The 144179-nt window shown below is 37.6% G+C and overlaps 1 pseudogene; it reads left to right on the plus strand.

Moving 5' to 3' along the window:
* The first annotated feature begins 22316 nt into the window (after positions 1-22316).
* LOC101416606 (ER membrane protein complex subunit 4 pseudogene) lies at positions 22317-22838 on the plus strand (annotated as a pseudogene).
* Positions 22839-144179: the final 121341 nt, after the last annotated feature.

Genomic DNA, 144179 nt, shown 5'->3' on the forward strand with positions numbered 1-144179 from the left:
AACCTGACTTTTCCTTCAAAGCCAATCCAAAAATGTCACTTCTTCAGTGACATCTTCCCTGATTTCCACCAGGCAAATATCTTTTCTCCCTCTATTCTCTCTACTACCCCACCATACCTATAATTAATGCTTATTTTATCACATGAGTTTAATGAAATATTTGCTTACATTATATAATACTTATTAAATATAAAATTCTTATGAGCATATTCAGAAAAACTTCCTCAGCCTTTTTTTGGAATGGTTATAATAGCTGGACAATTGTAGGCACTCAGGAAATAACTATTGATTATTGGTATAATTTTCTTTGTTCTATATTACTTCATGGCTTATGGTAGGGAATATCAAGTGTTTTACTGATAAAATAAAATGCACAATTTTCATTCCTATTAACCTTACAGAGTTGTGCTACAAATGGGATGAACTGTCTATTTATGGTAGACATTGTTATAAAGTATTAATTGAAAAGTCACTTCTGCCCCTTAATCTACTAACTTGAGTTATGTTGCTAACCTGACTCTCATGAATGCCAAGTCTGTATTTCCTGTCCAGTTATCTCTTGAGCACTAATCCATATTCCTCAATTCCTATTTGGAATTCCATTTAGCTTCACCACAGACAGTGTGACCTCATCATATTCAAAACTAAACTTGCTCTTTTCCACTCCACAACTTCCTTATCTCAGTAAGCAGTAGCCATATTCACACCCACAAAACTTCAACCAGAATATGGGGAGGCACCCTGGCTTGTTCAGTTCTATAAACCATTGCCTGCATTGCTTCTATATTTAAAAATGGGTCTTTTCGCAAGTCTCTTAATATTATGTTATGCTGTATAATAATAATAGCAAATACTTATGTAGTACTTACCAGGTACCAGGCACTGTTCTGAACACTTGCATATTTTAACCCACCTAATCCTTACCTTGACTTTGAGACAGTTTGTATGTTATCATCATCTCTGTTTTTTACTTTAGGAAATTTCAACAGAGTACGATCAATCCAGGTATCCAGTATTAGATGTTTTACTGGGTTTAATAGTTTAACCTCTCAACTTCATGTCCTTCCTGGAACCTCAGCATGAGCACTTATTTGGAAATCAGGTCCTTGAGGACGTTATTAAGTTATGATACTGTCATAGGATTAGGGGGGTCTCTAAACCCAATCTGGTTGTGTCCTGTACAAGAGGAGAAGAAGAGACACAGAGAGGAGAGCATCATGTGGAGATGGAGGCAAAGAGAGGAGTGATGTATGTACAAGCTAAGGAATGTCAAGGACTGCTGGCAACACCAGAAGCAAGGAAAAAGGCAGGGCCTCCGTGAGGAGTTACCCTCATTGACACCTTGATTTTGGACTTCTGGCTTACTGAATTTTGAGAGAATCAACCTCTGTTGTTTTCAGCCACTGAGTTTTTGGTAATTTGGTAAAGCATGCACAGGAATTTAATGCAGATGCTAAGCTCTTAACCACTAGAGTATACCATCTCTTGATCAGTTTAGTAGGACGGAGGGAGGTGGCTCAGATTCAGAGCAATAACACTATCAAACTTGCTAGTCCTTCATCTTATAGACACTGAAGTAGTCTCCTGAGGCACCATCAAATTCTCTCCCCAAAATTCAGGAAGTGAAGAAATGAATCTACTTTTCTGTACCCAGATGAGCATGGGGAACATATTGAGATAAATGTTAGAAAAGCAGTACTTGAAAATCCATATTAGGTATGCCTGTTGAGCCCTGAATCTCAGCAGAGTTTCAGGTATCTCCATAAACATCAGACTCATCCGGGATAACTAACAGAAGTGTGATGATGGACAATGCCCATTCTGAAAAAACAAAGAGTATCTACAACTGCAAGTAAGTCTGTCCCATACATCTGCCCCATGGGATCTAAGCCTCCTTGCATTTAGAAGCAGTGTGGGCATAACCATTCCCAACTCCTCAAGACTGAAGAGTGAACAAACATAAGGGGGTAATGAGCTACTAAAGTAGGCTTATTATTCTAGTAATGGAAGAACGGGTAGCATTGACATAATGAAAGTGGTCACCAGAGGTTCTGAGGGAAGAGAGAGGGAAATATAGGTGTAACATAGGACATTTCCGGGACATATGATGGATATAGGTCATTATACATTTTCTCAAAACCTATAAAACTGTACAATGCAAAGTGTAAACCATAACGTGAACTATAGACCATGGTTGGTAGCAATGCTTCAATATGTGTTCATCAATTGCAACAAATGCACCACACTAATGAAAGCTGTTAATGGGGGAAAGTGTGGGAGGGAAAAGGGTTGGTGTATATGGGGATGACCTGTATTTTCGATGTAGCATTTATGTAATCTAAAGTTTCTTTAAAAATAAAGAAGAGGGAAACGGACTTTGGCCCAGTGGTTAGGGCGGCCATCTACCACATGGGAGGCCCGCGGTTCAAGCCCCGGGCCTCCTTGACCCGTGTGGAGCTGGCCCATGCACAGTGCTGATGCGCGCAAGGAGTGCTGCGCCACGCAGGGGTGTCCCCCGCGTAGGGGAGCCCCACGCGCAAGGAGTGCACCCCGTAAGGAGAGCCGCCCAGTGCGAAAGAAAGTGCAGCCTGCCCAGGAATGGCGCCGCCCACACTCCCCGTGCCGCTGACGACAACAGAAGCGGACAAAGAAACAAGACGCAGCAAAAAGACACAGAGAACAGACAACCGGGGGAGGGGAGGGGAATTAAATAAATAAAAAAATAAATCTTAAAAAAATAAATAAATAAATAAAGAAGAAAAGGTTTTTAAAAAATCGATATGAAGGAGAGTAAGACAGTCAAAACCTTCTGGGGTGGGTGTGGTCTTGTCTAAATGCTGAGCCAGTCCCAGGAGTAAGAGCCAGTGTCTCCTGGAAGACTCTGTTCATGAGATGATAAGTAGCACTAAGAAAGCCAGAGTCTTATTGGGTTTCCATAAAAGTTAAATAAATTTTTACATAGTTGTTGGTTTTCTGGGAAAGATGTATAACCATAGAGTGCTAATGCTGTAAGTGACCTTCATCACAAAGAATCCATGCCAGGGATGATGACATAATTTTTCATATCCATTTAGATTTTTATTTTTATAATAACAGCATCTGGCAGAAGTTTAGAGTATCTCTGGGTATCACTGTTTTGAAAACTTTGCAGCATGCAATTATTTGCAACAAAACTAAGATTTTTCAGAGTCATACTTTCCTTTTTCATGCTGTAGAAGTAGACATTCAAGACGAGTTTGGTGAATTTTACAATTGGTATTAAATCATTATAAATACTGGAAGCAGGTATGAGGAGAGTATATGGCAGTTCTCAGTGGAGTGAAGAGAGGTTGGGGTAGGGAGAGAAGCAAGGAAGATTTGGGTCTTAGAATGGCTGATTTTACCCCTAGAAATATTGCCAAGATTCTATCTTTATAATTTTTCTTCTGAGAGAATGTGAACTTGGGGATGAAAATATCCTATACCATATGGGAAAGATATTTTATATTTCTGAAATCTCAAATGATATAGGTTTGCCTGTAAAGTGAATGAGGTAAGGACTTCTAATTGGTGCCAAGAAAGCAGGCTTGCCTTTAAATTCCCTCCTCTGGCTCGAGCACATATGCTCAGAAGTAGTCACATGTGTCTTATGCCTTTCTCTGCCTTTTTGAGACTTTGAGTTTTCTGCTTGGATGGTGCAGGGCTCTCTATTCCTTATCCACTTGGCAGCTGAGCCCAGCTGCCTTCCCTTTAAGAGCTGCTCATGTCATCCTCATCCTCCTCTCAGGAACCAGCCAGCCAAACCTGATCAGGAGCCTCTTTTGATGACATTAAGGGCTTATAGTGTAATCACCAATAAAGCCAAGTAATGAGAAGGGAGATGATTTTCTGGAGAACTAACAAAAAGCGAAGGAATTTCTAAAGGAGACAGAAAGTCACCCCTATGCCAAAGCTCAATAAGCAGTGATCAGATGGGGATTTTAAAAGTCATTTTCTGCATGTCTAACATTCAGTACCTATAGACTGGCAAGTCTTTAGAATGGAAACCTAAAATATTTACTTGTTCTCAGTTAACAGACAATATTTCCCTAAGGGGGAATACCTCCAAGAAAAATACCGCCTTAATAATTCACAGGGAAGGTGATGAATGTAAAAAATTGGCGTTTAGATATGATGTTCTCAAACTCAGACCTAATTCCATCTCAGAATCATGTAAAGCAGGGGTTCTTAGCATTTTTTGTTCCATGGACTCCTTTGCCAGGCAAGTGAAATGAATACTACTCTAATTACTTACTGCATACATTCATAGGTGAAGGAAATGTTAGATTTCAGTTAGAGGAGAGAAAATAAAGATAATAAGTTGATTTTTTTTCAATTCAGGCTCATGGACCCCCTAAAATCTTTCCACAGACCACCAAGGGATCCATGGACCCCTGGTTAAGAACCCCTGATGTAAAGCTTCCTCACCAAAATCATGTCATTGATGATATGGTGGCCACTTCCTGGAGCTCAAAGAACAATGTGAACTTAAGAGATGATTTTTATCCAAATATTTTTTAGTTCACAGTGGTAAGGTGACTCGCCCAAGGTCATAAAAATAAATAATGGCAGAAATGAGAGGAGACTCTAAATTTCAACCCTCTGGGACCTAGGTCTTGGAATAAGACCTTTGTCTTTTGGAGAAATTGAGAAAAGTCAGTATAAAGTCAGGATATAATTGCTTCAAATAGAAATGATCATTTTCTTTGTGATATGTGTTTAAACTGTATTTTATACCACTTTAGAAGCAGAATGTGAGACACCCCTGGAAACATTGTCTACCATCCTCAAATCATTGAGACTTGCCTTTTAGGTTGTGTCTTTTCAGAAACAGCAGGAAATGTGCTGAATTCCCTAAAGCTAATGGTAAAAACCACAGTCATTGACATTTGTGACATTGCTCTGTGCAGGTCAAATGCACATACCTAGCGACATGCAGAGTTCATCATTTCAATGCAAAATTGCTATAAATAAATCTAGGCTGAAATCATGATTTACTAAGTAGGACCCCAAATCACACGAAATGCAGAGTTTGATTGGCCAGAAAGTGATGCCTGCAGGACAATCCACATGCACTGAGACTAAGACTTAGGACTGATGTGGTCTTTTGTATTTCCAAAGTCCTGCACAGTCATGCATTATTTAGATTGAGGCTGAGTTCTGCAGCTGACACCCCACACTGAGCACTCTGTTGGAAAGAATGCAAATGAACAATAATACACATTGGAGTTATGGGAGGTCTTGGCATCCAGCCCTGTCCAGCCTCTGATTTCCCCTGGGTCTCTTCCTCTACAGGCTAATACCAGATAGGGACCTTGATTCATTTATTACCCAAGTACAAATTGGAATTGAACTCTAATATGTGCCAGTCAGTATTCTCAATGAGGGGATTCAGTGGTGAAAGCAAAACAAATAAGGTGACAGGCAAGGTCTTTGACCTCAAGTAGGTTACATTCAAGATGAGAAGGGCATCTAGAATGATAAGATCATTCAGATACTAATATGATGCAAAGAAACAATCCAAGTCATGAGATAGAATATGATTGGTGGAGATGGGTGAGGAAGTGACTCTCCTTTAGACTGATTTTCTATGACTATACTAAAGGAGCTTTTCTATGACTGTGCTAAAAGAATTCCTCATTTCTTACATGGAGGCTGAGATATCTTATTTCTTGCAGCTCTAGAAATGCTCATCCAATAGGCTCCATGATTTTCCACAAGGACGTTCATGAATTTTACGATATTTACCATGAAAGTGTATAACCTTGAAAATTGGAATGCTTTTCTATAGTTTATGGTTCCCTGAACTATTCCTCATCCACTCTTTACAGCATTCATACAGTTATGTATCCTCCTTGCCATAAGAAGCAGCCTCTCCTCTCTTAGCTGAAGTAATTTACCTAGTAATGACCTCACCTGTCATTTCCTGCAATGTGAAGCTCATTTTCCTAGTGCCCTACCACACTTCATTGTTTCAAGACTTTTATTTCAAACCAGAGTCCAGCATACCCTATTAATGCAGGATTGTACAAAGGTAACCTTGGGAGGAGAATGGTGACAAATGCTCCCATACCATAATCTTTTTTTTTTTTTAATTTCAGCAAAAATCTAGGAAATATATGTCAAAATGGGTCAACCACGAAGGGTAAAGTGAAATTTTGGATTAAGCTAAATTTATCAAATATAAATGAATTGATTAGATTTTCTTGATTAAGTATGCCAATTGCCTCAGTTACAGCTACCTAAGTTTTTGCATGGTTAGTTGAGTGAAACTTGGACTTAATTGTGGTTGTTTGTCTTTCTGAAGAGTCCCAGAAAATAGCATTGGATTCTTTAGCCAGGTTAAGAATGACCATAGATGGAGGCAAATATATCACTTGCATAGACACGGGGCAACAGACAGAGGCCAGTAGGAGAATAGATTTAGGTCTTCTAGTCCAGTATGCTTGCTAATATTGAACCCTAGAGTTGGGAGACTTATTCATCTAATCATAGGAATGCTGCAACAAGGAAGACTTTCAAAAAGTACATCCTAGATGCAATACCTGCTCCTAGGTACTGTTGATTCCAAGAGTAATAAATGGCTGGATAAAAATAAGAATGACCCAGTTATCTTCTCAATATAACAGCCAGATAAGTCATCCTACCTGGGGGGTGGTCAGTAGACTGAGGACAAAAAATGGGGGCAATATATAAGGTATAAAAATGTGTTTAAATGTTTATGGGGCATTGTCACAGTGAGTGGAGAGTCACACAATAACTGAAAGAATATCGAATTCCCATCCTGGGGAGCTCTGCTACTTATCTAATGGAACAGCAACAATCCCCCAAAGTGCAGGACAATGACTAGTGAAGAAGGATGGTCCATTAATTGGCCCTTGATATTGACAATTATGCTTATGAGCCTTTGTTCTTGAAAGTGCAACTTAGTCTAGTGCTGCAGGATGCCCAAGAGTTACCTTCTGAGAGCCTCCATGTTGTTCAAATGTGGCCACTCTCTAAACCAAACTCAGCATATAAATGCATTACCTTCCCTCCAGCATGGGACATGACTCCCAGGGATGAGTCTCCTTGGCACCAGGGATTACTATCAAGCACCAACTAGTAATGCAACTGGAAAAAGACCTTGAATAAAAGGGGGGAAAGGTAAACACAATTGAGTTTATATGACTATGAGACTTCAAAGTGAGTCGGGAGGTCATCCCAGATGTAATGTTTATGCATGTCTCAGCAGAATTCATAGATTGCAAAAGTAGATATTACCCCAAATAGTGGGGCTCCTGAGGGATATGGAGAAACCCAGGTCCTATGGTCATGGAGATTGGTGCCTCGCCAGTAGGCCCTACTTTGGAGGTTGTCCTCCCAAGAGTGACAGAGTTGGTCTCAATTGTGACTTTTCTACACATTCCTCTTTTGTCCCTTCTATTTGAACCTATAGTTGGTGCTGGAGTTGGTAGGTGTATGTTCAGAGACTTGAATCTTTGGGCTGTCCATGTGCCATCTGGGCCCTAAGCCTCAGTGTATTTGCAACATCTACTTCCAGTTCATTGGACTCACCAGGACAACTAACAATGAGGTGAGGATAGACAACAATATACCAAGGAACCAAGAAAGTCTACAACTGCAAGCAAGAGAGTCCCATCCATCAGCCATATGGGATTGAGGCCCCCCTAAATTAGAGGTTCATTCTGGGATCACCATTCCAGAATCATTAGGATTGGGGAACAAAATATGGACTAGAGGGAGTTACTGATATTGTACTATAGACTTATTGTGATTCTAGCAATGAAAGAAATTATATCATTGATGTGGAGACAGTGACCATTGGAGGTCCTGAGGTCAGAGAGAGGGAAAAAGAGGTGTAATATGGGGCATTCCTGGGACTTGGAATTGTCCTGAATGACATGGCAATGACAGACATAGGCCACTATATATCCTACAGAATTGAGTGGGAGACAGTGTAAACTGCAAGGTAAACTCTAATCCATGCTTAGTGGCAATGCTCCAAAATGTGTTCATCAATTGCAATGAATGTACCTCACTAATGAAAGAAGTTGTTAATGTGGGTAAGGGTGGGACATGTGGAGGGTGGGTCATATGGGAGTTCTTTATATTTTGTGTGTAACACTTTTTGTAATCTAAGAATCTTTTTAAAAATTAAATAAATATATTTTTAAAAATGGGGATAATAAAGAGCCAGGACTTCACTCCAATGAAATTCCCTTCATCTGAATGGGAATTTCAGAAGTGAAGAGAAGGAAGTCTTTCTCTCTAAGAGTTCCTGGATTTTTAAAGTACTGGGTGTAACTGTGAAGATCTTATCAACCAGAAATATGACTTTCTCCTTTGAGAGAGAAGGCAGTCTTGTTGGTGAGTACATTTTCCTCCTTTACAAAGTTAACTGCTAATACCAACCATGGTTCCTTTTAGAGGGCAATTTAGATTTTACTCATAGGTTCTGAACTGCGTCCAACCAGTGCATTCATTAAATAAACCTCAAGGTCACTTTATACCAAAGTCAGAAGATCATTTTTTATGCACTTCTCACCTTAGATTAAGTTTCATTCTTTTGCCATAATAGTCTACCCATTGCTTTGCAATGATGTTAATTAAAACAGTAAGAAAAAACAGAGTTCCCACATATCTGAATACATACTACCTCCTTTTATGAAATTCCCAGGGAGAAATTAAAGTTCAATGTTAAAATCTCTATGTGAAAATTCAAAGACATTGAAGGTCAAAAGATACACTTTTAACACTTTTGCTCTGTAAGTTAATAGTTCAAAGTTCAAAGTGCTTTAGGATAAGAAAATACAAATATCACTCTTTAAAGTTTTTATTCTGTTCATTCTCAGCCAAAGGAGTTCTCGTGTGGAAGGCTTCAGGGCATCAGAATTAATATTTTTTCAACACCAACTCCCTCATTGGCAGTGGTGGATCAAGGAATGGGGAGCCTCCCAGAGAGCTTTATTCTGGTGTAGAATTTGACTTGTTAATATTGTGTTGAGCATATTTCCACATATTTTCATAAAAAAAAATTGGTCTGTGATTTTCTTTTTGATTTGGTATCGAGGTCATACTGGTCCCATAAAATGAATTGGGAATTGAATCCTCCTTTTCTATTCTCTGGGGAAAAATTAGTATTGGTGTTATTTGTTCCTAAAATATTTGGAGGAATTTGCTACTTTATCCATCTATGCCTGGAGAGATCGTTACGGAAAAATAAACTATACATTCAATTTCTTCGGTAGCTTCAGGGCTATCAATAGTTTTTATTTTATTTCTGTGTAAGGTTTGGTAAATTGTGCTTTCCTAATGGCCTATTCATTTTTTCAAAATTTTAAAATTTGGTATCATAAAGAACTTCGTTATATTTTCTTGTGTTCTTTTAAAAATCAATAAGATATATGGTAATGCATTTTTTATTCCTATTATTAGTAATTTGTGTCTTACGTTGTTTTTTTAGGGGGTGTTTGCTCAGGTATGAAAGAATTGCATTATAATATTATATTATTATATTATATTTATATTATTCCTTTCTAAAAACAAAAATTTCCTTTGCAGATTTATCTATTATGTTTGTTTTCTCTTTCATCAATATCTTCTTTATTTTTATTATATTCTACTTTTGGATTAAATGTATTCTTATTTTTATATTTTCCTGCAATGGATGTTTTCAGGAAATAACCATGATTTTTTCAGACCAAGTCATTTTAAATATATTCAAATATTCAATCCAATATTCAGTAGCATTTAGTTTAAGCCACTTTTTAAACTTAAATTGTGATTTCTTTACCTTCTTTACTTAAGAACATAATGCTTATATTTCCATGTAAGTGTAAAGTTCTTCATGATCTTTTGTTTATCACATATTTAATTCCAGTGATAGCAAAGAAAATACTCCATGATTTCAATTCTTTGTTTAATTGGTTGAGATTTGCTTTTATGACCTAGAATATGTTCAATCAGGGTATTTAGTCCATGTGCACTTAAAAAAAATGGTTTATTCCATCATCGTTCAACGCAAAATTATATAATTATCTTTTTATGCTTGCTACATCAGCTATTGTGAAAGGCGTTTACCTTTGTCTCTTCTGTCAATTTTTTAAAAATATTAGGTAACTATTGTGTTAATGACATACAGATTAAAAATTGTGACATTTTCCTTGTGAATTGACTAATTTGTCATTTTAACCTACTCATTTTATATCTAGCAATTTAGGATGGTTGCTTCTTGTTTTGGTCTATTACTTTAAGTTTTCTCTTTTCTTCTAATTAAGGAGTGTTTCATCTTGGCAGCATTTGTTGGTTCATTTACTTGTTTTTAAGAATCCAGATAAATATTCTTAATCTATTAATTGGAATGAGTCTATTATTTTTTATATAATTATTAATATATTTAGCTTAATATCTGCCATTTTGGTATTTGTTTATAATTTGAACCAATAGTTTTATATTCCTCTTATTTGTTTTCTTAAGTTCCTTGGGATCAAAGAAATATTTTATTGTACCATTCACCTGAATGCTGATGGTAGTAATACATCTTTGTATAAAGCTTTTATTGGTTATCCTAAACTTTACAATATGTATCCTCAACTTATTACACTGTGAGATAAATAATTACTCTTGCTCATTTGAAAATAATAGGCTATTAACATTCATGTATACCCATTATTACCCTTTCCAGTACTGTTCATTCCTTACAATATTTCTGTGTTGCATTATGTTCATGACAAATTCATAGTTTTTTTTTTGTTGTTGTGAAAATCTTTTATTTAACTTTCATTTTGTAAGGATAATTTCACTGAGTAAAGAATTTTAGATTAGCAATTATTTTTTTCTAAGCAAATTATGTAAATTACTTTATTGTGTTCTGGCTAACATTATTTCAATTGCAAAGTCAACTCATATCCAAATTATTTCACCTTTGAAAGAATATACCATTTTTTTTTCTTCTGGAGGTTTTCAAGAATTTTTATTTATCTTTGATTTACAGCAGTTTTCATAGTATGTGTCTGGGTGATATTTTTTTGTTGTTCTTTTATTTATTTTGCTTGGGATTTTTATAGTTTGGTATCTTTCCATTTTAAAATTTCCTATCATTTTTATATTCAAATTTTCTTGTGAAAATATGACTTTCCCCCCCTATTTTCTTAACCAGTCAATAGTAGTTATTTTTAAGTCCTTATGACACCTGAAACATTCATATCAACTAAGTGTCTCTTTTTATTGTCTGTATTTTCTCTTGGATTTCAATTATTTGGTCCTGTCTTTTGGTATTTCTGCTTTTTATTTTTTTATTTTTATTTTTTTCTTTTTAAAAATTTTTTTTATTTTTATTTTTATTTTAATATTACATTCAAAAAATATGAGGTCCCCATATACCTCCCACCCCCCTCACCCCACTCCTCCCCCCATAACAACAACCTCCTCCATCATCATGAGACATTCATTGCACTTGGTGAATACATCTCTGAGCACCACTGCACCTCATGGTCTATGGTCCACATCATAACCCACAATCTCCCACAGTCCACCCAGTGGGCCATGGGAGACCTAGAATACTCTCTCTCTCCCCCTCTCCCTCTCCTTCCCTCCCTCTCTCTCTCCGTCTCCCGCCCAATCTCCATGTTAGCATTGAGAGCTTATTTCTTATCAAAATCAGATTCATTTTGATGGGAGGAAATATTTGGGGTCAAGAAGGAGCACAAGCAGTGTGGGAGTTTTATACGGAGTTGGAGACATCCTATTTCTTATCTGTGTGGTGGTTACACAGTGGCACATTTATAATTATTCCTTAAAATAGAAACATGTTTTATCTGCCTTTGTGTATTTATATATCACATAAAAATTTAAGCGAGAGACAGAGAGAGAGAGAGAGAGAAAGAAAGAGAAAGAGACAGGGAGAGAGAGAGCACTCCAGGCCTTTTTATTCCCATGTAAATTTTAGAATTAGCTTGTCAATCTCTAGAAAAGCCTTGCTCTAGTTTTAATTTTTTTTTTTTATTGACTTTGTAATAATATTACATCAAAAATATATATGTGAGGTCCCATTCAACCCCACTCCCCCACCCCCCCCTCTCCCCCCCAAAACACTCGTTCCCATCATCATGACACATCCATTGGATTTGGTAAGTACATCTTTGGGCACCTCTGCACCTCATAGTCAATGGTCCACATCATGGCCCATACTCTCCTCCATTCCATCCAGTGGGCCCTGTGAGGATTTACAATGTCCGGTGATTGCCTCTGAAGCACCATCCAGGGCAGCTCCATGTCCCAAAGACACCTCCACCTCTCATCTCTTCCTGCCTTTCCCCATACCCATCGTCCACCATGTCCACTTTTCTCAATCCAATACCACCTCTTCTATGTGGACATTGGATTGGTTGTGTCCATTGCACCTCTATGTCAAGAGGAGGCTCAAATTCCACATGGATGCTGGATGCAATCCTCCCATTTTCAGTTGTAATCACTCTAGGCTCCATGGTGTGGTGATTGTCCTTCTTCAACTCCATCTTAGCTGAGTGTGGTATTTCTGCTTTTTAAAAAAATTTCATGATGGATATTTTGTTTGATAAATTTAAGAGGCTCCATATGATATCTTCCTCTCAGAGATGATTCCTTCTTACACTATACTCTTGACTGAGACCTGATCATGTTTATCCAAAGAGATATTGACCTGACTCAATAGTAGGTTGCATTTTTTTAATACCCTGTCCTTCTCTGAATAATATCCCACCATTAGTCTAATTGAAATTCTGGATTGTTCATCTGGGGAATCTCTTCCCTGGCAAGTCCTTCATTCTAAAATTATCTTCTCAGATTTTGAGAACCCTGGAATCTTTTCATTCCTTTTTGAAGTTTTCTTTTTCCCTTTTTTCCCTGTAGTCCACGGAACTTTGGAATTTGAAGGTTGCCTTGAGAGGAAAATCTACTGAGTCTTGGACTCTGTTCTCTGTCCCCTTTTTCTCACTAAAACACTGGTCCCTAAAATCTCTAATGCTTCTTTCTTAAGTCCTGGGAGACGAAAAAAAGTGCTTCAGCTTTACTCTCTTAGTATCAATCTTATTCAAGCAAGGAATATTATCAGCATCTCTTCCCACACACACAATAGAGCAATGTCCTGGCTATGGAATTTCATGTCACATCTCCACAGTTCCTGCTTCTGAGATTCTGGTCCTGAAATGCTGACTGTCTCAGCATTTCTCTGATATCGTTAAACAAATGTAGAATTTTTTCATATTTTTAAATCAATTTTTCTAGGTGGTCTTAATGCAATCATTGATCTGTCACGACCTAATACATATATATAAATATATATATATCATTTTGAATCATCTGCAGAATAATTTCCAAGAGGTTTAAAAGAGTGAATAGGACACAAATACTCTAACAGCAAATAAAGAACAAAAAGCCAACCTCTGAGCTCTGCAAAATGCTATCTTAAGCAAAATTATATTCCCAGACCCCAAAATTCCATACTCAGTCTCAATATTACCAAATAAAATAACAGAATCTCAGTGGTATCTGACTAAAGGGAAAAATTCTCTTAGTTTTATTCTCACTAGAATGCTGTCAGTCTAGCCCACAGTGAAGCATTCGTACTGTACTTACAACCTAGAAGCTTAAGTCATTACCAGAAATCTCCCAAAGGGCACTCAGTTTGTTCACCATAATTGTTTTAGGAGGGGGATCCACCCAAACATATCCTAAGGAATTATTCAATCGGAGCCAACTTGAGATCACATAATGTAGTGGAGGAAGTAGCACTTAAGGCTGCGTCCACACCACAAGAGTCCAGGTTAAGTAGCATGTCCATGCCCTTTCCTTAGCTTTGGATACTGAATGCAATTTTGGCCCCTTCTACTGCTCCCCATCCAGTCTGCCTACTTTAGCCTGTCATTAATCTTAAAACCAGAACTCTACTCATTTTTACTATGTTGCTTATTATCTAAATACATAAATTAACTCAAAAATACCAATTATTTTTTCTCATTCCTAATGCTGCAAAGTTTTGTAAAGGCTCCTTTTCTCCACAATGGATCTCTTGCCTTAACTGCTCACATAACAAGAGCAGCATGGTAGGAAGGGTCCAGGTGATTTGAAACAAGGAAATGCATTAAGAAAATTAAGAACATTAACAAAGATTACTAAAAGTTAGTCTGCTTATTGTCATCATTCATCTGTAAATCCAAGAAATGTCAGTGATAAAATATTCCTCATTGATAAAATCTTCTGTCAGTCTATATTTTAAACCATTGCTACTGTTAAGTTTAAATAATACATAAGCTTTAAATTAGCACATTTTAACTTATCCTTGAATAAAAGTTGTATTTTACCTGGAAATTAATTCTGAGCCCCACCCCTACCCCATGTATCTCCTTAACCCCTGACATTCGCCGATTCATCTACCTTCCTTTGTTTCACAGGTAAGTCTTGAAACGCTTGGAATTGTTCAAGATGGTTTCAGGTGTATTTTGTGTCCCCAAATCCCATGGATTAAATCTTCCTGCATTTAAACTGTAACTTCAAAATAAATAGTGACAGCATGGTGACTGAAAGACAAGAAACTAACATGAGTTATTTGATTCTATCTATGCAAACACTGAAGTAGTTGTTTGTGATTTCTTAAGGATGACATAACAAAATACCACAAACTATGTGGCTTAACAACAAAAATGTATTATTTTGCTTTTCTGGAGGCCAGAAGTTGAAATTAATGACAGTTGTAGCCCAGAATCCTTCCTTGCCTCTAAGTAGCTTCTGGTGGTTTGCCAACAATATGTGGTGTGCCTTGGCTTGCAGCTACAGCACTTCAGTCTACCTCTGTTTTCACATGACACTCTTCTCTCACTATGACCATCTCTTTCCTCTTCTAAGACCTTAGTCATAGTGGATTAAGGGCACAATCTACTCCAGAACGACCTCATTTTAACTTGCTTAATTCCATCTGCTGTGATCCTACTTCCAAATAAGTACACATTCACAGGTACTGGGGATTAAGATTTCAACAGATCTTTTGGGGGGACACAATTGAAGCTATAGCAATTTGCAGGACTGAAAGAGTGTGAAAACTGTGAGATATAAAATCTTTGTTTGGCAAGTTTAAATTTTAGTTCATACATGAAATATTTTACAAAGTTTAAATGATACCTTCAAAAGTGAAATTTATTCTTCCTTTTCATTTGTTGTTTGTTTTACCTATAGAAAAAAATCAAGAAAATTATTATTGTTACTCATTACATGGTTATTATAGAAAATAATTTTGTCTTATAGAAGAAGGGTTGTAAATAAAAATCTCTTCCATGTACCAAATACAAATGACTTCAACCAGGCCTCTTTGGTGAAAATGACATAGTAAACTGAGGCAGCCTTCCACTTGAGGCCTCAATAGGAAGAAAAGATACAGGCTACACTTTTGGGAACCAAGGCTGCAAGACCACCTGCTTCTGTAATCCTAATTTGACTTAGACCACCTGCATTTTGGCTCTGATCCATGGCCTGTGCTCTTCAGAGGCACTAGTGCATTTTCATAAGGAGTACAAAGTGCAAATGGCCCGTTAGATCAAAATACCTGTTTTAGTCTACTAGGCTGCCGAAAGCAATATCCTAGAAATGGGTTGGCTTTTACAGTGGGGACTTAGCTTACAGGCTTACAGTTCTCAAGCCATGAAAATGTCCAAATCAAGGCATCATCAAGAAGATACCTTCTTCCTTAAGATAGGCTGCCCAGTGATACTGGACTCCTCTGTCATAGTTCAAGGCACAGGGCAGCATCTGCTGGTCTCTTCTTTTCTGGGTTTAATTGCTTCCAGCTTCTTGCTTCTGTAGCTTTCTCCTCTCTCTCTCCCTATTTATCCCCTTTATAAGGACTCTGATAAGAGGATTAAGATGCACCCTAGGCCATGCTTTTATGGAAGTAACCTAATCAAAAGGCCCTACTTACAGTAGGTTCCACAGGAATGGATTAGCTTAAAGAACATACTTTTCTGGGGTCCATATAGCTTCAAACCATCACAACATCCACGGCTGATTCAAAACCTCTTACCCAAATTGCAACAATTTAAAGCAACTGCTCAACTTTAGAGAGCTGCCTGACAATGTAAGTCTGTACACATCCTGACTCTATACCTGCCCACAACCAAAGCACAGGGCTCAACATCACAGACCAACAAAAACACATCCCATCTGTATTTTGTGAATCTAAATCCCATTCTCTGAGAAATATCTCAATGAAGGTGATATGCCATGGGATATTATAGGTGAAAATATATAAACACTTACAGAGAAAGGAGTGCTAGAATGGATTTATCATATCATATTCTGCCATGCATCTGAGAAATATCTATGTCCCCTGATAAGGCCTGAAAGATGGAACCTTTACAAGGGCCTGAGAAACACCTTGGCGAAGCTGAGAGGAAGGAGCCAGTTCCTTGGTATGAACTCCATTGCTATATTTTGTAGTTTCATGACTTTTGTGTGGGAGACTCTGCTGTTGAAATGGACTTCCTGGATTTCAGAAAGGATAGTAAGATCCTGGAGTGGTGGCAGCACTGTTACATAGCTGGCACAGTCAAGGTGTGTTTGTGTGTGTGTGCACGTGTTGGCCCTGACAGGTAGCTATTCAGCATTTTCTGACCTGTGACGACATCGCCATGGAATCTATGTATCTATATGACCCTAAGGCAAATAGATGCATTACACTCCTATATTAGTCAGTGTTCTCCAGAGAAACAGAACCAGCAGTACATAGGTAGGTAGGTAGATAGATAGATGATAGATAGATGGATGATAGATAAATGATAGATAGATGATAGAGAGATGATAGAGAGATGATAGATGATAGAAAGATGATAGATGATAGAGAGATGATAGATGATAGATAGATAGATAGATAGATAGATAGATAGATAGATAGATAGATAGATAGATAGATAAAATCTACCTGTAAAACAGGCCCTGAGTTGGAAACTCCTGGACGCTAAAGTTAAGGTTGCCAAGAGAAGATGGCTGGCTAAGGTGAGACAGAAATTTTTCTTTATGATTGCTGAAATCCTCAGTTCTGCCTTTAAGGTCACCAACTGATTAGATGTAGAGACTTCTTTTGTTGCTGAAAGCAAACTTCTGTGTTGATTGTGGATACAATCAGCCATATTTGCGACCAACTGACTAATGATTTAAATCCATCTGTGACATCCTCTTAGAGTAATAATCAGGCCACTGATTGCTTGACCAAACAATTGGACATTATAACCTAGTCAAGTTGGCACATGAAATTAACCAGCACAACTCCTAAAGTTCTTCCGCAAGATTTATATAATGTATAAATTCCAGGTTGGCCAAAGAGCAACATAAGAGAACTCATTAAAGTCATGGCTGCTCACCAGTGCAGAATAAAAGAGGGTGGTGCCAGGTACCTTTAGAAAAGATTGCCAAACTTGTAACCAATACTTAGAGGAACTGTGGATCTGGATGAAAGAAATACTAAGCCAGATCTTTCATGTGTCTCTGAGCTAACATTCAGGTGGACCAGAATGCTGCTCTGCTGTACCTGCTGGGGTGGAAATATAAGAGTGCATTTGTCCCAAGTCCACCTCACACTATGCTCAGGGATGTTTCAACCCTATCCCATGCTTATTTTCAAGTAGATTTGGAAAGGCTGCCTTTAGCCATTGGCAGATTACTCACATTGATTTTTTTTACTTCTTGAGCATGGAGTTCTGATGGGAAAAGAAGGATAAATAGAATCAATACCTTTTGCTGAAGGAAATTCAGAGAATAGACAATGCACCTGCCTAGGTCTTAAAGCCATCTGTTTTGGCTTGGATTGTATCCCACAAAAAAGTGCATGCAAGTCCTAACCCCTGGTCCCGAGAATGTGACCTTATTTGAAAATAGGGTCTTTGAAGATGCAATTAATTAGTTAAGATGAGACCGACTGGGTTAGAGTGGGCCCTAAATATTTCAATATGACTAATGTTCTAGAAGAGGGAGATAAGAGACACAGGGAAGAAGGTTATGTGAAGATGGAGGCAGAAACTGGAATGATGCGGCCCAAAGGCAAGGAACACCTGGATCCAGCAGCCTATAAGAAACAAAGAAGGCTCTTCCCCTACAGCCCTCAGAAAGAGCATAACCCCGATGCCCCACTGAGTTTGGACTTCTAGCCTTCACACTGCGAGAGAATAAATTTCTGTTGTTTTAAGCCACCTGGTCTGTGGCACTTTGTTAACACAGCCTAGGAAGCTAGGCCATAATAAACCATCATAACCCCATTTAACTCAAGTTTGGCTAGTGAAGAAGATGAGCAGCCTTAGCCAAAGGACAAAGAATTATGGTTCATTTAATCAAGTTGTGACTCCAATTGTAGTTTCTCTTCCAGATAGGAGTCTTTATCAGAACAAGTCAAGGAATGCCCTAAGATTTACTGTGTTGTCTCTCATGTCAGCTTAGGTTGGGTTTTACTGCCAAATGAGTTACTAAAACTTTATTTATGGACTTTTAAAAAAATGTTATGACTGCACATAAAAGCTCCCTTCTAATTTACCAAATTATCTGTTTATTTCTTCTCATTCTTACTCAAAGATATCACTTCCTGCCTATGCTGAAAATGTTGTCATTTCCTAGCTTTAAATTTTAAGTCTCTTTCTCTGCTCATTCAATGTTCTGTACTTGAGTGCTTTCCTCCATTCCTCAGGGTTATGTTTCTACCCTAATTCTCATGAATGCCAAGTCTGTATCTCCTGTCCAGTATCTCCATGAACACTAGTCCATACCTCTCAATTTCACAGACAGTGTGACCTCATCATCTTCAAAACTAAGCTTGCTCTTTTCCATTCCACGGCTTCCTTATCTCAGTAAGTAGCAGCCATATTCACACCCACAAAACCTTCAAGCAGAATATAGAGAGGCATCCTGGTTTGTTCAGGATCTCTAAACCCATGATTCACTGTCTGCATTGCCTCTATATTTAAAAGTGGGTCCTTATTCTTGGACCTAAATTTTATCACCTATTAAATTGGATATTTTTAGTTGGAAGGCCTCATTTTAAGACCTGACTCTACCACTTCCCATGTGACTTTGACCATTCTTTCTTCTGTAAAATGATGATCATAAGGAGTCAAAACTCATGAAGTTTTTGGAACAAAAACACAGTAAAAAGTTAAGAATGCAGTCTATAAAATGTAAAAAATTGTTTAAAAATGGTTTCTTTTCTGGTTTTATTATCTCTAAGTAAATTTCAAGCTCCAAAACACTGGTTAAATATATGTGGAGAGCAGCAATCTGAGTTATCAATTGTACCAGAATATCCTCTCTGAGTACAAGAAACAACTGGGTATGTTATAAAATCAGGAAGTGGGGAGGCATCAAAACAGATTCTGTTCTCAATTAAAAATGCCACACAGAGATCATGAATCATGTTTTCAAACTAAGAGGCTATGACCATGGAGACTGGAAGGAATGAGTCCTTGGATCTCCATTTTCTTCAACTCCAGGAGGGAAAAGGCACATTCAGTTTGGACCCAGTTTAATACGGAATCAGCTCCTTGAGAAATGATCAGAGGCATTTTTGAAAGTCAAATGTGCCCAGAGAAACCTTTCTGAGCAGGGTAGCACCCTTTTTCTAACCTCCTTCCTTGGCTTTCAGGCTTTCAAGTGGCACAGCGAATCTTTTTTATTTCCTTAAAGTCTTTCTTTTCATCTCCTGCACGTCAAACTCTTGTCTCATTATGATTTCACTTATTTCTGTAAAGGCAACTTGACAGCTACAGAACATTTGAGGGAAAAGTGGAAGGTGGGTGGTCATGAGGGGGAGTGAAGAAGCCAGCAGAGAGAAATAAAAAAGGAATGAGCACATGACAGGGAGTCCTCAGAAAACCCCTTGGGTGACACTTTCAGAACTCAGCCATATGGCAGCACAGTGACTTGGTTTTTCTTTTGAGAAGGCTCTTAGAACATTAATAGAAAGTGGAATGAAGTGATTGCTGCTTAGATAGCAGAGAAGTAGCCCAAGTTTCCTAATTTCCCAAAACTCCACTAAACACTTAGTTCTTGCCCACGGAACCCTACCAGTGGGCTGAGCACCTTTCTCTCCATCGGTGTTCACTGAAGGCCATGGTGGACAGTCTCGTCAGAGGCAGCCATTTCTTACTAATTTATTCATTCATTTATTTCTTATCTCATTCCAAAAAATGAATTGAGATGATACAAATTCCTACTGCTTTTTATATGGCTCGTCTTCTCTAATGAATAATTTCTAGTAGAGCAGCTTCCTCATACCATATGCGAAAATCAATGGTCTTCCTGTGGAAATAAAGAAGAAAGGATAAGCGAAAAGACTTTCAACTACTGAGAATATATTCCAGTGCTTCAACACACTTCTAGCCTGAATTTCTCTGTTATCCTTTCTACTACTGAGACTTCAATACTGACTTATTTTGCCAGGCTTCTATGACAAATATTACACAATGGGCTGGTTTAAGCAACAAGCATTTATTAGCTAAAGTTTTGAGGCTAGATCAAGACCCAAATCAAGATATCAGCAAGGCTTGCTTTCTCTCTGAAACACGTGGTAGCGTGGTATTGGCAGGCTGCAACCCTCCTTGGGGTTCTTTGGTTTGTGTCACTGCTGCCTGTCACATGGCAATGTCCTTGTTCACCTCTGTGACTTATGAGTTCCCTTTATAAGGCTTGCAATAATCCTGATTAACAACCACCATCATTCACTTGGGCCACACCTTAACCAAAAATAACATTTTTAAGAGGTTCTGTTTATAATGGATTTATACCCACAGAAAAATGGATAAAGATTAAGAACACTTGCTTGTTGGGGGTTCATAAATTCAACCTCACATACAGTATTGATTGTATATTAATCTTTTATGCTCTTAGTCTATTGTAACTTAAACCCAATCTTGATTTCTTTGCCTTTATTGACACAACCCAAAATATAAGTTCTATTTTTAAAATAAGAAATTGTCTCTTATTTCCTGAATATTTAAGACATATATTAAAAGAATAATCTAGAATATTTTACTGGTGTTACTAATGCAGCATAATACAAGTTTCCCATATGTGTAGAATTAAACCAGAAAGAAATACATGTTTATGTATATATGTGGATGCAAAAGCATTTACCTATAACTCATATTCTTTTTTTCTGTCACCTTTACTAACTTCTATGAAGTTATCTAAAGAGAAACTCTCTTGAATGAATGCAATAACATACCCTTTCATAACTTTCATTTGCTTAGAATGGATGATAATTTTCTTTGATAAATTTGGGAGTGGGAAGAAGATAGGGTTTTGACAGCTACAAACAGGAAATTGGCAGTAGCCCTCATGTGTGGGAATAAATATGATGATACAAAAGATGGTTCACCACCTGCAATAGATTTAATAAGGATAATTTGATTCTTTTATGCATTTTTAATTGTTATTCTTTTCCAAAAGGAAAAGGCAATGCAGATTTTAAACACTTGAAATCACTCTTTTTTTTCTAACCTGTCTTGTCTTTGTGAATCTTATCTGTACTTTTGTCTTCTCAGTACTTTTAAGAATCATAATTGGTGTGATTATCTTGCTATGAGAATAATTAGTCATAGCTTTTTGACACTCTAAATGGGGAATATAGAATTTCAAGCAGTGGTGCTGAACAGCTAACCCATTCCAGTTTGAAACTTAAAAGGGCTGTGCCAGTTGAATTCAGGTACAAAGATTTTGAGATTTTGCACAGTTTTTACTTAATATGGTACAGGGAAGAAAGAACACAACTCACAATTTCACATGAGAAACTGAAAGGAAATTTCCTTCATGGGTTAATTGCCTGTTATGACCAATAAATAAAAAAGAAGTGTGAGATGAGTCTATAGAGAACCAGATTTTTCCTTACTAACTTATATTGTCTTGGAAAATGACTGCAGAGCTTTAAAAACTCAGAGAAGGCTAGCATTACCCATACTCCATTCCAACACTAGAATGTTCTAATATCGGAATGAAATGGGACATTTGTTCTGCGTACAGATAGGCTGAGAAGCCAATGAAATACATAGTGGGATATCACATGCATTTACATAATCATAGGGTTTTCTTTTATATTTATTTGATTATCTAATGTAGTCAATTTAATTTTTCTCAACATTTATATAGCTTTTACATTTGAATTAAAAAAGATCTAGATTCACTGGAAATGGACTTGCAGAGGAAGATGGAGAAGTAGGGGGCTCCGGGGGCCCTTCAGTTTGGCAGTCGTTTTGGAGTAAAGGGTTTTGTTGCTTTTGGAGGTGACTGTTGCCATGATGGCCCAAGGGACCCTGGTGGCCAACCAAGGTCAACTCTTCAAGTAGGTCATAGAGCTCAGCAGTCCTGGAGGAGGTAGCAGGGGTCGAAGACCAAGGCAGTGGCCAAGGAGACTCCTTGTACCCAGTTGGTTATTTAGACAAGCAAGTGCAAGAGACAGACCAGATGCTGATGGAGAAGCACTGCTGGGATATTGCCTTGGGTCCCCTCAAACAGATTCCCATGAACCTCTTCATCATGTATATGGCTGGTAATACTATTTCCATCTTTCCTATTATAATGGTGTGTATGATGGCCTAGCACTTATGGCCATTGGAGCCACTTTCAAGATGCTAGAAAGTCCAAGCCAGAAGTTTCTGCAGGGTTTGGTCTATCTCATTGGGAACCTCATGGTTTTGGCATTGGCTGTTTACAAGTGCCAGTCCATGGGACTGGTGCCTACACATGCATCAGATTGCTTAGCCTTCCTCAAGCTCCCTGAGAGAATGGAGTTCAGTGGCGGGGGACTGCTTCTGTGAATCTGAGAAAGAACTGCCTGGCACCTTATGCATTTGGATCTTATTTACATACTTATTTGGACCCATTGGCTCCTGAGCATATCCACCCTTACAAATTATTCTCATGTTGAATCAAAAGTTCACTTCTCCCCATGATGAGGAAAAAAATCCTAAAAGGACAATGTCCATATTGCTACAAACACAAAAAAATTATACCACAATCCTGTCTGAAAATAACGTAGAAAACTTTATTCATGTTTCCAATACAGAGCATACAACAAAATCATAACTCTATATACACAAAGAATAGTTGCTGCTAAATCAAGAACCACAGCAGCATCTCAGTACATTAAACAATTGAGAACAAAAAATGTTGCACAAGTTTCCCTTAAACCTTTTGTCATTATTTCACTTCTCTTTAACATAAGCTGTGATATAAAAATTCTGTTGGGGACACTTGTGGAAAATTTGAGAAACTAACTCTGGATTCAGATTTTACATAATGAAAGTAAACCAGACAAAATGAGTATGTAAAAAAAAAATGATCTAGGAACATTGAAAAAATAAACAATGAGGAAAATATAAAGCGAGAAATAAAATTTATCTAAAATATATACTGTCGTTAATATCCTTCGATAAACACATAATATAATATAAATGATGTCATGCCATACATGATTTATAAACTATTTTTCCATACAATAATGAATGGTGGTTAATAGATTCTATACAGGATCTAAACATATCATGTTTAACCCATCATTATAATATACCATAAGTTAATTAGTATTCTATTGATGGGTACTCAATATTTGTTGATATGAACAATCTTTGAAAGAAAATATTCAGAGCATATTCTTTGAGAAATTTTCTGATTATCCTCTTAAGTTTTCACCATAGACTTTTAGACCTAGATGGGAACTTAGAGAAGGTCTGTTTCAACAAGAGTAGAAGAAAGCTGAAATTAATTGCTTAAAGTTATAACCTCAAACAGTGACAAAGCTAAAACTATTTATTTACTGAATGTGTGCTGTGAAAGTAGCATCGTAACAAGCAAATTGTAATTTTTAAGGCAAGAAACCCAAACTTGCCTATTGGAACCTATCAAAGCTGTAACAAGTAAATCATAAGCCATGTAGAAGGTAATTAATCATTATGTGGTTATTAAATTAGAAAATCTTGCTTGATACCAGAACTTTTATAATAATTTCCTTACTGTTCAATCTACTCAGTATCTTAATATGCTCATCCAACATGCAAACTTCTATGACTTATCAGTTTAAGAATCAAAGATGATTATGTCACTCTCTTGTATAAAATCTTTATCTTTGTAACAGTTCCTGGACCTAAAATGACGCCAGGTTCAAAATTAGCACACATTGCTGATTCAATAATAGATGACCAAATGACCTGATAGGTCAGATTGAAGAGTTTAAGAACAATTCCATAGGAAATTAGAAGCCATTATTTTCATTGACTGGATTATTAATGAACTATATAACTATAATTTTATTATAATGATTTATAATTTATAATAGCCTATTAATGGATTAGATGTTTACCTTCTGCCACTCTACTATATACAATGTATACTCTACTAGAGTAAGACAGTTTGCAATGTAAAAATGGAAACAGTCCTGGACTTGGCATGTGGCTGCGAGACTGGGTTGGAAAGGTCAGCTGAAAGAGATAGTAAGAGGAACATCTGACAGCACCAAAAAATTAGGCATTCCAGGGATTCCCTGGTAGTAAAGGAGAAGAAGAGTTCAAAATTGTACTACAGGGATGATTCTGAGAATCTGAAATATGAGCGCTTTTTTTCTGCAAATTATGAAAGCTGACAAGGGCAAATGCTTAGAGAGAAAGTAGATAATTTCCATTTAAAATTCAGAGAATCTAATTCCAAACTCCCCATACATTTCAGACTCCAATTTACCTTGTTTGTTGTGTTGAAGAAAGTAAGGATGACATGAGAGTCTCTAGTAAGTAAACTGTTGAAATTATATTATCCTCTACAATCCCAAGACTTAATTATTTAGCGACTATCAAAAGTAGGAAGAAGTGTTCAGCATTCGTGTGAACAAACATAACTTTAGACTATTGACTGTTCCATAAATATTCACAATCCGTCTGTTTAATATTTTTCCTTAACAACAATAAAGCCATTGCTTGCCCATCTATAGTTTACGGTGAGAATTACATGTACAATTACAGAAATATGTTTAGAACTGTAGCCATCCTAGAATAAGTGTTCAATAAACTCTATTTACTTAAAAATTAATTCAACAAATATTTATTGAGGACCTGTTATAGGTCAAGTGAGCACATCCATTAAGAACTCAATAGGTTGTAGTTACTTATGAATTCAATGTTCTCCTTTAAAAAGAAAATTCTCCCTTCTGGCTTTTCTTTTTCCCCTTCCTCCCTTTTGGTTTGGAGGTGACTTGAACTTGAACTCCAAGTGTGAAAGCACTGTCCAGTCTCAGGGCTTTTGCATGTTCTTCCTTGTCTGCTTGGACATCTGCTGTGTTCATGGCCTCAAAACTTTCAGGTGTCTGCTCAAATGTCACCTTCATGGAGAGGGCGTCCCTAAGCTCCCTATAAAAATAGACCCAGCAGTTGGGCATTGCCTCCCCCATCCAAGGTCCTGGGGTTGGTTCCCAGTGTCTCCTGAAGATAAAACAAGCAGACAACAAGCAGACAATGAGCAAAAACACAATGAGCCAACAAATGAGGGAGCCATCTCAGGGGGGTAGGGGAACCCTTCAGAACATCCCTTTTGAGGATTGAATCCTGTCCTCCACAAAAGACATCCTCAAGTCTTCATCTGCATTCTTGGAGATATGAAACCATGTGTAAACAAGGCCTTTTGAAGATGTTATTATTTAAGTTGAGGTCAGGATGGGCTTTAACTATATGACTGGAGAACTTATAAAGAGAAGAAGTTCAGATGCAGTCAGTAGAAGCCAGATGTCAGAAGAAGCCAGAGGAGAGGGAGATGGCCATCTCCAGGACACTAGCCACCTGGGGAGAAAGCATGGTCTTGCTGACATACTGATTTTGGTCTTCCAGACTTCAAAATCATGAGACAACACTTGTTGTTTAAGCAACCCATTGTGTGGTATTTGTCATAACAGCACTGGCAAACTAAGACAAACACCCACCGCTCCTGATTCCTTTTACTTTGTCTTAGTGTGTTAATTTAATAGAATTTATCACCATCTGACATATTATATACATTTTTACCTATTTATTTTGTTTATGGATTCTCCCTCTCCTTAACCCTCCCCGCCACATGTACACACACACACCTAGGGTATGGACTTTGTCTTTATAGTCAGTATTATTTGTCCAACATGCCAACAACTAACAACAAGTTGAAATTCACTAATTATTTATTGAATAAATCAACAAAGGAGAAGAAAAGAATGGCAGCCAAGTATCACATGTTAGAATGTACCAGGCAGTATGGTTAGCACTTTGCAAACCTTGTTTCACTGATACTCATATTAAGCCTATGATAATGGCTTTATTATTGCTACTTTATGAAAAATTTGAAGAACTGACTTAGAGCACCAAAAAGCATGGGGGAGAACACCTCTGATCAGGAGGCGGGAATGGTTTCCCATAGGCGGTAGGTTCTTAGTAAATAGCCAAACACTGAGAACTCTGAAACCCCTTTGTGCAGGTTTGATTTCAATGTAAAAACCCCTGCCACAGTTCCTTGGGATCTTTTGTGCTGGAGCATACGCAGACTCCCCTATTGTGACTTGGCTCGTATTATGTACTTGTTAGTCAATTGGAACTTCTACATTTCATCTAGTGCTTTACTCGACATGAGATTATGTACTGCCCTGGCTGCCCTTTCAAATTAAACATCACGAAATCAGTGATATAGCATTCAGTGCCCACTGCTTGCATGGAAAAAAAAAAAGAATCCTAAGTAAAACCCTACTATGATTCCTTCAAAGTGAGGGTTGGGCTCTGGACTAGGTGTTTGGAGTTTCTAGATTTCATAGGCCATTTTTCATTCCTCCCTGCACTATTTTGACATATGGATGAATCACGCCAGAAGAGCAAATAATGGGGCTGACATAAATATCTCAGCTTCCTCTAGCACCATGAAAACATCCATTAAAGTATGCCAAAAGTAACCAAAGACAGAAGAGTTTAAACAAAGGTTGGGGGAGGAGAGGAAAAAAAAACAAACCTCTTTTATAACTTAAATCAAGATAAATTGTACTGTGCTCCTGTTACTACAAGCATTGTGACTTAAAGTCTCTTTTTCATTTAGTGGCCCCTTTTTTAATAACAAAGTGAGAGTGGGCAGTTCTTCCTACAAAAGGGTTGGAAATTTAATTTGGGATTTGTATCTACAATCAGTTGATTGCATTTACAATCAGCAAAGGAGGTTGCCCTTAGCAATGCAGGGATTCTCCTCAGCCAATCAGTCAGAGAACTTAAAAACCAGTGCTGAGGGTTTCCGAGGTCAGAAGAATCTCAGCCTCATCTTCAGCATTGGGGCTTGTCAGAATTTCCAGCCCCTTCCCTTGGCAAGTTCAGACTAAGGACTTTAGCATCAGCTTTATCAGCATTTCCAGCTTGCGGCCTGCTCGACGGGGGTCAGACTTGCCAGTTCCCATGGTGTGTGTGGGCCAATACTTTGTAAGAAGTGTCTTAAACCTAAATATATATGTGCCCTGTAATTACATTGTTCTCTACATTGCACTGGGCTTTTCTATGCTTCCTAGCCATTAATATAGATGAAGAGTGTGTCTATAATTGTCTGTACATATATATATATATATATATCCACTTGGTTCTCTTTCTCTGGAGAAGCCAATACACACACACACACAAAGACACAGGTTTGTATGCCTTATAAGTGGAGGTTATATGCTGCTGCTGCTTATTCTAAAACACCATTACATACTAAACACACATTTATCCTCATTCTGAGACCCTTTATACTGTATATGCTTTCTCCTAAGGATTGTGGTCCAGGTGAGGAAAGAGATCATGATGTGAAAGAAAGAAACAACAAGTTTGTGAAGTAGGAAAGCACTGTAAAGTGACATAGAGAAAATCAGCTAGATTTGATATAATTTTCAAATAAATACCAGCACCAACAAAGAAACTACAACCAACCATGGCCAAAATATGTAATGGATGAGAGGTACAAATATGTGCACTAAGTGGTGCAAAGTAGTGTCTGGGCTGGCCAGATTGAGCAGGTTTGTGGACAGGCTGACTACATACCAGCTGGATAGAGATGCCAGGACAAAAGTGTCGGAGTTGGGGGAGTTACAGCCAAGTGCTAGAGACTGTATTGTCTTTATGTTCTACAATTATTATTACAATTCTGTGATTTTTCATTGTTGCAGAAATAAATAAAAGCTGTACGCATTCTATACACTGTGGCCAAAAATATCATGAATCTGTCAGCTAAAAAAATTGAGTTTTCCTGCTGGGAATCCTGCCCACAACTGGGGTAATTTACATAATGTCTAGATTTACTTTCTTCAGCTTTAAAATGAAGGTAATCTCTAAAGGTCCTTCCAGCTTTTAGCAACATTAATGCAATAATTTTTATCTCTGGATACTTAGTGTAGATGAGAAGAAAAGGCTGAGACATAATATGAGAGAGAAAATGAAGTGGATTAAGAAATCTGAAGAAGGGAAATGCAAACACACAATGAAGACTAATTAGGAGAATATGGGATTAAAGATGCATCATCATATTAAATATTTCCTGGATCCAATCATCCCATACTTATTTCTGTTCCCCTTTGGGCATAGCCTTAGTAAAATGATTATCAACAGAGGTGGTATTATATGTAGAAAGAGATCTGGAATTGATGGCGGCATTTAAATTGTCCCAAAGTTTGTGGTGGACACTAATTACATTGAGTATTACAGGGCCACAGATGCTAGATGGCCTGTAATTACATTGTTTTGTACATTGCACTGCGGTTTTCTATGTTTCCCAGACATTAATATAGATGAAGAGTGTGTCTATAATTGTCTGAAAACCTAAGTTCTTTTTACATGTAAAGATAACAAATTATTGCATAACATTGATATATACTAAAATTACCAGGAATGCAACTAACATTCAAAGTGAGAAAAAAAAAATCCCTCTGGACCTTGACCAAGAATTGTTCTCCATTTTCAGAAAATTTTGCCACCTATGACAAATAACACTAAGGGATCTAATTAACCAATATTATTATCTATGATTGTTAGCATTTAAAGTTACCATATTTCTGGGAATTCTACATCTATAGTTAAGCATCTGAATGTTTCACTGTGGTCTGACAAAGCACTGACATGTTGAAGTACATTGTGACAGTCTGAATTTTGCAAATCCCCAAAAGAGAAAGATTATGGTTTCTGAACTAGTCTGTTCTTATGGGTATGGTACCCTTTGATTGCATTAAATTCTGTTGAGGGGCCTTTGATTAGATTACTTGATGAAATCACTTTGGGGTTTTGATTGGACTATCAGTGAGGTGTGATTCAGGTTGAGTTTCTGCCTCTTTTTGGGTCTGATAAAATGGAGACACAGAGAGAGACACACACAGGAAAAAGGGAGCCACCATATTTGATCCTGTCACATTAAGAGAAAGGGCTCCAGTTTTGCCTACAGCTGAGCTGCAAGAAGAGAAGCCCCCTAGTGGCTCAAAGAGCTGAGGCCCAGAGAGAGATAAGCCATATACCTGATAATTTGCAGCTGAACTCAGAGCAGCCAAGACTGATAAGGGAGGCCAAGAAAGAGATAAGCTCTATGCCTGGTTGTCCACAGCTGAGCTCCAGGAGCTAGGCTCCAAGAGAGGGTGAGCCAGGAAGGGAAGGCAGAAAGCTCAGCAGATTTGCCAAATGGCCAGGATCAACAGTAGCTGACTTTGGTGAGAAAGCACCTCTGATGGTGCCTTGCTTTGAATATTTCATAGCTTTGGACCTGTAAGATTTTACCCCAAGTAAACTCTCTTTATAAAGCCGACCTATTCCTTGTATTTTGCACCCCAGCCCTTTGGCAAACTAAAACGTATTTATTGCTTTCTTTTCAATTATTTCACTTTGTTATTTTTAATTCCAATTATATTAATTTTAAAACATGTATGTAATCTATGAATTTCATTTCTGGCATGCAATATAGTTGCTGTTATAAAAAGGGCATTGGGCAGGATAGAATTGAGGATTATCATACTGGAATATTTTCTTCCCATCAGTCTATCACAATATTTTCCTTCTATCATTTTCCGGAGAAACATAAATCATTTCCATGTAGGAATCCTGCCGGTATCTAAAGCTCCAAGCCAATGTGTATACAACTAAAGGTATGTCCTTATGCTTCTGTGAACAGTGCATATACTTGTACGATTCTTTAGTTCTTATCTAGGCTCAGAATGCTTGGCTCATCTTTGGTATTTCCCTTCCCCCTTTTTATTTCTATCATATAGTCTGGAATAAGGGTTGCAGTTAAGATCCTCCACAGGTTCTTGTTTTGTGCTGATAAATATGCTGCTGAGAAAAATGGCTCTCACTGAGACCAGCTAAGATTCTTTGAAGACAGAAGGAATAGTTAGGGAGAGTTAGAATTGCTCATGTTGAAAGAACATAGCTGTGACAACTGATGTCGTAGTCCCCCCACTAGCAATAAACAACAGTTGTAGTACCTCCTAGACTCTGTCCCCAAAGTTCAATAGACTTTGTGGATACATCATTAGACATTTAGACAAGGACAAATATCTGTCTTTGTTTTGGATCTACTCTTTGCCTACCTTCACACTGCACATTTTGTTCTTTATGGATAACTCCCCTGAGAACTTGGGGACTGATGCAGTCTGAAGAATAATACCTTTTCCTTTGACATCAGAATTGAACCCCTAGAAATTTTGATGCAGAACTAGCATCAGTGCCAGCTAACTCAGAGTCTAAGCTGGTTTTCTCAAAATACATTGTTTTCATGTCATCTCCTCTGATTGATAACTCTCAACTCAAACTGCTTATAAGACATACACTGGCCTGGTTTCTGAGATCCTTAGTTATGGTGTGGTTGTTTATATAACTGGCTTATCATTTACTTTTCATTCCATCTCTACTAGTAGTCTTAGTGCTTCTACCATGCTGCACTTCTTACTAGTTTTGTGTCTTTGCTCTTACATTTTTTTCTGCCTTTCATGCCCTTCTTTCTCTCCACTTATCCAAAATGTAGTCATATCAAGAACCCAGGTTGAATCCCATTTGCCTTCTGCATTTTCCCTTCCGGAGTGTATTGAGCACACAGATAACTTTTTCCCATAAATTCGATTGGTTTTTATTGGAACTATTGCTTGAACTACTATTTTATTCTATGTGGGGCTTAATTAATATAATAAATATTTGAATATATTTTCATGCTCTCTTGGTTGGCTCAGAGCTGGTATTCAGCTAACTTTTAAATTTAAAAAAATCATTGTTAAAAAAAATAATCTTTGAAAGCCTAAGAATGAGTAACATAAATTCAATCTTTGGTGAAATAAGGAATTATTTCTAAAACCAAAACATACAATGGAAAAGGGTTTAAAAAAAAAAAAAGGAAATAACTTACCAAATAGGAGGAAGTTTTATATTCTTAAAACAAGAAAACATCTTAAGAGAGGGAATCAGGAGTTCCAAAATGATTGAAGGGGTGGGGAAGTGAAAGTCAGGGAAACCGCTACCAGCTTTTAGGAAGTCAGAAGTTGAAGCAATAAGAGAAAATCATGAATCCACCAACTTCAGCACAAAAGTGAGTGATGGGAATAGAATGCCAGCTGATGTCTGTTGATCCCAAAACCCCATGTGCCTGCATGCTTCAGCGAGAGGAGCAATGATGACTTTTCCTTCTCTTCTACTGCAAAAACCTGGAAATATCATTCTTATTGGTGGACTCAAAATTAAAACATTGCTAATAAAGGATCTGGAAAATGTAGTTCTCGGCCAGTTTTCTGTCTTTGGTTGGAGAAGAAAACATAAGAAGGAAGTTAAAATAAAGGTTGATAGACAATGTGAGTTTGGGTACACATGTGCGTGTGTGTGTGCATGTGTGTGTGTAAAGCAGTCAAACATAGGTGTTTCCAGCTGGAGGACTCCAAAGAAGGAAAAACAAATATATGTGCCCTGAAAAGAGCCAGAAATGCTCAGGAATGAATATGTTTAATATATGTAATGAGGGAATGAGTTAGGAGGGTAAAAAGAGGAAAATGTTTTAAAGTCTATATAAAGAGCAGTAAATACCTGAAGTTTCCATTTCCACCTCCCAAGAAATTCACTGCTGGAAATAGGAGCATTTTAGTGATTTAGTCTTCAATATGAAAGAATAGACAAACATCATTAGATATTTGATAAATGCCTCAGATTCCCAATTAGAAACAGCTAAAAAGAAAAATTACAGGATATAGAAACTCCAACAGCAGGATAGAATTTACAAGCAATAATAACTTATGTCTTCAGAGAGATGAAAAAAAAACATAATACCTTTGGAATAAGGACAGGGGTGTCACAGAAAAGTAATGATAAGGATTAGAAAGAAATCTCAAAACTTATACAACAGCCTAACTAAAGATATTTGTAAAAAAAGTCTGTAATGCCAAGAAAAGAACTCCTTTTCTAGAGTGTAGGAGAAAAAGAGAAAGTATTCAGGGAAAAATAGTAAAATAGGGAATCAGTCTGAAAGGTTTAAAGCTGCTTAATAGAAATTCAAAAAATTCAGAAAGTAGAATGGAGAAATTTTGAAAAAAATAACATAAGAATGCTTCCTAATATTTAAAATCATGATAGGTCAAAAGATACAATTATATCCTAAGCCATAAGCAACACCTTATTGCTTAGAAATAAGGAATTAGCTTCAGATGATGCAACCAAGGGTTGCAAATAATCATTTACAGGGAATAAGAACAGAAAAGAGATGATAATCTTTGATTACTATTTGACTTTTAACCATTACTTTGTAATAATTTGATTATGACACTGTCAAAATCCGCTGTATGCTTCCTAGATTTAAACAAATAAAACAAAACCAAGCATGTAAATCAGAAACTTATAATAGGAGAAAACCCCAAAACCCTCTAGAAGGTGGAAAAGTCCTTATGAAAGTAACCAGGGATAAGATTCGCATTAGAGTTTTTTTAACAATAGCATTGGAAGCTAAAAAATAATTGACAATGCTTTAGTTCCTGTGTCAAACAATGCTTTAATTTTTGAGTCAAAGGAAATAGTTTTAAACCTAGACTTCTATACCCAGTAAAACTGTCAACCAACTCTGATCCTAGAAAAAGGCTATTTTCAGATGAAAGAGTCTTAACAGCTGGTCTTACATGAATCCTTACTCAAATAATTACTGGAGTATGAAAACAATGGAGGAAACCAGGATAAAGGAAAATATGTGTTTTAAAAATGAGAAATATAATAGAGATGCTAGGTTAAGGGAATTCCTATATAACAGCAAAAGGAATTCCCAAGAAAAAAATTATGTAATAATCCTAGAGAGCAGCCATCCATAATGGAGCAGGAATTTGGATAGCCCTAGAAAACAACAACAAAAATGAAAAGAAAAGCAAAATAAAGGTGATATTTTGATGATGTATTTTATAGAAAGTTTCACAGGAAACTATTTTGGAAATCCTATATAAAAATAACTAACCAAATTCAAATATGAGACAATTTTTCATTCCAGAAAAATGTATAATTATATGAGTAACAGAAATAAAACAGGAGGATGTGCCCTAAAATATTTGTATGTAAAAAGAGAAAGAAATTTGAAAATTTCTCAATCTTGATTGACAGATCAATATACACATTTAGAAATTTGGTGTTGCTTTGCTTAGTTTGTTTCAGAAGACGCTGTTAAAGAATTGTAAGTTCTTATATTTAGGGAATGGAAAGAGGAAGGGAGGGTGGGAAGAAGAGACTCAATTTTTTTACTATAACCATTTGGTTCTAAATGACATTTTAAATATTTGCATGTAATACTTTGATTAAATAAAATAAATTTAAAGCGAGAAAATTGGTGAAATGAGAAGTTAAATTCATATCAAAGTATAGAAAGAAGAAACAGGAAATAAAGTTTCAGAAGTTTAAGAGAGACAATTAGGAAATACTTACTTGAAGATACATCAGACAAATAGAAAATGACTTGGCAGGGAATAGGTAGGACATGCCTAAGTGATAGCAGATGGCAGATTCTCAACACTTAGCCCTTTCAGAATCTGACTAACCTACTCTGTCTGAACTTAATGGAGAATGAGTTCTCAGGGTTGAGGTAGAATTTAGTTAAGAATGCTTATGTTCTACAGTCATCATGGAGCAAAGTAAGATTTACTAAGCCATACTCTAGCAAACAGTGAATATTGTAATTATTTTTTCCCTTTGATTTAAACTATTATTTACTTATGGCAAGATGTCATTGTACTCCAAGATGGCATATAAAGTCTACCATGTGCAAATTTTAAAATGTACAAAGGGAATATTTCTCCCCCTAGATTGTGGGGAGGTTCTCTTTACAAGGAAAAAAAAAAGTCAAAATAGTTACTAAAGGTCAGTTAGGTATATTCCTTCAGTGGTTTCTCAATATTCTTGTAGTACAGACCCCAAAACATAAAATGTACTCAAAGTCCTATGTAACCTGGTCTCTCTTTCTTTCTACCTTCCATTTTCATCTCAAAACCTTCTAAACCAGCACTGCTCTTTCCCACCTTGGGGGTCTTTGTTTGTGTTCTCTTTTCCTTCGGAATGCCTATTTCTCTGCTCTTTTGCCTAATTTATTCCTAAACATTCTTTAATTATTACCTTGACTGTCAGTTCCAGGGAAGACTTCCCAGAGCAATTTCCCCATTCCACACCAAATCAGAACATGATTTTGTGTTCCTAGAACACCCTCCACTTTTCTTTCAAGAAACTTGCCATAATTTGTCATTGCAGAATTGAATTCTATGATTATTTGATTATGATCTTTCAGGATAGCATACTGCATGTTCCATAATAGCTAAGACTGTGACTGTTTTGTTCCAACTTTGTATCATTACAATTTAGCACCATAGGTGCTATATAGTAAGCACTCAATAATATTTCATAAATGAATAATGAATGAATGAAAATGCAATCTCAATTTTGGAAATTATAGAATAACACATACCTGAGCAAATAATATTATAAATAGTTCATGGTTTGAAAGGAATATATTTATCCCTAAGCTATGTGTTGGACTGAAAAAGAAAAGAATTATAGAGCCATAAGATTCAAATGAATAGAAGAAAGGAATCAGATTTATTTTCTTATAAAGAATAATATCTAATCTTCATATTCAAGACACAAAAATAAGCATTGAAATATTGTTGTTCTTTTGAAATGGCAAATGTGTTTTTATTAATAGAGTTTGCTGCCTTTATCATTTAGTTTGGACCAAATTCAAGGAGGAAGCAATAATGGAATTCCAATTAAGGCACTCTAAAGAACATAATAGGGAGTAAAAACAAATTATTTTACTAAAACCTCAGCAAAATGTTGCAATTTATGGTGGACATTTTAATGGCATTTCTTCCCACTAAAAAACCCTGTAAGCAAAGTCTCTTTTAGTTGTCAATTCTCAAGAAGCATGGCAATGTGTCAAACATAGTGGTTTGAAAATTACTCTGAAATAAAATGGGTTTATGACTTTTGCTCCTTAGGGTGCTTGAATACCATTTTTATAAACACTTACATTAGCTTTATTTTCTTAGAATGATACACTATTAAATATTCCAAAGCATGGTGAGAAGAGAAAGAGAATGGAAAAATTCTGTAAAAAATATATCTCTTCTTGTGGCTCACTTTATTCATCTACTGTTTCAGTTAATGATGAATATGTGGCAGGCAATATTTGAATCCTTGTGTTTTATAACTTACCAAATTACAGTCCTCAATGGAACAATCACCCAGTACAACTTAACTGAAAGCATATTGCATAATTAAAAGCAATACACTGTTACTAGAAAAATCCAAGCTTAAATGTCAAATGTATATGTTGGTCAATATACTCATTGTACCAAGCTTTAGTTTCATCACCAGTAATTCAGTGATAAGATTAACTACCTTGTGTTTTTGTGTATGTGTTAAGATTAAATAGTATATTAAAGTACTGTACACTGTGAAAGGAAACACTTGGGAAGACTGGGATTATAGTTGGACTTTGTGAAGGGTTAGCTGTAACTCTGAGAATAGAAATGAAAGTCACTTAGCCTCTTTGAGTTATACCACTCAAAGCTATAAAATTATACCACTTTCTGTGGGTGCTTAAGTTTAAGTATTTCTTCAGAGGGTCAGATATAATAATTATGACATTCCTTATTAGTTGCAATTTAAACTCAATAATGAAACTGAGAACATCTGATACTTTTGTTCTATAACTGTACCTTATTTTAATGAAAGATACCCATTATACTCAATTTTTTTCAGGTTTTCTAGAATGTTGTTTTGAAAGCTGTTTAAAAGTTCTGGTCAATAACAGAAGAAATGGTTTGTCACCAGCTGTGTTCAATAGCCATAGGCCATTAAAATTCTCTTGATAAAATTTTCTTTTGGTGTATAAGGTAATACATTTGTCAGGCTGACAGATATAGATAAAATTTATAGATTTCTAAGGAAGCAAACAAGGAACATGCATAAATATAGATCTTTGCAGGAAAAGGCTCTACAAGAACCAATGAGCAGAGATATTTCCAATAAAATTGTAATATTCTGATGTCTTCTTTGCCACATTTAATTTGAGCCTTTAGCTTTTAGAGTTAATGTTTCTCATTGGCTTCTAAAATTAACATGAATTTGGAGAAAGCAAAGACATGATAAACAGCATTTGTTTCATAAAGCTGCTTGGCAGATAAAAAAAAAAGTTCTTAACCTTTTTTGTTCCATAGAAACCTTTGCCAGTCAGGTGAAATCCATGGATTCTTACTAAGTCCACACTATACTGTGTATTATTTAATAAATATATCACACCTGCACCAACACGTCCCCACAAGAATAATGTCATTTGGAATTTCTGTTCAAGCTCATGGACCCCTTGTTAAGAACCCCTGCTCTATATAGCTATTTTCACATACACACATACACACACACACACACACACACACACCAAGATAAAGGCCAATTAAATGTAAAAGTCTGTTTCATCTCATCCACTATTCAAGAGGGAAAAGTTTCATATTTGTTATTGTCAACATTTTAAAAAATTATCTGATAATTGATTGACTATGAATGTATAAATACAGATGTGAGGCAACTGGTCAAATCAATCATTAAGCTTTAATTTTATTGGAGCAAAAGAAGACCACTAGAAATAATGAAGATATATTTGTCTGCACAAAGTGAAGTGAAGATACAGATATATTTAGAAAATTTAAGCAAAAGCATGTTTTGAAATTATTTCTGTTTTTTTATCTTGAAATGTCAGAGGGAAGTAGAATTTTAAGAACTCAGATAATTGCTTTGCATTTTTTATTTTAGTCTATAATGTTTGCAAGACATATACTTGCAGGAATCTAAAACTATTCCTTGCATTATCAGTTGAAGGAAAGGTGAGCAAAGCACCTGGATTAAAATCTCTTTAAATGATTCACTCCCCTCCTGTTTGTATTACAATGCACCAATACCTAACACTTCCCTAAGTGACATAATAGGTAGGGAGATAGATGATAGATAGATAGATGATAGATGAATGAAGGCAGGATGGCAGCAAAGCTGGACATTTGGTTAACCAAAGAATCAGTGTAGCTGATTAGGTTGGGAGTGGAGCAGAATGACAATCAAAATACCCATTAGAGTTGATTATTGATTATTATACAGTATTAATGTAATATCTATTAAATAGAATGTTTTAGTTTTAAATTTTTTTCAGGGGGGAGAGATTTTGTGGCACTGACTTTCTAATTACTGAACTCTCCTCCCAGTCTTTATTGTATTTATGAGCCAAATAATAATGTGACCATTGACAAAGAAGTTTAAGAATTTAAGAAGGCAAAAATTTGGAATTATCTAGTTTAAATAGGTCTAGACAAAACCTAAAATTATGTTACATTTATTATGGCAAAGACAAATTACATGTGGTATGAGATTGTAAAATTTGTCAAAAAAGGCAAGTTATAGTGTTACAGAGTATAAAAGATCTGGAAAGGAGCACAAAAATCATTATTTTGAATTAAAGGTGGATTTCCACTCAGAGAAAGGTCAATGAATACCTTGTTCCAGTAATTTTAACAACTCCATTGGGAATTGTTTTACACAGTGTTACATATAAAAAGAGAGAACTCAACCCAGGTACTTTAATTTTGCTTTTTTTTTTTTAAAGCTGCATATAAATGTCCATTTTTTTTTAAAGTGTGTGACTAGAGTTTGACTATTAGAATCTGAAAGTAATTTATATTCAGATGTTGTATTTTTAGAATTTAAATATTTTCCTGTTTACTTTAAATTTAAACTCAATAAAAGCCTAAATAAAGTAATTAGCATGAGGGAAGCAATTGTGGCTCAAGTGATTGAGCTCCCACCTACCACATGGGAGGTCCTGGGTTTGGTTCCTAGTGAAGATGAGCAAGACAGTGAGCTGGCATGATGGGTAGGTGCAGTGAGCTGATGCAACAAGATGGTGCAACAAGGAGACACAAAGAGAAAAGACAATGAGAAACACAACAAAACAGGGAGCTGAGGTGGTTCAAGCAACTGAGTGCCTCTTTCTCACATGGGAGGTCCCAGGTTCAGTTCCATGTGCCTCCTAAAGAGAAGACAAGCGGACACAGAAAGCACTCAGGAAATGGACATAGAGAGCAGACAGCAAATCAAAAATGAGGTGGGTGATGGGGGGAATATAATAAAGTAAATCTTAAAAAAAATTTTAGTATGTAATGCACCTTAGTATCTTTAATGCAACTTGAACTGCAAAAAAAAAAAAAAAAGAAAAGAAAGAAGAGAAGAAAGAATATATAAATATGATTTTTAAGAAATCAGACTTCAGTCAGTGAAGGGCCATGACTCATGACAGACAAGAAACAAATGAGGTGAATGCAAGGATTTCTCAGCCTACAGCCTCATGGAAATTTCCAAGTCACAGCATAAGAAGGGAACCCAGTCAGTGCCCAGAGATCAGTGCCCAGAGATCAGTGCCCAGAAGGCATCACCCAAAGGTCTCTTTGGGTTGAGGAGATGAAGCTGGGTGTGTGGGTAAGAATGATGTCTAAAATTCACAGTAGAATATAAGAGAGTCTCCCTCAGAGATAGGGAAAGATAGATAGATAGATAGATAGATAGATAGATGGATAGATAGATAGATAGATAGATAGATAGATAGATAGATGGCTCTGTATTTCCATAGAGGATTCTTCCAAAGCCTGCAGTTGAATATTGATCAATGGATGCATGTGAGAAAGTTTACCAAGGCTATCCCAAGACAAAGTGGATTCTTTCTACCTGATGTACTTTAAAGACCAATTATTGAGACACTGGGGTTTCAAAAAGAGAGTTCATTTGTTTGCACAAAGAAAAGGAGGTAAGTTACCTAATGACCGCAAAACTGCCCCTTATAATTGCAGTAATCCTCATAATGTAATAATATCCAGACATAGCAGTTTATGCTAATGAATAATTGGGGTGGGTGTATCTCAGGTTCCTTCATTAATAAATTTTAAGGGGTTGAACAGGATGGTGGGTGGGTACAAAACAACTGAGCCACTTACTACAATCACAAGACAATCACTATCAGAGATCAAGACATTGGGGATTGGAGAGTACAGGAGAAAGGTCAATTGCAAGGGTTTTCTTATGGATTTCAGACAGGGGAGGGTGGAGTGGTTAACTTTTCAATAGAAATTTTCATCTGCAAGGGTAAGATCCCTGTGGAATAATCATCATAATAGCAGGTTTTAATTAGAAATGACCATAAACAAATGGTGAGGTCAATATAGCCAATTTCAATAATTTTAGATATTAACCTTTGGCTATGTTATAATATACTGGAATTAAAGGCATAATAATTTATAAATTCTTAACCCTTGGTTACAAGGCTGAGAAAAGAACCATCAAAAGGATTAAAGGAACAATCCCTGGAGTTCACACATGACTAGGAATAATTCCTTTTCCACAAGTCAGAGTGGAAGGTCTCATAATCCTTAGGGTATCATGGAGAACACCCAGTATTAACTCAAGAGTATATACTAATATTGCCTTTACATGTATATGCATGCATTCAAATTTATCTAATTATGTATCCAAGTTTGCCTAGTTTCTGGAGAACCAATTAAGTGATATAAACTCTATAGGCTTTATGTATTCAGGAAGGATGTAACCTGAATGTGTACTTGAGCTTACATCCAGATGGAATGTGCATGATATATTAATGCAAACTTACCTGGTATACAAACAAACCCCTAAACCCTAAAAAAAAACTAACAAAGAGTCTTTTTGGCACCAAAACCTCTACTGGTCCCACCCAGTGTGTCTCTTGTATAAAAATAACATAATGGCCCTACTATGGGCTCCAGTTTTTGGACAGGAGACCACCAGGCCTGGCTGGTTTTAATAAATCTTCCTTCTCAGAGAATTCCCACGTCCTAGCTTTCAATATGCAATCACCAACTTCTTTGCTGCCACTGCATTTCTGGGGGCTCATCTGGGATCACTGTGAAGTCCAGAGACAGCAACAGTTGGTTGCCCCTCTCAGATGCCTCCAAGGAAGCTGGGAGGGCCAGGCAAACCCCAGTCCAGGGCACCCCTGGACCCCTTAAGTCCAGAAAGAGGTTGTGGGCTCTGCCAGAGCCCTCTCAGAAGAAACCAGAGGCACCAAAGGGTCTAAAGGAAATCCTGAGAACTAAATAGGAGAATCCCACATGCCACATGGTAAGTCTCCTGAGGGCATAATGCAGGAAAAGCCTAACTGTAAACAGTCGAAGGGGTGCCTGATCAACTCCCAAGAGGACCCTATTACTCCCAGAAAGTTCGGGGGAAAATGTCTTCTCTAGGTCTGAAAAGAAAAGAAAAGCAGGTGACTATGTGCATGTGACTTTGGAGACCGAGTGAGATGCAGAAACATACGTCTGCAGGGCAAGAGCAGAGTCCTAACCCATGGTTCTGTGGCAACCTCCTCTGGTCAAGGGCAGTGAAGGCACCCTCTGGAGCTCTTCAGCCAAGTTGGGGGTTTATTCCAACCAGCTGTTAGGTTCTGGCTAACTGCAAATTAAAGGTTTGGTGGTAATGAGAGAGGTTTCACTACCTCTGGGTTAAAGTCTCACTCCCTCGTTGGTATCCCAGTGTTTCCCACTGGGATGCATCTTGAAGAATTGTTCTAAATTTGGAAGATCTTAGTTACAAAAAATGGATTGGTTTTTGTGATAAAGCTTGGTCTGAATATAAATTGAGCAATGGCAAAGTGTGGCCAGAAATAGGCCTTCAAAGTTTAATGCTGGATTGTAATTGAGCTTGTTTTATAGTCAGCAAGGGTAATCAAAATGTCCTGTAAAAGGTTTCCCCTTCATAAGGCCCCTTCCCATAGCTTATGTGTATGGAAACATGACACTTCCCCAAAGGTTGTGAATTAATACTGTGTGAGTTCCCTTAGCTCCAGTCAAAAATCTTAAAAGCAATAAAAATTAAAAAATGTAAAATGATGGAAAGCTTAAAAACAACCATACCACAGAGATAAGAATTACAAGTCAAATTAATAAACTTTATGTTTCTGACTGTGTGCTGTAACTCTTTTTGTGTTTGTCCATTTGTTCAATGTTGGTATATATATTTCATACCTCTGGATGGTAATATTAAATTATGTAAAATGGTAAATGTTAGTTGGAATAAAACTCTAAGATGCCAGATCAGTCAACTAAAAAGTTGTGAATAAAAAATAAAAAAAAAAAGAGCTCATATGCCATCAATTAAAATCAAAAGGTTCCTAGAAATGCTAAGGGTATAAAATTTTCTCTTCTGTTTTAATCTGTGCTTAACTCTGTGTTCAACTTTAAAATCTGCATTTAACTTTGTCAATTCACTTATGCCTAAGAAATCAGATTTGAAGTTCACCTGTTAAAAATTGAGTAACAGTGAAAGGTAACCTAAAAATAAATCTTTAAATGTCAATACTGCCTTGCTAGTGAATTTAATGCATAAATCACAAGTGAAATTTATTTAACTGCTGGAAAAAAAACAGAAAAACTGCACAAATTATTACTAATAAAATTGTTTTAATTGCTTGGTTAATAAATGAAGGTGCCCAAATTGATTTTAAGTGAAAACTTTCTAGAAACTAAGAGTTAAAATGATTGTATAATGCCAGCTATTAATGGTAGGGTGAGATGTTATATATGTTTGTTTGATGTTATAGATGTTTTGTAAGTTCACAACTATTATATATTTATTGTTCATTTATGTTTATGTATAAGTGATATATTTCAATAAATTTAAAAAAAACAAAAAAATTATTGTATAAATGCCTTCATATATAAAACAGGAGAAAATTAATAACTGAGATTGTTAATGGTGGAATGGATGTAGCCTAGATTTCAGCTGTTGTTATGGTAATCTTAAATGAATTTACCTTTGTTTATGGTAAACTTCAAGTCTATCTTGTGCTCACTATAGTAATAGTAGCTATAACTTAAACTCATCTTTAATTATGGTTATTTTATAACTAGCCTCACTTAACCCTTAAACTTCAGCTATTTTGATGGTAATTAAAACTGAGTATGCCTTTATTTATGGTTATTGCAAATCTGGCCCCACCCCTTGCCACTGCTTATGGTTATTTCTTAAACAACTTCTGCCTCTGTGGCTCAGGAAAAGCAAATTTGAGACATCCCTGTCCCCTGTTCTACTGGTATTAATAACCTTGCTTTCTTTCATGGCTCCAAGTGTGGACTAAATAGCTGCCTAGTGGAATTCTTGACTTTTGAAGTTAGACATCCACATTTCCAGTCCAGTGGCCGCCAGAGTCGTAGTAGCTCCAAGGACTGGGAAGTAAAAGAAACCTGCCTTGACTGTTGGGGTTCCTAAAAGTAGCAATTTGTAAGAGAAACCAGTTCCCCTGAGGCTTTGATAGCCTCAGTAAATATACATATAATTAGTCTTGCTCATCCAAAGTCTGCTAAAAGTCAAAGTAAAATATAAAGTTCTGAGGCAAAGAAAAATTGTATTAAACATTGGGAATATTTTGATTATAAGCCATTAATTAAGAAACAAAATTCTTGTGTAAAACTGCATGGTCATAGTGCAAATTAGAAAAAAGCCTTCTGAAAAATCTTTCAAATATTGTTTTATAGTTAAACTTATTGTGTAAAAGAATGAAAGTTTTAAGTAACTAAGTTGTGTTTCCAGGTCAAACTATTCATGTCTGCTTATTTGCTCAGTACATATCTTTACACATTGAGATGATAATATCAAATTAATTCTTTAAAAAGCTCTATTCAAATTGTTAAAAATTAAATATGCAATTTTATATATGATGAATATTTCTGGAACCCTAATTAAGCTAAATAAAAAGACAAAAAGTCATATAAAATTCTAAATACAGTAACTATTGAAAAGGGGAAAAGGATTTTCCTGAGCTCTTTAAGCTACCCAGCCCCCAGGGTCTTCTCTTTGCAAGAACTCTGAGGGTAGAGCTAGGTGTAACAGATTAAAACTCTTCTAAGCAAAAAGAATTAAGAATCACTTTATATTAAAAAGGGGTTTAGCCCTCTGTGAAAAATTTAAAAAATTCTTTGTATAAACTATAACAGTTTCAATCTATTTACTTGGGTATTATCTCTTTGGTTTACAAAACACCAAGTTAATAAATTAACATTATATGTATTAAGTCTTTAATATGATAAAATTCTAAGTTCATGTCTAATGAAAGTAAGTTAAAGAAATGTAGATCTGCTGTCTCTTAAATTCATAAAGGAAAACCCATCAGTTGCCAATTGTAATCTAAGGCAAATTAACCAATTTACATAGTTGTGGTTAATTATAAAGAGTTTGTAAAAGCATCATCTAAACTGAAGCATTTAAATGGCTAATTCTAAGAAGCCGTCATTAACTAAAAACCTAACAATGTTAGCAGCAAAAAGTAACTTCATAGCAATAAAACCTGTCTGGAAGTTACCTCAATGTGCATATTCAAGTGGTGGTAATGAAAAATTACCTTAATTCCTTTGGGAATCTTCAGTTTTCATTTTAAAAATAAAAAAATAGCTTTTCCTCCACTGCTAAAGTAAATATCTGCTAATTAACATCTTTATGGTAAAAGTGTAGAAGTAAAAAGTTCATTTACTATGTAACACATTACATTGAAAATGTTTAAAAGGTATACAAAAATCAAGAAGTAGACTTCAGCATTGTCAAACTCTCTTGTGCATTCAAACTAAGTCTTCAATACACCGCAGCTTGTCTCGCCATATGAGTTATTGGCTAGGTTGGTCACTGACCCCTAAAACACTAAAGGCATCTGCTACATCTCTGGTTGTGCTCCTGAAGTCAACAGAAACTGTGTTACAGTTTCAAACTCATGCAACAGCCAATGATGGCTCAATATGGCCAAGTATACAATGAATAGCGCCTCCAGACTGGCATATTTCATAGTGCCAAAGAGTGCTATGCACCAGGCCAGTGGAATATTGGAAACTACTTTCCTCACTTCTCTCTAGGGTCAATGGTGCTGCAACTTCTATGAAGAACAGAACAAGTGGAGCAATAAACACCAGAGTACTGAGAGTAGAACTTAAACACAATTGGCACCATAGCTTGCTCCCATGGAGAGAGAACGTGTATTGTACTGCAAACCTGAAACTTGAAGCTATTAATTGAAGCTCAAGGAGAAACTTATGCATTAAGTAGTACATTAATTAATATTAAATACTGTACCTATATCCTATTCTAGATATATGTCTAATGATTATGGTAATATTTCTGGTAAATCATATGCAGAAAGACATTGAACATGTTAAAAGTCCTGATCAACTTCATTTTCTGAGTAGTTAATGAACATGTCTGCAAGACAAAGGAATGGCCACCTTGCCTGAAAGCAGTGGGGCCAACAGCCCTTTTTAAAAAAACCACTAAATTAGCTTGAGGGCAACCTCTCACCCCATGCCAGGTGAAGGATGTGTTTAAAGCCAGGGGCCCCCAGGGGCTTATAGGTCGTTGGTTAATTAATTCCAGACTCAATTGCTAGAGACCCTTAAAGTGCAGATAAGGGTGTGCCAAACTCTCAACCCAGCCACCCTACTACCGGTAAAGGGCCCCAAATCAGATTCTGAGGGACCCTTTCTCCATTCCTGCCTTGAAACTCTTAACCAAAACTACTCAAGCAGGTCAGATTTAAAGAAAGCCTCTTGTAAACCCAAACATTAAACGGTTCACATGTGAAAGCAGTTTTATTAAGAAAGGAATTAAAAAGGCAGGCTATGCAGTTTCTCAATTTGAAACGATAGAGGCCAAAGCGCTTCACTCTGGAACTTCAGCCCAGAAAGCAGAGCTAATTGCCCTTACCCGAAGTTTAAAGCCAGCAGCTGGGAAACGGGCTAATATTTATACAGACTCTAAGTACGCTTTCCTTGTCCTTCATGCTCGCTCTGCTGTGTAACGAGAATGAGGCTTGCTTACTAACAGGGTCACCTATTAAACACAGGCAAGAAATCCTAGATTTACTAAAAGCCATACTGTTACCTCAGGAAATAGCAGTTACCCATTATCCAGGGTTTCAGAAAACAAACACTGCTATCACACACACACACACACACACACAAATGCTCAAGCTAACACAGCTGCTAAAGTGGCAGCGCATAATCAGGTTTCCTTCCTACCCCTTATTCCAACACCTGTACCCAGTACTTGAAGTTCCACAGTTTACCCAGGATGAACCAGCCAGGGCAGCTAACCTGGGGTTCACCCTGGAAACTGACTGGGGGCTTGTTAAAAATACTCAAGTCTACCCGCCAGGAGCAGTGCAGTTAAAAATCCTTCATGAATTCCATCGAGGCAGTCATCTGAGGAGGGATACCCTAACAAGCTTAGACAAACAGGTTTTGAAAAACAAAGCCTGGTAAAAACAGTCAAAGAGATTACTAAAAATTACTCAAAGTAAAAAATGTAAAAAACGTTACTCTGTAGTTTTAACCACTCCCACAGCAATTAAAGTTAAAGGAATATCTGGTTTGGTGCACTAATCCTGAATGAAGCCAACTGCCCAAGAAAGTGTCAGTTCACCAGAAGCACCTGACAGGATATACAAATGTCAGTCGTTGAACAGCCTAAAATAAAGCTAAGTAGTGCCTATGTCAAAAACTGTTCTAACTCTAACCTAGATGCCTATTGCTAGGGGAAAGACAAACCAGACCTTGTCTGTTTTCATCTCCTTTAACTTAACTAAAAGGGCAATAACTCTTCCTATTCTTCTCTCCTACCATAAAAATTAAAATTGGCAAGTTATACCTGACCCCATTGGCTATTGTAATTTCTCTCTAAAGTTAAACAAAAGTATAAAATGACTCAAGAAAGAATACTGTTTCCCACCAAGTTTGGGAAAATACAGCCTTTGCAGGCACCTGGCCTTTTATCCAATGTCCTTTTAGTGGGACCACATATTCTCAAAATTCTAATTAAGTTTATTTCTCCCAGAATCAACATCTTGTTAACCATAAGGGAACTTCATCCAGTTTTGCCCAAGATGCCAGTTCCATCTTCCTCCAACCTAGAATAGCAGGGAGGGTTTCAGACCTTGTTAGGTAGAAACTACTGCCCCAACCAGCAGAAAGTAGTTACAGAAGAAAGATCATCTCCCTTCAGGACACCTTTACGATTAAAGGTAAAAACTCTCTAAGGGGGAATAAAGCAGGCTAGTAAAATATACTTCTCTCTGCTGCCACTACATTTCTGCTGTGGTCATCTGCAAAAAGCTGAAAAAGCAAGACCTGATAAGATCAGTTTCCCACTAACTTAACTGAATCTTCCTTTATGTCCTATTATTTACAAATTGCAATGATACCCAGGACATGATGAGGTTAAAATTGAATACAAATTACTAAAAAATATTTCCCAGAATTCAGAGAAATATCAGTCCATCAAAACCAAATCAAGGGAAGTGAATGTGGCTCAACTGATAGAGCATCTGCCTACCATATAGGAGGTCTAGGGTTCAAACTCAGGGCCTCCTGGCCCATGTGGTGAGCTGGCCCATGCATAGTGCTGGTGTGCACAAGGAGTGCTGGCACATGCAGGGGTGTCCCCTGTGTAAGGGAGCCCCATGTACAAGGAGGGCACCTGTAATGAGAGGGTCCCTGTGCGAAAAAAGCTCAGCCTGCCCAGGAGTGGCGCCACACACATGGAGAGCTGACACAGCAAGATGACACAACAAAAAAAAAGACACAGATTCCCAGTGTCACTGAGAATTCAAGCAGACACAGAAGAACACAGCGAATGGACACAAGAGAGCAGACAATGGGGGGAGGGGATGGGGTAAGAGGAGAGAAATAAAATAAATCTTTAAAAAAAATCAGAAATGACACAGATGACAGACATTATATATTTATAAGAAGTGGATGTGGCTTAAGCAACTGGACTCCCATCTACCATATGGGGGGTACTAGGTTTGGTTCCTGGGACCTCCTGGTGAAGGCGTAGCTGACTTGTGCCATGGAGAGCTGCCCTGCTCTGAGGAGAGCTGGCCTGCACCAAGGAGAGCTGGTCTGCACCAAGGAGAGCTAACCTGTACTGCAAACTGATGCAACAAGATGACACAACAAAAAAGAGACACAGAGGAAAGACAATGAGAGACAAAACAAACCAGGGAGCTGAGGTGGCTCAACCAATTGGGTACCTCTCTCCCACGTGAGAGGTTCCAGGATTGGTTTCCAGTGCCTCCTAAAGAGAAGATGAGACGAGAAGACAAGCAGACACAGAAGAACATGCAGTGAATGGACACAGAGAGCAGACAGCAAATGCACGTGGTAGTGGTGGGGTATAAATTAAAAAAAATAAATCTTAAAAAAGAGATATTGGAGGAGGCAAGATGGCGGCTGAGTGAACTTCCCAGTTACTAGCTCCTGGAGGGAATCGGCTGCGAGGCGTCGGAGACTCCTTGGGACCGGGCTGTTTCGGGATTTTTCCTGGTCCCAAGGTGTTTAGACATCGATTTGGAGGGAAGGTAACAGAGAGGATCCATCCGTGAAATATACACAGAGATCCCAGCTACATGTGGAGGATTCCCTCCTTGGGTAGGCAGAGCCGAAGCAGCTAGCACCGCGCCGAGCCCCGGGGGGCGGCGGCCAGGGTAGCCTAGCTGGGCAGCGGTGGGCAGCGGGCGGGGGATCCGAGCCACGCCGCGGTGGGAAGCGGGCGGGAGAGCCGAGCCGCGCTGCGCCGCGGCGGGCAAGGGAGCCGAGCCCAGCCTAGCTGGGCCGCGGTGGGCGGCGGGCGGGAGAGCCGAGCCGCGCTGCGCCGCGGCGGGTGGCGGGCAAGGGAGCCGAGCCCAGCCTAGCTGGGCCGCGGTGGGCAGCGGGCGGGAGAGCCAAGCTGCGCTGTGCCGCGGCGGGCGGCGGGCAAGGGAGCCGAGCCCAGCCGAGCTGTGGCGGGCGGCGGGGGCGGGAGGGAGAGCCGAGCCGCGCTGTGCCGCGGCGGGCGGCGGGCAAGGGAGCCGAGCCCAGCCGAGCCTAGCCGCGCCGCGGCGGGCGGCAGGCGGGGAAGCCGAGCCGGGCCGAGCCCAGCTGAGCCGCGGAGGGCGAGGGGGCCGAGCCCAGCCGAGCTCAGTCGAGCCCAGCAGCGCCGCGGAGGGCGGCGAGCGGGAGAGCCAAGTCGCGCTGCGCCGCGGAGGGTAGCGGGCAGGGAAGCCGAGCCCAGTCGGGCCCAGCCGAGCCCAGCCGAGCCGCGGCGGGCGAGGGAGCCGAGCCCAGACGAGCTCAGCCGAGCCCAGCCGCGCCGCGCCGGGCGGGAGAGCCGAGCCGCGCTGCGCCGTGGCGGGCGGCGGGCGGGAAAGCCGAGCCCAGCTGAGCCCAGCTGAGCCGCGACGGGCGGGGGACCCGAGCCCAGCCGAGCCTAGCCAAGCCCAGGCAAGCCCAGCCGAGCCGCGGAGGGCAGGGGACCGGAGCTCAGCCGAGCCCAGCCGAGCCCAGCCGAGCCTGGCTGCGGGGTTTCTGTTCTTTGTTTTTTGTTTTGTTTTTGTTTGTTTTTGTTTTTTTTTATTTTTTATTTTTTTTTATTTTTGTTGTTGTTGTTTTTGTTTTTTTTTTAATCCTCTCTTTCCTGTCCCCAATATTCTTCTTATACTATTTTATCTTAACAATACAATAGGTCCTACAGGAAATACCTCACATTTGCTGGGTTTCCTCACCCTCCACTGCCTCATTTTTCTGTGAATAGATTTAGCCTATCTACACTATCCCCTTTCCCCTACAACTTGATATCCTCCACCATCTGCTATCTCTCCTATATTCCATCTCCCTTTCTTTGATCCGCGAAGTATCTATCTCTTAATTTCTAATACCTTTGTTTAGTTTTCCATCTGGTATTCGTCCCTGAAACTATTACCTTTCTTTTCTCTTTCCCTCTCCACGGAAACAATAGCCTCTTAGTACGTACCACATTCCTCCCATATTCAGTCGTCTACCTCATTATAGGTACTTTCCTACTACTATAACTCTACACAATTTACATGATCTAACCTCCATCCTCCCAGAACTCATATTGTTGCTTTGTTAACATATATCACCAATACTACGTCACACTTTTTCCTCCCTTACACAATTGCCTTTCCCCAGCACTAATACTTTCCTTTAAAATGAGCTTAACTAGCAATAAGAAATTGGAATAAGAAGAACAAAGTGACAAAGAGAAGATATAACACTTACGCAAAAACAACAGCTAATTAATCTCCAAGACTAGACAAAGAAGCTAAGGAACTGATTAAACCCGTCAAGAAAAAATGTTGACAAGACAGCAACAAAAATCTACAAACCAAACCAGTAATCAGGAAAACATGGCTGAATCCAATCAGGAAGGGGGGCAGGACTTCGCACAAGCAATGAAAGATCTCAGATCATTTATCACCGACAAATTTGATGAAGTAATGAAAGAGGTTAACAGCATGAAGACAACACTTGGAGGGGAAATTGCAGACATGCGCAAAAAAATAACAGAGATGATGGAAATGAACACCACAATTCAAGAAATCAAAAATACACTTGCAGCAAATATCAGCAGACTAGAAGAGGCAGAGCAGAGAATTAGTGATGTGGAAGACAGTGCATTGGAAATCAAACAGATAGTAGAAGTGGTCAATAAAAAGGTAGAAAAAATCCAGATAGGACTTAGGGACCTGAATGATAACGCAAAACGCTCAAACATACATATTATAGGCATTCCAGAAGGAGAAGAGAAGGGAAAGGGGTCAGAAGGACTGTTGCAGGAAATAATGAATGAAAACTTCCCAAATCTACTGAAAGAGACAGATGTACATATCCAAGAAGCACAGTGCACTCCACTGGTCATAAACCCCAACAGGCCCACCCCAAGACATATACTTGTCAAATTATCCAATGCTCAAGACAAAGAAAAAATTCTAAAAGCAGCAAGAGAAAAGAAAACCATCACATACAAGGGAAACTCCATAAGATTAAGTGCTGATTTCTCATCTGAAACGATGGAAGCAAGAAGGCAGTGGTATGATATAGTCAAGGTACTAAAGGAAAAAAATTTCCAACCAAGAATACTCTATCCAGCTAAACTAGCATTCAAACATGATGGAGGGTTCAAAATATTCACAGATAAACAGAAACTGAAAGAGTATATCAACAAGAAACCTCCCCTTCAAGAAATTCTTAAGGGAGTTCTGCAGGAAGAAAGGAAAAAACAGGACAGTCAGAGATGGAGGAGAGTGTAAAAGCAACAAGAAAGACAAAAATAGAAGGGGAAAATAAAATAATACAAACAAAATATAACAAACACAAATCCAACCAAAATATGGCTACCATATATAACTCTCTAAACGTAATAACACTGAATGTCAACGGACTAAACTCACCTATCAAAAGATTCAGACTGGGACACTGGATAAGGAAATACGACCCATCTATATGCTATCTACAAGAGACACATCTTAGACCCAGAGACTCATGGAGGTTGAAAGTGAATGGCTAGAAAACAATCATACAAGCAAACAACAACCAAAAAAAGGCAGGAGTAGCTATATTAATATCAGACAAAATAGACTTTAAATGCGAAACAATTGTGAGAGACAAAGAAGGATACTATATTTTAGTGAAAGGGACAATCTGTCAAGAAGATCGAACAATCATAAATATTTATGCACCTAACAAGGGTGCCTCTAAATATGTGAGGCAAACGCTGGAAAAACTAAGTGAAAGAATAGATGCATCTACAATTATAGTGGGGGATTTTAATACACCACTATCAACTCTGGACAGAACATCTCAAAAGAGAATCACTAAAGAAACAAAACATTTGAACAGTGTATTAGAAGAGCTGGATCTAATAGACATATATAGATCATTACACCCAAACACAGCAGGATATACATTTTTCTCAAGCGCACATGGAACATTCTCCAAGATTGACCATATGCTAGGCCACAAAGAAAGGCTTAATGAATTCAGAAAGATCGAAATCATACAAAACAATATCTCTGACCACAGTGGAGTGAAGCTGGAAATTTGCAAGGGACAGAGACCCAGACTCCACACGACAATTTGGAAATTAAACAGCACACTCTTAGAAAAACAGTGGGTCAAAGAGGAAATCTCAAAAGAAATCAATGACTACCTTGAAACAAATGATAATGATAACACAACATACCAAAATTTATGGGATGCAGCAAAAGCGGTACTGAGAGGGAAATTTATAGCCATAAATTCATATATCAAAAAAGAAGAAAGAGCAAAAATTGGAGAACTAACTTCACTTTTGACGGAATTAGAAAAACAACAACAAAGTAACCCAACAGGAAGAAGAAGGAAGGAAATAACAAAGATAAGAGCAGAACTAAATGAAATAGAAAATAAGAAAGCACTTGAAAAAATAAACAAGACCAAGAGCTGGTTTTTTGAGAAGATCAACAAAATTAACAAACCTTTAGCGAGACTAACAAAGAAAAAAAGAGAAAAGATGCAAATACACAAAATAAGAAATGAGAAAGGTGATATCACCACTGACCCCACAGAAATAAAGACTATCATAAGAGGATACTTTGAAAAACTATATTCCAACAAAAATGACAATTTAGAGGAAATGGACAAATTCCTAGAAACACATAAGCAGCCCATACTGACAAAAGAAGAAATTGATGATCTTAACAAACCAATCACAAGCAAAGAGATAGAATCAGTCATTAAAAATCTCCCAACTAAGAAGAGCCCAGGGCCAGATGGCTTCACAGGTGAATTCTACAAAACATTCCGGAAAGAACTAACACCAATCCTGTTGAAACTATTCCAGAAAATCGAAACAGAAGGAACACTGCCTAATTCCTTCTATGATGCCAACATTACCCTAGTACCAAAGCCAAACAAAGACACCACAAGAAAGGAAAATTACAGACCAATTTCTCTAATGAACGTAGATGCAAAAATACGTAACAAAATACTTGCTAATCATATTCAACAACACATTAAACAAATTATACACCATGACCAAGTGGGATTTATTCCAGGTATGCAAGGATGGTTCAACATAAGAAAATCAATCAATGTAATACACCATATAAACAGATTGAGAGAAAAAAACCACATGATTATAGATGCAGAAAAGGCATTTGACAAAATACAGCACCCCTTCCTGATAAAAACACTCCAAAAGATCGGAATACAAGGAAACTTTTTGAACATGATAAAGAGTATATATGAAAAACCGAAAGCCAACATTGTTTATAATGGCGAAATCCTGAAATCCTTCCCTCTAAACTCAGGAACAAGACAAGGATGCCCATTGTCTCCGCTCCTATTTAACATTGTCTTGGAAGTACTTGCTCGAGCACTGAGACAAGAACCAGATATAAAAGGCATTCAAATTGGAAGGGAAGAAGTCAAAATTTCATTATTTGCAGATGACATGATCCTATATATAGAAAACCCTGAGAGATCTACAACAAAACTCCTAGAACTCATAAATGAGTTTAGTAAAGTCGCAGGTTATAAGATCAATGCGCAAAAATCAGTAGCATTTCTATACACCAATAATGAGCAAGATCAGGAGGAAATCAAGAAACAAATACCATTCACAATAGTAAATAAAAAAATCAAATACTTTGGAATAAATTTAACTAAAGAGGTAAAAAACTTATACATCGAGAACTATACAAGATTGTTCAAGGAAATCAAAGAAGACCTAAATAAATGGAAGAATATTCCCTGTTCATGGATAGGAAGACTGAATATTATTAAGATGTCTATCCTACCAAAACTGATCTACACATTCAATGCAATCCCAATAAAAATCAACACAGCCTTCTTTAAGGAACTAGAAAAACTAACTATGAAATTTATTTGGAATAGAAAGAGGCCCCGAATAGCCAAAGACATATTGAAAAAGAAAAACGAAATAGGAGGAATCACACTTCCTGACTTCAAAACATACTACAAAGCTACAGTAGTGAAAACAGCATGGTACTGGCATAAGGAGAGACACACAGACCAATGGAATCGAATTGAAAGTTCAGATATAGAACCTCATGTATATAGCCATATAATATTCGATAAAGCCACCAAACCCTCTCAACTGGGAGAGAATGGCCTATTCAACAAATGGTGCCTGGAGAACTGGATAGCCATATGTAGAAGAATGAAAGAGGATTACCATCTCACACCTTATACAAAGATCAACTCAAGATGGATCAAAGACCTAAATATAAGAGCCAAGACCATAAAGACCTTAGAAAGCAGTGTAGGGAAACATCTACAGGACCTTGTAATAGGAAATGGCTTCATGAATATCACACCAAAAGCACGAGCAGCAAAAGAACAAATAGATAAATGGGACTACCTCAAAATTAAAGCCTTCTGCACCTCAAAGGAGTTTGTCAAGAAAGTAAAAAGGGAACCCACACAATGGGAGAAAATATTTGGCAACCATATATCTGATAAGAGACTTATAACTTGCATATATAAAGAACTCATATATCTTGAAAACAAAAAGATAAACAACCCATTTAAAAAATGGGAAAAAGACTTAAACAGACACTTCTCCAAAGAAGAAATACAAATGGCAAAAAAGCACATGAAAAAATGCTCCAAATCTCTAGCAATCAGGGAAATGCAAATCAAAACTACAATGAGATACCATCTTACTCCCATAAGATTGGCAGCCATGAAAAAAACAGTAGAATACAAATGCTGGAGAGGATGTGAAGAAAGGGGAACACTCATCCATTGCTGGTGGGAATGCAGAAGGATCCAACCATTCTGGAGGACAGTTTGGCGGTTTCTCAAAAAATTATCCATAGATTTGCCATATGACCCAGCAATACCACTGCTGGGTATATACCCATCAGATCTGAAAACAAGGACACAAACCGATATATGTACACCAATGTTCATAGCAGCATTGTTCACTATCGCCAAAAGTTGGAATCAATCCAAATGTCCATCAACAGATGAGTGGATCAATAAAATGTGGTATATACACACAATGGAATACTACTCAGCTGTAAGAACCAATACACTACAATCGCACGTGATAACATGGATGAACCTTGAGAATCTTATGTTGAGTGAAGCAACCCAGGCATTGAAGGACAAATACTATATGACCTCAATGATATGAAATAAGTTAACTGCCTCAGAGAGCTAGAGTCTGGAAAAGTGGCTTACAGGAATTTGGGGGGTGGAGGAAGGATGTGAGTTAATGTCTGCAGGGGTGGAATCTGTGATGAGCTGGCGGTAAGTATGAGCACAAAGAAGGGACAAAATGGGGGCAAGGGGTTACCTTCGGGTGGGGTTTTCTGGGTTTGAGGGGGGCTGGGGATGGGAAGAGGGGTAATATTGTCCAAGAAATAGGTGGGAGGGAGGGGCAACATACGAATATGGGAGAGTGTCAGAAGTTCGTTGAGAACTAAATGTTGAATAAAACGTATCAAAGTATAAGTAGGAGGGTTACCTGGTTAGGACGCTCAGGGGGTATGGTCTGATGCGTGACGGACTCCGGAGGGAATAGCTGAAGGCTCATTTTGCCAAGGTGGGTTCTACCATTGGGTGGGGTGGACCCATATCCTGGGGAAGACTAATGCCGTTGAATAGAGAGAACTGTATCTCTCGTGAGAAAGGACGGCTCCCAGGGTATTAGATTGGCAGGCGTTGTGGGCCCTAAGGGGAGGGGAAAATGGATGTGGAATGGATGGAACAAAGGTAAATAAGGGGGCAAAAGAGGAGTTATGTGAGAGTACACGAGGATGAATATAAAACAGCTAATATTACACCAAAAACATATAGGGGACGACAGACTAATAATGAAAACCATAAGACAAAACATAGGATAACTAAAAAATTTAGAAAACTGTACAGCCTAAAATATGGACCACATAGTAAGCACAAATGTCACCTTGTTTGAAAACTATAGTGTTGGAATCTGTACATCAGCTTCAGGAAATATGATATGAATAAGTTAAAAGATTATTGCTGTGCAAGGGAAAAGGTTTTATGGTGGATCTGGGGAAATACTGTATATTGTATATATGAATTTTGGTGATCTAAGACTCCTCTGAAGCTGACATTATGTTGGGATTCACTTTACGGGAAGTTTTGGATCACAGAGTGGTTCAATAATGGCAGCGGAGGAATACTGATATGGGATGTTATTGACAGGATATATATGGTTGACAGGGAGTTATACAGGGCATATGCCCAGGGTATATGGTAATGTCTATATATACTCATAGTGGAAACAAAAACAACAGCTGGGGGGGTACTGGGCTCCTGGCCGGGGGGTCACTGTTGTGGGTCCTGGGAGAGCAGCGGCAATCCTCCAGGTGCAACGGCAAGAACCAGGAAGGAAGGAGGGCCCAACAGTGGGCTCGTGATACTAATGGTTACACTTTTGAGCCTATGCACCTGCAATAAGAACAAGGCCTAGAGTAGCATCGTGCCTGGGGGTTTCCTCCTGACAGCCTGCATGTTACTCAAATGTGGCCACTCTCACAGCCAACTCAGCGTGTAGATGCGATGCATTCCCCCCAGCGTGGGACATGACACCCAGGGATGAGCCTCCCTGGCACCGAGGGATCACTACCACATACCAGCTGAAGAAGCAACTAGAAAATGACCTTGAATTAAAGATTCAATGCGGAACAGCAGAATATACCTGTCTACATATAATGACATGACTTCGGGAAGCTGTTTGACCTAATGTAAGGGGGAAATGGAAAGGAGAAATGAGATTATAAGGCTGTGAGTCTCTAAAAAAGAGTCTGGAGGTTGTCAGAAGGAATACCCCTGTGTACAACTGAACAGAGTCTAAGAGACAGATAAGGTAGATACAACCCCAGGTATTGGTTCTTTTGAGGGATAAAGAGACCCACGGGTTCTATGGTCATGGCAGAAGGGGTTCACTGCCATGACAGATGGCCCTTCTTTGGAGCTGGTGTTTCTGCGTGATGGAATTGGACTCAGAGGGGATCTCTTTTCACAAGACTTGCATGCTACTTTATTGGAATTGTAGTCGGTGCTGGGTTTAAGATATATGTAGGGGATTTGAATCTCTGGACTGATAATATGACACCCAGGCCCAGAGCCTCAACAGACTTCAGCTCCTACACTTTGATTTATTGGACTTACTCCACTCAGCTAACATGGAGTTGAAGAAGGTCAACCACCACAACATGGAGCCTAGAGTGTCTACAACTGGAAGCGGGAGGAGTGCATCCACTACCCATATGGAATCTAAGCCCTCACTTGACATAGATGTGCAATGGACACAACCAATCCAATGTCCACAGAGAAAATGTGGAATGGGTGTGGGAACGGTAGCCATGGTGGCTGCTGGGTGTGGGGAACGGGAGGAAGAGATGAGATGTGGAGGCGTTTTTGGGACGTGGAGTTGTCCTGGATAGTGCTTCACGGACAATTACGGGACATTATAGATCCCCCCAGGGCCCACTGGATGGAACGTGAGAGAGTCTGGGCTATGATGTGGACCATTGACTATGGGGTGCAGTGATGCTCAGAGATGAACTTACCAGGTGCAATGGATTTGTCATGATGATGGGAGAGAGTGTTGCTGTGGGGGGAGTGGGGACGGGGGCTGTGGGGTTGAATGGGACCTCATATTTTTCATAATGTAATTAAAAATAAATAAATAAAGAATTTAAAAAAATAATTAAAAAAAAGAGATATTTGTTTTAATTGTATTTGTGATATGGACATAAGACATTAGAAATAATGAAGGGTGGCATATAGAGGTTGAAAGATTTTAAAAAGACACAAATTTGATTTATAGAGACCAAAACTACAATGTCTGAGATGAAAATACACAAGAAGGATTAACAGTACATTATACATTGTAATAGATAGGATAATAAACAAATAAATTATAATAAAACTATAGAAAATGAAATGCAGAGATTAAAAAAAAGACAGAAAAAAAATGAATAGAACATGATATGGGGGACATCTTTGAGTGAACAAATTAGAGTCTGTGAAGAAAAATTGTGGACAAGAAAAATTTGAAGAAACAATTGGCAACATTTTCAAATTTAATGAAATCAATAATCCCACAAATCCAAAAGCCTCAATAATGAAAAACAAAGATAGGAAAGATAGGTGGATTTCTCCTCATAAAGAATCCAAGCCAAAGGACAGTAAAACAACAAATTCAAGAGAGTGACATAATTAAAAGGAAAAAAAATACAAATTTATTAGCTTAGATTTCTATACTCAGTGAACATACATTTCAGTAACAATGGCAAAGTAAAGGCTTCTTACACATAAAAACCTGAAAGAACTCAACATCACCAGATGCTTACTATATAAAAGGTCAAAGGTAGAAGGAAGTGTTATAAGATAAAATTATAAATCTATATAAAGGAATGCAGAGACCAGAAATGGAAATGACATGGGACATATAAAAGACTATGTCTATGATTATTAAAATGTCGTTAAAAGGGAATGGACGGTCTAAGGCAAAAATAAGAATAAAAATGGTCTCATTTATAACATAAGTATAAGTAAATGTATGACAACACTAGTGCAAAGAATGAAAAGACAGAATTAGAAGTATACTGTAATAAGACTCTTCTAAGTGAAGGGATATCATTTAATGGTAGAATGTGATGAGTTTGTAGTGGGAGCAGGGAAGATTCAGTGGTTGTGTTTTGAAGGATAGGACTCAGGAATCTCTCAGAAGGAAGATTTATTATGTCTGGCAGTCCTGGCAGATTCCTATCCAAAAGCTCAGCCCCGAGTAGGGGCTTCAGGTTATTTTTATAGGAGACATACGTGGTGAGGCCAGGAGAGGTTTAGGGGTCAAAAAGACTTTCTTTGTTAGTTTTTTTTAGGGCTTAGCCATTTGTTTGAATACCAGCTAAGCTTGAATTAACATATGATCCACTTTCCAGGTAAGCTTTAGTTAACATATTGCCCACATTCCATCTGGATGTAACTTTGAATACACATTCAGTTTATATCCTTTCTGAATATTCAAAGCCTATAGGGTCTATATCACTGAATTGCCTTTCTAAAAACTAGGCACACTTGGATACAGAATTAGATAAATTTGAATTCATGCACAGGCTATATTAAGTTAACATGTAAGGTCAAAAGGTAACCACCAAAATAATACAATAAAGGTTTTCACTAATGTAGCAATGATGAAATAACATGAAAAATAATTACTTTAAGTAAAGGCAGAAAAAGAGGAAAAAAGAAAAAAATAGGAAATTTAAAACATATAGTAATATTTAAATGGAATCTTATTAATAATCAAAGTGATTTTCAGTGTTATATTTCTGGGCAAGAATTTCCCAAAATAATAAAGGCATGCTAAGACATTTTATCATGTTAATGCCAAGAGTAAAGTACTTGGTTTGAAAGGCTGAATATACAAATACGCAATGACCTATAAACTTTGACCCACTCTCAGTCATACCAGACCACAACCTGCAGCAATCGGTCCAGGAATCTGGCCATTATTTACTGCAAACAGTATTTTGAAAACAGTGACAAAATGTGATGTTAGAATCAGAATTTGAAGATAAAAACTAGTTCACGTGAGAGAGTCTGGGCTATGATGTGGACCATTGACTATGGGGTGCAGTGATGCTCAGAGATGAACTTACCAGGTGCAATGGATGTGCCATGATGATGGGAGAGAGTGTTGCTGTGGGGGGAGTGGGGGGCGGGGGCGGTGGGGTTGAATGGGACCTCATATTTTTTTTTAATGTAATTAAAAAAAATAATAAATAAATAGTTAAAAAAAAAAAACTAGTTCACAATGATCATTGCAGACAGGTGCTGTTGGGTTAAATATATTTTGGTTTATGTAACTATTCCTTCTCAGAATTCAATGTATATTCACTATCAAAATTATAATGCACTTTAGTCACTTGAATCCATTTTTAAAAAATTAACAAATTGTGATGCATTAACATATGAATTAATCATATTGGTTATCTATTCATGGAAAAGATCTTATATTCAATCCAACTTCCTCATTATACAAGTGGAGATTATAAATTGTTATAAATAAATTACTATGTATATGCTGATATTGAGCAAATGCAGGTTCTTTTCCCAATGCATTCTAAAGCCTAATTCCTGAGACACCAAGTTTTCATAAAGAGAAGGAGTTTGTGCAAGCAAAGGAGCACAATGGCCTAATGGCCCCAAACTGCCCCCTTGATCTACAGAAATTCTGATATCTTTTAGCTTCAGGATGCAATGGAGTACTTGGGGTGGAGCTGTACAGTTTCCTTCATTGATAAACATTAAGGGACAAATAGGATGGGTGTGGCCACTAAACCAGGGTGAGTCACAAGGTTCTGTGATAAGAGAATACAGAACAAAAGGTCAATTACAAGGTGTTTTTTCATAAGGATAGTAAACAGAGGAGCATGACCTGAGTACCATCTCAAGAGATGGTATACATAAGAATAAGGCTAAGTTTAGTGTAACTATAAGGGCTGAGACCACTCTATCTAGCTTTGGTAATTTCAGGTATTAATTTTTGCCATTGGTAATATAAAGGCATCTATATAATGATGTAGTAATCATAATTATTTGTTAATTTTTAACCCTTGGTAACGACACTACAAAAGCTATAATACGATAGTACAAAATATTATAAAACAATTTCTAAAGAATGGTTTCATTAATCAACGACTAATAAATGTTTGTTTAAGACTTTTAAAGGTATTTTTAAAAATCAAAGCACAGGCTGTGGTCCTATTGTTTTTTCCTTAGGTCTGTAAGAAAGAAATCTTCTGGAAAAAAATAAGGCTCACCCAATTGTGGAGAAGAAAAGGATTTATTCTCCATACTGCAAGAAGGGGTGCACAACCAGAAAATGTGGCGGGCACCCGAACAAAGAAAATGACATAATTTATACCCCTAAGCCTTGCACGCAAGCCCTTCCTCTGTTTCTCCATAGACTGGATACTTCAGAGGTTACAGCCTATCGCAGAAGGTCTAACTTTACCAGACAAACGTTTGTGATTAACCGCTTTCCCCATCACATTCCAACCATTTTAGTTTTTACCTGCTCCCCTTTGCCAAATAAGGAATGGAATTTAGTGCTGAATTGGTATTGGCTTAGATCTTTTCTGGGCATCTTTTCTACTGTCTAGAGGACTGACTTAAGCTGGTTTCTTTTGTTCCTGCTTAACCCAGGAATGGGAGACTGAGGCAGTAGGCTTCCAGGTTACATTAATTAATATTTTCTTCCTTTATGTGAAAACTAAACTAATCTTCATTTCTTACAGGTCTTTATAGCCTTAGTAGTTGCTAAAAGTTTAAATCAGCTCTGAAAATAAATGTCTTCAGAGGTCTGGGCTGGTTCACTGCTAATCCCAAGGTCCATTCCACTTTATAACACAAAAATTCTATCCTCTTTCTAAAACCACAAATTATGTTTTCAGTTGGTTACATCTTAGTCAAATCAATCTATTCTTTTTAAGAAATGGGATCATTGCATAAAGTTCTTTGGGAAAAAAGAAGTGTTATTTTCTTGCTTCCGTTTTCCAAAGTACATCACTTCCCTCAGTCCGTGAATTCTAACCATTAAAAAGTCCTGTTATTTAAAATTAGAAATTGTTCACAAAACTACACAAACCCCTCTTAGCTATTCGATTTATCAAGTATTTTTTGTAAGAAAAGTAAGTCAATTTGTCATAGAGCTTAAATTTATTGAAACTTTAAATATTTATTCATCCTAAGAGTTACATAAAAAAAAAAAATGAACACTGCAAACTAACTCAAGTTTGCAATATTTGTAACACAAAGATTTCTGTCAAAAAAACAGTTGGAAATAACATGCTGTTTGCAATGTAATTGTTACTATTCACTAAAGCAGAAAAGGCAAATGCAGAGAACTAAAGAGCTGACAGCCTAGTCATTTAAAACTACAGGCTGTCTCAGGCATGACAATGGTTTTGAAATTCAGCTCAACCCATGCCGAGAAGTTGCTAGCTCTAGATCCTGGAGAATATTTAACACTTTAGTTGAATAGTTTTTTTCTTTCTTTTCCTGCTCAGAACATTTCAGCTCAGCAAAGAAATCTTAGCCACCTTTTTATAAAGTATATGAAATATTTAAATGGGTACTAGTCTTTTCCGCAGAGAATTTCTAGAATCTGAATTTTTAATGAAGGCATTTACTTTAATGTGTATGATCAACAGAGCTGAATAAGCCCATAACAAACTGTTTCTTCTGCTAGAGAAAAATGTAACTGAATATATACATACAGCTATATGTTTACTGTACATCATTGCTAATAGGACTGACATTTTTGCTTGTCATTTTTTTTTCTGTTAAAATACTTTTCAGGATCTGTTACGAAGTTGGAATTACCACTATTCATGGGTCTGATAGTGATTCTTGTGCTCCAGGGTCCCCTTCTTTGGGCACCCACTATCCCCACCAGCAGCAGGACCTGGAATGAATTTGTCCTCTCTGACCTGACCTCATTTGTATTGAAGCTGCCAGAATGATCATCACAAAGACAGTTTGAATGGTTGGCCAGCCTGTCTTGAGCTCTTTTTAACATTTTGGCTTCTGATTACCCACCCACAAAGAAAAGGTCAAGTACAGAAACCCACCCTGTTTAATCTCCTCTTTTTATGACCCTTTTTCTTTTCTTCTTTTTCTTTTTTTTTTTTTTAAAGAGGTATCAGGGATTGATCCTGGGACCTCTTACATGTGAAGCAGAAGTTCAACCACTGACTTACACCTGCTCTGCTCCTTTTCCTTCTTAATCTTTGAAATCAAGGCTACCCAAAGACAAGGTCTAGTGAGTACTGCCCTTCCATAATTCATGTTAGCCTGAATTTCAAGGTATTTTGGATATCATCTGTTAAAAGAAATAAAACAAAGTAGAGTTTCTAAGAGATTGTAAAAACAAGGGTTAAAAATTAACAAATAATTATATTATAAAATACTAAAGCTAGCTAGAGTGGTCTTACTCTGGTTTATGGTTACTCTAGACAATCTCACCTTTGTATATGCTTAGCTTTGTGAAGGTAGTTCTAGATTCACTTTATCCTTGTTTACTATTGTGATGGTAATTCTAGATTGAATTTACCCCATTTATGGATTAGGTTCACCCTTGTGTAGGCTTCCTATCTGGATGGTAACCACTCCATCCTCCTCTTTTAAATATCCATATGAAAGACCTTGTAACTGATCTTTGTTCTATCCCATTGAATTACCCTGGTTTGCTGCCATACACAGTCCTTCCATCCTGTTCAGTACCTTAATGTTTATTAATGCAGGAAACAGTGTCCAGCTCCACCCCAATTATTCATTAGCACCCCGATCTTACAAAATATTAGAATTTCTGCAGATCAGGGAGGTAGTTTTGGGCCATGACCACTGTGCTCCATTGCTGAAATTACCAATAAACTCTCTTTGAAACCCTGGTGTCTCAGAAATTGGCTTTAAACATGCATCAGGAGAAAAGAACCTGCTTTTGCTTTGTATCAGGATTTCATGTGAGGGAAGTGGACTTGGCCCAGTGGTTAGGGCATCCGTCTACCATATGGAAGGTCTGCGGTTCAAACCCCGGGCCTCCTTGACCCTTGTGGAGCTGGCTCACGCGCAGCGCTGATGCACGCAAGGAATGCCGTGCCACGCAGGGGAGCCCCACATGCAAGGAGTGTGCCCCCTAAGGAGAGCCGCCCAGCACGAAAGAAAGTGCAGCCTGCCCAGGAGTGGCGCCACATACGGGGAGAGCTGACACAACGAGATGACTCAACAAAAAGAAACACAGATTCCCATGCTGCTGACAACAACAGGAGCGGACAAAAAGAACAAGCAGCAAATGGACACAGAGAACAGACAACTGGGGCGGGGCGGAAGGGGAGAGAAATAAATTAAAAAAAAGATTTCATGTTGGGTCAGGAAGTCTTTCTAGAGTTGAGTGTTAATCCTCAAGCAGCAGTGCTCCAGAAAACCCTAGGAACACCCAGACACCAGAAGCAAAACATAAGCTAAAGAACTCAATTAACAAGCTAATCTCCAAGATCATTGGGGTACCCCAAAATATCCACCATTTAACAACAACGTGTGAAATCTTCTTTTCCTTTAAAATCTCTTTCCTGGAAATGCCAAAGCAGACACGATTTGGGTGGCTACCTAAATCTGTGCTCCTGGAATTATAGTTCTATGACCCTCAATATATACATTTATTGCCTTGCAGCTTCATTTATTTCTAGTCCATCACCATTTTACAAATGAAGAAACTGAGGCCCGTGACTTTGTAATTTTGTTCAGAGCAGATTCAGGATTAGAAACCAACTCCTTTGAATTTCAGTTAAGATTCTTTCTACTAGACCATGTTTTCTCATCAAAGTGTAAATGTTCTGATGATATATGCCCTTTTATGTTTTTGTTGATATTTTATACATTGCCAATGTATTGATTTGCTTTTAACAATGTCAGGTTCTTTTGTCAAAGATCAAGAATAGCTCCTATGACCTCAGCTATACATGAGGTCAAGAACCGATCTCCCACTTACACACAACCTATAACCCACTCAATCTTAAATATGTAACAGGGAGATTGGGAATCGTAATAGATTAGTATTTAATTATTGTCAAACGTTATAAATATGATACTACAATATCCCTACAGGAGTCATCCCAAAAATCTTTAGTTAATTGCTTTTAATATTAAACTTCAGACTTCACCAAAATTCACATATATTTAAGACAAAATGTAAAAGAAAATCATCAATAGATATATTAGAGACAAAAGAGATTCTGAGAAACATCATGTATCTTGACTGATTGCTCCTGGGAAAATTCCCCTTAAGTGTGATTGGATTTGCAAGTAGCTTGTTCAAAAGTAACAGACATGATACTGATACCTTCTGGAACACACACAAAATGCTCAGCATACTTCTTATCAGATCAAGGGCAAAGCAAGCTGAATTTTGGTGCCCTACGAGATGACATATCTTTGCATTTTGTAGTGACAAATAATGAAACTGTTTTTACTTTTTGTTTCCCCCCAGGAAAACTGAACTTTAAACAACATTCAAAATGATTGGCATTGTTTTACAGTTTATAAATGAGCAACTCTTAACCTATGGAATTTATTTGAAAAATAAAGTTTATCTCTTATTGTAAGTGCTGTTTTTTATTCCTTTTTTTTTTTGTATACATTTTCTTGCTTTCAGCTAGTAATCTTTTCTTGAAATACCATGGAAACAAGCAAATATGCCTCATTAAACTTTCCTTGCAGTAAAAAAAAAAAAAAAGAAAGAAAGAATTTTTAAATTGTAGAGTAGATAAAAATAAAACTCATTTTCTCCTGGGGTGATTAGATTGCCCTTTTAAATTCTTTATGGAAAGGTAGAGTTGGCAAAAAAAAAAAAATAGTGTTTTCATATTTGCACAACTTGTGACAATTTTTAAAGACTGATGGTTTATTTTAGTTCTTGAATAAATGCCAAAAATAAACGTTATCAATTATGTTTCATATTTAGTACTAAATAAAATTTCAAGCACATTGTGAAAGTAAAATAACTATTTCTGATAATGCTGTAACCTAAATAATAGCAACATTAAAGAACGTCTCTATTAAAAAATCATATTTGCATAATGTCTTTCCTTGAAGAGAGAGACTTTATATGGAAAAAAAAAATTAATTTTGTTCTACAGTGTCCCATGAGCTGGACAAACAATGAGTATCTTTCTTTCACAGATGAGAGAAGATCAAGTTGGATCATGAGCTGTTTCATAATGTGAGAAAAGTTCCTAGTGATGCCGGGTCTCTTGAAAATCCTTTTTTTCTTATGGGTATGTTAGCACCCCAAAAACTGAAGCTGAAGTTGACAAATCAGTTTCTTGTTAAGGGTTGATTCTCTCACACAGCTTATAACCTGGGAGTGAAAGAAAATGTGGACTTTCAGGAGTCGCATTCATTCATTCCTTGACTGTCAGGGTAAGTCCAGCGAGTGGGTCCAGAAGGCACGTGTCACAGTGAGCGGGATTCTCCCCTCATTATCCTGCCAACTTGTATTGTGTACTCTTAACTAAGGCAGCAGCAGCTATTAGGAACGTGTTCTGCATTAAACACCCAACCTTTGAAAACCTGAATGATGTTTTTAAAGGCAAACAGTGAAGGACGAGGAGTTATTGATTTCTGTTGAGTTGGTATTTTGTACATTGAAATCCACTTTAACAAACAGGAATCAATATATGACTCTTTCGAATCAGTGTTTTGGAATTGATGTTGTTCTTTTACAACACTATGGACACAATTCATTTAGCACATGTTAATTTCCTCTCTCCATCTAGATTGAAAGGTTTCTGTGTTAGTGATCTATTAATTGAGGTACCAATGAGGGGAGCTTGAAACCCCCAACTCATTGAGTGAGCACAGTGCTTCAAGATATTCCATGGTGGCTCCAAAATATGATTCGTACGTGCCAACTAATCATTTAAATCTAGACAATGTTGTTATGTTTCGGTGATGGAAGGCTATTTCCTTGGAGTTCAGAATCTGAGTTTTATTCTATTCCCTCCAGAAAGTGAAAAAAGAGCATGAAGGAATAGGGAGCCATAATTAGATTTACAGAGTGCAAGTATGAGTTTCATTCATACCCTTAAGAGGTCAAATTGGTCCCAGGCCACCTAAATTATATTTCTTTCTCAACAATCTAAATCTCAACCTAAACTAAATAAGGTAACTGAAAGCCACCGATAATTCCTGGAATAAGTAGGCATTCAAATATATACAAGTTTTCTTTTTCATATATATTTTTCTTGTTTATCTTGTCTACCTGTAATCCTGCTCACAGGGACTCTGGACTCTTCTGCTTGGATAAAACAATACAATGTGACAATATAATGTTATAATAACCATATTAGATACATCACATGGATTATTAAATATAATGAATACTTTTTATTTAAACTGATGATTGGTTGCTTTCCTTTATTTAAAAAAATTATCAATGGATTTTAATCGCTTTTTTCCAAGCCTTGATAATAAAAGAAAAAAAATGTACTGACTATTCTTCTCTACTGAATTTGGAATATTTTCATCCTCAATTTTGTCTTCTAATGGCCAAGGGAAAATACTGGTATTTTTAAAATTATGGTGCTTGGCATTGCAATTCCACAAATTTTACATTTTAAATTTACTTACTGTTTAACATTTGGAAACACAGCAACAGGAAGAAACATTAGCAATCTATCAGGATTTCCAGAAAAGGGGAAAAAAAACCTTCACACCTGTGTGTATATAGCAAGGAAATATGTGATTATGTGGTTACTTCATCTACAAGTGGGAAGTGAGGTGGTAAATAATGTTATTCTTATACTATCTGATATGACACTATTTGCATAATTGATAAGTGTTTTCCAGAATTGTTCAGTATTACTCCTTGGTGTTTCATTTTCCATAAGTATGCATTGAAACACACACACACACACACACATACACATAAACATGCTGCATGATAAGTTAAACTAATTTTAGTTAACAATATATTACTGACTTTACAGAAAAGGCAATTCCTTTAATTCATTTTGATTTGGGGTCTCAAAATACTAGAATAAATTCTATGACAAAAGAAGCAGAAGGGACTAAGAAAGCTGAGCAGAGATAAGATGGAGTTCAGGATAGGCTTTAGGAAGGAGATAGTGTCCTACCAAGTTCTGGAAGACAAAATTAGCCAGGCAAACAGAAAGGAAGTGACTGAGGGGAAAGAGGGAGGCTCTTAAGTAGAGGCATCAGACTGATACAAGGCAAGAAGGCATGAAAGAGCAGGACCTGGGAGAAGGGTGGTAGTGAACGATGGATTCTTGAATGAGACAGAGACACCTCTTCCCTGATGGAGCTTTGGGCTTTCCCCCAAGCCCCTCCTCGCCAGTATCCATCACCATAACTCACAGGCGACAGCAGGGGTTTCGCTGCTAAAACCTTGAAGTCTGCCAAGCCCCGAATGCATCTTTTTTTAAGAAAAAAGCATATACCCAAGGTTTTTCCAAAATGTCAGCCACCTTTGTCCCTCAGCCACGTATAATCTAAAGAGCCCTTGGGTTGCCACAGGTGCAGACAAACTCCATTGAACTTCTTGTTGCCTCACTGTCCATCGTGTTTGTTGCAGCTCTTGGAAGTAAACTCCTCTAAGAAATGTTTAAGTACCGATCACCTGGGGTTTAGTGCCTCTTTCTTTGGAATTTCAACAGACCCTGTTGTAGGGTATTTGGGGGAAGTCCTGGCTGGATCTCGCCCTCCTTTTTCTTTCAGGGTGAGTCGTGCTGCTGTTTCAGTGGGGCACAGTGGCAGGGCAGAGAAAGGGATTTGGGGAAGCAATTATAAGGAGTTTGGATCAGCCTATGGCTTCTTCCTAAATGTCCTGTTTACTATTTCTCCATCTGTCGAAAATGTACCTATATTTTAGGAATTGGCTGTAGGACCAATATCTTCTGCAGTCTTCTTGGGCAAAATCCATCCTCTATGCTCCTGCATTATTCTATAGCATGTAGTAGGAATAATTTTCACCAAGAATATGTTGGATCTGACCTACTTTAAATTAAAATGATTTGCACTTGAGATCCTTCCCTTTAGTCATTGAAATTGCTGCATAGCATTCTGTAATGTGGATTCATTTGCAGAGAATGTCACTTATTCTCCTTTTCTGCGAATGTTTATTTATTTGCAAGTCAATGCTTTTTTAGTTCCTGTAGTTCCTTGATAGTTAGGTTGAACATGCTCTTTGCTAGTTTATTTTCTTTTGTAATTTGCCTTTTCATATATTTAGCTTCTTTTCTATTTAGTTGCTTAATGTTTATAAATTTATATATCTTTTATACATAATATCACATTCAGATTTATTGATGTACATATTCTTAAAATCAATTTTATCTCTTTTTATGTTGTAAATATTTTACCCCAACTTTTTCCTTGTACTTTAATTTTACTTATTGTATGTTTTATAACAAAGATTTTAAAAATTGGCTTGGACCAGAAACATCTATCAGCCTTTTCCTTATAGAGTTCATGTTTTGAATATCCCCTTTTTCCTTCTAATAGTTTCATAGTTGTTTTCTTCTGTTCCTTATTTTAGCTTCTTGATTTGTACATTTAAATCTAATTGGAATTTACTTTCATCCTTGGAAAAAAATTAAATCAGATCTTTATATCACACCCTGTCAATTTGAAATGCCATCATTTCATATTCCAAATTTCTATATATATTGTATTTACTTATGGACTGCCTGATTGATATATTTGTCAATTTCTATTTCTATTCTATTCTATTTCTATTTCTGCACAAATACTACATTGTTTTATTACATTTTCACGACTGGTAGATCAAGCATTTTGTCATTGTTTGTCTTTTTCAAAATCAAAATATATCATACCACTGCCTTCTCGTTTCCATGATTTCTGATAAGAAATCAGTACTTGGTCTTGTTGAGCATCATTCCTTAAATGTGCAAGATTTCATTTCTCTTCTGGCTTTCAAAGTTCTTTCTTTATCTTTGGCATTTAACTTTCTGATTTGTATGTGCCTTGGAGTAGGTCTATTAGAGCTTTTCCTGTTTGGAGCATGTTGTGCTTCTTGGACATGTTGTGTTTATGTCTTACATAAGAATTGGGAAATTTTCAGCCATTACTTCCTCAAATATCCTTTCTTCTCCTTTTCCCTTCTCCTTCTGGGATTTTCATGATGCATATGTTGGTGATAAAACTAACAATAGCAAAGGGAGGGCTTGTGTCAGAAAAAGAAAAAAAAAAGACTTTCAGAATTTCATTTAATGGCCTGCGTTGTTGAAAATAAAATATCCAATTTTTGTGAAACCTATACAATGAGAATCTGGACTCAAGGAGAGCTGGAACATGCAATTTAGTTCATGGGTATCAGGAATTTGAATAGGTAACCACCTTTGCTTAGCAAGACATACTCTGCCAGGAGAAGAATATATTCTGAGTAAAACTGCTTAAGAATTTATATCCAAGAACCACTGGTTAGTTTAGGTGGATTTGACTTTAGAATTCTCCCTGGAGAATGAACTGCTTGACTGGAAATAAAAGTTAAGTAGATGCTTTCTTAACTCCAGGGAACAGTATGACTATACTCCAAGCAAATAACTCAATATATGCTTTTGGCCCTTGGCTCAACAGAAAATAAAGAGGACAAAGTATTCTAGTGGAAAGAACATGGATTGTTGTTCTCGTTCCCAGACAGGCTGATATGGGAACTTCAGTATTTTGTAATTGCCTTTACTTCACTGTGGTAGGTTGAATTCTGTATTCCAGGAAAAAAATAATCTTAGTCCTAATCCTGTGAGTGAGAGCTCACTTTAAATAGGAACTTTTGGAGCTGTTGTTTTTAGCTAAGGTGTGACCAAGAGAATCAGGGTGGATCTTATTCCTGTTACTGGAAACTTATAAAGAGAAAGCCATGGGGAGGAACAAGAAGTCTGCTGTCAGTGGGAAAGTAGAAGAGGAAGAAAGGAGAGGACATGGCCAAGTGACAGAAAGCCAAGGAATCCAGAAATCCCCAGGCAGAGAGGATGCTACCAGCTCCCAAGGAAGCAAAACTTCTAGCTCATGCCTTGATTTGGACTTCTGGCCTCTAAAGCTGTGAGCCAATAAGTTCCTGTTACTTAAGCCAACCCATTGTATTGTATTATTCACAGCAGCCAGGGAATGAGGACACTCCTTCTAAACCACAAAGTAATTAATTGACTAAGAATGAAAAATAAACAGAAGAAATTTACAGTGTACAGCTGGCATCAAATAAATCAAAAGCCCAAAATGTAAAAATGCCTACTTTTTCTGGGGAAAGGTGGGGTGACATCCCCACCTGATGTGCCTCCTTGTCTTTCCCCAACTGTGAGGCATCTCTAAATGCCTTTTGTCCTTTTAGGTCTCACATTCTGTGATTTGGAGTTGTGTCCTGTTGATAGAAATTTCTCATCTCCAGTCATCTCTTAAATACCTTGGCTAGGTAAGTAGCATCTCTATACCATTCTGTTGTTGACATTGTCCTACTAGTCTGGGCAATCCTGGACTCTCTGTCTCATATCCCTGTAATTTGGGCTGCTTATGGCTTTCTGATGCTGGTTGGAAACTTTGCAGTTGGGACTTTGAAATTCAGCTCACTTTCATATGTATTTAAGGAAACAAACAAGCAATAAACAAAAAACAAAAGCCATAACATGTTCATATTGAAGCAGAAATATTTTAGAGTGTCTTCAACCTCTTATTACCCTTTGGTGGAATCTCTGCTCTTAGTCCTAATATGTGGGCCTAATTTAAAGATAGACAATGCCCAATATGAGGGCAGCTAACTTATGTGTCTTCTTTATCCTGGTACTGAACTTTTTTTTTTTGAAGAACCTATTATCTTGAGGGCCATAAAGTCAGTAAATGCGATGCAAATTCATTATGCCTGTAGCTGCAAGAAACTACATCCTGAAGTATCTTCACATAACGTTTTCAATGAATGAAGGTATAATGATTAGGCTAATGTGTCAACTCAGCCGGGTAATGGTGCCTAGTTGTTTGGTCAAGCAAGCAATAGGCTAATTGTAATGCAGGGGTACTTAATGGAATTTAATCATCAGTGATATGTTGGCAGAGATGGCTGGTTACATCAGCAATCGAATGAGGAGATTGCCATCAGCAATGAGTAACATCTCATTGAATTAGTTTGAAGGCCTTAAAAGGAGAAGTGATTTCAGCATCCAGAAAGAGAATTCCCATCTTCACCTGGAACATCCAATGTCTCCTGGGGAATTCATCAAGGACTTTCATCAGAGTCCCTGGTTTGTAGCCTGTCCTATGGAATTAGGACTTGAGCATCCCCATGGTTCTATGAGACAATTTTTATAAAATATTGTACTATTTACAGATATCTCCTGTCAGTTCTCTTTCCTGAGAGAAACCTGACTAATACAGGAGGTGATCTTACCCTCCTTTCCATCTCCATCACTGCTTATTGGACCAGAACTATCGACCTGGGGAGAGAAATCACATGTAGATTCTCGGGCAGACTGATTTGAAAATTTGAGTCCTGCTAATCAAATTATCTCCCTTGGGAATGGGAACTATGAGATGCAGAGAAAGCATACCTGTGAGCTGGGGGTCTTGGAACCTATAGCTCATAGGCATCGGGGATGGCTGGCTCCATTAAGTTGTGGTTAATGACTAATGAGAGAAAGGTTGTCATTAGGGATAGGCAATGAGGAAAACCAGGGAGGTCACTGGAATGTAGGAAGAGATAATTTATTCACATAGAAAATACAAAAACAGACTTCCTGCTTGCAAAGAGATCACAGTCTTATCTAAGAGAAATAAAATAAGTAAAAATTACACTGCTGTGTGACAGATGCTAAGATCAAGAGAAAAGCCATGTTTGACTATATAGATGGGACATCTTAATCATAATGGAGGGGCTGACTAGGGTTGACTGCTCGCCTTGGGGATTTTCAGGGTAGAGAACTGCTGTCCTACACCCCATTAAATCTGAGAAGATTTGCCTTTGCTATATTTCTACAAATTGCTACATGGTAGTTTTTATTGTTGAGCACAGGAGCATTGTCCATCAGAAAAGAATATGCTTCTTATTCTTATTTCATTCACCAGAGATGCCTGTAATGGCAGGGAATAATGAGATTGCATTTCATCCAACCTGCCTCATGGTCCTGGGGACAATGCATCTTTTAAATAAATGAGCAGCTGGATGAAAATTTAATGATCATTTAATCCAACCCCCTCATTTTAGAGAGGAAGGAATGAGCCTGTTAAGATTAAGTGATTAGTCAAGATCACATGAGCAACTTGAGAACCAGATGTATAAAGCCAATTACGTAGCCATACACCTGTTTTATAGATGCAGCAAATATAGCACACAGACTTGCATCAACACCCTGCATTTAGGTGCAACCTTTTCTTTCAGATTATATCTGAGTGCAAATCTTGATGCCATTCATATATCTGGGAATTATTGAATATGTGGGTCAAGTCTGACCAAAGCGAAATGTTGGTCTTCTCTGGGCAATGTTAAATAAAGGCAGGAGTCAAGTTAAACGGTGAAAAATAGGGGCTCTCTGAACAGTGACTTAGGACTCCAATGGTGCACAAGAAATGGCATAGCCAATTTCTCTACTCACTAGGCCATCAGCAGCCTCCTAATCTATCATGGGATGATATGCTCTGCTATCTGATTTCATCGACTTCTTGAAATGTGAATGACATCAAAATATGCCCTTAGCTTTTCACAAGGGACATCTACAAAAAACTATTCAGTATTACTCACAGATGAGAAAATCATCTATTCTTCCAGAAGAGACATGTCCTTTAAAAATCTTAAATAGATTCTGCTATAAAAACTCAGAATCACAGCTGCAGTATATATGTGAGTCTTTGCTATTATTACTTGTGTAGAGAATGCATTTTTCATAAAATACTATAGAGTGGTGTTGGGTTTCATGTATCCCTGGAATAACAGAAAGCACATGAGTTACAGCTGATATAATTACCACATGTGTATTAATATTTGAGTGTATGATGCACTGTCATACACTTAATCAAAATTTAAACACCTATTCTTTAAAAGTACAAATAGAGCAAATGGAAAAAAAGAGGTAAAGTAGAGAAAGGAATAAAGGGGTAAAACATCAGCTAAGAGCATTGTTTCTGCATGATCATATCAGCTATTGAATACAGGAAGAACTGATATTATTTCCCTATATATTTAGCTCATCTATTCCTTATTTCTCCATATGATTTCTTTTTCCTGTATATTCTGTAACTGGTGTATTCAGGGACAGAATATACTTGAACAATCCATACTTAAGAAATAAAGGAAGATATGAGCAACTGTCCAGGAGAAGATTTGGACGGAGTATAAAAATAGGTTGAACAGACATGGCTTGGTATGGCTGGGGAGAAGAAGAGTAGAATGAAAGTAGAGGGAGAGATAGGGCAAAGAGGAGAGAGGAGAGAGGAAAGAGATTATGAAGCTAGGAATATTTATCTTCTGCCACCTAACCCCCCAGTGTAATTCTTTGAAGTGGGGAGAATCTTAATTACCAGAAACTGAGATGTATAGAGAAGGTTGAGCATGTTTTCCTTCAGAGACTGTGGCAGTTCGAGATTATTTATGAATCCCCCAAAGAGAGATTATGTTTGAAAACTAATATTTTCCTCTAGTGTAATACCCTTTGATTGTATTAGATTCAACTGAGATATCTTTGATTAACATATGTTAAGATTAGGGTTTTGATTAGACCCCTTCAGTAGGGCCTGAGTCAGGGTTGAGTCCCCACACCCTGGTGGGCTGATATAAACAGACCCTTGCTCAAGAAGACACATGGAAGAACACATAGAAGAGGAGAGAGCTCTGTCATGTTTGATCCTGGGGCCCCACGGAGAGAGGAGCCATTCACCTAATAGTTTGCTGAAGAGAACAGAGCAGCTGAGTGTCTGATAGGACCTGGAAAAAAAAGAACCCTATGCCAGACTGATATAGGAAGCCCTGAGAGACGAGCCCTATGCCAGCCTACAGCTGAGAATGAAAGAAGCTGGGCCTACGGAGCCTCAAGAGGAAGAAGAAAAGAGAGACCAGGCAGAGATCACCTGCCCTCTTGCTTCAACATGTGTCAACAGACTTTGGTGAGAAAGCAGTCTTGAGCTGGACTCTTTAGGGCCTTGTCACTGTAAGCTTTTACCCCAAATGATTACCCTTTATAAAAGCCAACAGAGTTCTGCTACTTTGCATCAGCACCCCCTTGCCTGACTAATATAGAGACACTGAATTTATTTTAAATAGTTTACTTTAGGACAACTTTTAATTTAAATAATGACTGCTTGCATTTATAAATTGAACAAAGTGAGGGATAATAATGTATACCAATGAGTTCGCAGTCATCTTGTACGTGAGAAAAAATTCATCATTGCTGTGATTCCAGAAAAGAGAGAACTACTCTAAGCTTTTCGGAAGCTAAACATATATTTGCATTTCATGTTTATGCAGTACTTTTCACTGATGTAGTAAAATATTTTGTAATACGGAATCGGGACATTTTAAATATTATATGTCAATCTATGTGTTCCCATGTTAAAGCAGAGGCATGTTTCCTGGTCTTTTCAGCTCCAAGTCCTTCATTTTTTACTAGTCATTAATGCATTGATTCAACAAATATGTATTTACCCATCATTTACCTAATATCTACCAGTTATATTTTAGGTATGATAGTAGAGTAAATTTCAATACAGAAACTGCCTGCACTCACATAGAGTTTACAGTTTTGCGGGAAGATGCAGATCATCTGAGTGCCTGCTGTTTACAACACATCCTACACTGGATAAGAATTAAAATACAGTAATAAAAATGTATAATAGAAAGAGACTATAATGGTCATCTCTTTGAATCTCCAATGGTAAAAAATTTGATTTTATATTATGCTTGACAAATATTTATCAGGATTTTTGCTTATATATATCAAGTGATAGGTAGCTCACTAGTCTACAGCCCTGAAACATTGTTTCTTATTCAGTTATTCCATTTAGAACATGCTTCATTATGTATAGTTAGGGTCAATGATTGGTTGCCCAATCATCATCCTCCTCTAATTTCAAAGGAGTAGAGCTTTATCTGATACATGGCCATTCAACTGAAGCCTATATATCTTAGCCTCTGTTTCAGCAAGGTATGTCCAAACAATTAAGCTCTAGGAAATTGGATGGAGGGGAAATTTTGGGTGCCGCATCTGGGTCTTGTCATGGAAACAATTGAGTGAGCCCTGCCCTGTCTTCTTTTCTCTTTTCCGATGTCTGAGAGACATAAAGGACAAAAGGAGCTATTTTGACTCAGAGGTAAAAATGGCAATGCTCTTCCTTCAGTACTGGATCCTTGTCTTAGATTTAGGAAAATGAAATTCCATTTTATTTAAGCTACTTTGTTTTAGGTTGTCTTTGTTAAAGTAATTTAGCCTGTATACCCCAACTAACACAATAATCACCTTGTAATAGTCATTCATTGCCCTCTCTTAGTTTGCCAAGTTGCTATGACAAATCCCATGCAGTGAGTTGGCTTAAGTAAAACAGACATTTATTGAGTCATAGTTTCAGAGATTAGAAGTCCAAAATCAAGGCATCACCAAAGAAATGCTTTCTCATTAAAGTATGTAGTGTTGAGGTGCTGGAGTGCTGTAATTGTTGGGGTTGCTTGGCTTGCATCTCTCTTGGTGTCTGCTCTTCTGGTTCCTGAGCACTTCCAGCTTCTGTATTCTCCCTGTGGCTTCCCCTGACTACTAGCTTCTAGTTTCTCCTCCTTATAGAGCCTCTGTTAATATTGATCAAGAAACCCAGCTTGATTTGTTTCACCACACTGATTTAGTTTGCTAAAATTTTCTAGGAGCAATATGCCAGAAATGGGTTGGCTTTTAAAATGGGAATTTATTAGGTTAAGAGCTTACAGTTCTAAGGCTGGGAACAATGTCAAACCAGGTAGCAGGCCAGGCTTTCTCCCTGAAGGTCAGGTGCTGGAAAGCTTGGCCTCCTGACACATGACATGCAAATTGATGACTCTACCAGTCTCTGCCTTATTCTCCAGGCTCATTTTCTCCCCAAGCTCAGCTGTGGTCAATTAGGCACATGACAGGCCACCTCTCTGCCTTCACTTCTAGGCTACATTGCTTTCAGTTTCTTGCTCTTGTGGTGCTCTCTGCTTCTTGGGTTCCTCTATGTCTCTACAGCCTTCTTTCTGTGCCTGTCGCTCTTTATTCCTCCCCTTATAAAAGACTCCAGTAAGAGGCTTAAGACCCACTCTGGGTCATGCCCTACCGAAGTGACCTAATCAAAAGGAAGGCCCCTTAGCTGCATCTAATCAAAAGTACCCATCTACAATAGGTTTTACAGCCACAGGAAAGGGTTTTCTTTAAGGCCATGATCTCCTGTGATCTACACAGCTTAAAATTGTCATGCACACCTTAACTAAAAATAATGTCTTCAAAAGGTCCTGTTTATTTCTACATAAGTTCACACCCACAGGAATGCGGGTTAAGATATAGAGCATGTCTTTTGTTGGTATACATAATTTAACCTACTCACTCCCTCAGAAGTGATACAGAGACTTATTTCCTATTTCATTGGGCAAACTTTTAAATATTCTACAGTAGCAAAAAAAAATCCCTTTTTAGCTAAAGAATTTAAGAAACACTTATTGGGTATCCACAATGGCAGGACAATATGCTAGAAACTAAGAACACAATGATGAGTAAATTTTGTTTCTGGTTTCCAGGGGCTTAAATCTTTTAGGAGGTGTGAATAGGTGTGGCGGGTGAGATTTGTGTAGCGGGAGCTAGGGTAGGCTGGGCCATGTGTTTGGGGAGTTAGAGGCAGCTCTATAAATGGAGTTACAATTCAGTATAATAAGCATAATGATTGAGGAATCTTAGGGTGGTATAATAAATCATATATAAGACCCCTAACCTAAGCAGATAGGTTCCAGGTAGCCTAGACAGAATTTTCCAAACAAAATATTTCTAGATCCATTTACTATATCACATAGTCTATTCTTTCTAATCTTTCACTTTTCTTGTCTTTTTCTGGATCCATAGTGTCAGACTGATCAGCAAAATCATGAATATTATCATATATAGGCTTTTTTATTTTTCCATATGGTTTCCTTGTGAATATTTGAAGCCCCATCACTACCTTTCTGATTTTTCAAAAGTCAGGAAATATACAGGTTAAATATTTGGCCCCTAAAAATACATGCATATAGGAAAACACCTGTTTCCTGGGGAAAATAGATGCCAAGGTGGAATTAGAATTGGGTGATACTTATTGGTGCAGATGTCCATAAAGGATAAATGGAACAGAAGTAAGTGAGGGAAACCTTCAGACTATGATGCACCCCTGACACATGTGAGGGGTGGAGAAAGAAGGAGGATGGAGATGAGATGAGCCTCAGATTGCAGGGCAGCTCTGAGAAAATTTTAGCTGGGCCAATGGAGACCCCTGAGTAAAGAGGCGTTCCACCCAGGTAGGGCAGGAATGGCTAGGCTCTGGGACTATTACATGCTCAGCCATTGGTTGAGAGCTGCCTGAGGACATTGTGTCCTCAATGTGTTTGCGAAGTGCGACAGTATTTTCTAAAACTTACAAAATGAATACATTCTTTCTAGAATTTTAATTTAATTATAACCTATCAGTAAACAGTTATTTAAAAACCACCATGCACTATGGGATGGGAAAAAGCTACGAAAGTATGAGACACAGTCTTGGCTTCAAGAAGCTTATATTTCAAACAAGGAAGTATGATATATAGACAAAAATGTTATATGATGACTGCCTACTTATTGGCATAGATATGCTACTTTAAGCTATGATAATCAGAGGGCCATTCACAAATGAAAGGTTAAGAAATGGTAGGAGAACAGTGAGCTCAAGAAAGGAAATTTTAAAATTATGAGAAAAATTGGGGGAAATTAAGAGACCAGGACTTTTGGAAACAATGGAATGGTTCTATCTCTGCTACAAATAAATGGATATGATAAATAAAGTATGACTACGGTTCTTTTACATGCATAACCAAGAAATAAGAGGAGACAAAAGGCAAGAACAAAGAGGGAGTTCAAAAGTAAGGAGCATGAATTGATGCAATGGAAGCCTAGGGGATGTAGGATTTGGATACAGGCTGAAGGCTTTGATGGTTGGGGTATTGTCACAATGCCCTTAACATATTAGGAGATGAAGAGTTGAAATTAAGCACTTCATAAGTCTGGAGCCTTCAAAGGTTTGACTTGACCAAACTGCAAAATTACCTCCCATTAGCCCAGTGACAAGACAATGCTTGCCTGATTTCCCTGTCAGTGGAAACCCCAAGTGAAATAATTAAGATAAAAATCAAGTTTGAAACAATTTCATGTGCAAAGGACTATCAGGAACAAACCAAAATCATTCTGCAGAAATATATTAATAACCTAGAGCACATAGAAATCCCAAGGAGGAATGTTAATACTTATTGAAGATGAGCTCACAATGAAAGTATAAATCATGTAAGAAAAACATCCATTGGGAAAGAGAGTGAGCAGGCATAATAAATGAGAGATTTTGAACTCAAAGAACTAGTAATAATAGAATATCTGAAAGAGAATTAAAAAGTTTAGATTTGTTAATAGATCTAAAAAGGGAAAGAAACCTTAATGGAAGAATGAGAAATAAAATAGTCACATATGCAAAAAATACCATAGTTTCAAGAAATGAAAATTAGTCATTGAAGGTTTATGCTGAATAGATTATTTAAACATCAGATAAAACCTGGTTGAGGAAAAAGTTAGTGCATTTGCAGACAGAGCTAAGGAAAACACAGAGAATAAGCATAGTATTATAAAGGAATGGAAAGCATAAGCCTGCAGTTAAGGAATGGTCAGGATGAAATAATAAGGTCTGGCAATTTTTGCATAAGAGTATGCAACAAGAATACTGTTAATAGTTGGAGGGATGAAAATTTTCCAGAAATGAATTTAAAATATTTTTAATTCAATCTGAAAATGTAGAATTTTTCAGAAATGAATTAAAATATTAGAAAACCAATTAGTGTAATTCACCACACTGAAGAGGTCAAATAGATTTGATCTTATAAAGAAATACAGAGATATTATTTGATAAAATTAATAGTCAATTCATCAAAATAAGATTCTTAACACACCAGAATAAAAGAGAACTGACTTATTCTGATAGAGTTTATCACAATCATGCTTAACTGTGAAACAATGGAAGTCATCAGTCTAAATGAATGCAGAAATAAGTTAAGGTTGATGATTCCTATCACTATCTTTATTCAAATTGTGCTGAAGTTCTCAGACAGCACAATTAGAGACTAAAGAAAGCAAAAGGCTGAAGTATCTGAAAGGAAAAATCAAGGCTGTGGTTACTTATCAAGGATTGTCTGGATTGAAAATCCAAAATAAAATGGTAAAATATTTAAGAAGGAATACAGTTTCAAAAAACCTATTGGGTGGAGATCAGCCTATGCAAATCCATAGTGTTCTAGCCTATTAGCATAACCAATTTAAAAATAAGAATTAAGAAGTCCTTCTTGCATTAAGAAATGTTATGAAAAAAATGGAACATTATGTTTGAGGAGCAGAAAGATTCTATATCATAAAGATGATGATTCTCCCAAATTTTATTTGTAAATATGATACAATGTTAATCAATATCAAATAGTTTTATTTTTCTGGACATAGACAAACTCATTTTAAAATATATGTGAAGAATTAGCCCTTGGAAAAACAAGATTTATTTTGACTTAACAGACATATAACTTACTGTAAAGCCTTGATAATTTATTGCTCCAAAGTAGCTAAACAGATTAATAGATACAATAGTAAGCTCTGAAGTGATCCAAACATACTCTGTACTGTTGTGGATTGAATTGCATCCCTCCAAAATATATGTTCAAGTCCTCACCCCAATCTCTTGAATACAATCCTATTTGGAAATAGGATCTTTGATGATATTATTAGTTGCTATGAGACCAAGCTGAATTAGGGCGGGTCCAAATCCAATATGACTAGTGTCCTTATAAGTAGACACAATTTGAACACAGAAAGTCAAAGAAAGAAGACCATCAGGTGATGGGGCCAGAGATTGATTTATGCCACAGAACTCATGGATTGCAGGGAAACCACAACCAGAATATGACGGACTTCAGAGGGAACATGTCGCTACTGATCTGGACTTTTAGCTTCCAGAACTGTGAAGCAATACATTTTGGTGGTTTTAAACCACCCAGTTTATGGTACTTTGCAATGGCCCTCTAAGAAACTATGACAGGTACCTTGAAATATGGCTGTGCTGGGCACAGGTATTTTTGGCCTTCTCAGATTCCTGTCTCTTCTTTCTTGCATTTGATTGGCTGAGTGGCCTCCTCTCCCCACCAGTTTGCCTTTTATGGAGTGAGGTAATACATCCCAGAATGGTGCATGGAATCTGGCTTCCCAGGAAGTTATTGAGGAGTTGAAGATGTCATCCATATTTGCAGGGAGTTAGCTTCCTGGGGGATGAAAACTGACCAGTGGACCAACGGGGAGAAGGAAAGTGGACAGGCAGATACATTTCCCTCCCTCTCTCCCATGGGAACCTCCAGGATAATCTGTATTGCTGCATTTCCAGAGAAGCCTGGAGGGAACTGCATTTTATAGGTATTCTTTGGGAAGTAGCATTCCTTGCTATGGCTAAAAATTTCCCCCTCATCTTCATTGTCTTGGGTTACATTTTTTCAAATAAACCATTAGCCCCTTCATTCTGTCCCAGGCCTTGCTTCCTTGAGGTGTTGGGCTAAGAATATTACATGAGGTATTACAAAACAGTGTATCAAGAAAAAAATAGAAGATCCAATAAATGGGTTTGGAGAACAAAAATAGATCTTCATTTCACACCAAACAAAGAAATCTATATTCTAATTGGTTTAAAACCTAATTATGAGAAGAAAACACAGGCAAATAGCTTTTATTAAATTGGATTAAGGAATATTTCTTAAGTAAGCAACAAAAGGAAAAGCTTAAAACTAAAATCTGACATGTTTGGATATATTAAAATTGTATTTGTAGATAGATATAGATATAGATATATAGGTATATATGATAGACAGACAGATAGAAGTCTACAACCAGTAAAAGATTAGACAAAAGGTTGTTATTATATGGAAGGGAGAGAGAGCTTCTCTACATTAAACAAAGCAAGTAAATGACAGTCAAGCATGTCAGCATTGGCTAATTTGAGAAGAGTTCAGAATCTGTCTGTATTTTGAATGTAGAGTCAATAACATACCATGAAGGACTGAATATCATATAACATATCATGAAGGGTATAAAATAAAGGGAGAGTTCAAAGATGACTGTAATTGAGCAAGAGAAAAGATGGGATTACCATCAATTCTTAAGAATGCTCTCAGTGGAGCAAATGTCTGGACGAACAAGATTAGAGGCTTGGACATGTCAAATCATAGATGACCATTAAACATCTCAGAAGTGATGTGATGCAGACAGAGCTAATAGTTGGAGCTACTGGGAGAGGTCTGAGCTCCTATCTATACGACAGTTAGTAAATTATTGGTATTTAAAACCAGATGAAGGGATGAGCTCCCCAAGGGCGTGGGTACATACAAAGCAGAGTTTCAAGGACTGAGCCCTGGGATACTCCAACCTTAAGTGGTTGGACGAAGAGAAGAAAATAACAAAGGAAGCTCAGAATAAAATGAACTGTGTGAGTTGGACTAAAATAAGAGGATAGTGTCCTTGAAGTCAAGTTACAAACGTGTATCTAGCAGGAAGTGAAGGCTATGTGAAATGCCGCTAGTTCATTAGGAAAAATGAGGAGTGAGGAATGACTTCTGGGTCTCGCAATATGGAAATTGTTGATCTTGAGAGGAACACTTTCAGTGCAGTCAAAGTGCGAAAACCTGACCAGAGGGTTTTAAGAGAGAACCAGGAAAGAGGAGTTGGAGACAGAAAGAATAGACAACTCTTCCAAGGAAGTTTGCTTCAAGTAAGTAGTAAAATATTGAGGGAGTAGATGGAGGTGAAAGTGGCATCAAGATATGTTTTTAAATGTAATGAAATAACATTGTCATTATGTACTTATAGAAATGATCTAGTACACAGCAGAAAAATCAATGGAATAGGGGAGACTGTGAAACTATGTCATTGAACAAGGAAGAGGTTAGCAATCTATTACGTAAGTGCACAGTGATATCTACTTAGTAATGATAAAGTGTAAAACACACTTGCAGACATCTAGACCATATGGGAAGGCAGAGAAATAAAACAGAAACCACAACTTGCAAAACAACTTTAAATTACAAATTAAAAAACTGTGTCAGACCAAGCCAAGATATGCATCACAGTTACGGTTCAAAGTCTTTTAACAAGTTCATTCAGGTCCATGTGCTCCAAGATAAAGCCACAGACAAAACTATTCAAAGGGAAAACTGTGTGGACTAATGGGTTTTAAAGATAAGACAACTTACTTGTCTTGTAACTCTCTAGAATAAAAACTCTTCTAAATCCTGCCCCCTGCAAACCATTCTATGACTCAAGCGCAGGACTCAAAGTCCTAAAAGTATACTTTCTGTAACTGCAACCTTTTGAAATACCCCATGATTTTCAATAATGTGTGGTTTTCATTGCAGCCAAAAGTAATAAACTTAACTTTTTTGACTACAGAATGTTTCTAGAAGTCTTTGGCTGAGGAATATCAACAAAAATGGAGGCTTAACAAAATTAACTTGCTATCTATGAACAAGATGCATATTTTAGACTTTTTGTGCCTCCAGATCAGGGGCTCTTAAGGGGTCCATGGACCCTCAAGGAGTCCATGGGAAGATCTCAGGGTTTCCGTGAACTAAACATTATTCTTATGAGGATGTGTTGGTGTGGATGTGATATAGTTACCAAATAATACACAGCATAGTATGGACTTAGTTTGATTCTTATTTTGATGTAGCATTTTTTAAAAATTTTTTGTTCTTATTTAAATATTTTTTTTTAAAAAGATACAAAAAATGTTACATTAAAAATATAAGAGGTTCCCATATACCCCACCCCCCTGATGTAGTGTATTTTGAGTGCAGTGGATAACTGCCTGCAAAAATGTTTGGTAAGGATGTCAGAGATGGTTTTATGATGCCATGGGAAAACCCAAATTTCTAAATGTTTGCCAAAAATGACCATTTGAACAGATGTTGAACCATGTTAGGTTATCAGGTATTGAAATTATGTAAAGTTGTAGAACATAATTTTGAGTAATCCTAAAATTTAATTTAAAGCCATGATAATGTTGACTGTCATAAAACCATCTGCCGCTACATTCTGAGTGGGGTTCTATGGTTTTCACTTAACTGACAAACGGGTCCTTGGAACAAAAGAACCTCTGCTCCAGATGCTAGAGGATACCTTGCCCTAGATTATGAAATACATTTTATGCTGATTTGAGATCAGATTATTTTCTTGAGTCTGTCATCCAACTTTAGGTTTATCAGTTGGTTCTGTGGACTTTTGACTATCTGATTTTCTTTGGTGGAGATCTGCTGTCTTTTATCTATTTTATTATTAGCTATACTGTTTGTATCTATAAGAACTCTTCCTTGGTCTTATCTGTGTGTAATACCAAGCTTTGAGAGACATCTCTTTGTGTTTCTCTTGTTTGAGGCTGATGATTTCTTATCTGAGATCCTTTTGAGACTCTATTTCTCATCAGGCTGAATAAACTCACCTTTCTATGATTACCTGATTTTCATAGACATCTTTCTGTGGGGACTTCAGTAGCAGGAAAGGCATAGCTCATCTACGGTAAAAGGAAGAGTGACAGAGTTCATGAGTGTAGATATTGGCAGGTGAATATATGAACTCAAGGGAGTCTGTGGAATTTCTCTTCTGGTTATATCAGCTCTCTTGAGTAGGAAACAAGGTCATCAGCCGAGAGCAAGCATAGAGAAGACACCAGAGATTAGATGAAAGAAGGGGATTGTCTGGGAATGGGTAGCAGCAAATGGACTAGGGAAAGATGTCATGATCTCCAGGTAGAGTTAAGAGCCCATTTGAAGTTTATGGTGATGAACTTAAAGTGCGCACAAATGGATGTATGTTCTTTTCCAGGAATTGTCATCTACATAGGTTCAGGTGTAAAGTAGACAGAGTGTTTGATTTAACCAAGATTTTGATTTTGTCAGGTTAGTACAAGAAAGCCTGGTGGAGGATGGAGAGTCAAAGGTATATGCAAAGTTGTGAAACCAGGGATTGGCTGTGGTATCTAAACAGGATTACAGAGGGAAGAAAGAAGGAGTGGAGGCCAGTAAATTGTTGGTAGACAATATATTGTTGGTACCGGTGGAATTGAAATAATGCTGAATGGCTTACTAGAGAAAGTGATTTTGAAACATGGGAAGTGGTGGTCTGAAAGAGGGGTACATGAAATCAGAGTTAATATATTGGAAATCATAAATTCTATGGTATCCCTGTGGGAATAAGTGGCTCAGGTAGCATAAGGAGCAAAATCTTCTGTCTACCCATTGAAATCACCAAGAATTAAGGCAGAATTAGTGTTAGAAGAGTGAGGGCATTTGAGGAGTTAACGTGGTTGCAAAGAAAGGAGTGTGTTTTAGGACTCAATAGATGACAGCAACCTCCCATATTTTCTCTTTTGAACTTTTGTATTTTTAGCTTACATCTAGACATATGATCAATTTTACAATAATTTTTATGTGGTGATAGGTATAGATCAACGATCTTTTGCCTGTCTATGGATATCCAATATTTCCAACACCATTTATTGAAAAGACTGTACTTTCTCCACTAGATTGCTATTGCCCTTTGTCAAAAATTAACTGAATACACATGTAGATCTTTTTTCTGGGCTCTGAATTCTATTTCATTGTTCTATGTCTACCAACACTGTAAGTCTTGAAGTTGGGTAGTATCCTCTTTGTTTCAAAGTTGTTTGGGCTATTTTAGATCCTTTGTACTTCAGTATGAAATTTAGAGTAAGCTTGCCAATTTCTAAAAACCCTATTTGGATATTTATTCGAATTGCATTGAATTTATAGATCAATTTTGGGGGAATTGATATCTAAACAAGATTGAATATTCTAATTAATAAACATGATATTGCTTGATTTATTTATATCTTTTTAAATTTCTCTCTGAAATTCTTTATAGTTTTCAGTGTACAGGTGTTGCATATTTTTTTGTCAGATTTGTTCCAAACTACTTCTAATTTTTGATGCTATTAAAAGTGGTAATGTTATTTTTAAATTCTATTTCCAAATGCACATTGCTGGCACATAGAAATACAATTACTTTTTCTATATTGATATTGAATTCTGTAACATTTCTAAGTCCACTAATCAGTTCTGGCATTGTTTTTCCAGATTATGTAGACAATCACATGTCTATGAATAAAGACAAGTTTAATTGTTCCTTTGAAATCTTAATACTTTTTATTTCTTTCTCTTGTCTTATTTCACGTGCTAACAATTTCAGTAGAAAATTGACTGGAAGTGGTGAAAGCATACATCATTCCAGTGTTCCTCATTCTAGGAGGGAAGCTTCCAGCCTCATCCAGTCTTTTGACATTAAGTACATTTTTAGTTTTAGGTTTCTTAGAGACATATTTTATCAGGTTAAGATAGTTCACTTCTATTCCTAGTTAGCTGAGAGTTTTTTGTGTTTTTTTTTAATCAGGAATTGATGTTGGATATTCTCAACTGTTTTCTCTGCCTTGATTCAGCTTCTTTTATTTTTTTTTCCATATGTTAATATGGTTATATTGATTGATTTTTAAATGTTAAATTGACCTTGCATTTCTGGAATAAACCCCACTTGTCCATGATGTATTCTTTCTGTGTATTGTTGGATTCAATTTGCTACAGTTTTGTGAAGAATTTTTGCATCTGTATTCATTATAAATATTAACCTATAATTTTCTTTTCTTATAATGTCTTTGACTTATGTTGGTGTCAAAGTGTATTGGGATTCATTTGTTCTTTTTTAAAATTTGTGCAGGTCAAAGCTGAGGTCATTGATTTGAGAACTTTCTTTTTTTCTAAAATAGGCCTTGATGTTATAGTTTTTTTCTAAGTACTATGCAGCTGCATTACACAAATTTTTAATGCTTGTTTTCTTTATTATGATGTAGTTCCAAATGCCATTAATTTTTTTTTCTTTGATCCAGGAGTGTGTTATTTTCTAATATTGGGGATTTAGTAAATATCATTCTGTTATTTATATCTAATTTAATTGACTTGTGCTCAGAGGGCATACTTTATCTGACTTGCCCTCTTAAATTTATCAAGAATATGGTGAAACATTGTAAATGTTCTTTGTCACTTGAATAAATCATTTATTCTGCTGTTCTTAGTTGGAGTGTCATATAGATAGCTGTCAATAAGATTAAGTTGGTTGGTAGTATCCTCTAAGTCTTCTATGTCCTTACAGACCTACTGCCTGATTTTTATTGAGCCAAGAAAGTGGATTCATCTACTTCTCCTTGGAGTTATAACATTTGCTTCATGAACTTTGAAGTTTAATAATCAAGGGTATGCAAGTTTAGAAGTGTTATTTCCTCTTGATGAATTGACACTTTCATCATTATCAAACGATCCTCTTTATTTCTGGTCATATTCTTTGCTCTGAAATTTACTTAGATATTAAATATCTCCGTTTCTTTCTTTCTTTTTTTTTTTTCTTTTAGGTAGTTCTGGAGATTGATCCCAGGAACTCATAACTGGGAAGCAGATGCTCAACCACTGAGCTACATCTGCTCCCCAGTGAGAGTTGTTTTTCTTCCAATTATTTGTTTGCTTTTTGTTTTTAGAATGTACTGGAGATCAAACCTGGGACCTTGAACATTGGAAGTGGGTGCTTAACCACTTGAGCTACATCTGCTCCCTCTCGCTTCCTTTTGATCAGAGTTAGCGCAATACATATTTTTCTATCCTTTTACATTTAACTTATTTGAGTCTTTACAATTAAAAGGAGTTTCTAGTAGACAGCAAATAGTTGGGTCTGGCATTTTTGTATCCAATCTGTCAATCTCTGATTTTTAATTGGGTTATATAGACTATTTACATTTAAGGTGATTGCTGATATAGTTTGGTTAAATCTTCCATCTTGCTATTAGCTTTTTATTTGTCTTATGTCTTTTTTTTATTTAACAAATTACTTTTTTAACACCTTTTTTAAAATTAAAGTTAGCTGTATTTTTCTCTTTACTGCCTTCTTTTCTATTCATTGAAAAATTTATGATTCCATTTTATCTCTTTTGCTAGCTTATTAATGATAACATTTTCTTTTGTGGTCTTTTAACAGTGGGGGGTATATAATAAGCATCTTTGTCTTAAAGGAGTCTTAAATTGATATTAAATCATTTCATGTATTGTATAAGAACCCTTCAACCCTTTACTTTGATTTCTCTGTGTTGTTGTTGTTCTACATTTCCTTATATGTATATTATAAATTCCACAATGCCTTGTTATTATTTTTGCTCTCAACAGTTCTCTTTAGGAAATTCATTTAATAAGAAGAAACCATTTTATATTTACACCTGAAGTTAACCATTTCTAGTTCTTTTAATTTCTTTATATAGACTCATATTTCTCTTTGGTAAAACTTCCTTCTTCCTAAAAGGCTTTCTTCAATATTTCTTGTAATGTTGGTCTATTGGTGACTAATTGATAAAATTCTTTCAGCTTTTCTATGTCTGAAGTGGTTCATATTTCATCCTCATTTTTGAAAAGCCTTTTCATTAGGTATAGAATTCTAGACTGACTCAGTACTTTATTTATTTTTCCAAATTCTACTCAATTTATTCATTTTTTAAAAAGATATTACATTAAAAAAAATACGAGGTCCCCATTCGCCCCCACTGCCCCCACCCCACCACTCCACCCCCAATAACACTCTCCCCCATCATCATGTCACATCCATTGCGTCTGGTGAGTACATCTCCGGGCATCGCTGCACCCCATGTCCCGTGTTCCATACCATAGCCCACACTTGCCCTCGTTCCATCCAGTGGGCCATGGGAGGACATACAACATCTGGCAGTTGTCCCTGGGGCACCACCCAGGACAACTCCAAGTCCCAAGAATGCCTCCACATCTCTTCTCTTCCTCCCCTTCCCCGCACCCAGCAGCCACCATGACCACTTTTTCCACATCAATGCCACATTTTCTCGATTATTAACCACAATAGTTCATGAATAGAATATCATTAAGTTCACTCTGATCCTTACTGTATTCCTCCTTCCTGTGGACCTTGGCTAGGTTGTGTCCATTCTACATCTATGTCAAGAGGGGGTTTAGATTCCACATGGATATTGGATGCAATCCTCCTGCTTTCAGTTGTAGGCACTCTAGGCTCCGTGGTGTGGTGGTTGACATTCTTCAACTCCATGTTAGCTGAGTGGAGTAAGTCCAATAAATCAGAGTGTAGGAGCTGAAGTCTGTTGAGGTCAGAGCCTGGCTATCATGTTGTCAGTCCAGAGATTCAAATCCCCTAGATATATCTTAAACCCCAGCACCAACTACAATTCCAGTAAAGTAGCATGAAAGTCTTGTGAAAAGAGATCCCATCTGAGTCCAGCTCCATCACGCAGAAACACCAGCTCCAAAGAAGGGTCGACTGGCATGGCAGTGAACCCCATCTGCCATGACCATAGAACCTGTGGGTCTCTTTAGCCCTCAAAAGGACCAATACCTGGGGTTGTATCTACTTTACCTGTCTCTGAGACAGCAGAGCTCAGATGTGCATAAGGGCAATCCTTCTGACAACCTCCAGACTCTTTTTAGAGACTCATAGCCATATAAACTCATTTGTCCTTTCCATTTCCCCCTTAATTTAGGTGAAACAGCATTTTAAACTCCTGTTATTATATATAGACAGGGATATTCTGCTGGTCCACTTTGAACCTTTAATTCAAGGTCATTTTCTAGTTGCATCATTAGCTGGTACTTGGTAGTGATCCCTCAGTGCCAGGGAGGCTCATCCCCAGGTGTCATGTCCCATGCTGGGGGGAATGCATTGCATTTACATGCTGAGTTTGGCTTCGAGACTGGCCACATTTGAGTAACATGAAGGCTGTCAGGAGGAAACTCCTAGGCACAGTGCTGCTCTAGGCCTTGTTCTTATTGCAGGCGTATAGGCTCACAAGCATAGTCATTAGTATCAGGGGCTCACTGTTGGACCCTCATTCATTCCTGGTCCTTACCATTGCACCTGGGGGACTGCCGCTGCTCTCCTAGGGACCATGACAGAGCCCCCCACCGGCCAGTAACCCAGTACCCCCCAGCTGTTGTTTTTAATTGTTTCTACTATGAGTATATCCAAACATTACCATGCGCCCTGGACATATGCCCTGTATAACTGCCTGTCAACCATATATTGCCTGTCAATAACATCCCATACCAGTATTCCTCCACTGCCATTGTTGAACCACTCTGATCCAAAACTTCCTGAAAAGTGAAGCCCAATATAATGTCAGGTTCCCTTACTAGTAAAATGGAATATAGTGATGAGTTTAAAGGTTAGATATAGAATACGTATTGATTTGGAAAAATTCTACATCCTATCTTTTTCTTTTCTTTTTTTCCTAATTATTGAGCTTCTCTTCACAAGAGCCTTAGATCACAGTAATTCATATATACAATATACAGTACTCCCACACATACACCATAAAACCTTTTCCCTTCCACAGCAATAATCTTATAACTTATTCATATAATATTTACTTAAACTGATGTACAGATTCTGAGACAATAGCTTTCAAACAAGGTGACATCTGTGCTTACATTGTGGTGCATACTTTAGGATATACAGTTTTCTAAATTTTTAGTTATCCTATATTTTACATTATGGTTTACATTATTAGTCTGTCGTCCCCTATAGGTTTTTGGTGTAATATTACATGTTTTATATCCATCCTTGTGTACTCTCGCAAAACTCCTCTCTTACCCCCACATTTACCTTGGTTCCATCCATTCAACATCCATTTTCCCCTCCCCTTGGGGCCCACAGCGACAGCCAATCTCCATTTCCCGAGGAGCCACGTCCAGAGATACTTGCAACAGTGTTCAGGGTCTGACTTGCTCAACTGCCCTAATGCCCTGGGAGCCACCCTTTCTCTCAAGAAATACAGTTCCCTCTTTTTTGATGGCATTAGTACTCCTCAGGATGTGGGTCCACCCCCACTCTCACTACTTGGGTCTCTACCCAATGGTACAACCCACCCTGGCAAATGAGCATTCAGACATTCCCCAGGAGTCCGTTCCGTGTCAGACCATCCCCTCTGAGCATCATAAACAGGTAACCCTCCTAATTATATTTTGATACGGCTTTCTCAGCATTTTACTCTCAACCAACACCTGACACTCTCCTATGTTCGTATGTTGCCCCTCCCTCCCCCCAATTTTTTGGGCAATATTACCCATCCGCCCATCCCCAGCCCCCCTCAAACCCACAAAGCCCCACCCAAAGGCAACCCCTTGCCCCCATTTTATCTCTTCTTTGTGCTCATACGTACCGCTAGCTCATCATAGATTCCACCCCTGCAGACGTTGGCTCACATCCTTCCTCCACCCCCCGATTTCCTGTAAGCCTATCTTCCAGTCTCTAGCTCTCTGAGGCAGCTTGCTTATTTCATATCATTGAGGTCATGTAGTATTTGTCCTTCAATGCCTGGGTTGCTTCACTCAACATAAGGTTCTCAAGATTCATCCATGTTATCAAGTGTGTTTGTAGTGTATTTGTTCTTACAGCTGAGTAGTATTCCATTGTATGTATATACCACATTTTATTGATCCACTCATCTGTTGATGGGCATTTGGGTTGATTCCAACTTTTGGCGATAGTGAACAATGCTGCTATGAACATTGGTGTACATTGGTGTACATATGTGTCCTTGTTTTCAGTTCTGCTCGGTATATACCCAGCAGTGGTATTGCTGGGTCATAAGGCAAATCTATGGTTAGTTTTTTTTTTTTTTTTTTTTTTATTCATTTTTTTAAAATATTACATTCAAAAAATATGAGGTCCCATTCAACCCCACCGCCCCCACCCCACTACTCCCCCCACAGCAACACTCTCTCCCATCATCATGACACATCCATTGCATTTGGTAAGTACATCTCTGGGCATCGCTGCACCTCATGGTCAATGGTCCACATCATAGCCCATACTCTCCCACGTTCCATCCAGTGGGCCCTGGGAGGATCTACAATGTCTGGTAATTGTCCCTGAAGTACCACCCAGGACAACTCCAAGTCCTGAAAACGCCTCCACATCTCATCTCTTCCTCCCATTCCCTGTACCCGGCAGCCACCATGGCCACTTTTCCCACACCAATGCCACATTTTCTCTGTGGACCTTAGATTGGTTGTGTCCATTGCACATCTATGTCAAGAGGGGGCTTAGATTCCACATGGATACTGGATGCAATCGCCAAACTGTCCTCCAGAATGGTTGGATCCTTCTGCATTCCCACCAGCAGTGGATGTGACTCAGTACTTTAAAGACATCATTCTACTGCTTTCTCGTTTGCATTATTTCCAAGAAAATTTGCTATAATCTTTTTTTCTGTGTCCTTTTATGCATAATGTGTCTTTATCTCTTGCTGTTTTTAAGTTTTTCTTTTTATCACCAGTTTTAAGTAATTCAGTTAGTTTTAAACAGAAGTTTGCTTTGGGTTTCTAGAACATAAGATATGTTGGAACTTTTAAATTAGTGGTTTTAGAGTTGTCTTTCATTGTCCCTCATACTCCTTATTTTAAGGAACCTTATTATTTCCTTACTATATTTAATACAGTAAAACTGTTTTACTACCTTCTTCCCTCAGGTACCCCATACCTTTCACAGCCACCTCTATGTTCAGTGTCTTCTATAAAAAAAGGCCTCCTTGAATAACAATTAATACTTCGAACACACTCTTTTCCCTTCTCCTCATATCATAATGAAGATGTTTCCAAAGGAATAATTCAGACAGGACAGATAACATGACACATATTGCTATGAATACCAATTCATGGATTTTTATTACTAGAAGATGATAATTTAATATTTTGCCTCTTTTAGCAAATTTGTAATCTACCCTGGGACTCCTGGAAACCCAATTATTTAAACAATAATGAGTAAATCTCTAAGAAAAGGATAATCAGGTAGAAATTATAGCTGTTAGAGGATGTATCTATGGGCAGAAAAGCTTCTACAACATAAGTAAATGCCTAAGTCCATGTATAAGGTGGGTCCTGCCGAACTTAATTGAACTATTTGGAATTCTTCACTTGTTATGACAGATTTTCAAAAGTACGGACATGAAAGCCTGTTAAATATTGCTAGTTCAAGTCTTTGCTTTTATGTGTGAATGAACATAGAAGTGGAGCAGGAACTATTGGTAATAATGCCTGACAATGGTTTGTGGAAAAGGGCTCAAAGACTCTTCACCTTTACCTTTAATGAAATTGCCGTAAATTGCACAGCCATAGTATTTTCCATTTCCCAATCCCCTGAAAGACTGCTCATTTCATTCCTCCTATGTTTTTGTCTTCCTTCTTTTCCTTTATGACCTTATTAGCAATGAGAGTTAATTGAACACATTTTCCCTTAAAATGATAAGTATTTCCAAGTCTACTACTCTATTTCCAGGACTGATGGACCGAAAGGAGTCCGTGTGATGTACCACTTTTCCAGATGAACAAAACTAAGGTTCAGTGATATTTTCCCCTATAGAAAATGAACATGCTGTCATTGCTCACTCATGTTTTAAAAATACCATCCCAAATTCTCAGATGATAATTCAATGCTTTTTCTCCCCTCAAGCTTGTAATAATAAGTCTGTAAAATGTAGCCTTTTGGCTCACATATGCACTTAGAGGCTAAATTATATCACAATTGCACCATAATAAAACCTTATAAGTAGCTCTCAGGGGATGTTAGAGTGAACTCCTAGGTTAGACCTCTACAATTGCTGAATAATTATCTAGTATGTTTAGATGGTATAATCAGTATTTGATTACCATAATCCACAGGAAATAAGATAGTAAGCATGTCTTTTCTATGCCTTCATCTCATGGAATACTTTGGTATGTTTCTTTGAGCTCAATTCTTTTTCTCCCACCAAATGATCAATTATCTCTGTTATATGATAGTCCCAAATATAGTTTGAGGCACCAGGGAGTTGTGATACATTTCTGATGTCTTGGAAGCATCTTATAAACACTCAGGTTTGGATTCATTTAAATATAAATGTAATCTCAAGAGAGTGGGCCCACCACATTCAGCAAAGTGTGCTTATAGTACAATATGGTTTTCTGGACTATCTGAGAATGATGGTGATTCTGGTTGTTATTATTGTGGTGATTATCACCATTTACTCAGCAATCACTGTGTGTTCAACATGGTATTTGTTAATTTATGTTATTCCCTCATTTAGTTCTCCAAACATCTAGGTACTATTATCCTTTCCAAATCTAAAGGGAATTGAACTTTTTGAATACTAAGCAAGTTTTACAGGCCTGTCAGCTTCAAGGCCCAAGCTTCTGGAAAAGGTACTCTATTTTTTCTGGTGAAACTTATTTCCACAAATTGACTTACCATAATATCTGACATATATTGAGGAAGAAGATGCTTTAATGGGTTAGAGTATTTACTAAACATATGAATCTACCAACTACGTGATTTCTATGTTCAGAGAAATATTCTGTCCTCTGAATTTGTGTTAAGGTTTCAGAAAATTCACAACATAAAATTGTTTGGAATCAGCTCATTCAAGTCTCAGAAGCAGAGAATTGGACCCATGTTTCTACACAATTATGACTCATTATTTTGGGGACAAAAAGCTTAGAGGGCATTTGGTAATTGATTAGTACATGATTCATTCTGAGCTAACTTGGACCCCAAACATGTGCAAACTAACCAGGCAGCTGGCAAAAGGGATTTGATGTCAAAGATGTACTAAACCAGCATGGGTGAGAAAAGAAGAAAAGAAGGGGAAAGAAAATGCCACGTATGAGTAAGATTAACATCTTATGTCTCAACTTACTTTACAGTGTTGGAAAACAATAGACATGTATTGGGACACGCTTTAAATTAGTGACTTTATCCAAAGTTCGCAGTGTAGACTTAAGCCTTTGTCATTCTCTGCTCTGCTTGTTTCATAAGATTGCTCTTATACACACATGCATACACACACACAAGCATATAGGTATGCACATATGCACATATTCAGCCAATCTCCAGAAAAGTAAATCTCACTAATAATAGATAGGGAAAACTTTTTTGCACATAGAAAATGGTAGAACTCAAATCTTGTGATAGAAGGTGGCCAAAAAAAAAAAAAAAAAAAAAGGAAACAAAAGAAAAAAAGGAAATTGTTGACTGTTAGGAAGAGAGAATGCAAAGGAATTTAAATTTGTGTGTAACGATTGCCAAAACAATAGCTTTCATCCAGTAAGAGATGCATAAATCTTCCAAAATATTGCAAAGAATAAAAAAGTATTGCTTCTCAATCAATGCATGGTCCTTTATGGGCCTATCCAGCTGACAGTGAGAGCACCAAACCCGATATACATGACTGCCCAAGAAGACTGTCTCTGGATGTCAGCTTTGTGTATGTCAAGAAAATAAGACTTCAGTAGGATCAAAGCAAGTTAATAAAGCACTGGTAAGCTTGTTTCTGCTACAATAACAAAACCAAAGGCTACCTGCTGTCTATTCTTTGCAACCTATACTTCAATGCTTGTGGCCTTTAAGTCACTGATCCTCACACACAGGGTATGGGGCACAAAATAATAATCTGAGACATGAGAGCAAACTTGCATCACACAATTACCTAACTTTTGGCTTGTTTTGTATGCATATGCTCTCTGCCAGCTCTAATGAATTTGCTACGATGGCCATTCAGAACTCAAATGACCTAAGCTTTAGACTATTCTATGGAATGTTTAATTATCTTTATAATGAAGTCCTCCAAAGGATGTGCTGCCCACAGTGCTGAGATTTGTATGTGAAAATCAAATGCTTTAAGTTCAATGATTTACAGAAAAATTCTGATACTTTCTTTACCAAATTCTTTAACATAGAGAAAAAATCCTTTTGTATCTTAATCAAAACAAAACAAAAAGAAAAATATGGAGCCAACGGCATTGTTACCTGACAAAAGTAAATGCTGTTAGGAAACTAGTTTTTGTGTTGGGGCTAAGAAATGAATGGGTTTTTCATTTTCGTATCACATGTAGATACATATTAACTAACATTAAACTTTAAACCACAGACCAAACATAGTGTTCATTTATTCTGTAGTATTTATATGTCTATGTATATTCATGAATATGCACATATGTACATGTGTGTTTATATATATTTTGTGTAGATATGTATATATACATTGAAGATAAATGCTGAAGATCAAATTGCTTCCCCTGAATCATACAAATGTCCATTCAAAAAATCTCCTGTAGTCTAGCCAAACCTCAAGATAATGAGCATTATCCATTTTCTCTAATGTTAGCATTATTAAAAATTATTGTTCCCTAGAAGGGCTTCTAACTACTCATACAACAATATCATTTATATATCTGGATATCTGGACTTTTGATCAACAAATATTCAAACAATTTGGCAATGATCTTGGTTCTGTTAGGAATGTATATGGTGTATCCACGTCTCCTTGTTTGTGTACTGAACAACTTTGTTCTTTTTTAGAATGGGTCATATGTGATAGAAATTCAATTCAAGAACTAGGCATTGGGGGATTGCATTGTGGATCAGGTTTGACTAATACTGATTCTTTTAGGACCAAAAAATTCTGAGAAAATTCTTTGGTTGTAGAGGGCCTGGGAAATTTATATGACTCTTCCTTTGTTAAAGCCACATTTGTTCCTGCATAGCAAATTGTCTGAAAATCATTATTAAAATACTCATCAAATGCACTCGTGATTTGGATGGAAATACTTCACTCTTTAGCAGATGGCATAGTCTTTGTTTTCCACCCGCTATATGAGCCACATAATTATTCTTTTCCTGTTGCTTTAGTTGAAAAATATATAGAATGAGCCATAAAAATACCCAAACATTTATGCTCATAATTCTACCTTTGAAAATTATAAGAAAATAAATCAGCAAAATGACATTGTATGAAGATGTTTAATACATATGTAATGAAGATTACACACACAAACATACACATATATATAAAAATATATATATAAAGGTAAATCAAGACATAATGTCCATTAATAGAGGAATTTTATTAGTTAAGATATACAAACCAAGTAAATTATTGAACATCCATTAAAAATATTCTTAGGTAGCCTTTAGAAATTTGAAGAATGTTTATGTCGTTTTTAGTGAAAATAGCTGAAAGTGAAATGCTATGTATTATAACTATGCAAATACTATGCATAGTTGTAATATTATAACTATGCAAATATAACCTGGACAAAGCCTGGAAGGCAAGATGTCAATATTAAAATGGCCATTTTAGGATACCATATTTTTGAAAATACTTTTTCCAATTCTTTTTTCATTGATACTATTGTGTGGGAAAAAAATCTAGAGGGTCTTCCAGGAAAGAGGATGGAGTAAGAAGCTTCAGGACTCAGTCCTTCCACATAAACACCTATTAAACCAGCAGGAACAGTCTGAAACAGCTGCTCTGGAGCTCAGGAGGTCAGAAAATCATTGTACAGCATCCAGGGTAGAGCAAGAGGAATATTTGGTAAAGAACTGTGATTAGCCTCTCTGCCAAGTGACTGCTGCCACCCATCCCACAATCTTACAGCAGGCCACCTCAGATTCCAGTCCCTGGCTGACTGCTATTGTCAGAAAGGGCCATACATTTCATCTTCCCAAAGAATGCGGGTAGGCGTGGCCAAGCACTGATCTTGACTTTTGATTACTGAATTTGGATCACTAGTCCCAAACAGGGGGGGAACAGTTTGCTGAAGTGTGGCATCTGCTAGGCAGTGCAGGAGAATAGTTTTGGGAAACCACCATGAAACCTTCAGTGACCTTTTTGATTCCCTCCCCAGGGCACTTTGGATCCAGCCTGTGTCCCTTTCATGGGTCCCTGACCTTGTTTTTGTTGGGAAATACTAACTTGAGAAAGTCCTCTTTAGAGTGGGTCTTCTAGAATAATTTGCCCTCCAAGCAAAGCAGCTAGAGACAATGAAAGGAGTATAAAAATATTATAGAGACAAAAACAAAACAAAACAAAACAAAACAAAACAAAAAACAAAACCCAAACATGGCAGACCAAGATTCCCAGGAAAGGAACAGAGGATAAAAGCTTTCTCTTGCAGGTGAAATATACGAACAAAAAGGGCAATCTTAAAAATTCTACCACATATTCAGGGCAAGAATCAGATGAAGAAGAGCTGAAAAAATCTGCTCCTTTAAACAGAGGCCTAGAATAAATTGAACTAAGTGTTAAAGAAGAACTGTAACACAAAGCCAGTTAATGATAACACCTTAGGCAGGAAAGAGAACCTGGCCTTCAGAGCAAACTCATCAAGATAATCACATTCCTAGACATTAGCAAAAAAATTACAGTCCATGTTAAGAAATAGAAATATATGTCCCAGTAAAGGGTATAAATAAAAACTTCAGCAGAGATGCAGAGTTTGGAACAACTAATCAAAGATGTTCAAGCAAATCTAAATCAATTCAAGGAGATGAAGGAAAATATGGCTAAAGAGATATAGGATATTAAGAAGACATTGTGTGAGCATAAAGATGAATTTGAAAGTATATGAAGAAACATAACAGACAAGGGGGGAAAGGCATTCTAGACAAGATTAAAATATACTAGAGGCATTCAGCAGCAGATTTGAACAGGCAGAAGAAAGAATCAGCAAGCTACAAGCTAGAAGGACAATAGAACTCTTACAGACAATACAAATAGCAGAATGAATGCAAATAATTGAGCAAGGTTTCAGGGATTAAATGACAAGGCAAAGTGCACAAACATACATGTCATGGGTATACCAGAAGGAAAAGAGGAGGGAAAAGGGGCAGAATGAATATTTAAGGAAACAATGGCTGAAAATTGTCCAACTTTTATGAGAGGCATAGATATACATGTCCATGAAGCAAAACACACTCAAAACAGAATAAATCCTAATAGACCTACTCTGAAACACATACTAATCAGAATGTTGAATGCCAAAAATCGTGAGTACTAAGCACCCAAGAGAAAGTGATTTGTTACACACAACTATCTGCAATAATACAAATTGTCAATTTCTCATCACAAAACCATGGCAATGAGAAGGCAGTGGTAGGATGTATTTAAGTTACTAAAACAGAAAAAACTGCGAACCAAAAATTCTTTATCCAGGAAGACTATCTGTAGCAGTTTGATATTAGTTATGAATTCCAAATAGAAATACAGATTATGTTTGTAAACTGGTTGGCTCCTCTGGCATGATAACCCTTTGACTGAGTTAGATTCAGCTTAGATATCTAAATAATTATGGTAAGATTAGAGCTCTGATCCAACCAAATCTTTAGACTACAACCCAGCCTCAAGTTCCATATGTCTTGGGGATAAAACAAATGCTTATATGGAAGTAAAGCACACGGGAGAAGAACACAGAAGACTAGAGAGAGTTCATTAGACATGACAAAAGTCCCAGGAAGAGAGCTTCTAATAGTCTACAGATGACTCTGTGAAAAGAACAGAGCAGCTGAGCCAGAAAGAAATAAGCCCTGGGAGAGAGATGAGCCTTATGCTAACCTACTGCTGAGAGGAGGAGAATTGGGCCTACAAAGCCTTAAGAGTAAAGAAGAATGGTTAAACCATGGCAAACATCATCCACCATCTTGTTTCAACATGTGGAAAAAGACTTTGGGCAACAAAGTACCGCGTATGGTACCTTGAGTTGAACTCTTCAGGGCCTTGTGAATGTAAGCCTCTACCCCAAATAAATACCCCATATGAAAGCCATCAGAGTTCTTGTACTTTGCATCAGCACCCCTTTGGCTGACTAATACACCATCCTTCAAAAATGAAGGCAACTTTAAAATATTCAGAGATAAACCGAAAACTGAGAGAGTTTGTCAACAAGAGATATGCCCTACAAGAAATACTGAAGAGAGTTCTGCAGGTTGAAAGGAAAAGACAGAAGAGAAAAACTTGGAGAAGAGTGAATAGAGAAAAAAGGGATGATGAATAAAAACCAAAGGATAAACATGCTGAAACAAATATTGCCTTTACAGTAATAAATTTGAATGTTAATGGGTTAAACACCCTAATCAAAAGACACAGATTGGCAGAATGGACAAAAAAGTATGATCCAACTATAGGTTGTGTACAAGAGACTCACCTTAGAAACAAAGACACAACTAGGTTGAAAGTGAAAGGCTGGAAAAAGATGTACTTACAATTAGTAAACAAACAAACAAACAAAAAAACTGGTGTGGCTATTATAATATTGGACAAAATGGATGTTAAATGCAAAAATGTTATAAGAGATAAAGACAGTGCATATTAATAAAGGGATACCCCACCAAGAAGAAGTAACAATCATAAATAGTTAAGTACATAACCAAGGTGCCCGAAATCAATGAGGTAAACACTGTCAAAACTGACAGGAGAAATAGACCTCCTTCCAATATTAGTTGGAGGCTTCAGTACACCACTCTCATCAATAGATATAACATCTTGACAGAGGATCAATAAGGAAACAGATAACTTGAATGATATGATTAATGAATTATACCTAACAGCCCTACACAGAATATTGCACCACACAACAGCAGGATATACATTCTTCTCAAATGTGCATGGATCATTCTTTAAGATAGACTGCAGGTTGGGAAATCAATAACAGGAGGAGAACTGGACATAAAATATGGAAGTTAAATAACATGTTTTTCATGAGAAATCAGTAAGTATCATGAGATGAATGAATGAGAACACAACATACCAAAACTTATGGTATGCAGCAAAGGCAGTGCTTGGAGGGAAATTTATAGACCTACACATTTACAATAAAAAAGAAGAAAGGTCTAAAATCAAGTCCTAACTGCACACCTGGAGGAAGTAGAAAAAGAACAGTAAACTAATTCCAAAGGAAGCAGGAAGAATGAAATAGCAAAGATTAGAGCAGAAATAAATTAATTTGAGAATAAAAAACAATACAGAGAATAAGCCAAAACAAAAGCTTGTTCTTTGAAAAGGTCAATCAAATTGACAAACCCTTAGCTAGACTGACAAATAAAAAAGAAAGAATATACAAATAAATAAAATAAAAATTGAAGGGGAGTAATTACTACTGAACCCACAGAAATACAAAGGATCATAAGAGACAGTATATGAATAAATGAATGCCAAAAATTAGATGAAATGAACAAATTTCTAAAAACACATGAAGAATCTACACAGACCCAAGAAGAAATAGAAGACCTTAACAGACCAATTGCATGTAAAGAGATTGAATCAGTCATCAAAAACATCGCAACAAAGAAAATCCCAGGACCAGATTGTTTCACAGGTAAATGCTACCAGTCATTTCGAGAAAAATTAATACCAATTCTGCTCAAACCATTCTAAAAATCTGAAGAGGATGGAATACTACCTAACTCATTCTATAAGGCCAACATCACCCTAACACAAAGCCAGATAAAGATACTACAAGAAAAGAATATTACAGACCAATTTCTTATAACTATAGGAGCAAAAATCAACAAAATACTTGCAAATCAAATCAAACAGCACATAAAATTATATACCATGACCAGGTGGGTTTTATCCAGGTATGCAAGGAAGGTTCAAAACAAGAAATCAATTAATGTTATCAACCTCATTAACAATATGGCCGGGAAAAAACACATGATCATATGAACTGATGGAGACAAGGCATTTGACAAAATCCAGTATCCTAGATTTTAAAAAGGCTTATTTTATTTATTTAACCCTCCCCCCAACCATTGTTTATGCTTGCTGTCTGCTCTCTGCGTCTGTTGTGTGGTCATCTTTTTTTTTTAGAAAGCATCAGGAACCAAACCTAGGACATCCCATGTGGAAGCGAGGTACCTAGTGACTTGAGCCACCTCTGCTCCTGCTTGGGTTTCTCATTGTGTCTTTTTGTTTTGTCACTTCTTTACACATTCTTGTTGCATCAGCTTGCTGCACCAGCCTGCTGCATCAGTTTGCTGTCTTGTTCATCTTCTTTTTAGGAGGCACCGAGACCAAACCTGGGACCTCCCATGTGGTAGGCAGGCACCCAACTGCTTGAACCACATCTGCTTCCCTAGCATCTTTCTTAATACAATCCCTTCAAAATTAGGAAGAGAAGGAATTTACATCAATATGAGTAAGGTAATGCATGAAAAACTCACTTCTAGCATCATACTCAATGGTGATAGATTGAAAGTGCTCCCTCTAAGATCTGGAAGAAGACAAGGATGTCCAATGTAACTACTTTAATAGACATTGTGTCTATAGATGCAGAAAAGGCATTTGACAAAATACAGCACCCCTTCCTGATAAAAACACTCCAAAAGATCGGAATACAAGGAAACTTTTTGAACATGATAAAGAGTATATATGAAAAACCTAAAGCCAACATTGTTTACAATGGCGAAGTCCTGAAATCCTTCCCTCTAAAATCAGGAACAAGACAAGGATGCCCACTGTCTCCGCTCCTATTTAACATTGTCTTGGAAGTACTGGCTCGAGCACTGAGACAAGAACCAGATATAAAAGGCATTCAAATTGGAAGGGAAGAAGTCAAAATTTCATTATTTGCAGATGACATGATCCTATATATAGAAAACCCTGAGAGATCTTCAACAAAGCTCCTAGAACTCATAAATGAGTTTAGCAAAGTCGCAGGTTATAAGATCAATGCGCAAAAATCAGTAGCATTTCTATACACCAATAATGAGCAAGATCAGGAGGAAATCAAGAAACAAATACCATTCACAATAGTAAATAAAAAAATCAAATACTTAGGAATAAATTTAACTAAAGAGGTAAAAAACTTATACATCGAGAACTATACAAGATTGTTCAAGGAAATCAAAGAAGACCTAAATAAATGGAAGAATATTCCCTGTTCATGGATAGGAAGACTGAATATTATTAAGATGTCTATCCTACCAAAACTGATCTACACATTCAATGCAATCCCAATAAAAATCAACACAGCCTTCTTTAAGGAACTAGAAAAACTAACTATGAAATTTATTTGGAATAAAAAGAGGCCCCAAATAGCCAAAGACATATTGAAAAAGAAAAACGAAACAGGAGGAATCACACTTCCTGACTTCAAAACATACTACAAAGCTACAGTAGTGAAAACAGCATGGTACTGGCATAAGGAGAGACACACAGACCAATGGAATTGAATTGAAAGTTCAGATATAGAACCTCATGTATATAGCCATATAATATTCGATAAAGCCACCAAACCCTCTCAACTGGGAGAGAATGGCCTATTCAACAAATGGTGCCTGGAGAACTGGATAGCCATATGTAGAAGAATGAAAGAGGATTACCATCTCACACCTTATACAAAGATCAACTCTAGATGGATCAAAGACCTAAATATAAGAGCCAAGACCATAAAGACCTTAGAAGGCAGTGTAGGGAAACATCTACAGGATCTTGTAATAGGAAATGGCTTCATGAATATCACACCAAAAGCACGAGCAGCAAAAGAACAAATAGATAAATGGGACTACCTCAAAATTAAAGCCTTCTGCACCTCAAAGGAGTTTGTCAAGAAAGTAAAAAGGGAACCCACACAATGGAAGAAAATATTTGGCAACCATATATCTGATAAGAGACTTATAACTTGCATATATAAAGAACTCATATATCTCGAAAACAAAAAGATAAACAACCCATTTAAAAAATGGGAAAAAGATTTAAACAGACACTTCTCCAAAGAAGAAATACAAATGGCTAAAAAGCACATGAAAAAATGCTCCAAATCCCTAGCTATCAGGGAAATGCAAATCAAAACTACAATGAGATACCATCTTACTCCCATAAGATTGGCAGCCATGAAAAAAACAGTAGAATACAAATGCTGGAGAGGATGTGAAGAAAGGGGAACACTCATCCATTGCTGGTGGGAATGCAGAAGGATCCAACCATTCTGGAGGACAGTTTGGCAGTTTCTCAAAAAATTATCCATAGATTTGCCATATGACCCAGCAATACCACTGCTGGGTATATACCCATCAGATCTGAAAACAAGGACACAAACCGATATATGTACACCAACGTTCATAGCAGCATTGTTCACCATCGCCAAAAGTTGGAATCAATCCAAAAGTCCATCAACAGATGAGTGGATCAATAAAATGTGGTATATACACACAATGGAATACTACTCAGCTGTAAGAACCAATACACTACAATCGCACGTGATAACATGGATGAACCTTGAGAATCTTATGTTAAGTGAAGCAACCCAGGCATTGAAGGACAAATACTATATGACCTCAATGATATGAAATAAGTTAACTGCCTCAGAGAGCTAGAGTCTGGAAAAGTGGCTTACTGGAAATCGGGGGGTGGAGGAAGGGTGTGAGTTAATGTCTGTAGGGGTGGAATCTGTGATGAGCTGGGGGTAAGTATGAGCACAAAGAAGGGACAAAATGGGGGCAAGGGGTTACCTTTGGGTGGGGTTTTCTGGGCTTGAGGGGGGCTGGGGATGGGAAGAGGGGTAATATGGTCCAAGAAATAGGTGGGAGGGAGGGGCAACATACAAACATGGGAGAGTGCCAGAAGTTCGTTGAGAACTAAATGTTGAGTAAAACGTATCAAAGTATAAATAGGAGGGTCACCTGGTTAGGATGCTCAGGGGGTATGGTCTGATGCGGGATGGACTCCGGAGGGAATAGCTGAAGGCTCATTTTGCCAAGGTGGGTTCTACCATTGGGTGGGGTGGACCCATATCCTGGGGAAGACTAATGCCGTCGAATAGAGAGAACTGTATCTCTCGTGAGAAAGGACGGCTCCCAGGGCATTAGATTGGCAGGCGTTGTGGGCCCTAAGGGGAGGGGAAAATGGACGTGCAATGGATAGAACAAAGGTAAATAAGGGGGCAAAAGAGGAGTTATGTGAGAGTACACGAGGATGAATATAAAACAGCTAATATTACACCAAAAACATATAGGGGACAACAGACTAATAATGAAAACCATAAGACAAAACATAGGATAACTAAAAAATTTAGAAAACTGTACAACCTAAAGTATGGACCACATAGTAAGCACAAATGTTACCTTGTTTGAAAACTATAGTTTCGGAATCTGTACATCAGTTTCAGGAAATATGATATGAATAAGTTAAAAGATTATTGCTGTGGAAGGGAAAAGGTTTTATGGTGGATCTGGGGAAATACTGTATATTGTATATATGAATTTTGGTGATCTAAGACTCCTCTGAAGCTGACATTATGTTGGGATTCACTTTACGGGAAGTTTTGGATCACAGAGTGGTTCTACAATGGCAGCGGAGGAATACTGATATGGGATGTTATTGACAGGATATATATGGTTGACAGGGAGTTATACAGGGCATATGCCCAGGGTATATGGTAATGTCTATATATACTCATAGTGGAAACAATTAAAAACAACAGCTGGGAGGGTACTGGGCTCCTGGCCGGGGGGTCACTGTTGTGGGCCCTGGGAGAGCAGCAGCAATCCTCCAGGTGCAACGGCAAGAACCAGGAAGGAAGGAGGGCCCAACAGTGGGCTCTTGATACTAATGGCTACACTTTTGAGCCTATGCACCTGCAATAAGAACAAGGCCTAGAGTAGCATTGTGCCTGGGGGTTTCCTCCTGACAGCCTTCATGTTACTCAAATGTGGCCACTCTCACAGCCAAACTCAGCGTGTAGATGTGATGCATTCCCCCCAGCGTGGGACACGACACCTGGGGATGAGCCTCCCTGGCACCGAGGGATCACTACCACATACCAGCTGAAGAAGCAACTAGAAAATGACCTTGAATTAAAGATTCAATGCGGAACAGCAGAATATACCTGTCTACATATAATAACATGACTTCGGGAAGCGGTTTGACCTAATGTAAAGGGGAAATGGAAAGGAGAAATGAGATTATAAGGCTGTGAGTCTCTAAAAAAGAGTCTGGAGGTTGTCAGAAGGAATACCCCTATGTACAACTGAACAGAGTCTAAGAGACAGATAAGGTAGATACAACCCCGGGTATTGGTTCTTTTGAGGGATAAAGAGACCCACGGGTTCTATGGTCATGGCAGAAGGGGTTCACTGCCATGACAGATGGCCCTTCTTTGGAGCTGGTGTTTCTGCATGATGGAAATGGACTCAGAGGGGATCTCTTTTCACAAGACTTACATGCTACTTTATTGGAATTGTAGTTGGTGCTGAGTTTAAGATATATGTAGGGGATTTGAATCTCTGGACTGATAATATGACACCCAGGCCCAGAGCCTCAACAGACTTCAGCTCCTACACTTTGACTTATTGGACTTACTCCACTCAGCTAACATGGAGTTGAAGAAGGTCAACCACCACAACATGGAGCCTAGAGTGTCTACAACTAGAAGCGGGAAGAGTGCATCCAGTACCCATGTGCAATCTAAGCCCTCACTTGACATAGGTGTGCAATGGACACAACCAATCCAATGTCCACAGAGGAAATGTGAAATGGGTGTGGGAACGGTAGCCATGGGGGCTGCTGGGTGTGGGGAACGGGAGGAAGAGATGAGATGTGGAGGCGTTTTTGGGACGTGGAGTTGTCCTGGATAGTGCTTCACGGACAATTACGGGACACTATAGATCCCCCCAGGGCCCACTGGATGGAACGTGAGAGAGTCTGGGCTATGATGTGGACCATTGACTATGGGGTGCAGTGATGCTCAGAGATGAACTTACCAGGTGCAATGGATGTATCACGATGATGGGAGAGAGTGTTGCTGTGGGGGGAGTGGGGGGCGGGGGCGGTGGGGTTGAATGGGGCCTCATATATTTTTTTTAATGTGATTAAAAAATAATAATAATAAATAAATATTTTAAAAAAAAATAGACATTGTGCTAGAAGTTCTAGCCAGAGCAGTTAGGCAAGAAAAAAGTGTATAAATGACATCAAATAGGAAAGGAAGAAACTTTCATTATTTGCAGATGATGTGATCCTTTTGGATATTATAGAATGACCCAAAAATCTACAACAAAGCTACGAGAGCTAATCATTGAATTCAGCAAATACAAGATCAATGCTAAAAGTCAGTAGGGTTTCTATACACTAGTAATGAGCAATCTGACTAGGAAAGAAAGAAAAAAATCCATTTACAGTAACAGTTAAAGGATCAAGTATCTACGAGTAAATTTAACTAAGGATATAAAAGACTTGTATTTAGAAAACTACAAAATATTCCTAAAATAAATCAAAGAAGATCTAAATAAATGGAAGGACATTCTGTATTCATAGATTGGAATCCTAAATATCTGCAATTTGGTGTCAATTCTACTCAAAATACTTTACAGATTTGACACAATCCCAATGAACATTCCAAGAGACAACTTTGCAAAATGGAAAGACCAATGATCAAATCCGTTAGGAAGTATAAGGGGCCCCAAATAGCCAAAAGCATCTTGAGAAAGAAGAATAAAGTTGGAAATCTCCCACTTCCTGGCTTTAAAGCAAATTGCAAAGCTACAGATGTTTAAACAACATGTTATTGTTGTAAGGATAGACATACTGACCAATGGAACCAAATCAAGAGTTCAGAAATACACAGCATGTCTAGGGCAAACTGATATTTCACAAAGCTACAAGTTCACTCAACTCAGAAAGAATAGTCTCTTCAACAAATGGAAAACTGGAAAGCCTTATGCAAAGAATGAAACAGGGTCCCTATTTCACACTATACAAAAAATTAACTGAAAATGGATCAAAGATTTTAAATATAAGAACTAAGGCTATAAACTCCTAGAAGAAAATATAGGGAAGCATCTTCAAGATCTTGTGGTAGACAACGATTTTTTAGACTTTATACCCAAAGTACAAGCAACAAAAGAAAAAATAGATAAATGTGACCTCCTCAAAAAAAATGTGCATCAAAGAAAGTGAAAAGACAGCCTTTTAATGGGAGAAAATATTTGGAAGCCACATATCCAATAAAAGTTTAAAACCCAGAATTTTAAAATAAATTTTACAAGTCAACAATAAAAACAATTCAATTAAAAATGGGCAAAAAACTTAAGTAGACATTTCTCCAAAGAGAAAAACAAATAGCTAAAAAGCACATGAAGGCATTAGTCCTCCCCACGATGTGGGTCCACGGAACCAAGGTAAATGGGGGGTAAGAGAGGAGTTTCTTTTTTTTTTTTATTGACTTTGTAATAATATTACACTAAAAATATATATATGAGGTCCCATTCAACCCCACCCCCCACCCCACCTCTCCCCCCCCCCAGCAACACTCGCTCCCATCATCATGACACATCCATTGGATTTGGTAAGTACATCTTTGGGCACCTCTGCACCTCATAGACAATGGTCCACATCATGGCCCATACTCTCCTCCATTCCATCCAGTGGGCCCTGTGAGGATTTACAATGTCCGGTGATTACCTCTGAAGCACCATCCAGGGCAGCTCCATGTCCCAAAGACGCCTCCACCTCTCATCTCTTCCTGCCTTTCCCCATACCCATCAGCCACCATGTCCACTTTTCCCAATCCAATGCCACCTCTTCTATGTGGACATTGGATTGGTTGTGTCCATTGCACCTCTATGTCAAGAGGAGGCTCAGATTCCACATGGATGCTGGATGCAATCCTCCCATTTTCAGTTGTAATCACTCTAGGCTCCATGATGTGGTGGTTGTCCTTCTTCAACTCCATCTTAGCTGAGTGTGGTAAGTCCAATAAATCAGATTGTAGGTGCTGGAGTCTGTTGAGGCTCAGGACCTGGCTATCACATTGTCAGTCCAGAGATTCAAATCCCCTAAATATATCTTAAACCCCAACATTAACTGCACCTCCAGCACATTAGCATGAAAGTCTTATGAAGGGAGATCCCATCTGAGTCCAGATTCATCACACATAAACACCATTTCCAAAGAGGGGCCATCTGACCTGGTAGTTAACCCTATCGGCCATGACCATAACTCCCATGGGTCTCTTTAGCCCTCAAAGGAACCAATATCTGGGGGTTGTATCTGCTTTCTCTGTCTCTCTGACTCTGCTCAGTTGTGCATGAGGGCAATCCTTCTGCCAGCCTCCAGACTCTTTCTAAGAAACTCGTAGCCATATAAACTCATTTCTCCTTTCCATTTCCCCCTTACTTTAGGTCAAACAGCATTTTAAAGTCATGTTATTTTATAAGAGAGGAGTTTCTTGAGAGTACACAAGGATGGATATAAAACATGTAATATTACACCATAACATATAGGAGATGACAGACTGATAATGTAAACCATAATGTAAAACATAGGATAACTAAGAATGTAAAAAACTGTGTATCCTAAAGTATGCACCATAATGTAAGCACAGATGTCACCTTGTTAGAAAGCTAGTGTCTCAGACTCTGTACATCACATTAAGTAAATATGATGTGAATAGGGTGTAAGAGTATCGCTGTGGAAGGGAAAAGGTTTTGTGGTGGATGTATGGGAGTGCTGTATATTATATATATGCATTGCTGTGGTCTAGGGCTCCTGTGAAGAGAAGCTGAATAATCAGGGGGAAAAAAAAAAAAAAAAAGAAAAAGATAGGAAGTAGAATTTTTTCCAAGTCAACAAGTCTTCTTTATCTAACCTTTAAACCCATCGCTATATGCCATTCCCTAGTAAGGGACACTGACATTATATTGGGCTTCAAATTTCGGGGAGTTCTGGATCACAGAGTGTTTCAACAATGGCAATGGAGGGATACTGGTATGGGATGCCATTGACAGGTGATACATGGCTGACAGGGAGCTGTACAGAACATATGTCTAGGGTGCATGGTAATGTTTGGATATACTCATAGTGGCAACAATTAAAAACCACAGCAGGGGGGGTACTGGGTTCCTGGCCAGTGGTGCTCTGCCGTGGTCCCTAGGGGAGCAGCAACAGTCTCCCAGGTGCAGCGGCGGGGACCGGGAGGGAGTGAGGGTTCAACAGTGAGCCCCTGATGCTAATGACTATGCTTGTGAGCTGATAAGCCTAAAATAAGAACAAGGCCTAGAGCAACATTGTGCCTGGGAATTTCCTCCTGTCAGCCTTCATGTTACTCAAATGTGGCCAGTCTCGAAGCCAAACTCAGCATGTAAATGCAATGCCTTCCCCCCAGCGTGGGACATGACACCGGGGGATGAGCCTCCCTGGCACCGAGGGACACTATCAACTACCAACTGATGATGCAACTGGAAAATGACCTTATACGGAAGGTTCAATGCGGATCAGCAGAATATCCCTGTCTACATAAAATAACATGACTTTAAAATGCTGTTTGACCTAACGTAAGGGGGAAATGGAAAGGAGAAATGAGTTTATATGGCTACGAGTTTCTAAAAAAGAGTCTGGAGGCTGGCAGAAGGATTGCCCTTATGCACAACTGAGCAGAGTCAGAGAGACAGATAAAGCAGATACAACCCCCAGATATTGGTTCCTTTGAGGGCTAAAGAGACCCATGGGAGTTATGGTCATGGCCGATGGGGTTAACTACCAGGTCAGATGGCCCCTCTTTGGAAATGGTGTTTATGTGTGATGAATCTGGACTCAGATGGGATCTCCCTTCATAAGACTTTCATGCTAATGTGCTGGAGGTGCAGTTAATGTTGGGGTTTAAGATATATTTAGGGGATTTGAATCTCTGGACTGACAATGTGATAGCCAGGTCCTGAGCCTCAACAGACTCCAGCACCTACAATCTGATTTATTGGACTTACCACACTCAGCTAAGATGGAGTTGAGGAAGGACAACCACCACACCATGGAGCCTAGAGTGATTACAACTGAAAGTGGGAGGATTGCGTCCAGCATCCATGTGGAATCTGAGCCTCCTCTTGACTTAGAGGTGCAATGGACACAACCAATCCAATGTCCACATAGAAGAGGTGGCATTGGATTGGGAAAAGTGGACATGGTGGCTGATGGGTATGGGGAAAGGCAGGAAGAGATGAGAGGTGGAGGCGTCTTTGGGACATGGAGCTGCCCTGGATGGTGCTTCAGAGGTAATCACCGGACATTGTAAATCCTCACAGGGCCCACTGGATGGAATGGGGGAGAGTATGGGCCATGATGTGGACCATTGACCATGAGGTGCACAGGTGCCCAAAGATGTACTTACCAAATCCAATGGATGTGTCATGATGATGGGAACGAGTGTTGCTGGGGGGGGGGGGGGGAGAGGTGGGGTGGGGGGGTGGGGTTGAATGGGACCTCACATATATATTTTTAATGTAATATTATTACAGTCAATTAAAAAAAAGAAAAAAAAGAGAAAAAAAGAAAAAAAAAGCACATGAAAATATGATCAATATCACTAGATATTAGGAAAATGCAAATCAAACAACAATGAGATATAATTTCATATCTACTAGAAAACAGAAAACTACAAGTGTTAGAAAGGTTGTGGAGAAATAGGAACACTCATTCATTGTTGCTGGGAATGTAAAATGGTGCAGCTACTGTGGAAGTCAGTTTAGCAGTTCCTCAGGAATCTAAGTATAGAATTAGCATATGATCTGGAAATCCTGTTATTAGATATACTCCCAGAGGTGAAAGCAGGGACTAGAGAAGATACTTGCATACCGATGTTCATAGTGGCATTATTCAAATTGCCAGAAGAGGGAAACAACCCATGTCTATCAACTGATGAATGGTAAACTGTGGCATACACATACAATGGAATGTTATTCAGCTGTAGGAATGAACGAGGTCCTGATGCATGCTATAACATGGTCGAACCTTGAGGACATGTTGAGGGAAATAAGCCAGACACAAAAGAACCAATATTGTCTGCTTTCACTGTTGTAAACTGATTGTAATAGGCAAACTGATGGAGTTAGAAACTAGAATATAGGTTACCAAGTGATAGATTGGGGTTAGAGAATGAGGAATTGATGCTTAACTTGTACATAATTTCTATTTCGGCTGATAGTAAAGTTTGGAAAATAATGGTAATGATGGTAGCACATTACTGTGTCATCAACAACACTAAATTGTATAGGTAAATGTGGATCAAAGAGGAAACTTTAGGATATTTATTAGAATAAAAATTAAAAGATAAACATGGGACTGTACCACACAGTGCATCCTATTATAGATGATGGACTATAGTTAATAGCACAAATACATGAATGTTCTTTCATGAATTACAACAAATGTATGGCATTGATAAGAGATGGTAACAATAGGGTGGTATACAGGAAAATATACCTAATGTAAACAATGGATGATAGAACTATTTTAATAATCTTTCATCAATTGTATCAAAAGTAGCTACTGTTAAAAGAACAATTTATTAAAAAGTGCTATCATTAATAGTAACAAATGTTCCACACCAACGCAAGATGTTGGTGGTAGGTTGGCATACAGGAATTCTGTGTGGGATTCATGATTGTTTTGTAAACTCACAATTTTTCTACATTAAAAAAAATTCATGTAACTACACTACACAATCAGTGAACCCCAAGTTATACCATAGACTATAGTTAATAGCACAATAATGACAATATGTTATCACCAATTATAACAAATATTCCACACCAGTGTGAGGTGTTCATAATTGGGTGGTATATGAGAATCCTGTATTTCGTGCATGGTTGATTTTTCTGTAAACCCACGAAACCTCTAATAAATAAAAACACATCTAAAAAAAAACAACTATTGTGTGTGCTCTAAGTTATGAATTGTGATTCTCAATTTATTATCTGTGGAATCTTAGACAAATTGCCTATCCTCCCTGCACTTCAGTTTTCTCAACTATGAAAAGGAGTCTGGTACTAAACAGTACAAGAGATGGTTATGAAGGTTACATAATGTGATACCTATAAAGTACTCTGGGGAATAACTGTTCTCAGGGAAACAGATAACAAACATTTACTTACTACCTTTTCAATGATGAAGAACAGGTTCTCCCACACCTCACTGAAATAACGTGAAAGTAAGTAAAAAGAGAAGAGTGAAAAAGTGAGAGTTTGAATTCTGCACAGGGAAGGTGTCAAATACATGACTTATTATCTTCATAGTAGGAGTAGTTGCTTTTACTCAGGAATCTTCTTTCCTAGGTCTATATTGCTTGTGGGAAACTCCATTGGACAATGATATAATAAACCTGAGTTAAACAAATAGCCAGTTAATGTCATTTAGGCTAGACATAACCCTCATACTCAGTCTACTTGTATAATGCCAGTATATAACCACAGATTCTACGTAGAGAGCCCCATTAGTGTTAACTCACACAGAAATAAACTCAAAATTGTCTGTCCTGACTATTGCTCAGTGTCCACTGTAAAAGCACATCTCTCACCTTGAAGATGCACATGGCTTAAAGGTTAATTAAGCATGACAAAGAGAAAACATCTGAGTCTGGGCTCCTTCCTATAGATGCCAATAAATCTCTGCATCTGCTCTATTCTCTCAAATGCACCAAAAAACATTCTCCCGATCAGTTAATTAACTTTAAGAACAAACCAAATTAGCTTAAAATGCAATTTAGATGCAAGCCTATAAATTGCAATTAAAATCACATACTGTTGGTATAAATTTTTCAAAATATTTAAGGAGGGTGAATTTCAAAAGGACATGCATTTCATGGGAGACTGATAAATAGAGGCAAATGTATTCAAATGGTGGATCTTTAACACAATGCTTTAATTAGCTTTTTAGTCACAATGATTTAGAATTCTAAATAAGAAAATAGCATCTACTCATCAAACAAGATTAATATGAGATTTCCTTTTATTACGTGATCTCAAGAATCAAGTCATTTTTTCCTAAAAATAAATTATACATTGATAAATAAAAAGTTAAAATAATTTGATCAATAATTCCTGACTTTTAATAACTGCTAACAAAACTGATGCTGTATTCTGATGCCATTATCAATTGCAATGTAATTGTTACCAATAACCAATACCAAAACTAATTATCAATAGCAATGATATTGTTACTATCAAAAATTCTTCAGCCTTGGGCTCATATGTATGTATGGCACAATCTAATTTCAATGTGGGTTAATAATAAATCAGATTGATGGCTTTATTTTCACTAGTCCTCTGTCATTATCAAGCAAGTGCCTCATTAACCAAATGAAACCTTCCTTTACCTTGTAAAGACAGACTTTATTTTTTCCCTAAGGGAAGGCTATAATTCCAAAAGGTGGGGATATTCTTAAATATCTAGAAAGTGAGATCTATCATTTTAGGCAAGACATAAACTAAATTGGGTTCTTTCAAAATTATGATACTCTAAATGGAACAAACTTTTTGACTGATTACATAATCCTTTAGAGCTAGAAGGGACATCTAAGAGTTTTGGGACATGGGTGGAATACAATATTTAAGATTTATTTATTTTATCAAAATGTTGCTCCTTATATCTTCACTGAATCTCTTCCTTTTGCCACAGGAATCTGTTTATATATAAACAGATTCCTTCCTTCAGATACAATATCTCCACTTTTAATAGGTAAGTATAAGATTTTTAAGAGGCTGAATGTAATGAAATTCAGTTTAAAGCCCTAAAATTTCTGATTAATTCTTTATTTCAGATTTTTTCAAGTGATTTTTCATGACAAGGTATATACATCTCTGATTATTTGAATGACCAGTATTGATAAATAATTAATATCAACCTTACACATAGCACAATTTATAAGTTATAGCTAAAGGCATTAAAGAACCAATGGAAAGGGATTTTCTTATAAGTAGAAAGTGCAAAATGGTAAACCTTTGGAGATTTATGATAAAGAAAGTAAAGTCTTGCCCAAGACCTATGAGGTTGTTACTATTTAAGTTTAAAGGTGTCCACTGTTATAAATTGAATAGAAGTATTCTGGGGAAGAAATAACAATAAAAAAGAATTATCATGTCATAGAAAAACCTAGATCCAATAGAAAAGGAACTTCTACTGATTTTAAAAACAACGACCATCCCAAGGAAAAGAGAGAGACTGCAACTGCAAGCAAGACTGTCCCATCTATTTGCCCCTTGGGATCTAATCCCCATCTCAATTAGAAGTGGAGGGGGCATCACCATCCCCAAATCCTCAAGACTGGAGAAAGAAAGATGGATTAGAGTAGACTTATTGGTATTCTAGTATAGACTTGTGATTCTAGCAACGGAAGAACTTTTTTCATGGATGTTGAGGCAGTGACCACTGGAGGTTTTGAGGGAACTGAGAGGAAAAAATGGGTATAATATGGGGGCATTTTCAGGACTTGGGAATTGTCCTGAATGACACTGCAATGACAGATAAAAACCATTATACATCTTGTCATAACTTGCAAAATTGTGCAGGAGAGAATGTAAACTACAATGAAAACTATAATCTATGCTTAGTGACAATGCTCCAAAATGTGGTCATCAATTGTAACAAATGTACCACACTAATGAAGGATATTACTAATGTGGGAAAATGTGAGAGAAGTTAGGAGTGGGGCATAGGGAGTCCCCTATATTTTTCATGTAACATTTATGTAATCTAAGTATATTTTTTTAAAAAAGCATATTAAAAAAAAGGACAGTCTCCTCGATACAGTATAGAAATATAGAAGCCAGAGTAGGCAACATACAATATAATTCACCCAGTGTGTGTCTTATTAAATTTCCATAGTCTTTTTCTAATTACTGAGTCATTGGATTGAATTAAGTGTGAGAGTGCACACCTCCCCACCAACATGTGATACTGTCAATTATTTCTTCCTCCACTAGCACAGCAGAAGTGGTACCCTGTCCTCAGGCACTGTTTATCAGGCCTCGTTCTATGAGTTCTGTGCTTATGAAGAGTGAGATCACATGCCAAAGATTGTTTTCTAAAGCTCTAAAGAATCTTCCTTTCATAAATGTACCCTAAACTTCTCTTATAATTACTGAACTTCACCCAATTTCCCCCTTGTCCCCAATTACTACCATCACTGGTCTGACAGCTCTCTCAACATTGCTTCATAGTTCCTTCACACAGGTATTGCCCTAATAAAACATCCATATGTTTAATCTCATCTCAGATTCTGCTCCTCACATGGACTTCACTAACACAAGTGATGCCAAGAGTGCTGTCTTAGCTTCCCCATCAAATACCAGAGATTGATTTTGACCCAGCAACTAGAATTTGTTGGCTCATGGTTTAGAGGTGGTAGCCTTCTGGCTGGCCAGCAATCCTTGGCTTTCCCAACACACAGTGAAGTCTTCTCCTTTCTCTTCTGGGTTCCCATGGACTTCTGGCTTCTGGCTCCTCCCTGTTGGTTTCTCTGTCTGAATTTCTTTGGTTTATAAAGGACCCCAGTAAACTGAATTAAGACCCACTTTCATTCAATTGGGCCATACCATAACTTTAAAAAAACATCTTTAAGAGGCCCTACTGACCATGTGTTCAATGCCTACAGGAATGAATTAAGATGAAGAACATGTCCAAATTGGGATACTTAATTCGACCTACCACAAATAGGCTGAGAGAATGGAAGATAAGATGGGTATTGGGGACTGGCTCACCCACTACCTGCAGCCACAGAGACATCATCTTGGCTAAAGTAGTGATTTCACCAGTTATACCTGGAAAATGGGCCTATTCAAAGGGGAATGCTATGGGCTCAATGATGTGGGCTCAATGATGAAGGCATTTTAAATGTGTAAGAACAGCGAAGTCTACCAATACAACAGAGCTGGCCTTTGACTGCCAAGTGGTATTGACTCTCTACAGAAGGATAAGCAGTCACCTGCGGCTCTTAATAAGCAGGGGTTAATGTCTAAGTGAGAGCACCACAGAGCCCATGGAAGTTTAAAAAGGCCCTTATCACCCTTAATGGATGGGCAGATGCACAGATATCAGGTTGAAAACATCATTGTGAGAGAAGGCACCAAGGATGCTTGAATTCTCAGTAAAGGCAGGTGTATCATGTGCAGATCAGGACCTGGTAGGGAAAGTCAGGCCATCTGGATGAATGCCCCTGATGGTATTGGTTCTACAATCCCCTTGGACTTTCTGGATATGCAGAGGTGGCCCACTATACTCTAGTAATGACTAGCCCCTAAACCATACTAAAAAGATACTGCAGAAGCCTCTCTCCCACAAGACAACAAATGTCCCTTCAGAAACTAGCCATACCCTAGAAGCAAGACCAGTTCCTAGATTGGAATCCCAGCATAAACTGACTGGGTATGAACTGGTCCTGATAAGTGCATAAAGAGATGTTATATCTAAAAAATATAAGAACTAGACAGCATGCACTGATAGGCGCTAGAGGACTACTCCTGGGATTGGATTTGAAGGTGCTTCATCAAAGGGGCTGGGGCTAAAGGCTGGATAAGCAAGAATTCATTGACTTTGGGGTACTTTTTTGGAACACATGATTTAGCACCCTAGAAGGAAACCAGGGTGGGACAGCTTTGCTGCTTGGGCAGTTCTTAGAAGCATAGAAAATATAACGGCCAATTCTGAGGAAAGTGCAAATGTCCATGTTGCCCTAGAAGATGATGTAAGGAAGAAAGGAAGAGTCTAAGGGGAGTGAACATGCTGGAATGAATAAATTATGTAAGGCAAAAGGACAAAAAATATGTAGGGTCATGGTCTTTATCAAATGTCTATTTATTTCACCAGTCTAACCCTTCCAGAAACTGTGTGGAACCTGGAGAATTAATCTAACTACCTCACACTTAATCAAATAATAGCTCTGATTGCAGATGCTGTGCCAGATACCGGATATTTGTATCATTACAGTATCAGACCCATGGTGAGCAGCCATTGTTTGATTTGACAAATGCATTATTTTGCATTCCAATTAGAACACAGAATAAGATACAGTTTCATTCACATGGGATGGATAATATTTATTCACAACTTTGCCTCAGGCCTATATTAACTCTTCTACCCTTTGCATAGTGTAGTCCTGAGAGTCCCAAAGAATGTCACATTTTTCATTCCATTGATGAAATTATGAAAATTGAGTTGGAGAAGCAAAAGGTGGCCAACAGGTTGGAGACTTTTTGGTTATTGACTGGAAGGAAACAAATCCTTGATGCAAACCCAGTGATGGTCTTCAAAGTGCAGCTCAGTTAAGCTCCATGTTGGTAGATGTCTGTGAGATACCTTTCTATTGTTGCTACAGTTTTCCACTCTCATTTACATATTACCTTAGCCCCCACCAGTGGCCTCAGTAGTTCATGTATCTTTATTTCTGAAGCATCTGTGCTTTTAGTGCTTTTGTACTTGTGGGATATTTTTGTTTTCCAGAGGTCTAAGAGGTACCAAGATACCTTGCTGTGATAAACAGGATCAATTACCCATTAGCCATTATCTTGATCCCCATCTTTCCCTATTGATTCAGTGCTGAAATGTCAGCTTCCAGGAATCATTCTGAAGTCCCCTATTGGAAGATCCCTGTCTTTCTGGACTAGCAGAACACAGCATTGTGAGGATGATGGGATTTCCTGGTGGATCATTAGGGACAATTCTGATAGGAACCAATCCTATTTCCAATTTTTCATTCCCTGATCTTTGAATTTCAGCTATGGGAGAAACACAACCATGTGTTGTTGCTAATGTTCTGACAATGCAGAACATTATCCCAGCCTCACAAGGCATTATCCTGTATCCAGCTGGCATTCTAACTGAAACTTCAAAATGCTAATATGCTATTCTACCAGGCCAGTTGCTTCATGGTAATGGAGAACATGTTAAGATTAATGAATTATGTTGACATAGTCCATTTCTGATCTAGAATTTTGTAAAATGAGTTCCTACTTAAGAAACAATATTATATGGTGAATAAAGGAATTTGCATATCCATAGTTGGTGGGTTTCACAGAGCTCAGGAGCCAGAAAAAGCAAAGCCAAACATACTAAGTGAGAACAAATTACTGCTCCATATGTGATGGAAACAATCCAACGAAGTTAATCTGCCAAAAGGTGGCGAGTTGTTCTCCCTGGGGAATGGTGCCATATTGGAGTCTCATAGTTGGTCTCTGTTAATGACAAATTAGTAGTCAGCAGTGGCTGTAGCCATATAGGCATTGGTGAATAAACACCCATGTTGTCTAGTCCATCCTCAGAATCTATTATTACTGCCATTGCCAAGTTTTTAAAAGCCCATAAGGAAAGATATGAGTGGTTAAGGAAATAGTTTCACTGACAGCAACAAAATAAATGATCTCCACCTAGTTATCAAGAATCTTTTCTTTTGAGGTTTCCTTCATTTCAAACATTTGTAAAAACACAATTATACTCACAGTCTCTATCATTTTAGAAAGACTATTTACAAACCTTTTACTTGGACCTTCCTCCTACAAATTCTCCATTCTTGTTTCTCCCATGCCCCTGACCATTGAGATGATTATTAGCCAATTTCCATAAGTCATTGTAGATGTACCTGTGGCCATTCCTCTGTTCAGGTTAAACAAAAAAACAAACAAAAAATAGGTGCACTAGTCAACTTTCTTTCCTCAGTAAGGTTTCTTTCTGCTGCTGTTTTTTCGGGACACCCTAACCTAGTGGAGCTGCAGACCAATTTTTCTCTTCCCCAGTCAACTGTTCATAGTACAGCTCCCCTTGAGGTCGGGAGTGTGGATCAAGAGAGAGGAAGTAATGTAGCAAGAATAGGAACCATGTGAGGCTGCAGAGCCACTTATTCCTGCTGTCCCCTCATGCCTTTAGGACCTGCTCAAGGTCACACTTGATTATAATCCTTCCATGTGTTGATGGAGCGCTTCTGTGCATGCACAAAATTATGACTTAGAGGGTAAGAAAACACCCAGTTCATGGTGATCAACTTACATTGCACGGTAGATTGATGTCTCATGGATAAGCATTCAGTTTCCATTAGGGCTTAGGATCAAGCCAGAAGCTAATTTTCCAGTCGTTATCTGCAGAAAACAGAAAGCCTTTGTTCTAAAATCCTAAGATTTTTCTCAATGGTTTACCTAAAAGCCACAACTTTAGGCTGCATATAACATCTCTGTCTGCCACAGACGTTTCAAGCAATGTGACTATGTGGTGGGGTGTCTTTCCTGACAGCTCAGATCTATTGAAAGCCTTCCTTTGCTCTGAGCTCCATTAAAAACTGGTAGCCTTATGAAATACTCTGAATATAGGCTAGAGCATGACACACAAGTAAGATATACACACCATCCAAAATCTGAGAGACCCAGTAGGCATTGTGATACTGTGATTCTCTTTTAGTGGTAGGATGTGTCAGATGCACCAAATTCTCTGTTGCCTTCAAGAGGATATCATCTGCTTATTCATTTGCAAGCATAAATAGGCAGTAGCCATATCCCCCTGATCTTTTACAGAATCTCTAAGTGACTTGTTTGAACTATTTACTTGTGAAAGGAATGTTATTCAAGCTGCCTCTCCTTGCTGAAGATCTGGAAGGTGATCAGTGATGGGAGGAAGGAAGTATTCATTAACTTCTCTAAGACTGGAGAAGCAAGGGCCAACTTGAAGCTCAAGGTCATCTTTTTATTTTTTTAGGCATGAAAATGCTGGGAGAGATGCTGTGGGATTGGGCTCTGAGTGCCTTTCAGAGGAAGCCTGACATTGCAGCCTTGGCATGGTATTGTGGCAAAGTGGAACTGTGGCCAAGAAATTCTGGCTATCCAGGTGTCTTCAGAAGAGTGTCACGGTCATCCTAGAGACACTTCCCTTTCTGGAAAGGAGGTTATGTGACTTACTCTTGAAACTGGATTTGAAGTAACTGTAAACCTCAAATCTTCATTTTCATCCCATATCTGGTTGAATATAAACCTCAGAATTGTATGGGCTAGCCTGAGCTGTTTGCTGAAAAGATACTATTCAAGTTAAAGCTATTTTTCCTCAAAGTTTATATATATATATATGTCAGAATTAAGTTTTGTACTCATTAGGATTAATATCCCCTCACTCTACCCCTCACGGAAATTTGTGGATGAAGATTTGACACTTGGCTCTGAGGTTACCAGTTATACAATAATCTATTTTGCATATGAAAGTTTGAATTTAATTTTTTTGTTCCTTAAAATCCTTACAGATGTTGTTGTGCATTTTAAATTTCAGACAGTTTAGAGCTGTTCAGAACATATTTTTGCAAGATCTAGTGCCTAGTGTTGTTTTTGTGATATAATAAATGGATGTCTGAAAAGTAAAAAAAAAAAAAGAGGTTATCTCGACATGTCTAAGACCACTCAGTCTCTAGGAATTTCACGAAGGTGGCCAGCCCCCAATTTTTTTGAAGGATTATGTCATCTCCTGGAATGTGCATTTCTTACCTAGGTGACTAGGGTATTTGCTGGTTTTGTTCAACAGATTTCAGGGGATCCATGAGCTTGAATTGAAAAAAATCAACTTATTATCTTTATTCTCTCTGACCTCTAACTGAAATCTAGGATTTCCTTCACTTATAAATGTATGCAATAAATAAATTACAGTAGTATTCCTTTCACCTGACTGACAAAGCGGTCTGTGAAACAAGAATAGTTTAAGAATCCTTGCACTAGAGGGATAAAGGTTTTATTTCAGAGCAATCATGGAAAATTTCTGGTTCCTTATTCAGACCCTGAGTCGAGAATTTAAAGCTGTGTGCTCAACATTTTCTTTCTTCTAGTTTTATAGTGCACTTAGAAGAAATGAAACAACCCCATAGTCTTTACAAAATGTATTGCAACTATAATGTTTTACTGCAGCAGCTTCATGGTCATGCAAAGCTTTGCATAGCTACTTGTCTTCCTAGGTGACAACTTAAGGCAGTATTTTGACACTGCTTGCCATGTACTTTCAGTATTCCATTTATCTCTGGAAATGGAGTCATTAATACTTTGGAATCAAATCAAATTCCCATCTTGGAATTATGTTTCTCTGCTAGCTTTTCCATTACCAAAACCTCTATCAGTCAGAATTTGATCAGAAAAAACCAGAATTACTGTATGTATGTTTTAGATTGGATTCCACAAAATCAGAGACCGAGACAGTATTCTTGTGTAAGTGATTGAGAAACTCACTCAGGAGAAACATCTTAGAAAAAGAGGAAGGCAGGAAAAAATAACAAAGATTATTGGTTGAAATCTAGATTTGGTTTAATATTATTAGGTATTCTTGAGCATGAACAGGTCAACAGAATTGCCTCATCTTAAGACAAGAGACTGCAGTTTTGGACCTCCATGTTAGTCACATTGGAAGAAGGGCACACCTGTGAGTGAGCAATACAAGTTCCCCAGGGACTTTTGAGTGAGGTGGCATCCTTAGATGATGTCAGTACTTGAGGGAGAGAGCAGCCATGCATCATTAGCCACCCAAAGTCACAGCAGTTATGGATGGTTGTGTGTCCCAGGAAAAGGAATCTGCACAGGGCAACCAGAGCATCTACTGGAAAGTATCACGTGGATAAAGGATTTAATAAGGGAGAAAGGGCTTAACCTAAATGTGGAGCTGGCTGAATGAAGATCTGCAAAGCTACAGCCAGAAGATAAGAAAAATATCATAAAGACCTCAGTCTAAGGTACTGGAGGAGGAAAATATGTTGATGTCAGGGAACTCCATGATTGGCTGTGACAATGAAGTAGAAACTTGCGTAGAGATCAGAAAGCCCAACCCAGTTGCATTTAACTGATTGTCATGACCTTCCAAAAACAATAGCTTCTGTCAGTTCTGACTTCCAACTTTCCCAGAGTTCCCCTCATTGGCAATCAAAAACCTGAAACTCTATGGGGGAATGGTTTTCTGGAAGAGATATTCCCATCTTAGAAGGGATTCACTGTCATGGTGCCAGGTGACAATAACCAATCCAGCAAATATGTCAATTAGGTCAAGTTTGTTAATTATGTTTTCATATCTTAGATATAACTACTAATTTTTGTCATCTTGTTCTATCAATCATTGTGAGAGGTGTGTTAATGTCTCCCACTACCATTGTGGTTTGGATTCATTTTCTTTTGTCTATATCCACTTTGTTATGTACATATTGCACTTCTGCTAATAGGTATATACAAATAACTTCTTGTTGGATTGATTCAGTTATTATTATGAAGTGTTACCCTTTATCTCTAATAACGCTTCTTGCCTTAAAGTCTATTATATCTGTTATTTTTATAGTGATACCCACTATGTTTGGTTATTGTTTGTATGGATATCTTTTTCCAACCTTTCTTTAAACTTCTATGGGTTCTTACATTTGAGGTGTGTGCCATGAAATGCATTCAAGAAATGCATTTTGATAATAACTGTTAATTGGAATCTTTGTTCTATGTAAAATATCATTTTTAGTGTATTTTTTTCCCTAAAGATTTATTTATTTATTTATCCCCCCTTTCCCCCCACCCCGCCCTGGTTGTCTGTTCTCTGTGTCTATTTGCTGCGTCGTCTTCTTTGTCCACTTCTGTTGTTGTCAGCAGCACGGGAATCTGTGTTTCTTTTTGTTGCGTCATCTTGTTGTGTCAGCTCTCCGTGTGTGCGGCACCATTCCTGGCAGGCTGCACTTTCTTTCACGCTGGGTGACTCTCCTTATGGGGTGCACTCCTTGCACGTGGGGCTCCTCTACGTGGGGACACCCCTGCGTGGCACAGCACTTCTTGCACGCATCAGCACTGTGCATGGGCCAGCTCCACATGGGTCAAGGAGGCCCGGGGTTTGAACCACAGACCTCCTATGTGGTAGACAGATGCCCTAACAACTCGGCCAAGTCTGCTTCCCTTCTAATGTATTTTTGGTTCTTCTTATCTCCTATTTGCATTTCATTCATCTGAGTATTTTCCTTTTCCTTTCTCTATCCTTTCCTACTATTTTCATAAATTATTTCTGTTACTCTAGTTCCCTCTCCTAGAGTGTTGATTGTAAATTCTTTTATGATTCTCTTAAGTCCCACACTAGATATGACAATATGCATTCTTAATGTATTATTGTATACAATAAATTAGTATTTTTATCCTTTTCAGAAAATGTGAGAACCTTAAGACTCTTTAATGCCATTTGTATCCTTCCACATTTTCTATTATGTTGTCATGTGTTGTCTTTTCAATTTTAAAAACTTAACTACTTGAGGAGATGTTACCTGAGAAATCCTCATATAGTCTTGGTTTTACCTTTTTGTTTATTTTTATTTTATTTTTTGGTGTACAGTTTAAGTTTTAACACACATATAGAGTCAGGTAACCACCACCATATTCAGGGTATAGAACCATTCCACAACCTCCCAAAACAACCTCAAGCTACACCGTTGTGTGTGTGTTTATAGTGCAATATTTTCTTTTTTTTAAACAAATCAATTTTATTGATACATAGTAATAAAGCACAAATCCATCCAAAGTGTACAATGAATGGTATTTGGTATAATCACATAGTTATGCATTCATCACTTCAATCATTATTAGAGCATTTTCATTATTCCAATAATAACAATAAAACAAAAAAACAGACAAAAAATACCTCATCACCTCTCAGTTTCTCTATGCTTCCCCTGCCGTACGTAGCTGCTATTCCATTTCTGTCTCTCTAGTTTATTTGCATTTATATTTTATAAAAACAGTTACATATATGCAGTGTTACCCATATTCATATTCCACATGAGGTTTCACTATATTATATAGTCTCATGGTGCCTCTTTTAGCTTTCTTTCTGGTAATATACATGTCCTTAGACTTTCCCTTTCAATCACTGTATAACAGTGCTAGTTACAAGCACTATATGTGCTTTCACCATTTCTATTCATTTCCAAAGATTTACAAATAACATTTTTACCAATTCTGCACAGAATAATCTTCAGCTTTCCATTCTCTACCCTCATTCTATTTTCTGGTGACCTATATTCTAATTATTAACTTCATGAGTTTACACAATATATTTAGTATGTAATAGCACAATCATACAGTATTTGTCCTTTTTAACTGGCTTGCCTCACTCAACGTAATGTCCTCCAGGCTCATCCATATTGTTGTATGCTTCATGACTTCATTTCTTCTTAGTTGTCTTCCATTGTCTATATGCACTACATTTGTTTATCCATTCATCGGTTGATGGGCACCTGGGTTGTCTTTTGGCAATTGTGAATAATGCCACAGTGAACACCAGTGTGCAGATGTCTGTTTAAGTCATTGCTCTCAGTTCTTCTGGGTATATACCTATTAGAGATATTGCCAGGTCACATAGCAAGTCTATATTCAACTATCTTAGGGAAATATTTCTCACAGTAGAATATTTCTACATTCCCACCAACAATGGATAATCATTCCTACCTATCCACATCCTCTCCAACACTTGTAGTTTTTCAACTTTTTAATATTGGCCTTTCTAATAGGTGTGAAATGATATCTCATTGTAGCTTTGATTTGCATTTCCTTAATCACTAGTGATGTTGAATTTTTTTCCATACGTAGTTTTCACTATTTGTATTTCTTCTTCAGACAAATGTCTGTTCAAGTCTATTGTCCATTTTTTAATTGGGTATTTTGTCTTTTTATTGTTGATTTGTAGTATCTCTTTATAGATCATGGATATTAAAACCTTTTATGTACAGGAAGACTAAATATTGTTAAGATGTCAATTCTACCCAAACTGATTTACAAATTCAAAGCAATCCCAATAAAAATCCCAAAAATCTGTTTGCAGAAATGGAAAAGCCAATTATCAAATTTATTTTAAGGGTAAAGGGCCCTTCCAAATAGCCAAAAAATGCCTTCAAAAAGAGTGGGGAGCATATGTGGCTCAGTGGTTTAGAACCTGCTTCTCAAACAGCAGGTCCTGGGTTCGGCCCCCAGTGTCTCCTAAAAAAAAAAAACCAAACAACTGCATGCAAACAAATGATAAAACCAATTCAGGGGAGCTGATATGGTTCAGTGGTCAGGGCCGGCTTCCTACATATGAGGTCCAGGGTTATTCAAATTTCTGGTCCCGGTACCTCAAAAAAAAAAAAAAAAAGGAGAACAAAGTTGGTGGACTCTCACTTCCTGACTTTAAAGCATATTAATTAGTTACAGTGGTTAAAACTGCATGGTACTAACATAAAGATAGACAGATTGACCAATGGAATTGAATTGAGGACTCAGAAATAGACCCTCATATCTATGATCAAGTGATTTTTGACAAGGCAGTCAAGCCCTCCCTACTGGGCAAGAGCAGTCTATTCAATAAATGGTGCTGGGAGAACTGGATATCCATATCCAAAAGAAAGAAAGAGGACTCCTATCTCAAACCTTATACAAAATTTATCTCAAACCGAATCAAGGACCTAATATAAAAGCAACGACCATGAAACTCCTGGAGGAAATGTAGGAAAATATCTTCAAGACCTTGTGGTAGGTGGTAGTTTCTTAAACCTTACACCCAAAGTATGGCAACAAAAGGAAAAATAGATAAATGGAACCTCCTTAAAATTCAACACTTTGCTCCTCAAAGACTTTTTCAAAAGGTTAAAAAGGCAGTCAACTCAGCGAAAGCAAATATTTGGAAATCACATATCAAGACTATACCTTTATACTCACCATCTCCTCAACCCTAAACCTCACTGTCAATCACCACAGTTTTGAAGCCCATAAGGCTTTATTACTATTGTGTATGCAGTCAATATATCTTTATGCTTAGTCATTGTATTGCAATTGGTTGGTTTTTATAAAGGGTATTTATTTGGGGTAGGAGTTTACAAATACCAAGCCATTAAGCATAAGTTACTTCCCTCACCAAAGTCTATTTTCACTTGTTGGAGCAAGATGGCTGCTGACATCTGTGAGGGTTCAGGCTTCCTGGGTTCCTCTGGGCTCAGCTCTGTTTTCTCCACAAGGTCAGCTGTAGACTATGAGGCTGTCTAGGCTTTGCCTCTCTCCACAAGGTCAGCTATATACTTACCAGGCGAACGGCTGTCTCATTCCCCAGGGCTCCAGCCTAAGACTTCAGCATCAAACTCCAACATCAAAACTCCAACATTAAGTATCCTCAACTCTGTCCTTTGCCATGCCTTTTATCTGTGAGTCCTCACCCACCAAGGGGATGGGGACTCAACCAATGCATTAATGACGTGGTCCAACCAAAGCCCTAATCATAACTCAATCATGCCCAGGTATAGACCAGATTGCAAATGTAATCCAATATCTATTTTTGGAATTCATAAATATCAAACTGCTACAGTCATATATTGACCCTTTCCATTGCACTGCCTTTTTCTTGCTTTTCCATTTATCTGTTTAGCATCATTTGCCCTTTGCCTGAAGAAATCTCTTTAATATATCTTAATGCATGAAAAAGTGCTATATATATATATTTCAGTTTTATCTGGAAAAGGCTGATAATTAAATTTATTTTGTTTTATTTTCCCTTCACTTTTGAGGGAATGTTTGCTACATAACCAAGGGAAAATGGAGGGAGGAATAGAAAAATGGAACAGGAGGCATTTTGGAGGCAATGGAAGTGTTGTACATGATCTTACTATGATGATTACAGGTCATGTTAAATTGCATCAACATTTATAAAAGTGTATGGTCCAAAATGTAAACCATAATTTAAACCATTGATCATGGTTAGTAGCTATGTTTCAATATTTGTACATCAGTTGTAACAAATGAACCATCCACATATAAAATGTTATTAATATGGGAAGGGGGAAAAAGCGGAGGACGTTGGGTATATGGGAGTCCCCTGTATTTGGTACGTGACTTTTCTGTAACCTAAAATTTCTTTCAAGACAAAAATGGAAAAAATAAGACACTGGGAAACAAACAGAAGAAAATGTTACTATACATGTAGGACAACAGACCTTATAGTGATGAAAGTGAAATGTCAGAAATTTTTTTTAAAGTTTTTCATTATTTTTTATTACCACAAATTAAAAAAAAATTTTTGTATTTTATTTCTTATTTTTAAAACTATCATTGTTATTTCATTTTCTTATTAATCATATTTGGCTATTTTATTGGCTTCATTTTTGAAGAAGTTTTGGATTGCAGTAGGGTTACAACTGTGGCAGGGGAGAATCATTGGTGCAGGGTGTCAGTGCTGGGTAATACATGGGAGGAAGTTCACCTGGGCATGCATATGAGGCATATAAATATGTTCAAATATTCATGGAGCATTGCCATGGTGGGTAGAGATTCACACAATAACTGAAGGAATATCCAATTCCCATCCTGGGGAGCTCTGACACTTTCTCTAATAGAACAGCTAGAATCCCCTGAGTACAGGGGCAATGACTAGTGAAGGAGGATGGTCCATTGATGGACCCTTGATACTGATGACTGTCTCTATGAACCTTTACTCTTGAGATTGAAACTTAGTCTACAATTATAGGACCTAGGAGTTGCCTCCTGGGAGCCTCCTTATTGCTCAAATGTGACCTCTCTCTAAGCTAAATTCAGCATATAAATATGTTACCTTCCCCAGGGATGAGACTCCCTGGCACCAAAGGATTACTACCAAGCAATGCAACTGGAAAAAGAGGACCAATGGGGTAAAAGGTGAAGACAAATGAGTTTATATGGCTAAGAGACTTCAAAGTGGGTCAGGAGGTCATTCCAGAGGTTACACTTATGCACATCTCAGCAGAATCTCATTGACTGCCAAAGTAGATGCTACCACAATAGCTGGGCTCCTCAGGGCACTGGACACTTCCAGACACTATAGTCAGGGCAGAAAGCTGAGGAGTTTGGTGCATTGCCAGTGAGCCCTACTTTAGAATTTATGTACCCCTGTGTGACAATGTTGGACTCAGCTGTGTTTTCCATACACATGGCTCTTCTGTCCTTCCATTTGAACCTAAAATTAGTACTAGAGTTGTTAAGTGTATGTCCAAGGAAGTTAAATCTTTGGGCTGTCCAAGTGCCAGCTGGGCCCTGAATCTCAAAGGAGTTACAAAACCTAATCTCCAGCTTATTGGTCTCACACAGGACAACTAACAAGGAGGTGATAATGGACAACTACCATACCAAGGAACCGAGAAAGTCTACAACTGCAAGCAAGAGAGCCCCATCCATCAGCCCTATGGGATTGTAGTCCCCTCTCAATTAGAGGTGGAATGGACATCACCATCCCAGAATTCTCAGGATTTGGTAATGAAGTATGGGCTAAGGTAGACTTACTGGTATTCTACTATAGACTTATGGTGATTCTAGCAATGGAAGAAATTATATCATTGATGTGGAGGCAGGGCAGGGAGAGGGAAAAACAAGTGTCATACGGGGGCATTCTCAGGACTTGGGAATTATTCTGAATGACCTTGCAAAGACATACACAGGCCATTATATATCTTGCCATAACCTACAGAATTGTGTGGGAGAGATTGTAAACTACAATGTAAACTTTAATCCACACTTAATGGCAATGCTCCAAAATGTGTTCATCAAATGCAATGAATATACCACACGAATGAAGGATGTTGTTAATGTGGGAAAATGTGGGAAGCGTGAGGAGCAGGGAATATGGGAATCCCCAATATATTTTAGATAACATTTATGTAATCTAAGTATCTTTTTTAAAAATGATGCCATTCTATTGACTTCTAGCTTTTGTTCGTTGGGTTGAATAGTCAGCTGTCAGTATAATTCTTATTTTTAAAAAATGTAATATGTTCATTTTACTTTGACTGCTTTTAACATTTTTCTTTGTCTTGTGTTTGGAATTTTGTCAAGATGTCCCTAGAGGTAGTTTTCATTTCTCTGTTTTCTTCACTTGTGCTTGCTATGCTTCAGCTTGAATATTTTTAATGATCTTTCCTTAGAACACTATCTTTTCTTCTGAATCTGATTTGCTTTAAAGTAATGCATTGAATGCTTACTTTCAATATACTACATTTTTCATTTTAGATTTTGCATCTGATTTATGGATTTATTTATCAGTTTATTTATTTGGACTCTTGTTCTCTGGAGAAATTTTCCATCTTATCAATTTATGTGTTTGGAGCAAATGTAGGTTTGTCTCTGCCTGGTCTTTCTTCTGGTGCCGGTCCTTTATATGACTGGCAATTCTTGATTGTGTGCCAAATATCCTCTACAATAAATTTTAGAGGCTTTGGGTGGTTTTTTACCTTCCCATGAAGGGAATTTACTTTATTTTGCAATGGCCAAATAGGGTTGGTATAGATTGTCTTAGTTCATCAAATGCTCAGCTGGTTCAGGACTGGATTGCAGCTTTGGAAAACACTGGTTCACTGGTCTACTTTCAGACCAGAACCCTCTAATGGTCCCAAATGAAAACCTGGAGTGATTGTGGTCCTTCCTTTGTCCTAAGAACAGGTTCTGAACTCCAATTTTTTATCTTTTAGATCATGTAACAATTTTTTTAAAAGCCTACTCTAATTACTTTCTAGTGTATTTCTGCTCAGTTTCTTTGCCTCTTACCTGTTCAACCAAGGAATATGACACATTCCTTGTGCAAAAATCCTACACATATAGAGCTTGCTTTATTTGTACCTCCATTCTCACCAGCACCTTAGCCCTTCAAGTCCTAGCTGCCCTGGTGACCACTGAATTCCAACTGTGTCTTTCTACCTCCTTGAGATGGTCTAAAGTTCTTCTGGCCCCCTGCCTCTTCAGAATTCATATAGTCTTTACCATGTGGCTTCTAGCCACTTGCATCCCCACCATTAATCAGCAAATGGCTTTACAGACAAGGCTCTAAGAATGCAGGCTTGCCTTCTTCAGTTTCCTTTCTAATACCAAGGTCAAAATTCGTGTATCTGTGACTTGATGCATCTCACATGATTGCTATGCCTGTCACTGGTTAAGTGAAGTCAGGGTACTTTATTGCAAGTTCCTATAAGAGTACATGAGAAAACTTTAGTTTTTTACTATTGTGGCCACTTAAGTCCAGTTACCTCAGAAGCCCTGTGTAATACCTTCACTAATTTTTGTTTTCGCATGTTATTTGAATTTTTATATTGTTCCTGCTGAGAATGTGATTCTTCCATAAAATATTCTACCATAGTCAAAAGCTTGACTCTGTCTGCATCCTTGTAGGAACTTTCAATAAGGGGTCTTGACTTCTCTTGACCAAAGCCAGTTACGGAAGTCAAATGAGACACATCAAATCCTTGGAATAGGACTTTTACCATTCTGTTTAAAAGTTAAGGGAAAGATTGAAGCTGCAGCTACCTCAAAGCTGATTCATTAGTAACTGCAACTCAGAATTGCCTAGTCACTTCATTTCTGTGAATTCTACAGTCTCTTGGGTGTGCTTTATCTTTTTGATTGATAATGAAAATTATTCCAAATCACTAAATTTTTCTCATGTTACCCCGAGTCTGTTCTACTGCTTACATTCAAGGAAACTAATTCACTCACACATATATACTTATATGTAGCTATCACATGTCTCCACAGGATTATGAGGATTGAAATGCAGAGATTTTTCTTATTTCTTTGATTACAAAATATTTCTGAAGCTCGAATACTGCTTTTACTAACTCTTTGTTGAGTTGAATTGTTTCATATTTTATTTCATGACCAAAAATTAAATAACTAAGATTGTTGAAATACTATGTCATCCAAAATAAATGGAAACAAAAATTCAGATAGCGATAACGTAAACCATGTAAGCCAAAGAACAAATAAAAAAGAAATCAATTTAATATGAAAATTTTATGAACATGGTTATGATTCATTCTGAAACAGTTTTACAATGCTAGTAGTCAAATCTAAAATATCAATATATGTTCAAAATTTTCTTCACATAAAAAAAGCCTGAATAAAACAGCAAAAGTAGAAACACCATATTTACTTTGAGAATTAGTAGTAACTTGAAATTTAAAAATTCTTTCTAATGCCGCGTATATTTCAAGCATACGGAGCTAGAATAGATGGCTGAAATAAAAGTAAAGATTCCTATAAACATAATAGGCATATTAAGCCAGCCATTATGCTGGATATGATTTCCATTTAATGTTAGAAATTGGCTTTTGAAGATGGCACTCTAAAAATCAAAGCTTTCAATTTTTGCAGCTTCTAAATTGATTAAAGTAGAAAAAGAAGTAAGTATTAAAGAAACATTTAGAGAATATAGTAATTCAAATCTCCTTTTTTGGGGTGTGGGGGCAGTTGGTGCTTTGTTTTTATTATATAAGGGAAGGAAAAGGAATGATTGAAACCAGCAATAAAAAGATAACTATGTCAGGCAGGGAAAAGTATTCACATCAGAGCTCTCTAGCCCTTCACTCTTAGAATATAAATGCTACATCTTGAAATAAACTAGAAAATGAAGGAATATCTCTTTTTCTTTAAAGTGCCAGATCAGAAGAGGTAAGCTTTTCTCTGAGATTCAGGAGAGCAGCCTTCTGAGGTCTGTGATCAAAAATGGGGAAAGCAGTCATGTGGAAAGACTGATATCTGAATCTCACAGAACTGGTTTTCAGCATCAGTAGTGTTAATAGAAAGAAGCTCAGAAGCCCAGCTCTGTCTGACCCAGTCACACAGTGAATCTGTGTCTGGGGAGCTGGGAAACCTAATTCTAAACTGACACAGGAGCTACAAATGCTCAATAACATTTTTAGGGCATGAATATGCTTTTTCATGTAATCTTTTGTTTGGTTAAAGCAGTAAGGGAGCATTGGTATAATATTTGTAGCAGATTGGGGGTGTGAACAGGTAACACGTTAGACCCCCAATCCTAGTAAAGCTTATTCACGGGGAGTTTTACTTCCTCTACATTATCATTATCAGCTAAGGAGGACATCTCAGCGGTAAGAACTCTGTTTTATCCTAACTGTGCCACCTCTGAAAATAAAATAGGAGCATAGATTTTGGGCAGATAATTAGCAAAGCCTTTTCCTCAAAACTCTGGCTGAAAATTGACACATCTCTGGTACCTTTTCTTAAGTGATTTCAGCTGCCTGTGGTCACCCCACTTGCTTTCAGAATTTTCTCGAAACTACTTTACTCTGGGGATCATACTTTTGATTAAAAAAAAATACTTAGTGGCCATTGTTAGGCATAAAATTCATACTCAATATATATTGATGAAATTAAGTAACAATTATGATCTACATCTGTCTGAATACCAATAAACTAGCATAAATTAGGACTAGGTCCACAGTTCTTTAGATCAATTAGATACATCATTTACCAGCTCTAGGCCTTTTAGATCAAACAATTTACTTAACCTTTAAAAATTTTACTTTCATCTATAAAGCATTACATGACTGCCCTGGAAATTATAACCTAACATCTATAAAGTGCCTTCTACACATTCTATGTGGCATTGTTACTATTTTTATTGTTATAATTAACATTTGCAAAGGAAAATGAGCTTTTTCCTCTTAGATTTGTGAAACTGCTTGCTTTTGCTCATTATTCAATATCTTAAGAAAAGATAATTCATAGGAAGCCAAATTTCATAATCCTGGGCCAAGTTACAAATAGCACTTTGTTTCTTTAGTAATTTTCTCATTATACTAAGAAAACATTTCCTTGCTGCCTCAGCATCCATCTCCCTTGGGCTAAGTCACCTGCCTGAATACTGATCTTTGACCTAGTTACAAGCAGTTTCCAGCCCTGGAGCATACACTCCCTTCAAAATTCACACCACCTTAGAGAGTGGCCACTCTCTAAGCCAAACTCAGCATGGAGAGGCATTGCCTTCCCCCCAACGTTGGACTTGACTCCCAGGGATGAGCCTCCCTGGCACGGAGGGATTACTACCAAGCACCAGCTGATGATGTAACTAGAAAAAGACCTTGAATAAAGGGGTCAACTCAGACTGGCAGAATATCTCAGCCTACATGTAATACCAGGTGTTAAAAACTGCTTTTTGACTTTGGATAAAAGGGGGAAATGGAAAGGACAAATGAGTTTATATGGCTATGAGTCTCCAAAAAAGAGCTGGGAGGTCATCAGAGGGTGATGCTTATGCACACCTCAGCAGGGTACCAGAGACAGCCAAGGTAGATGGAAACCCAGGTGCTGGTTCTCCTGAGAGCTGCAAAGACCCACAGGTTCTATGGTCATGGTAGATGGCTCTGGAGTTCAGGGCCATGTCAGTTGGCCCTACTTTGGAGTTTGTGTTCCTGAGTGTGATGGAGTTGGACTCAGATATGACCTTTCTACACATGTCTCTTCTGTTACTTTTACCAGACCTGTGGTTGGCATTTAGGCTGGTGTATACTCAGGAGACCTGAATCTCTGGACTGTCCATGTGACGATCAGGTCCTGGGTCTCAGCAGACTTGTGGCTCCTACCCCCTGGTTTATTGGACTTACCCTGGCCAGCTGACAGGGAGGTGAAGAGGGTCGACCACCACACCAGGGAGCCAAGAGTGCCTACAATTGCAAGCAGGAGAATTGCATCCATCATCCATGTGGAATCTAAGCCCCCTCTTGGTGTAGAGGGGGACTGGATATAACCATTCCAGAGTCCACAGAATGGAGGAATAGAGTATGGATTAGAGTGGACTTACTGGTGTTCTGCTGGGGAACTCTTGTGATTAGTACGGGAAGAAATTGTAGTAGTGATGTGGAGAGGGTGGCCACTGCTGATAGTAGGGAGACAGAAGAAGAGATATGGTGTGGGGGCATTTTCAGTGGTTGGAGTTGTCCTGGGTGATGCTGCAGGGATGGATGCTGGATGTTGTGTGTCCTGCCATGGGCCACTGGGTGGACTAGGGGGAGAGTGTGGACTACAATGAAGTTCTCCAGAATGTATTTGCCAGGTGCAGTGGATGTGCTGCGATGATGGAAGGGGTTGTTGATGTGGGAGGAGTCGGGTGGGTGCAGTGGGGAGTGTGTGGGGACCTCATATTTTTTTAATGTAACATTAAAAGGAAATAAAGAAGAAAAAAAGAAAATTTCTCACCACCTACAAAACTCACCCCAAACACACAATGAGGCCCAAGAGATAAGCTCACCCTCCCCATTTCCTCACGAGGGAAATCCACTAAACTCCACCCCTGGACCACGGTAAAGGGACAAGCCCAGGGGCCCGTCTAGCTCTGTGTGTGCAATCCACTCACTGGGTGTGACCCCCACCCCAGCCGCTCTGCTTGCCTGGACCCCTCATGGACTTCCTTGCTTAACACATTATCTATTTTCATGCCTTCTGGCCTCTGTTTCCCACTGTGTGGCTCCTGACGTCCTGACGGAACCAAATTTAAAATCCAATTTAACTAATTCAGGTTATTCCCACCCCACCCAAAACACACAAACAACTTTATGACTCCATTAGCAAGATTTTTAGGCTTTTCCATAATTTTTGAAGTACCAGGGACTGGGGAATGAACCTGGAAACTCATTGATTTTTGTGGTTTGTTTTGCTTGTTGTTTGTTTTTGTTTTATCAGGAGGCAAGGGGGAATTGAACCCAGAATCTCCCCTGTAGGAGGCGGGTGCTCAACTGCTTGAGCCACATCCACTCTTCTATAATTTCTTTTTGCAGTGTTTCCCTTCTCCTGTCTGTTCATCTCACATAATCATAGGGGGCAGGACCTGCTTTTCAAACTGTTTTCTCATTCCCTAGGCACTCAATTGTTCATCTTAAACGGGTGCTCAAGAAAGCACCAAGTGTTGTCGTGGTGGTGGTTTTAATACTTTCAGGAATTAAAAAGAATGTTTTCAAGACGAGGTATTCAAGAGCAAAAGTATTTATTTTTTATTTTTAGCATTTTCCTGCAGCCATTAAATAGAAGGTGCAAGTGAGACTTGTGTTCACTCTTGAGGAAGATCATCAGGGCAGTGCTGTCCTGGATTTTGGAAGACAATCTGTTTGCTCAACAGAAAGTGCTACTGCTGGAGCATGATTCTGTTTCCATGAGACAAACACTACCAGTGTATTCAAAACCCACATTCAACTCAGAATGGAGCACTCCTTGGTTGCTGGTTACCCAGCCTTATCTTATTTAACCCATCCCTCAGAACGAGCAGGTAGTTGCTCATAGCCACATTTTGCAGATGCATGTAAGTGGATTACTGATCACAGAGGGAGGAAAGCAATACTTAGGAATGGAAGTGAAGTGAGGACGAGATGTAATGGCACTGCTTTCTTTAAAATAGTTTCTGCCGCTGTCCTTCTTCAACCTTCAACATCACGACCCTGCATTTGAATTCTGTCAAGCGTACAGAAGATTCGTGTCACACTGGGATGAGAGCACCATGGTCTCATCCTCTTTACTCCCTATTTTCATCCATCAGCAGGGTCCTCTCATCTCTATGAAAGATCTCCTCTTGGTGTCCACTGTGCACTGTCTAGCCTCCTATTTTGATGTTCTTCTCCTTTTGGTCCCCACCAATCCATTCTTCTCACTGCAGTGTGATATTCTAAACTAAAAATCATTTTCCTTCACCTTCTTGTTAAAAATCTTCCACCTTTCCCTATTTGCTTTTTTGGAAGATATTCACATTTCTTCGCATGGCATCTCACAATTTCCTGATAGAGCCATGATTTTTCCCTCTTTCAGAGAACAAATGAAATCAATATGTTCTAACTCTTACTTTTGAAAGCAAGATAAGCCAAGGAATTTGAATATCCATCCTAAGGAGGAGTGTTTCAGTGCCTAAAAGTCCTCTACTAAATGTTTCTTTACTAATCATATATCTGAAAAGTTCTTTGATTGTATCTCTCTTCATTTGGGAATTACATTTGCTTGTTTTTGTTTTGTGGCTTTGTTTTTTGTTTTTTAACAAGTGAATTGTGTTATGAGATATGTGTATTATATGTGTATGTATACGACGGCATATTGATATTTATAAACAAATGTATGTGAGATAGTTTCATGTGGCTATCTATAGCTATTACGTATCTACAGCTATAGCTGTAGAGCCCTGATATTCAGAAGCCAGCCTGACACAGCTAAGTAAGTTTCAGTGTTATTAAGAGTTGGCCTCCTACATACAATTCTTGGGAAAATACATTACTTGCAAATGTACTTTAACGAGACCTGAATAAAAGTTATGAATTTGAGAATCAGGAAGATGCACTGAAATTGAACTTTGAAATTTTTTACACAGAGTTAAGTTTAAATAAATGTTGTACCCAACATGCCTAATTTATTTCCACCAAATAAAATTTTGGAATTAATTTGGAAAAACAGTGTGAGATAAGCAGTCAATCCTTTTTTCTCCTAGATGATTTGCCAGTGATGCTTACTGTCCATTTATTAAGTTAACCATTAGGTTATTATGGAACTGAAATACATTCATTGTTATATATTAAATTATTGTATATACTGTGATCTACTTTTTCACTTTCATCTTAGGATATTGTTATATCAATTCCTCAGTGGTTTGATAACAGTTGCTTTGTAGACTAGTCTGGTATCTGGTAAGACAAGTATCTCTTTCCTTCTTTCTTCCTCTCTTTTTCCTCCTCTTCTATCTCTTATTTCCTACTATTTCCTGACTTCTTTCTTTGTCTTCCTCCTTCCTCCTTCTGTTGTTTTTCTTCTGCTTCTTTCTTTATATATTTTTTCTTCTTGTAAATTTTACGATCATTTCATTTACCTTCCTCTGATTAAATTTACTCATTAATTTATTCCTAAGTATTTAGTTAGCATGCCTGCTACTTTGAATGAAATATTTTCCCATTTACATATCTAGGTATTTGTGACTAGAATAGTAAAATATCCACATTGTGTAAAAGATAAATTTCATAAATATCTATACTACATATAAATTGCTTACAAGACATATGCTGACAGTAAAATGATGTGGGGGAAAAAAGGCCTCTTCTAAATTGCTGCTCTGTTTCTGATGATAATATATATCCACACGTGCTAACAACCCCCAAATTTATATTTGCTTCCTATATTATATTTTATATTGATAAAATGTGTACTATGTTAAAAAGATATGACAGTCATGAAGTTATGTACCAAATAATATGAAATTAATAAATATCAACCAAAACATATTAGGATATAAGGAAAAACAAGAAAATACAATCACAGTGAGAATTTTAATACACCTACCTCACTCTTTGCCTGACCAAGGACCTCATACATTAAAGGAATTAACATGTATTTATTTCAGCGAAATTATTAGGTTTAGATCAAATGTTATAATAAGCATACATGGTAAATACCCGTTTTCCAAGTACTCTGAGAGCATTTGGAAAAAACAAACCTGAATAGTGCCTGAGAAGATTAAAAGGAAATGGCAAAATATTACAGGAAAATGTAAATAAAAATAAGTGTATAAGAAATACAGATACTAGTAAATGTAAAGCTAATGAACGATATAAAATTAAAATGACTCTTCATAAACATTTACATGGAAAAACTGGTCACTGTATTAAAAGAGATAAAAGTCAATGCTGGGTGAGGTTTTGGCAAGATGATTTTCTTCAGAGGGGTCCTGTGTACATATTCTGGGTGATTGTCAAATAGCTTATAATTAAAAGCAATTTTAGTCTTAACATCCGTTCTTGATAAAAACACTCCAAAAGATAGGAACAGAAGGGAAATTTTTCAATATGATAACATGCATACATGAAAAATCCACAGCTAATATTGTACTCAGTGGAGAAAGACTAAGAGCTTCCCACCGAGATAGGGAACAAAACAAGGATGCCCACCCTCTCCACTTTTTTCAATATGGTGCTAGAAATGCTAGCTAGAGTGATTAGGCAAGGAAAAGAAATAAAAGACAGCCAATTAGAAAAGGAAGAAGCAAATCTTTCATTATTTCCTGATGATATGATCCTCTATTTAAAAACCCCCGAAAAATCCTCAACAAAACAATTAGAACTTACTGACCATTTCATCAAAGTGGTGAGATGCAAGATTAATATGCAAAAATCATTAGTGTTTCTATACACTACTAATGAACAGCCTGAGAAGTCAGAAAAAAAATCCATTTAAAATAGTGACTAAAAGAATCAAATATTTGAGAATAAATTTAACCAAGGACATAAAGAATCTGTATTAAGAAAACTATAAAACATTGCTAAAAGAAAACAAAAATATGATCTAAATAAACAGAAGGGTATTTTTTGTTCCTGAGTTTGAAGACTAAACATTATTAATATATTAATTCTACTCAAACTGATCCGTAGATTTAACACAATCCCAATACAAATTCTAATTTTCTTCTTTATAGAATTGGAAAAGTCAATTATCAAATTTATCTGGAAGAGTGAGAGTCCCCGAATGGCCAAAAATATCTTTTAAAAAGTCAAAATAAAGTTGGAGAACTCTCATTTCCAGACTTTAAAGCATATTATCTAGCTACAGTGTTAAAAAAAAAAAAACAGCATGGTACTGGCATAAAGTCAGAGAGACTGACCAGTGGAATCAAATCCAGAATTTGGATTTAGACTCTCACATCTCTGGTCAAGTGAATTTTGAAAAGGTTACAAACCCCCTCAGCTGGGTTAGAATAGCCTTTTTAAGAAATAGTGCTTGAAAAAACTAGATAACAGTATGTAAAAGAAAGGAAGAGGACCCTTATCTCATACCTTGCACAAAAATTAATTCAAAATGGATCAAGGACCTAAATATAAAAACTAGAACCATAAAACTCCTAGAAGAAAATGTGGGGAAACATCTTCAAGATTTTGTGGTTGCTGATGGTTTTTTGAGCCTTACACCCAAAGCACAAGAAACAAAAGAAAAAATAGGTAAATAGGAATGCTTCGATATTAAACACCTTTGTATTTCTAAATTTTGTTAGGAAGGTGAAAAGACAGCCAACACAGAAATCATATCTCTGAGTTCCATGTTATATAAAGAGATCATACAACTTAATAATTAATTTAAACAACCCAACTAAAAAATAGGCAAAGGAATTGAAAAGACATATTTCCAAAGAGGAAATACAAATGGCTAAAGGCACAGGAAAAGATGTTAAATGTCCCTGCTGTTAGGGAAATCCAGATCAAAACTGCAATGAGATATCATCTCACACCACACAGAATGGCCATTATTAAACACACACACACACAGAAAGCTCCAAGTGCTGGAGAGAATGTGAAGAAACAGGAACACTCCTTCACTGTTGGTGGGAGTTTATAATGGTGCAGCTTCTGTGGAAGACTAATTCGTGATTCCTCAGGAGCTAAATATGGAACTGCCATATGATCTGGCAATCTCACTACTAAGAATATATTCAAAAGAACTGAAAGTAAGGACTGAACAGATATTTGCACATTGCTGTGCATAATGGCATTATTTACAATTGCTAAAAAATAGAAAAAGCCTAAGTGTCTGTGAACCAATGAATGGAAAAATAAGATGTAGTATATTCATACTATGGACTACTCTTCAGCTCTAAGAAGAAATCAGTTGGGGAAGCACATGGCAACACGGAGCAACACTGAGGATATTAGGTTGAGTGAAATAAGCCAAGACAAAAAGCCAAATATTATATGTTCTCACTGATATGAACTAAATAAAATGAGTCGACTTATGGAGTTGGCCTATGAAGTGTAGGTTGGTGGGAGATGGAATATGGAATGAGAAGGGGAAGCCGATGCTGGATATATGCAGAATGTTTAAAAAGGTCAAATGTAAATATGTGGTAATGGTTGGACTTGATGGTAACACATTATATGAACACTGTTGATTTATGGATGTGATTGTGGCTGAAACGCTTAGTCTAGGGAGACAAATGTTAGCGGGAGGATAATATAGGGAATGTATATCAATGACTTTGGTAGTAGATGAGGATTGTGGTTAATAATATAAAACAGAAAAATTCTTCTACTACAAGGTATCAAGAAGGTGCTGATACATGGTAAAAATATAATTAATGTAATTTACAGGATATAGTTATCAACAACATTGTAATGTTTTTGTAGCAAAAGAAAAGTTGGCACTATATAAGGGTAAAGCTCAAAAAAAAGTATATGGGGTTTAGTTTTCTGAGAAATGACTATGATTAAGCCTTTTTTTTTACTTCTTCCCTTTTTTCCCATTAATTAGGAGACATTTACTATGTCTTGACTATGTCACTTAACTACTCTGTGTTCATCTGTGTATCTTTCTGAAAACTAGAAGAACAATTGAGTTAATAGTTGGAATTCTATGAGATAAAAGTTCTTGGTCAGAACACTTTAGAAGTAATGCTTCTATAACTTATTGAGCTGCCTTTTTCTATTATTTTATTTTTTGTAATTTGAATTAAAGCTAGTTTAAAAAAATAAAACCAGTTCTGGTTAACAAAGGCAAAGCCAAATGTCTTTACTATAAGATAAACTTCAGGGATATGAGCATAAATTGACAATTTACTCTAAATAATATAATTGATATACTATTAAATAGTTTAGTGATTTCATTGGAAAAGTTTAGGATTACTTACAGTAAAATAATTTCTCAGCTATTAAATTATTTCTGGTTAGTGGAAATCATATTTGAAGTGCAGAATAGATAATAATCAACTAAGCAAGGTATAGAACAAAAATACATGTTGATCTCTCTGCTTATAAAACACTGCTAATGGTGATTCCACTACTGAACTTTCTTTCTTCTTCTCTAAAGTAAAAAAACTAAGGACAAGGGGAGCGGGTGTAGCTCAGTGGTTGAGCATCTGCTTGCCAAATACAACGTTCTAGGTTCAATCCCCGGTACCAACTAAAAAAACCCAAAACCTAAGGATACGTCTTAATTTTAATATAATTTCATTGAGTATATTACATACAGAAACTTTCTATACTTCTTGAAATTATTTTCTTGGTACTTTCAAAAGATAATATGATTGTTAAGTAACCATAAAAATACATATTATAATATTTTATATACATGCTGCCTTACCCAGACAATTTTCACATCATTTTGCAGATATTTTAGTAGATACCAATTTTTAGAACTGTTTTAGATTTACATAAAAACTGAAAGTTTGTACAGAAGGTATCTTATACTCTATCGTCCAGTTTTCCCTATTATTAACATATTATATTAGCAAGGTATATTTGTTGCATTTGCTACAATTAATGAACAGATACCAATTTCTGAAGTCTACAGTCACTCAGATTTCCTTAATTTTTACCTAATGTCCTTTTTCTGTTCCAAGTAAGATCTCAACTGCTCCTTTGTCCATGAGCACATGCATGACATCACATTAATGACATTCTTCCCCAAGGAGATCATTTGGACACATGCATTTAGGACATACAAATGCTCATAAAGGAATTCACAGAAAAGTGAATGAGCCATTCTGCCACATACTACAGGAGGCCCTGCCACCTAGGTTAAATTCCTGTAAATTATTTGGCAAACCAAAGGCCATTCTATCTCTGAAGCTGCAAATAAATTTTGCTTTTAAAAAGCAAATTGCCCCAGCTTGAATGAGTCCTCTTGTAACAAAAGACTCTAGAACCTGTCCAAATTGCAATATACTTTTGCCTCCCGAGATGCCTTCACTATAGAGGCTTTAGCAACCTTCTCTCACATCTTCTGGAGTTGCTGGATCCCCATTATGGACATGTTTTCTGTAGGCTTCACCTACAAAAGACGACCCTTCTTAGCCCTCCACTACCCACTGAAAGCCACAATCGCTGGTCACACACTGGTTTCCTCTTCGGCCTTCCATAAGCAGTTGTCCATTTTGCCTTGGGACATGGAAGCAGCACACAATGAGCTTGACAATGCCATTGAGGCCTTGCCATAAAGTAAAGCTATACCTGGGCCCTTGGGAACATCCCATCTGCAGGTAGGGGAAGTGCCCCTCTCCTCAATCCCTTGCCAGATCCCCCAGTATTGAAGGCGGTGATCCCTTTCTCAGACCCCTTGTCTGCCTGGAGAGCTACTTGGGATAAAGCAAGTGGACAGCAATGCAGTCTATACACTTCACGGACAGAATCACCACCGCTGCAAATGGTGGAACTCACTGGAGAACTGCTCCTTTTCATCCCCTAACTAGACTATCCCTCATAAAGGATAGGAGCCAATGTTTAGCACACCTGGCCTGTCATTACACAATCATTTAGTACTAAATGCCCTGGTCAGACTCTTGGGTCATAGGTTGTTGTTTAGATGCCTGGTCCAGCACACTTCAGCAACAACAATTCCTCATCCAAGGTAAAGAGTTCAGGATCTTCTGCCTCACAGATACTCAAAAATATCTCTACATCCCTACACAGCTCTACAATCAAGGGCCTTACCACGACATTGCTTAACACCTTCTGAGTTCCCGATGTTACTGAGAGTGACCCAAGCTCTCATTTCACTTCTCAGAAGACACAATGCCGGGGTTTTCAACAAGGCATTCAAAGGAACGTTCATGACCTTATCGGCCCCAGACTGCAGGACTCAGAAAACTACACAAGGACTTACTTAAACAAGTTCGTATTTAATTAAATGAAAAATGGCACATCTGAATCATCAGTCAAACAGGGCAAATTGTAATAAAGAGTCTGATGGGCTCCATTTTGTTGGTCTTTTTCTTTTTTTAAAGATACTTAGATTACATAAACGATATGTAAAAAATATATGGGATTCCCATAGTCCCTGCTCTTCACCCCTCCCACACTCTCCCACATTAACAACATCCTACTTTAGTGTGGTACATTTGTTATAGTTGATGAACACATATCAGAGCATTGCCACTAAGTATGGATTATACTTTACATTGTACTTTACACTCTCTCCCGCACAATTTTGTAAGTTTTGGCAAGTTATATAATGGCCTGTATCAGTCACTGCAGCATCATTCAGGACATTGATGTGGAGGCAGTGAACACTGGAGGTTCTGAGGGCAGGGAGAGGGAAAAACAGGTGTGATGCAGGGGCATTTTTGGGATTTTGGAATTGTCCTGAATGACATTGCAATGACAGATACATGCCATTATATATCTTACCTTAACCTACAGAATTAGGTGGGAGAGAGTGTAAACTATAATGTAAACTTTAATCCATGCTTAGTGGCAATGCTCCAAAATGTGCTCATCAATTGCAGTGAATGTACCACACTAATAAAGGATGTTGTCAATGTGGGAAAATGTGGAAGGTGTGGGGAGCAGGGCATATGGGAATCCCCTATTTTTTTAATGTAACATTTATGTAACCCAAGTATCTTTTGAAAAATGTTGTAGTATGATGACTCCATTTTTTAAATGTTTGTTTTAAGTCTCACCTCTCCCTCACCCTTCTGCCCCATTCCTGGGTAACCTGATAAAAGTGCCTGGATTCTCCCTCTTTTGGCACTGCCTGGATATTCAAACAATACAATCCTTTGCCCATTTGTTGGGTTCTCACACCGTCCCACCCTCTAACACAATAAAAAGCCCAAGCACATCTCCTTTCTCTGTTCTCTCAAGCCACTTTTGGACCAACTTGTAAAGCCTACCGTGTTCTCTCCTGGAAGACTTACTATGTTATCATGCATGTAGTAAAATGTTTCATATCATTTTGGTGCGTGTATTGTGTTGTCACACTTGACATTCAAACCATATTTGAACCATCTTGTCTATGCAGAGTGCGAACAACAAATTCTAGGATCAATTTTGAGTTAATTGTTGTGAATGTTGTTGAGTCTATATCTAAACACATATTTTTGCATAGGAATGTTTCAATACTACATATGGAAAAGACTACCCTTTTTCCATTGAATTGCCTTTGCTCCTTTGCCAAAGTTTAGGTCTGTATTTGTACTGTTCTATTTCTGGGTACTTTATTCTGTTTCATTCTTGTGCCAACTTATTTGATTTGATTAAAAAAAAAAAGCTGCAAAAAACCTATAGCAAAATTCATTCTTAATGGTGAGAACCTCAATGTGATCAAGAACAAGGTACCCTACTATTCAACATCACACTAGAAATCCTAGCCACTGCAATAAGAGAAGGAAACAAAATGTGTACAGATTGGGAAGTAAGAAACAAAACTGTATGCAGTTGGAATAATTATCTATCTAGAAAATCCCAAAGAAATAACAAAAAATTAACTCATGGAACTAATAAATCATAATAGCAAGATCACAGGATAAAGACCCAATCTTTGGCAAAGGAGCAAAGATGATTCAATGGTAAAAGGATAGTCTTTCCAAAGAAATGGTATTGGCATACCAATGTGAAAAAAGACGAATTTAGAAACAGATCTTACACCATTCACAAAAATTTGCTGAATTATTATCATGAATGACTATTGGGTTTTGTCAAAAGTTTTTTCTGCATCAATTATGAACATATGATTTTTCTTCTTTAGACAATTCTTGTGGTAGAGTACAT

The sequence above is a fragment of the Dasypus novemcinctus genome, chromosome 20 (assembly GCF_030445035.2).
Source record: "Dasypus novemcinctus isolate mDasNov1 chromosome 20, mDasNov1.1.hap2, whole genome shotgun sequence".
NCBI classification, from domain to species: domain Eukaryota; kingdom Metazoa; phylum Chordata; class Mammalia; order Cingulata; family Dasypodidae; genus Dasypus; species Dasypus novemcinctus.